The 122,076-nt window shown below is 48.6% G+C and overlaps 4 protein-coding genes across 10 annotated transcripts; 3 read left to right on the top strand and 1 right to left on the bottom strand.

The window, feature by feature from the left end:
• The first annotated feature begins 25,218 nt into the window (after positions 1–25,218).
• Positions 25,219–30,918, top strand: IL12B (interleukin 12B). The gene is made up of 6 exons (XM_068205410.1): positions 25,219–25,303; positions 26,121–26,396; positions 27,090–27,204; positions 28,145–28,338; positions 29,074–29,219; positions 30,796–30,918. Exons 1-6 carry the CDS (start codon positions 25,219–25,221, stop codon positions 30,916–30,918), a joined length of 939 nt encoding a protein of 312 aa, XP_068061511.1.
• An 8,142-nt stretch (positions 30,919–39,060) lies between these two features.
• On the top strand, positions 39,061–43,680 carry LOC137482835 (ovomucoid-like). The gene is made up of 4 exons (XM_068205409.1): positions 39,061–39,120; positions 41,209–41,240; positions 42,658–42,785; positions 43,589–43,680. The coding sequence occupies exons 1-4, from the start codon at positions 39,072–39,074 to the stop codon at positions 43,632–43,634; spliced, it is 255 nt and encodes an 84-aa protein (XP_068061510.1). The 5' UTR covers positions 39,061–39,071; the 3' UTR covers positions 43,635–43,680.
• A 3,926-nt stretch (positions 43,681–47,606) lies between these two features.
• Positions 47,607–68,612, top strand: FBXO38 (F-box protein 38). 4 transcript variants are annotated; one of them, XM_068206204.1, is made up of 22 exons: positions 47,607–47,721; positions 49,820–49,955; positions 50,890–51,023; positions 52,124–52,287; positions 52,625–52,790; positions 53,123–53,260; positions 53,535–53,672; positions 54,023–54,116; positions 54,379–54,509; positions 54,772–54,942; positions 55,184–55,326; positions 56,168–56,393; positions 56,811–56,930; positions 57,618–57,797; positions 59,027–59,716; positions 61,366–61,466; positions 61,641–61,743; positions 62,667–62,833; positions 63,916–64,061; positions 65,271–65,374; positions 65,602–65,715; positions 66,670–68,612. In XM_068206204.1, exons 2-22 carry the CDS (start codon positions 49,834–49,836, stop codon positions 66,846–66,848), a joined length of 3,531 nt encoding a protein of 1,176 aa, XP_068062305.1. In that variant the 5' UTR covers positions 47,607–47,721; positions 49,820–49,833; the 3' UTR covers positions 66,849–68,612. The 4 variants fall into 4 exon arrangements, with proteins under 4 accessions (XP_068062305.1, XP_068062306.1, XP_068062307.1 ...); XM_068206205.1 differs by having other exon boundaries at positions 47,703–47,721; positions 49,817–49,955; XM_068206206.1 differs by lacking the exon at positions 47,607–47,721 and adding an exon at positions 48,058–48,174.
• Positions 68,613–72,695: 4,083 nt separating this feature from the next.
• HTR4 (5-hydroxytryptamine receptor 4) lies at positions 72,696–121,604 on the bottom strand. Of its 4 annotated transcripts, XR_011004413.1 has the most exons (8): positions 121,523–121,604; positions 108,931–109,056; positions 107,051–107,251; positions 98,524–98,677; positions 96,887–97,476; positions 88,252–88,327; positions 75,103–75,281; positions 72,696–74,048 (listed from the first exon to the last, which is right to left on the bottom strand). XR_011004413.1 is itself a non-coding variant. In XM_068206225.1 (7 exons), exons 1-6 carry the CDS (start codon positions 121,546–121,548, stop codon positions 88,267–88,269), a joined length of 1,158 nt encoding a protein of 385 aa, XP_068062326.1. In that variant the 5' UTR covers positions 121,549–121,604; the 3' UTR covers positions 72,696–74,048; positions 88,252–88,266. The 4 variants fall into 4 exon arrangements, 2 of the variants coding, with proteins under 2 accessions (XP_068062326.1, XP_068062325.1); XR_011004414.1 differs by lacking the exon at positions 88,252–88,327; XM_068206225.1 differs by lacking the exon at positions 75,103–75,281.
• Between the last annotated feature and the right edge of the window lie 472 nt (positions 121,605–122,076).

Genomic DNA, 122,076 nt, shown 5'->3' with positions numbered 1-122,076 from the left:
CTGATCACTGAGCACAGAGACTGATCACTGAGCACAGAGACTGATCACTGAGCACAGAGACTGATCACTGAGCACAGGGATTGATCACTGAGCACAGGGATTGAGCACTGAGCACAGGAATTGATCACAGGAACTGATCACTGAGCACAGGGATTGATCACTGAGCACAGGGATTGAGCACTGAGCACAGGGATTGAGCACTGAGCACAGGAATTGATCACAGGAACTGATCACTGAGCACAGGGATTGATCACTGAGCACAGGGATTGATCACTGAGCACAGGAACTGATCACTGAGCACAGGGATCGATCACTGAGCACAGGAACTGATCACTGAGCACAGGGATTGATCACTGAGCACAGAGATTGAGCACTGAGCACAGGGATTGAGCACTGAGCACAGGGATTGATCACTGAGCACAGGAACTGATCACTGAGCACAGGGATTGAGCACTGAACACAGGGATTGATCACAGGAACTGATCACTGAGCACAGGGATTGATCACTGAGCACAGGGATTGATCACTGAGCACAGGAACTGATCACTGAGCACAGGGATTGAGCACTGAACACAGGAACTGATCACTGAGCACAGAGATTGAGCACAGGAACTGATCACTGAGCACAGGAACTGATCACTGAGCACAGGGATTGATCACTGAGCACAGGGATTGATCACAGGAACTGATCACTGAGCACAGGGATTGATCACTGAGCACAGGGATTGATCACTGAGCACAGGGATTGATCACAGGAACTGATCACTGAGCACAGGGATTGATCACTGAGCACAGTGATTGATCACTGAGCACAGGGATTGATCACAGGAACTGATCACTGAGCACAGGGATTGATCACTGAGCACAGTGATTGAGCACTGAGCACAGGGATTGATCACTGAGCACAGGGATTGATCACTGAACACAGCGAGCAAGGGAGAAAAGGCTCCTTCACTTGTCACCTTCCTGGCTTTGAGTGTTCATCTAATGAGGAAACTCTGGATCTCTGATTCCCTTATTCCCTTCCCTCTGTAAGACACCAGAGCTGGTGGGAATTCCTGCCAGGGGATGCCCCAGCACAAGAGAACTTTGTGCTCATCACAGCAATGCCAGAGAAGCTGTAAAAACACTGTGGTGTTTTCACTCCCCAGGGAGTTCCTGTGCTGGGGTTAAGGCCGTGTTTCACCTGTCCTTGGCCAGCTTTTTCCTCACTAGAACAGCTTTAATGCTCTTTGTCTTATCCAGAGCAGCAGAAAACACTTCCATATTTTATTTCTAATTTCTGGAGAGGCATGGAAAGGAGAATGAGACAAACTACTCCTGAAAAACTGGGTGGGGCAATGCCAAGCCATGAGCTGTCGTTAAATGAGAGAACCAGCTCTGTGTGAATGAAGCCTGAGGTTTTTATGGGATCCACGGGAATGTTGCATTTATTCCCTCTGAAGTTCAGGCAGGTGGAGCACCAGAGGATTCCTCAGCATTCCCAGGGCAGCACTGAGGACATCTCCAAGGGTCCCACCCCAGCCTGCTCCTGGGAGCTCAGAAAACACAGAACAGATGGCTGGGACATTCTGGCAGAGGCTGCTCCACTCCCAAGCTCTCTGGGGAGAGGAGGAAACCAGGAATTCATTCTGCTCTCCTCAGTCTTGGATCACTCCCAGTTTGGCCAAAGAGAGGTTTCCTCCACAGGGGAAGCTCTCGTGGAGCAAGGTTTCCTTCAAAGGAGAGGAGCTGCAGCCCTGGGGGAGAAAGTGCTGGGTAGGGCCTTGGAGGACCTCGAGCTTGGCACCAAATCTTTCCCTTTTTCTTCTCCCTCAGTCGGGGAGAAGTGCTCAGGATTTATTCCCTGCTCCCTTTGTATCAACAGAGCCATTTTTACCAACTGGCCATTTCCCAGAGCTTCAATTTCCTGCTGAAGATTTAGGTTTTTAATTCTTGTAACCAAGCTTGTCCCAGAGGTCCAGAAATTCCTAATTAACTTTAGGATTATACATCAAGCCGTGCTCCCAGCTCTGTGCTGGCACAGAGGCTTTGGGGCAGAAGTTCTGGGATGTCACTGCTGGCAGTGCTTGGAGGCCTGGGGCTTGTGGAGATGCCACAAGCTCCAAACTCCCTTTTAAAGTAAACACCCCTCAGCTCCAGGCCCCAGTTTCATCTCCCAATTTAACTTGTTTGAGGAAAGAAACTATATTTTTAGGCTTATAAAGCTGGATTTTCTGGCAGCAGCACTGTGAGGCTGGATTGCACACAGATGGAAATGAGTCCTTACCTGGCCCCACACACTCCTGATGGAGCTCTGGAGGAAAATGTGACTTTATGGCAAAATCAGGCAGTAAAGCTTCATCTCTCCCCACTAGCTGAGAGAACCTTAAAGTGCATTTGCTCCTCGAGAAGCAGCCTTGGGGAGAGGCTGAGTCCCTGCCGGTTGTTATAAACGGGACCACACTCCCGGTACTAAAAGTGATTCCAGCATTTATTGTAATAAAAATAAAGGGCTAAAGCAAGGGGCCCGCGGGCCGAGCAGGGGCGATCCCGTCGCGGATGCTGCGGCGCCGGCGCTGGGTCTGCTGAGCAGCGATGTCCTCGGTGGAGCAGCACGGGTTCAGGGGTCAGATACCCTTTGCATCCTGTTTTTTGTCCCTCTGGACTGGTTTCTGTTTGGATCCTTCATCTGCATGAAGGTTTAAGGCGCTCGAGTGGCCCATGACAGCTCTGGCCAGGCTGGCTCGTCTGGCTGGGGGCGGTGCGCTTTACTTAGGTGTAATACGGTACGTTGAGCACCGTGTTTCTGACAACCCCCCCTTTAAACCCCCCCTTAAACCAAACTGACCATAACTAACTAACTAACCCCTTCTACCATCACCAAACTGACCATAACTAACTAACTAACCCCTTCTACCATCACCAAACTAACAGTAACTAACTAACTAACCCCTTCTACCATCACCAAACTGACTGTAACTAACTAACCCCTTCTACCATCACCAAACTAACCGTAACTAACCCCTTCTACCATAACCAAACTAACTGTAACTAACCCCTTCTACCATCACCAAACTGACCGTAACTAACTAACCCCTTTTACCATCACCAAACTAACCATAACTAACCCCTTCTACCATCACCAAACTAACCGTAACTAACTAACCCCTTCTACCATAACCAAACTAACCATAACTAACCCCTTCTACCATCACCAAACTGACCGTAACTAACTAACCCCCTTTACCATCACCAAAGTAACCGTAACTAGCCCCTTTTACCATGACCTGGCCATGTTTAACAGCTAGCAGCTATCTTACGGCAGTCTCTGACCCATTTTTAACACCGCTGGCACACAGAGCTGCTCCCCACGTCCCTGGCTGCCATCAGCCCCGCACACGAGCGGGGCAGGAGCACAGCAGGCACAATAACGTGGCCTGGTGACCTTCAGGGCCTACAGGAGCAGCACGGCTCTGACATCCCCCTGCGACTGATCCCGATAGAACCCAGGTTACCCCAGACCACTTCTCCACAAGGGGAGCTGGGGGAATCCTCCCCACGGCAGGTGTTGCATACAGGAGATAACCTGAATTCCTATCAAAGTAACATCTTTGTGGCTTTTAAAGCACTCATTTCACAATCTCCTCACCCAGACTCGATGAATCATTGTGCTGCCACCGGTGGAAGTGCAGCAGATGGAGGAGCAGCCACCAGTGGTCCCCCAGGAACCTCCTGAGGGCTGGGATGAGAACTGGGATGGAACTGAGCTCCTGGAGAGGCTCTGCAGGACCCCTGGGCCACAGAGTCTGTGATGGCTGAGTGCATTTGATGGAAATGAAGCACTGGGATCATCCATAAAGGTGTCAAAGCAAACCCTGCAGCTGCTCCCGTCTGCTGAACAGAAATCTTTGTGCATTCCTGTGCAAGCCTTAATTACTTGATTGCACTCGGTGCTGATGGAGGATCTGCCTCAAGCACTGCCCCGGGAATTCTGTGCGAGAAATCAGTGCCCAGCAAGGCACTGCTGGAGGGCAGGACTCTTGGGAAGGGCTGGGCTGAGGCACTGAGATGTGCCCTGGGGACAGCAGGGACGGCAGGGACAGGAGCTGCTGAGCAAATCCTGAAATCCACCTCCCTGAGCTGTCTCCAGTGTGAGGTGCTGACACACCCGGGGGCAGCTCCAGGGCTGGCAGTGCAGGAACAAATCTGTCACTGATCCAGTGGGGAGTGGGGCAGAAACTGCTGAGGGCAGCCCAAAATGTGCTCCTCAGCACCTCTCACTCCTTGGGTGCTTGGTGTGAGCAGGGGCAACGGTGCCAAATTCAGGAAGGCAAAGGAACACCAGCGATGTGAAGCTCCCAGACTGGTGCCACAAGTGACTTTGGAAAAGTGATGGAAAGCTGCATGTTGTGAGGAGAAAGGTCCTTTGGAGTGGGATCTGGTGGTGTCCCCATTTGGTGTGGACAGGAAAAGGCCATCCCATGTGGCATCTTCATTGCAAAGCCAGCCAGAACAGAATCACATTCCACTGCCATCCTCAGGAACTTGTTAAAGCAGACCCAGGTAATTCCATTTCTTGTCCCTTTTGATTAATTCTTACCTTGTGAGCAAGACCTGTCACTAAACAGAGCTTTCCCCTCTCCTCGGCACTGTATGGCTGTCTCCACTGATTCTCTCCAGCTGGCTATTTCCTAATTCTGCCTAGAAAATTAAATTATTTTGTCACCCAAAGGGCTTTGCTCTTACCAGTAAGAACATCTCTGCAACCATTTAAAGTCTTATCAGGGTTAATGTAATACAACTCCTTTCTCTTTCTCCACTCTAAAAAGGAGAATTCAAATATAAAATGCTCTGATTTTTGCTCCTTCCCTGTAGCTTTTCCTTTCTTCCCAATACCCTGTTTTCAAAATAACTAAATACATCCTGTCACTAAACGCTGAAGTTTTGGAAAGAGGGCACAGCTCCAGCTGGAGAGGGTTAAGTTCCCTTTTCCTTATCTTACATTTCCCTCTAGTGGCTGAGCCCTCGAGCATCAGCAGCCAAAGGGAGGAATTCAAGGTTTTCCTTCTTTGCCTTTTTTTTTTTTTTTTTTACTAAAATATTTCTCTTTAACCTGTTTGTCTTGCTTTGCTCAGTGTGAAAACTCTGCTTTGCAGTTCCCTTCCCAGGGTTCAGGGATAGCAGGACACAGGTGCTCCAAACCCACCCTTTTCTGGGGAAGGTAAACATCCTGTGGTGCCCAGATTTGGGGGCAAAGGAGGAGATAAAGGGGAGCGTGAGGAGGAAGAATTTTGGTTCAGGGCTCTCCTGGGACTCTCAGCCGTGCACAGACCCAGAAACGTTGTCCTGGTAAGACAAAATTTCCTCTTTCTAGCAGGGTTTTCTCCTTGGTCCTCTTCCAGAGAAGTTCCCCAAGGCAAGGCTGGACTTACAAACTTGGTTAAGTCTGGCTGGATTTCAATGTAGTAAAAAGCATGAGAAGATTTAAGAGAAAAGATTCATCCATCAGTGCTCCCCTGCCTCACTTCTCCACTTCAGGGCAAGCCAGTGATGTGAAGAAAATGAAGCTTTAAAAATATACCCTGTTAAATCAGTTATTTTGGTATTTTAAAGCCATTTTTGGTTATTATACTTTCTAATGAAAGGTTGTTAGGGGCAGAGAGGATGTAAAGTGTCACTGTCTGAAGCCTGTGGGATGCACCAAAAAAGCTCCAGAGAGACTGCAGGCTGTGGTTCAGGACATGCTGGGCCTGGGAGAGCCACCTCCACGCTGGAAAATTTTATGGCACAAAATCTGAGCTCTGAGGGTTTAGAAGCCGAGAGTTTATTTCACTCCCTATCTGAAATGAGTCTCCACAAGAAGCTTTTTCAATGAAAAGGGCTTCTTTCTCATAAATACTTGAAAGCAAACATGGAATTTCTGTTCACCTCAGGAAGATGATGCCATTCCTCAGCCCTATCTATCTTGTGCTTGTGTGTGGGTTGTTTTTTTCCCTCAAACCAGGCTGATTTTGTCAAAACTGCCTGAGTCTGAAAGCCTCTCGAGCAACCATTGCAGAACTGAGACTGTGCCTTGGGAATGCTGGGGGAGAGGAGCTCTGCCAGGGGATGCACAAAGCAGCAGGGAAACCTCCAGGGACACTGGGGTTTGCCGGGGGAGACGGGGGAGGAGAGGGCAGCTGGGGATGTGTTTGTCTGGGATCCGCTGCTGGGAGATGAGAAAATCACCCCACAGCGGGCACAGGGATTGGCAAAGCAGGGCCAGCTTTAACTGGGAGTGGTTTTTTAGCCGAGGTGATAAAGGAGCTGTGAACAGGAGGCAGAGGTGAAGGGAGAAGCCTCTCCCATGCGGCATTTTCAGAGCAGGTCCTGCAGATGTGGGTGCCTGGACACGGTTTGGGGTCAGGAGCAGCAGAGGGCAGGGAACTCAGAGGCTGAGCCTGCGGGTTTTTATCTGGACCTGCCTGGGTGAGGCTGAGCTTCAGCAACCCAGGGCACCCCAGAACCAGGGAACCCCAACCTCGCAGTGCTTGCTCTGCTTTCAACAGCTCCCAAGGCCTCTGCTCTGAGCGGGATTAAAGGGCTGGTTCTGCCCTTTAAATGGAAACACTGGCGTTAATGGGGAAAGCCTCTGGGAAAAGGAGGAGATGCAGGTTTTGCTCGACCTGTTGGTTTGTGGCCTTGTTTCTCTCAGAGAAATGGAGTTAAGGCCATACTGTGCTCACACGTTTGGTGTTAAACCAACCCACAGAATCCCTGAGGTGGGAAAAGCCCTCCCAGCCCATCCAGTCCCAGCTGTGCCCCATCACCACCTTGTCCCCAGCCCAGAGCTCTGAGTGCCACCTCCAGAGATGGGCACTCCAAACTCCTCTGGGCAGGGCCTGAGCACTCTTTCCATGGGGAAATTCCTGCTGATCCAACCTGAGCCTGCCCTAAGAAGGAGCAAAGCCAGGTCTCTGCTTAGGCTCTGGCTCCTGGAAGCCCCTTGGGCATGGAGGAGCTGCAGGGTGGATGCCCAGCAGAGCCTTGGGACGGGCACAACTGCCCAGAGGCTTCTGATTCAGCCAAAAACCTGAACTGAATACAGGGAAAATAACAAAAAGAGGAAGTAGTCTGAAGAAAATGACTGATAGTACTTTTTTTTTTTTAAGGAATTGCTCTGGAGCTTGTTCATTCTGAGATGAATTGGGAGCTTTAGCCATGCCAGTGAGCTCACCCTTGGTCTGAGTCTCTAATGGGGATTTATCCATCAGAGAGTGCCCTGAAACGGCTCCACTTTCTATGAAGCTCCCCCTGGCAGATCAGTCCCTGCAGATTAAAGCTGGGAGTGAATTTCTGACTCAGAGGTAAAAGACACAAGGTCATCCTCGATGACAGAAATTCTTTGTAGGATTTCTTTCCCCTTTTGAAAGCTATTTGCCTAAAAGAAGAGGACTGAGGTTGTAACTGGAGCACATGACAGGAACAAATGGTGTGTTTGTGTTCCTTTAGTCAGGTAACTTAATCTTTCAGTATTTTAATTGTGCAATATCAAATACCCTGGTAAATCCCCCCTGAGACTGTGCGAGTGCCGAGACTGTCAATGTGAAATTCTTGGAGGGAAGGTAAAAATGATTGAATGAGATTATTAAAACAATGAAGGGACTTGCAGAAGTGGAAGAGGGAAGTGGTGCCATTTTCTGCTCTAAATTGGGTTTTGGTGCACCGAGCTTGGACAGCACTGATGCTTTGGGTGTCTCTGAGGGTCAGAGCCCATAAAAAGAGCCTGGAGTGCCAGGATGAGGGGGAATGGCTGAAAACTGCCAGGCAGGGCTGGATGGGATACTGGGCAGGAATTGTGCCCTGGGAGGGTGGGCAGGCCCTGGCACAGGTGCCCAGAGCAGCTGTGGCTGCCCCTGGATCCCTGGCAGTGTCCCAATCCAGGCTGGACATTGGGGTTTGTCCCAGCCTGGGACAGTGGAAGGTGTCCTTTCCCTTCTCCTCTACTCCCCATTCCTCTCTCCATTTCTGCCTTTTCCTCTAAAACAACACATCTGCCACAGTGAGAGAAAATCTCACTCAATTTTTACCACGAGTGCAGGGTTTTTCCCTCTTCCCAAATCTGTTATCCCAGAGGATAACCACCATGGCTGGGCTGTCTCGGAGCAGCAGGACAAAGACCAGTGGGATAAAAATACCAGTTTAACTCATGACATGAACTGTGTGCCCTTTGCAGGGGTGTCCAAAGCCAATCCCCTTGTCCAGAGCAGGTTCCTGGGTTTTATCCCCCCAGTTCAGTTCTTTTGGTCTGAAGCTGGCCACGCTTTGGGCTTGAACAATTTTTAATTTCCTAAAAAAAGCCATTGGCAGGACTTTGTTGTGATGTCACTTCAAGGCCTGGCAGACTTGCACTGGGTCATGTGAGTTTTGTTGGCACCAGAAGTGAGACTTGGAGTCACGGTGGGAAATGCATTCATTGCCCAATTTGAATGTCAGCAGCAAAGCTGAAGTTTCTGATGCCAGCAGAGACCTCAACAGTGTTAATGAGGTCAGAGTTTGGAGAAAATGTTCACAAAGTTCAGAAAAACTGCAGCTTCTCTTGGGCTTTTTTGGAAATCACTGAGCTTTGGCAGTTCAGGATCTGGCTGAACACTGCAGATAAAAGACAGGGTAAACCAAAGCCTGGCATTAAATACAAGGAAAAGTTAAAAATGGTGTGAACTGTATACATTTCAGGCATTGGACATGATTCAAGTCAAGTGTTAAATGCAACTTTATTTTGATTTCCTTCAAAGCAGGGGAGGTTCTGCTGAATGCCCTTGAGGGAAGGGAGTGTGGAGGGAATGAAAAGGAATAAAAGACTCGGTGTGGTTGGGAATTTCAGACATTCCACATGGGAACGGAGCCCGGGCTGTGATCAGAGGGTAAGGAGGAGAGGGAGGCAGGGGCTGGCAGGCTGGGGGCAGCTGGGCACGGCGAGGAGGGGATGGGGACAGGGTGGGCACAGGGAGCGAGGCCAGCCAGGAGCAGGTTCTTGTCAGGGACAACCTGGGGCTTCTGCTGGTCAGGCTGACCACTCAGGAGCAAAACCTTTTATTCCAGTGGTGGCCACGACTCCTCCTTGCCCTCTTTCCTGTCCCTGTGTGTGGCTCTGCCCCCTCTGGGGGTGCCCAGAGGCTCCTGGTGACACAGTGACAACGTGACGCGGTGGGACTTCCGTGCTTTCAGTTTGGGTTTGCTTTCTGAAAGCGCTGCAAGCTTCTGACAGAGCAGCCACCAAAACTGACTGACTGCAACCACAAGTCCATTACTAAATATGTGTAAAAGCCCAAAGGAATAACTTCCTTTGGAAGGCGGTGCTGTGGATATGGGGGGTGAAAGCCACACAGCTCCAGCTGCAGTTTGTAGCAGAGAACTGGTGCCTTTCTGTCTAATTACAGATTCTATTGAAAAAAATCACCCTCAGACTTTATTCTGATGTTTTACTTTGCCACCAGCTAAGCACTGATGAGAATTTGGAGTTGAGTACATTTAGCTTTGCTGCTTATGGAATGAAGATCCTCCTTGTTTGTCTTTAATCTCCACTTTAACTCCTACTGCCATTCCCCAAGTCTCAAGTATAAATAACAAGAGGGAAATCTTGACCAGGGGAGTTAAACACAAAGGTTTTGTTCATTGTGAGTTAAATATTCTGTTATTTAAATGAGCAGAAAGACAACTGCAATTCATCAGCACCTGGAAGCCAAAGCAGCCAAATCCTGACTCCAAAATTGGTGCCAGTCACCATCCATAGGTACAGGACTGTGTTGACATGGAAAATTTGTGACAAGAACTGACTGGTCAATGCCCAGTGGAACGTGGTGGGGCTTTATGTCAAAGGGAAGCATTGGAAATTCATATTTGAAAAGGTTTCCTTAGCAAATGAAGAAAATCAGGTTCTTTATCATGGTCTGTAACGGAAAACCCAGTGCAGTCTCTGCAGAATGGTTCAGGCTGGACAGCAGCAGGAGTTTCTCCATGGAAAGGGTGCCCAGGCACTGGAACTGCCCAGGGGGGTTTGGAGTGCCCGTCCCTGCGGGTGGCACTCGGTGCTCTGGGCTGGGGACAGGGTGGGGATGGGCACAGCTGGGGCTCCATGGGCTGGGAGGGCTTTCCCAGCTCAGGGACCCCGGGATTCTGGGGCAGCAGAGGTGCCCCATCCTTGGGCACAGCCCAGCACAGGGACAAGGGCTCGCTCTGCTGGGACAGGAGCCAGTTTCAGGCTTGTGGCTTTTGAGGTCAGGCCAGGTCTCGCAGCCCGTCCTGGGGGAAGTTGCGCAGCCACCCCGGGTCGTTACATAACAGAGGTGCCCTCTGCAGCCCCGCTGCCACCCCAGCACGGCACTGCAGCCGCAGAGCTGCCCCGCTGCGCTGCTCTGCCAGCCTGGAGGGCCTCCAGGAGCTCTGCCAAGGAGGGGCAGCGAGCCAGGCTGCTCTCAGCAGGAACCTGCAGAGCTCAGACAGAGCCAAACTGTGTCGGGATTTCCAAACAACGTCTGGGAATGGGGGGCTGGGTCCTGGGGGGCAGTGCCAGGCTGAGGGGGGATCCCAGCACACAAATCCAGGCTGGGGTTGCAGCATCACCTCCCTCCAGGCAGCAACACAGGGATTATCCAGGAGCAATTCCAGGATTATCCAGGAGCAATTCCTTCCTGGAAAGGGTGCCCAGGCACTGCCCAGGGGGGGCTGCAGCCCCCATCCCTGGAGGTGGCACCTGGATGTGGCACTCAGAGCTCTGGGCTGGGGACAAGGTTGGACTCCAGGGTCTGGGAGGGATTTTCCAGCCTCCAGGAGTTGCTGGCATCGCCGGCTCCTGCCAAGCCATCACATCCTCGGGCTGGTCCTGGCTGAGAACCTGCTGCAGTCACCTGGGAAATGCTGGGCTCTGCTTCCTCTTTCCCTCTGTGGTTTTTAAAGCACACTTTAGAATCTCCAACAGGTTTGTAAAGCAACCAAAAAACGCTGCCGAAACTCAGAGCCAGGGAGTTTCTTTTCAGTGGAATTGTGAGTGAAGGTGGACTTTTCTCTTTTTTTACCAAATGCTTCATTACCCCAGAAAGTCCTCAGCAAGGGGGAAGGAGACCCAGACACTTGGGAAGAATTTTTGATCAAAACTGATCAAGGCTGGAACCACAGGCAAAAGGGACTTGGGTTGGGTTGTGTCAGTAGTTTTCTTTTAAGTCCCTAAAAATGAGATTCCCCAAAAGTAGATTTTGAAATTTTACTTTTAATGTCTCTACTTTTTTTTCCCCCTTCTGTTTCTTTCTTTGTTTTTCTGATTTTCTTTATTTCTTCTCTCTGCTTCCCTCCCTAAATCTATCAGGACAACCTTGAGTGCCTCATGTTCTCCTAATAATTATGGTGAGACTTGAAACTGTTCCCAAGGAAGTCTAAATTCCTTCCTATCTCTGTATGGCCATTCCAGCTGCCCAAACCTGAACTGGGCTGAACAAATTTCAGCACTTTTCCCTTTCAGCCCAGCCCAAACCTTTCTGAAGGGCAGTGTTCTCCTGAGAGATCCACATTGCTGGGATTTATTGATAATTATTGGAAACTTCCAAACAGCCTGTCACCTGGATTTTTAAATTAATTAATTTAAACATAAATTTAATTTAAAATTAATTTAATTTTAAGGTAATTTAAATTATTTAATTTAAAGTTAATTAACGGGATATTGCCTGTTTTATTCCCCATGTGCTCCGGTGGGATCCGGGGGGATTCCAGCTCAGCTTCCCAGCCTCCTGCAAGGGCAGCAGTGGCTTTGCTTGGGGCTGGGATCAGGATAAAGAGCTCTCAGTGCCACATCAGCTGTTCCTTGAACACTTCCAGGGATGGGGACTCCACCCCTCCCCAGGGTTAAACAAAGGGGATTTTTTTTTTCTTTAGTTTTGACCAGGATTCCCCTTCCAACTGAAAATCTCAGTTCTTTTAAGAGAAGTGGCTTGAAATTTTCCTTCCCAGACGCAGACACGCTGCAGTGGGTGGTGAGGAAGGTGAATCGAGCTGCTCTGCACTCTGCTGGATTTCAGCGCCAGGGGTGGTGGGGCTTTTATATGAAATGAGAAGTGGAGGTGAGGAGTCGCATGGTTTGTGTTTGCAGTGACGACAGAGGCGGCACACAAGTCCCACAGAGCTTTCTGCACTCTCTTACGCGTGGTGCTACAGCAGGGAGTGCGAGCTGTGCTCTTCCAACCTCATTTCTGCCCTGCCAGGGTTCTGATTGCCCGACCCAGGCGCCTCTGGCTCAGCTCTGAGCTGAGCAGCAGTGCAGGGTGAGGTAATGGCACCTTCATTCTCTTCACAAAAATCTATTATTTAGCAAAAATCACTTATTTGGCACAAAAATCAAGGTTATTTAGCAGAACTTGTGAGTTTCTTCATCCCCATCTTTCCTTTTCTTTTGATTTATTAAATAGAAATAAATCTGCAGTGCAAGTGAGTGAAGTTCTCTCTCCCCTGCTCAGCCACAGGTGCTCTAAAGAGACATTTGTGCATCAGATTTTACAATATCTGTGGGGCTCCTTTCTCCCCATTTCTCTCTCCATGAACAATGTCAGGAAAGGGCAGTGCAGATGCAGCCCCTGTAATTAAATGGTAATTACAGAATTGTGCCAGTGGGAACCCAGGGCTGTTCCCAAATTCTGGCTGTGCCTCTGTGAACAAAGGTGTGGAGCCACCTCCCAGCCTGGAATGGCCTTTGCCCTGGGTTATTCCCAGCCCTGCAGCAGGTCAGAGGTTTGGGTTTCCTTGGAATGCCACCCTGGTGCAGAATTCTCTGCAGGGCTGGGTGGGGACTCCAGGGATGGGGCTGGCTTTGGGTCACATCCCACATCCCGGGGCTGTGGTGGTTCCAGCTGGGAACCTGGAGCAGTTCCTGGATCCCTGGAGCAGATCCTGGATCCCTGGAGCAGTTCCTGGATCCCCTGGAGCAGTTCCTGGGTCCCCTGGAGCAGTTCCTGGATCCCCTGGAGCAGATCCTCGGTCCCTGGTGCAGATCCTGGATACCCTGGAGCAGATCCAGGATCCCTGGAGCAGTGCTAGATCCCTGGAGCAGTTCCTGGATCCCCTGGAGCAGTTCCTGGATCCCCTGGAGCAGTTCCTGGATCCCCTGGAGCAGTGCCAGGATCCCTGGAGCAGTTCCTGGGTCCCTGGAGCAGATCCAGGATCCCTGGAGCAGTTCCTGGACCCCTGGAGCAGATCCAGGATCCCCTGGAGCAGTGCTAGATCCCTGGAGCAGTTCCTGGATCACCTGGAGCAGTTCCTGGGTCCCTGGAGCAGATCCAGGATCCCTGGAGCAGTTCCTGGACCCCTGGAGCAGATCCAGGATCCCTGGAGCAGATCCAGGATCCCTGGAGCAGTTCCTGGGTCCCTGGAGCAGTTCCTGGATCCCCTGGAGCAGTTCCTGGATCCCCTGGAGCAGATCCACGATCCCTGGAGCAGTTCCTGGACCCCTGGAGCAGATCCAGGATCCCTGGAGCAGTTCCTGGGTCCCTGGTGCAGTTCCTGGATCCCCTGGAGCAGTGCCAGGATCCCCTGGAGCAGATCCAGGATCACTGGAGCAGTTCCTGGGTCCCTGGAGCAGTTCCTGGACCCCTGGAGCAGATCCAGGATCCCTGGAGCAGTGCCAGGCTCACCACAGCCTGCCCTTGCAGGCAGCAGGGAATTCCCTGCAGATCCAGGTGGAAATGCCCTTCCATGAGGATGCTCAGAACACTTGAGCAGTGTTCATTAAATTCAGCTGGCTGAGGGAAGAGTTCTCCTCCCCGTGTGCTCCATCCCCTCTGTTCACCAGTAACTGGTTTATACTGGGCTGCACTCTCTGGTTTTCTGCTGAGCTCTCCAGACAGGATCCCCGGAGTGATGTCAATCAGGACTGAAGCTAATTTGCTCGGGGCAAGCAACAATTCCTTTGACAAAGGTATTTATGGTTACAGCTGCCAGACTAGAGCTCTCCCAAGTGGTTCTTAATCTCAGGCATTAATTAGAGGTGGAGGAGATTGCCACGGGACGTTTAAAGTTGATGTTATTTTTATTACAGGTGCAAACACGTGTTGCATAAGAATATCAGAGTTGAACTGCTGAGCTTCTCCCGGGTGTGTTTATGGAGAGGTTCTGCAATGCAGGGCTTTTCCTGCTGGCTCTCCCTTGCCTCAGAAACTCCAGAACTGATGGGGAGTCAGCACAGCTTTCCCTCAGGTGTCACAGTGCTGCAAGAGAAACACATGGGACTCTTGATTTTTTATGTAGGAAAGCTGAGTCTTTATTGCATAGCTCCTATTTTTATAGGAATATTACAAAGTTCTGTGTTAATCTAATTGGTTAACAATACACTGACAGTATTTTGGTTAACAATAACCAATCTAACTGGTTAACAACCTAACTGGTTAACAACACACAGCTCAGTAAATGGCTAGGGTGCATGTTCCTTAAAGCCCTCTATCTTTGGCTAGCTTCCATATTTTCTTCATGGACTCTTAGGGGTTTTTTTACAGGTGCAAGCTGTTTTTCTTACTAGAACAGGACTGATTTTCATTCTCTTAATTCCTTCTCAAGGGAACTTAAGCTAGTCACTAGCTGTACTTAGCTGAAGCAAGGCTCGAGCTGGGATTTTATAAAGCTTTTCTTTTAGAAGGTCTGTCTGTATGTGCAACACCAGAGGGATTTGGAGCGTGGCAGTGCCAAAGCAAAGGCTCTGTCAGGAGCCCAGGGGAGGCAGAGGCAGGTGCTGGGTTCCAGCTGTCGCTGCAGTGGCTGTCACCACGGAAGGAAGTCGTGTCCCTTGTGGTGGAAGCCACTCTTGATTGACTCCCTGCTGCTGGGGGAAGCTCTGGTGGAGATCAAAGGAAGTCCCCAGTTCCTGGGTCACCCCCTGAGCTCTGCACACAGGGACTGGGGCTTGTTTGCAGCACTGCCAGGAGTGTCCTGGGCATCTCACCTGTGGGAATAAGCAGGAAAAGCCAGAAATGTAGGGGAAAGTGGAGTGATGAGTTTGTGGCTAAAATAGCTTGTAAACAAATGGGTTTGGGGGCCAGTGAATGTTTGTGCCCTGCAGCTCTGCCCTGTGGAGTTGGAACGTGAGTTTCATTCATTTTCCAGGTGGAAAGAGTGAGGATTGTCCCCCCAGACCCCTTCAGAGCAGAGTTAGGAAGGGACAGAGGAGAGCCCACACTCGCTGTGTGAGGGCTGCAGGGCTCATTTATTTTCTGGCCAGGAACACATCCTCTTCTCCCTGAAATCTGCAAGTTCCTGGTTTCATCCCTTCATATCCTGCCCATAATGAGAGCAGAACCCAGCACAGATCTCCTTCCCTGGCACAAGATCAAATGAGCTCCCAGATGTGCAAAAAGCAGTGATTTTTACTTGAATTGTGTTTCCTTAGCCCTGTGTACAGGATTATCCCCCCAAAAAGGGCATCATATTCCATTTTTTGGCAAAAAAAACAACCCAAACTACAAATCCATGAGCATTTTAAATGTGAAACACATCCTTTACTTGTTTTGGGTTTTTTTTCCATATCTCCTCAGGCAAATCACAAAATTCCTGTTCAGCTCCAGGAATTTACTGGCATGAGCCAATTATTCCACCTGGGTGAAGGACACTTTTTCTGTGGGGCTGTTGAGGTGTTTAATCAGGGTGATGTCAGAGCACAGTTCCCAAAATGAGCAACTCCAGGCACATCCTCATCCTCCCTGGCCCCAGCAGGAACAGATGTGCTCACTCCAGGCAGGCAGTTTCATCATTCTCCTGGGAAAATCCTTGCTGGAAGTTCCCTCATGCAAAGCTTTCTCCTCACTCTGAATTATTCACAGCTCTTCATCCTGGTGCCACTGAGCTGCAGGAACAGGGATGTGCTGCTGGAGCAGCCTTGGGACAGCCCGGGACAGGGAAATGCGAGAAATGGATTTGTAAAGAAATCTCAAACCTGACAGAAAGCTCACACAGCCTTGTACATCTGTGTGCAAACCCTGAGAAAAGGTGTGCTGGCTTAGGGAGGCCTTGGAACAGAGGTGACATTGCTGAGAGAGAGACTGAGCTGGAAACAAGTTTCAAAAGATGGCCTTGCAAAAAGATCAGATATTTTAGGGAGCTGGAACTGTGAAAGGTGCATTGCAGCAGGACCATGTGGGGTAAAATAATGGGTGCTTGGTGTTAAATATATGTTAAAATATAGTAAAGATCTAGGTGATTGGTGTTAGGGGCATTAGCAGCATTGTGTGGCAAAAGCTAACAGGCTGGAAAACATTTCTAAGGTGTTGTGACCAGGAAATGGGCTGGCTTCTGATGGAACGGCGTTGGGTTTTACATCTCTTATGTCTCACCCTTCATGGAGACTGATAATGGAATAAAACCTTTTAAAATGCCTCTCAGTTACCCTGTCTCTGTAAAAGTAGGAAAACCAACAAGGGACCGTGGAGACTGTCCCACTTCCTGAGGTGCTGGCACCAAAATCTGCCCTGGCCCAATCAGAAATGTGTGGTAGCACCAAAGGCAGTTGGAGGAGGATCTGCCATTCCACAATCCCTCTCTTCTGCTGGGGGTCCTGGAAACCCTCCCGTGTCAGAGCCCCTGAATTTTAATTTTAAGGGGTTGCTTACAGCATTGTCCCATTTGTTACAACACGACTGCAGCAAAGGGGTTACAGGAGTGAATGTGATGTCACAGAGCAACCCTGCAGTAATTCCAAAATTTTCTTTGGCTTTCAGAAGTTCAGGGATGCTTCAGTGGTTCACTGGTGAAAAGTTTTTGCTTTCCAAATAGGTCTTGTATGACCTCATCCCCTCACAGTCATGGGAGGTGTCAGAGCTCTTATTACATAATTTAAAGTTTCTTTTCCCCACCTTGAGGAACTTGGAATTTTCTGACAGATAAAAAATGATGTAACAAGATGCCTGGATCCTGCCTGGGCATTGAGTGTTCCTGTGAACTCCTGAATCCCCTTATCCTGGTATGCCATTCTCAGTTTGGGTCCCCAGGCTTTAGCATTACACAAATATGTATATATTAATATTTAATAGCAAAATAGGAAGTTGTCACAGCTCACTTTTTCTTCCAGGTATATCCCTGAGTGCTTTAGTTACAGAATCATGGAATATCCTGGGCTGGAAGGGACCCTCAAGGATCATCAGTCCAACTCCTGGACACCCCAGCAACCCCACCCTGTCCCTGAGAGCATTATCCAAACTCCCCTTGGACCTAGAATGGCCTGGCTGGGCTTTGTCTGAAAACTCCTTTTCTAGGAGCTGTCAGACACAGAAAACGCTGCCTGAATTTCAGTCAATGAAATTAATTTACTGGGCTTTTCCCTTGACTTTCAGTTTGCAGTGTTCTTTCCCCACCCCCAGCCCTGTAACATGGCCCAAGCACCGCTGGTGGTGGAGTTCAGAGTTACAACATCCCCAAGAAATGAGCCCAGCTCAAGAGAAGAGCCCAGCTTGCAGCTGGCTCCTCCAGCTGGGTGCTGTCAGACTGATCTCAGTGTCAGGTTTATCTCAATGTCAGGTTTATGTCAATGTCAGATTTATATCAGTGTCAGATTGATCTCAGTGTGAGGTTGATCTCAGTGTCAGGTTTATCTCAATGCCAGATCTAAGTGTCAGGTTTATCTCAATGTCAGGTTTATCTCAATGTCAGATATATCAATTATAGCAATGTCAGATCTCAGTGTTAGGTTTATATAAGTGTCAGATTGAGCTCAGTGTCAGATTGAGCTTAGTGTGAGGTTGATCTCAGTGTGAGGTTGATCTCAGTGTCAGGTTTATCTCAATGTCAGATTTATCTCAGTGTGAGGTTAATCCCAGTGCCAGGTTTATATCCATGCCAGGTTAATCCAAGTGTGAGGTTTATATCCATGCCAGGTTAATCCCAGTGCCAGGTTTATATCCGTGCCAGGTTAATCCCAGTGCCAGGTTTATATCCATGCCAGGTTAATCCCAGTGCCAGGTTTATATCCGTGCCAGGTTAATCCCAGTGCCAGGTTTATATCCGTGCCAGGTTAATCCCAGTGCCAGGTTTATATCCGTGCCAGGTTAATCCCAGTGCCAGGTTGGTGATGGCAGCAGTGGGCTGGTACCAGAGGAGCAGAGATCTGCAGTGCACTTTGGACCAGCTCTGAACCATCTCCCTGTGCCTGCCCTGGGAGGAGCCTCCTCTGTTCCTGTGCCAGAGAGGATTGGTAACTCTAATTCTCCAATTAATTGATCAGAAATACCAATTCCTCTTGGATCCCTGCCCCACATTCCCTGAGCACCTCTAAAGAGTTGCAAAAGCACCTCATGGATTTAAGCACCCAAATCCCATTGACTCTGAGAGTCATTTACCGCAGAGAATGAGATTTGGTTCTTAAACCCCTTTGGAAATGTCACACCTCGTTTGCCTTTCTTTAAAAATCCTTGTGCAAGGCACTTCTGGCTCTTCCTGCTCTTTTTATCCCTCTGGTGCTGTCTCCAAGGCCAGGGGTTTGTGCAGAGACACCCAAAGCTCTGGGGGTTACACGCTGAGAGCTCCTGGGGCAGGACCAAGAGGTGAAATCCCCTTTCCCTTCTCTCAGGGGGCTCCTGCTCCGCGTCTGCACCAACCCCAGATCCCATCCTGCCCTGGGCACAGCTCCCAGCTGGAACTGGAGGAACCACACCAGCCTGGGCTTGATTAGGGCAGAGCTCAGTGATGCCCCTGCCCATCTTCCCGTCTCTCCAGCCAAGGAGGGGGAGATTCCCAACATCCCCATCCTGGCCAGCTGCCTCAGTGGCACCAAAATCAAATTCATCTCTGGCCTATAAAGCTTTTTGCTTCTTGGCAGAAGTTGGATATCTTTTTCCCCTGTGTTTTGTATTTTTCTCAAGGCTGGAGCTTGGTTCAGTGATTCCATGGAGTGGCTTAATAACGGGAATTTTTTAGGAAAATTCATTGGTACACTAATATTACACAGTATTTCCTGATGAAATCACATAAATGACTAAATTATAGATTAATAATTATATAGAGATTAAGAATAATATATAGACATTAGAATAATTAATTATAGATTAAGAATAATATCTAAAATTGCAGATAAAGAACAGTGTTCCCTTCTCAGTGCTACTGCATGAAAAATCCTGGGAATAAAAGTTGATCTTTGGCATTAATCTGCCAATGGACATCCATGGAAAATCGATTCCATATAGAGGAATCGTACAGATTATACACTTTTTATAATTATTCATTTTCTCTAAGTTACACAGGGTTCCCCCCCTGGACTGGGATGATTTCTTTGTCATTCCACAAAGCAAAAATACTAAGAAAGGAAACCTGTTTTCAAATGGGCCTTTTCTGCCAAAAAGGAGTTTTTCCTCAGCATTAAATAAAGCACGGACAGGATTTGCACATTCTCTGTCAGTGTCATAGGGGAAGCAGAGTAAGAAGATGGGGAGAAGCTGCTCCCCTCCAAATTTCCCCTTCAGAATCAATGAGCTCATAGTGGAAAACCAGGCTGTCATCGAAAGAGCCTTTCACAATTTCTATGTTTTAATATTTAAAAATTCCTCTGGTGGATCACAGGAAACCATCCCTTCGCGGAAGTTCCACCCAGAGGTGTCTGTGCTCCAGGAATGGTTTTTGGGATTCTTGGCATAAAGCTTGGGCACCAAGGCACTCCATGTGTCCTGGGACCTGAGCTGAGCCAAGGCAATGAGGAAGGCTTGATGCAAACAGACACTGAAAATGTGCATTTGTTTGTATGAATTATTCGGTGTTTATTTGTATTAAGGAGCAACTGTCCGTGTTTCAGCAGAGAGCAGGCACTTGAAGAGCTTTCTTAAGCTCTGCATTAGTCGCTGTCACTACAGAGAGGTGCATCCACGGAAGCAGAAAAGGGCTGGTGAGCTGAGGAGAAGGAGCAGGAAATGCACACAAATTCACTGCTGCCCTTATTTGTATCCGTGACTGACCTCAGCTCCCAGGCTGCCTGTCACTGCTGGCTTGCTGTAATCCCAAAAGGGATTTTGGGTACTGCAAATTGTCTTAAATGGGAACCGACCTGTGCCCAGCCTGGGCTCAGCCGGAGCTCTCTGTCCCTTGCGCCCAGGGCTGTGTTTGCAGCAGGAGGAGAGGGGTCACTGCCCCCTGAGCTGCTCCTGCTCCTCGCTCCAAAATGGGCTCTTGGAAGGAGGACAAGCAGCTGAGCTGGGGAATGGTGCCCAGCACAGCCTCCTTTGAGCTGCCCTCCAAGGCAGCCAGGGACAGCGTGAGGAGGGGACACCTTTGTCACCTGGAATGCTTTGGGTCCCTTTGGGAGTGCCCAGAGCTCCATCCTGTCCGTTCTGTCACCGACACAGAGCTCAGGTGAGCAGTCCAGTGGCTGCTGGTCAGTTCTGTGTCAGGGATGGCTCCGTGACCCCTCTGAGCCACACTCAGCATTTGGGATGGGAAGGGAGCCTTTTGGGTTGTTCAGCCTTTGGGATGGGAAGGGAGCCTTTTGGGTTGTTCAGCCTTTGGGATGGGAAGGGAGTCTTTTGGGATGGGAAGGGAGCCTTTTGGGTTGTTCAGCATTTGGGATGAGAAGGGAGCCTTTTGGGTTGTTCAGCATTTGGGATGGGAAGGGAGCCTTTTGGGTTGTTCAGCATTTGGGATGAGAAGGGAGCCTTTTGGGTTGTTCAGCATTTGGGATGGGAAGGGAGCCTTTTGGGTTGTTCAGCCTTTTGGGATGGGAAGGGAGCCTTTTGGGTTGTTCAGCCTTTTGGGATGGGAAGGGAGCCTTTTGGGTTGTTCAGCATTTTGGATGGGAAGGGAGCCTTTTGGGTTGTTCAGCATTTTGGATGGGAAGGGAGCCTTTTGGGTTGTTCAGCATTTGGGATGGGAAGGGAGCAGCTTTTCTCCTGCTCAGAGCTGCTCCCAGAGCTGCCCTCCCTGCAGCCCCAGTGCTCCGCCCGTGCCCAGCTCTGCCAGCAGCTCTGGCACAGGGAATTCCCGTGTTTGAGGAGCAGGCTGGGCACTCTGGGATGGGCAGGGAGTCATCAGGGCTGCCTGGGAATGCAGGGCCTGGGGTTGTGTCCTGTGGGGTGGGAAGGAGTTACAGCTCAGCCACCAAAGGTGAGTGTGCCCCATTCAAGCCCCGTTTCTTGCCTGGCCCCAGCCTGGAGGGACAGGAGCCAGGGAATGGCTCCCACTGCCAGAGGGCAGGGATGGACGGGATTTTGGGAAGGAATTGTTCCCTCTGAGACCCAGGCACGCATTTCCCAGAGCAGCTGGGGCTGCCCCTGGATCCCTGGCAGTGCCCAAGGCCAGGCTGGACATTGGGGCTGGGAGCACCTGGGGCAGTGGGAGGTGTCCCTGCCATGGCAGGGGTGGCACTGGATGATTTGTTAGGTCCCTTCCAACCCAAACCATTCTGGGATTCTGTAGCAAAGGAACAGGATTCTGGCACTATAATCCCTGCACTGTGGGAATCCTGCCCCTGGAAAGCACCTGGAATTGAGTTGTGTCTCTATTAATTCCTAAAGTGTGTCAGGTTGAGTTTCAAACCTTTTTAAAGCAGTGTTTGCCTGGCAAATAATGAGATTTGTGTTCAATTACTTCACAAACAGTAAAAAAAAAAATCCACACAGCTTTTTCTCATTTTCAAAGCCCATGTGGAGCACAGGGCTCTTCCTATGCCTGAGGTCTAAAAGGAACACCAGGTTCAGATTATATTTAAAAACTGCAGCATAATAATGTGCAAATATCAGGTATCTCTAAGATAGAACTAATTGTTTATTTTTTGGTTGACTTAAGTCTCAATTCCTGGAACAAACATAACTCAAAACCAGCAATTAAAAACCAATATTCCCTTTCCTGCTGACTGATGTGGGAGCTGGGATTAGAGGTCATGTAATTATCTCTCTCATGCTTATCAGGTAGAAAGAGTTTTAGTTTATTGAACTTTCTCTTTCTGTCTTCATTCTGTGTTTCCCATCAGACGCTCTGGAAGTTTATTTGGTCTCTCTTCACTCTTCCTCTGTGATGAAGACAGAATGAGAGACACAAAACCAGCGAGGAAAGGAAATGACTGGCAAACCACTAAAGGTCGCTTTACAATCTCATAATTTCATTTCCTCCTCGAAGTTTACCTGGGACTCCCAAATATTTTTTTTCTGGCTGTAGCTGTGGCCCAATGTAAAATAGGAACTGGAGCCACGTGTTGCAATCCTGTGGTATTGCGGTGGCAGGGAGCGTTTATAAGGCACCCCTTTCCTCTGCAGACCTTGGGACCAAACTTTGTTTCCTTCACCTCCCAGAGCCAGCCTCCAGCTGCAGCTCCAGCCAGAGGCTTCCCAGGAAACGGTGAGAACTCATTTCTTCTTTACTCTAATGCAAATTTAACATTATTTACTTGAGAGTGCATTGAACTAGTCTTTGGGACATTTTCTTCAGGGCAGTGTTTGTATCCTGACAAAGTTTAGCACATGATTTACACATGTAAATACTGCTGGAGTTGTGACCTGTGTCACCAGGCAATAATAATCCTTTTATTGGACCACCGTTGGTGTTTCTGGGCTGGGAATGTTGCCAAACTCCTTTTTATGGCTGCTCTGTTCCATTGGCTCACACCAGGAGCTGGGACTGGCCCAGGTGAGGTCCAGAGGTCCTTCCTGACAGGAATCACTTGGAGATTCTCAGTGAAGGAACCTGGGCTCAGTCCCAACCCTCGAGCTCCAGAGCAGCGGGGACACGGAGGGGACACCAAGGACACTGTGCCCCTGTGCCCCTGTGCTCAGGTGAGACCCCACCTGCAGAGCCTCCTGCCCTGGGGTCTCCAACATCAGCAGCACCTGGAGCTGCTGCAGAGAGTCCAGAGGAAGCCACGGAGCTGCTCCAGGGCTGGAGCCGGGCTGGGAGAGCTGCGGGTGCTCCCCTGGAGAGGAGAAGGCTCCAGGCAGAGCTCAGAGCCCCTGCCAGGGCCTGGAGGGGCTCCAGGAGAGCTGCAGAGGGACTGGGGACAAGGCATGGAGGGACAGGACACAGGGAACGGCTCCCACTGCCAGAGGGCAGGGATGGATGGGAGACTGGGAATTAGGAATTGCTCCCTCTGAGAGCCTGGCACACATTTCCCAGAGCAGCTGTGGCTGCCCCTGGATCCCTGGCAGTGCCCGAGGCCAGGCTGGACGCTGGGGCTGGGAGCACCTGGGGCAGTGGGAGGTGTCCCTGCCATGGCAGGGGTGGCACTGGAGGGGCTTTGAGGTCCCTCCAGCCCAAACTGTTCCATGATTCCGCGATTTCCTGAACATTTGGAACTGGAATATTCTCATTTCTGAAGTGCTCAGGCACTCACTGGTCTCGTTCAGAATCTGAGTTTGTTTCTGATTAATTTTTCAATAAAATTTTGAGATGGGGGAGGGGTGCTTTCCCACATCTACAATGTGAGTAATTTCCATGCAAATTGTTGACTGGTTTCATCAAAAACCTGAATCATGCCGCTTTTCCCTCAAAGCAGGAGAGACTTTTCTGTTTGGGATGTTTTAATTGTGATGAATGGAAGAGAAGGCACAAGTCCCACTGCTCTCCCCCAGTCTGAGCTGCTGTTTTGATGTTTTGATGTTCAGTTTCGGGTTTAGGAAGTGTGCTGATGAATTTCATGTTTCTGTGACAGAAACCAGCAACTTTCAGAAAGTTGCCAAATGAATCTTTCTGTTGGAAATTCCAGCGAATCCTGCCTGAAATCTAAGAGTCTAATGAAGCAGTTATTAGCACTGCTAATAGGATATGATATATTTTAGAGCTCTTTTCCAACCTAAATTTGTCTGTAATTTCTGTCCAATAATAACTGGCTTTTCCCTGAGCCTTGTGCCCCTCTCTGAGCACAACAGGAGCTGCTGCCTTTCCTGGACACTCTCCAGACACTTTATTGTAGCTCCTGGTCCCATCAAGAGCTGGGTACAAATCCAAAGGGCACTGGATGATTTATGACCAGGATTTAGGATGCTCAGAACAGCAGGAGCTGCACTAGGAACTGATCTGCACAGGAACACACTCTGCTCTTAAGGAGTCAGGAGGGCTACTCCTCTTTCATTACAAAAAGAGTGGTTTGGGAGGAAAAAAATAACTCAAACCACTTAATTTTGTGTTTCCCACCTGCATTCAGCCTCCCACTGTAGTTAGAATAGGCTTTGAAAACAATATTCACCATCCCTGTCTTGAAGAGTTTCTGTTTCTGTTAATTTGGTTTACTGTCCAGTTTGAAAAGGTCTGGAAGTGCACCTAAATAACTGTTATTCAAGTTTTTATGCACCCAGTAGTTATGACAATATTTGGCAAAGGTGTTTGGTGTTTTGTGGAGAGTTCTGGTGGTATTTGGAACAAATTCAGGAGAAATATCCATTTATATCTTGGACATACAGCAGCAATGACCTCCACTCCCAGCCGTTCCTGCAGACAGAGCTGTGGCACTGAGTGCAGGAGGAATTTTGCCTGAAATTGTTCCCAAGCTCAGACTGTGAGGGCTCAGGTGGACACCAGAACTAGGAGCAGAACTGGGGCTGGCAGCAGCTCTGCCCTGAGCACTGGCCCTGCTGCCTCTTGTTCAGAGATGGAGACAGAACCCAGCAGAACCCTTCAGCAGCTCCTTGGGGCTGTCCTCAAGCCTTTGTTTAATGGGACTGCTGATGAGCTGAGCCAAATTAGGCTTTGGATGGATGGAAGGTGATGGCCACTGACCGTTCAGGGCAGTGCCTTGGCCATGGGCAGTCATGGAATCTCCGAGGGTGGGAAAGAGCTCTGGGATCACCCAGCCCAGGCTGTGCCCATCCCCACCCTGTCCCCAGAGCACTGAGTGCCACCTCCAGGTGCCACCTGCAGGGATGGGGATCCAAACCTGCCTGGGCAGCCCACTGATCCTTTCATCCAGTGCCTTTTCCACGGAATTGGCCTCGCTGCACCAAGCAGGGCTTTTCCTGCACGAGGAGCATTCAACGAGGGACCAGCCCCGACCCACTCACACAATTCCCTCGGCGTGATTCCTTCTCTGAACTGCCTTGGGATGAGAATCCCAAGTGGATCAAAATCAGGGCTCCAGCTCCAGCACAACGCTGAGATTCCACTTGTATGGAATCCCAGCGTTCTCAGAATGGGAAGATGTTCCTCAGCTCACTGGGACTGATTTTGTGTCCTCGTCACCCTGCCCAGCCCCAGCCTGATTTTGGAGCACATTCAGCCAACCTCAGAGAAGTTTTATAATGGGGTTTTTTTTGTTTGTTTTTTTTTCCCCTACAGATGTCTCACCTCCTCTGTGCCTTACTGTCCCTGCTTTCCTTTGCTGCCCTACTGGAAAGTGCCCAGTGGAAACTGCAGGAAAATGGTAAGGAATACTTAGTCAGACCTAAAACTTTGGAATTCTAATTGTGGCCACTAGCACAGGATTTGTTAACTCCAGTATCTTAGGCCAAGGCTATATGTTTATTTGTTTGACCATAATTAATTGGAGTTCATGGAAAAATATTTAAAAGTTCTAAAATGTCTTCCAACAGCATATTTGCAGCATTTGCATTAGCAAATGTTTTATTTCCTATTCCTTCTGCTCGTGTTCAAAGTCTCAGTCACACAGCCTGGATACAAGAACTGTGACTAAGGGAACAGCCCTAAAAAAACAAGGGAAGAATTAGTTGTGAAAAAGAAAATATATTTCTGAGTAAATCCTAAAACCTTGAAATAGTTTATCAGCTTCTCTGGTAAAGAACTTAAATGTAAATCCATTTGTAAAAATACAGGGTAGGTATTATACAATTTATCAGAAAATTGGGCTAAATTCAGATTGTCCTCTCTTTCAATGACTTATCTTTACATTAAAAAGAATATTTATCCTGGGGGTTCCCTGGGAGGGATTTGATGCTGAAAGCAGCAAATCTGTTTGTCAACATTGCGAGAAAACGTTGAGTTTGAAGATTCCCTTTGCCCGTGTCCATGGGGAGTTTGGGAGACTCCCGGACTTCCTCGAGCTGAGTGTTTTCTGCCAGTTCAGGTTCCACATTTGACAGCTTTCTCAGTGTTTCTCCCTTGAGGAAAAGCCTCCCTGGGGTTCACCCAGAGCTGACAGCAGACAGAGCTGAAGGAAGGGCTCAGCCCAAGCCTCCCCTGGGCCGTGGGAGCAGCTCCTGATTTTCCTCTGCTGTTCCCAGTGTTTGTCATAGATTCCCAGTGGGACGCCGAGGCCCCGGCCACCACCGTGGAGCTCACCTGTGACACCTCTGAGGAGGCAGTTTACTGGAAAAAGGACTCGGAAGGGAAACAGAAGGGGAAGACTCTGAGTGTGGCAGTGAAGGAGCTCCCAGACGCCGGCAACTACAGCTGTGTGAGCGAGGAGAGCCACAGAGTGCTCAGCTCCAGCCTCCTCCTCGTCGCCAGGATCGGCCCCGACGGGCACGTCATGAGGGACATCCTGAAAAGCTTTAAGGGTACGGCCCTCGAATGCTGGGATTGTCCCGCTCAGCACCTGGGAAATGTCCTTGCAAAGGTGCTCTCTGCAAAAGCTCTGCTGGCAGTGGCAGGAAAATCATCCCTCCTGAGGCTCTGGGCAGTGCAGCTGATGAGCAGCACAGGGACTGGGGCTGTGGGATTTCTTTGGGATTCTCCAGGCTGATAGGGTGGAGGGATGGAAGGAATTGGTTTGGAAAACCAGGGCTATGTGACAGGACCCAGGGGAGGCTCAGGTTGGATTTAGGGAAAGGCTCTTCCCCCAGAGGGTGCTGGCACTGCCCAGGCTCCCCAGGGATGGGCACGGCCCCGAGGCTGCCAGAGCTCCGGGAGGGCTTGGACAGCGCTCCAGGGATGCTCAGGGTGGGATTCTGGGGCTGGGCAGTTGGACTCCATCATCCTGTGGGTCTCTTCCAGCTCAGGAGGTTCCAGGATTCTGGGGTTTGGCAGCACCAGGGCCTGCCCCAGGTTTGAAGTGCTGTCATTTGGGCCTCTTCATTCAGGAGACAAGCCCGGGATGTTTTTCTGCTTGAACCTCACTCATCCGAGTCTCGTATTTGAGTCCCTCATGGTACTGCCAGGGAATCTGTGAATTCATGAATTGTTTCTCTCTGCCTTGGCCTTTTTGGCAAACAAGAGTAAATAACTCCTGGTTTCTGTCTTTCTCTGTCTAGAGCCCAACAAGACATTTTTGAAGTGTGAGGCAAAGAACTACTCTGGATTTTTCACATGTTCCTGGATGACAGAAAATAATCCAAATCTGAAATTCACCATCAGAAGCCTGGAAGGGTAAGAGTTTCCTTCACAGCCCCACAGAGCAGCCCCTGGTGTTACTCTGTGTAGGATTTCAGGCTGTTAGGGGCATGCAGATGGGGGGAGATCTCTTTTCCAAGTCTGAACGTCCCCAAAACGTTTTGAGTCATTACTGGGACAAAGTTAACTTAATAAGGGCATGGAAGCCGCTCAGAAATGAATAAAGCCTGGAAAAAGGAATGAGTCCATTGGGCTGGAGTAGCCACTGGGTAACTAAAGCGATAGCAAAACAGTCAGTGCAGGGCAGAGAGGAAGTGGAGCCAAGCCAGAGAGAGCCACAGCTCCCAGTGCAGGGTGGAGGGGGAGTGGGAGGCTGCCCCCACTGCAGAGCACATGGCCCCTGACAAGGCTGTGCTGAGGAACCCTGCAGAAACCTGCAGGGAAATGGTGCTGGGAACCCTGGGGGGATTTCCTGCCTCCCACTGCCCCGGGGGGTTCTCCAAAACGTGGAGGGCTCCAGCAAAGGTCACCCCAGCCTGCCAGAGGAGAAACAGCTGCCAAGGGGTGCAGCTGGCTGAGAGCAGAAACAGAGCCAGGCTCAGGTGGTGCTTTGGCAGCTTTTGGTGTTTGTTTCCCAGTGGAGACTTCTCAGGCCTCATTTCTTCAGCAGGGTTTGGGAGAGGGCAAAGGGACAAAGGAGGACACTGGAGCTTGCCATGGGATGGCGGAAATGAGAGATCCTGGTTTAGGTTTAAAGATTAATTCCTGCTGAAGGCAGGGGTGAGCTGAGGCTGAGAACTGGCATTAATCCATCCCACAGCACTGGGATCGTGGCAGCCCCGCTGACCCTTTTCTGCAGCACACCAACTACAGGCAAACCAAACCACTTCCTCACCAAATGCACGAGGTTGTTGTTAGAACAACCCATTCCCAGGACAAAGCAGCATTCCCAGTGCCTCTCCCTGCTCTGCTCCAGCCCCCAGGGAGACGTGTCCTGCAGCAGCCCCGTGGCCCTCACCGAGGGGGCCCTGACCACCTACACAGCCCAGTGCCACAAGGAGAACTTCTGTCCGTTTGCTGAGGAGCACCAGCCCATTGACATCTTCCTGGAGGTCATTGATGAGGTGCTATATGAGAACTACACCGCCAGCTTCTTCATCAGGGACATCAGTGAGTAGCCCAGGCGTGCGGGTTGATTTTGAGCTTTATTTTGCTGCTGCCAGTGGGAGTCAGGGTTCAGCCCAGCCCTAGGACCCCTGCCCCGTGCTCTGTAAATGTCCACCAAGCCCCAGTTACAGGAACAGGGGATGCCAGGACAGAAAAAAGATGGGGAAGTGAAGCAGCAGCATCTTCCTGGCTTGTGATCTCCAATACCCCAACACCCACAGGCCCCCAGATGTCCCCAAAGGATGGACCTGGTTGGGAAGGGACAAGCCAGAGAATAATCCAGCAGGCTCCTCTCTGAGAACTGTTCAGGCTAGGGATGCTTCCCTCCTCAGCCATTCCTAGATGGACACTCAGGGCAGGTTCACAGAAAGGAACAGGAATGAGAGGGCTCTCAGTTGTGGCCACAGGGCACAGGAAAGTGAGGCAGCATCCTAAAGAAACAGAGGTTTTCCTAAATGCATTAATGGTCAGCAGGTGCTGAAGATATTCCTGTGTGTCCAGCAGAGCCCTGTGCAATCCTGCAGGCCAAAAAAAGAAGGATCGTATCCAGACTGAGTCTAGGAATGTGCTTCATTTTCCATGAGAAGCACCCAAGGCAGTTATTATGCCTCAAGGCTTCTCCTCTCTTAACCTGGAGGCTCCCAAAGCTCATTCCCATAAAACCATCACCAGTAACACAGCAACAGCTGACATTCAGTTCTCAACATGCATTCATTCCCTCTGTGTTTTCTCTTGCAGTAAAGCCTGACCCCCCCCAGTGTCAGTACGTGGCCACCAATGGAACAGTGACCTGGACATATCCCAGGACCTGGAGCACCCCAAACTCCTACTTCCCTTTGACTTTCAAGGTCAAAGTTAAAAGCACAAAGAGACACAGATACCAGGTAGAAGCACAACATTTGAGACACGATTTTCTTGCCTGAAGAGTAGAAATAACGTTTGTATGTAAGAATAATGAACTAAAATTAAAAATTTTAAAAAATGGTGCTGAGCCCCAAAAGTGGCAAATTCTATCCTGGCAGGAAAAAACTTTCCCAGTTCCATGAGCAGGAAAATCCCTGAGGCAACTGAGGACAGAAAACCCTGTCCAGCATTGCATGGTGTGTTTACTAATTCATTAGGAGGCTGTGCAGGGCCTCATGTGGGAAAATCCCAATTTCCAAACCCAGAACCCCAGGATCCATGGCACGAATTTCCTCCTGTGTTGTTCATCCCTGGGCAGCTCAGACTTTATAGGTGAATTGGAAATCAGGGATCGGTGACTCGCCTGGAAGTGTTTCTATGGAGAGTCTGGTCTTTGCCTCTCGATTCCCCGTTAATTTCTGGGATTAATTAACTGTCAGGGTTAAATCTCCAGTGTGAGCCCAAATTCCTCTCGGACACACACGGCCTGCCTTGGAGAAGAGCTGGGAAAGCCACTTGAGCACCGGGCAGCTGACACTGAGCCAGTGCTGCCCTTCCTCGGCCCAGCACTGAGCAAAGCAGGCAGCAGGAATGGTTATCCCGGGCTTATCCCGGTTTTCCAGGGGGAAACCAAAGGCACCCGGGAATGTTTCCCGCTGGGGACGGGACCCAGCCCGCACCAGCAGATGGGGCTCAGTCCCTGCTTCCAGCAGCGCTGGCTCCTGCAGCCCTCGGGGAGGGAAGCTGCTGGGGCTGGGGATGCTCCTGAGCCACCCTGTACAGCCCCCGGCGGGGATTTCAACCATCCCGAGGAGGAGCAGCTCTGGAGTTCAGGGTTCCTGCTCCGGGAGAAGGAGGAAAAAGAGAAAAACCCAGGCAAACAAACGACCCCTTTGTTTAATGAGTGTTTAGGTTTGGGGTTTGGGTCATTCAGAACACCAAGCTCAATGGGTTTGGGTCATTTACACACCCTCAGTGGGTTTGGGTCATTTAGAACACCAAGCTCAATGGGTTTGGGTCATTTAGAACACCAAGCTCAGTGGATTTGGGTCATTTAGAACACCAAGCTCAGTGGATTTGGGTCATTTGCACACCCTCAGTGGGTTTGGGTCATTCAGAACACCAAGCTCAGTGGGTTTGGTAATTTAGAGCACCCCCTCAGTGGGTTTGGGTCATTTGCACACCCTCAGTGGGTTTGGGTCATTTAGAACACCAAGCTCAATGGGTTTGGGTCATTTAGAACACCAAGCTCAGTGGGTTTGGGTCATTTAGAACACCAAGCTCAGTGGGTTTGGGTCATTTGCACCCTCAGTGGGTTTGGGTCACTGTGGGACACCCCCTCCGTGGGTTTGGGTCACTGTGGGACACCCCCTCAGTGGTACCTGAGCTTTTCAGCTCTTTCTGCTGAGCTCAGGCCCTCCCGAGCCCCAGGACTGTGGGACCCCTTGGAGCCTTTGGGGCACCAGGCTCCAGTGGGGGCTCAGTGACCCTTCTTGGTGCCTCGTGGTGGTCCTGTCCCCCCTGCCCTGCCCCTGAAGGAGCTGTCCCTGTCCCCAGGTGTACGACACTGAGGAGCAGTCCGTGCAGCTGCCGGCCCCCGGGCCAGCAGAGGTGTGGGTGCAGGCCAGGGACCGCTGCTACCTCAGCTCCTGGAGCCAGTGGTCCTCGCTCTGCAGGTAAGGATCCCCCAGGCTGGGCAGGCACTCCTGATCTCCGATGTAAATTCACATGGAAATTAAATTTCTGACGTTATTTCACAGATAACCAGTAAGGAGGGTGGCACAGTGCTCCTAGAGAAAGCAGAGAATGAATTAGCACAAGAACAGAAGCACAACTAGAAGAAAAGTTTCCATTTGAGATTCTTAAGAAGCCATAACTTTTTTTTTTTTTTTTTTGGTAACAGTTGAATGTGGTCCTGATTTTGGCAGCTCCTAAATCCCCCAGATTCAAGTTACACTTTTAGCATCCCTCATGTTACATTAACATGATTTTGACAGGTTGCTGGCAGCTATTATTGTATGTCCTGCATATTATTATTGTGCCATTATTTATTTAATATTTATTTATTTTATTATTTATTTATCTAGTATTTATTTTATTTATTTGTATCAGTTTATTTAGTATTTATTGTTTATTTAATATTTATTTATTTATTTATTTATTTATTTATGTATTTATTTATTTATTGACTTGCAAGGCCAGTGGATGGCAGTTGCTGTTCAAACCATTGCATGTGTTAACTTATTTGGAAAGTGACTTCCTGAAAGAACTGCTTGAATCTTCCATTGTTTAATGGTTTGTTTGTTTATTTAATATTTGTTTGTTTTTATTTCTGTGGGACTGTGCAAGCCCAGAAAGCCTTGGCTGCCTGAGCAGCTGGGTGTGGGGCACCCAGGCCATCCTCATCCTCCAGGATGCTGGGGTAGAGAAGGAATTGCAGGTGCAGAGCCCTGGGGATGTTTCCTGCTGCCCTGTGTCAGCTCTCTGTGCCCACAGCTGCTGATGGCCAGCTGGAGAGCACTCCATGAGGGAAGCATGGAGCTGGGGAGCACTGGGAGCGCTGGGAGCACTGGTGTGAAGGCAGCTCTGAGCCTCCTCTCATCCCTCGGAACACGGAAGGCACTGGGAGCCAGGAGCTGCATTTCTCACCTCCTGAGCAGCCTCCCCTCCTCCCCTTCCTGCCGCCTTGGTCCAGCTGTGCCCCGGGCATCTCCTGCTGCGGAATTTCCTGGCACTGGGATGGATTCCACAGGAGCAGCACAGGGCACAGGAGTCAGGAACCCCCAGGGCAGCTGGAACTGCACCCCCAGTGTCCGAAACCCCCAGAGCCCAGCTGGGAGCTGGGTTTGGGCGCATGTTAGTGATCTCATGAAATCAGACTTCTAGAACAGAGATTTTTGTAGCCCACTTTGCCAGTGTGCCCCACCGTGTGCTGGTGTGCTCACAGAACCTCAGGGAAAACACAGAGCCAGGGCCCAGCTCTGGGAGGAAGCAGAAGCATGAGCTGAAACTTTTGTATTTTCCATGGAATCCTGGAATTGTTTGGGTTGGGAGGACCTTGAAGCTCATCTGTTCCAGCCCTGTGTGGGCAGGGACATGTCCCACTGTCCCAAGGTGCTCAGAGTTCCATCCAGCCTGGCCCTGGACACTGCCAGGGATGGATCCTTTGTCAAAACACTGAGCCCTGACTTCCAGGGGGCAAAATCCTCTGAAATATCTTTGAGGACTCAGGCCTTAACCTCTGATACAGAATCACTGACATTAAAGTCTTTCATTGCAACCATGCTTCCTTTTTCCCAGTCTTAGCCATGGGTGGTAATTTAAAGATACTTAAGATATTTAAACATTGAACTGTGTGAAGTATCTGATATTTCAGAAAACTGCTGATAATTTATTTACAAGTCCTGTTGGTATTTATTAATATTAAGTTTACATGTCTTATTTTGGCTATAAAGGCAACTTATGTGCTTGTTTACAAAGGAGCTCATAATAAATACACCTGAAAACAAGAAAATTTGGTTTATTTGTGATCTTTTACGAATGGTTTGTTTCACTGTTCACTTCTGCACCAGAGGATCAGACACTATTTCTGTCTCAATGTCTGCAGGGCAAATTAATTATTACTAATTAATAATACCAAATTCCCAGCCTGTAAAACTGCAGAGGATGACCCAGCCAAGGGAGCAGGGTGTGACAGCAGGATCTGCTGAGCCCTGCCTGCAGGAGGGGAGAACTCTGGGCTTCTTTGTGGTCTCAGCTCTGAAATGAACCCACCTGCCCCTGACCTTGAGGGCTCTGAGGTTCCTCCCTGGTCTCAGAGGTCACAGAACCTTCCTGACCCTCAGGGTTTAAACCTTGGCACCCTTGAAACCAATCTCTGAAACCTCTCCTGAGCTTGGGCCCAGCCCAGTCTCCATTCTTGGAATATTCAGCTAAATTTTGTATCCTGACAAAGCCTAAATTGATCTTTGCCTTTCAGAATGTGCCCTTCTGTGCCATGATGCCAGAAAATAAGAAAGGCTTCAGGGGGGAGTCACTGGCTGAGTTTATTCAGGAAAACAACAAAGCTCAGCTCAGAGCTGCCCCTTTCCCTGCAGGAATCAGCTCATTGCCAGGGGGCTGCTCTCTAAGGCATAAAGTTGGCTTTGATTCCAAATTATCAATTCCCTGGGCCTTCCATGGATCCAAGTGCCTGTGAATGTCTCCTCTGGGAATTGTCAGGCTCCCACCTCTGTCTAGATTGGATAAAAACAAAAAGTATTCACTATGGTGGCTCCACACACAGGAGATCACATTCTAACATATTCCATCTGTCCAAGAACATAATTGATGTGTCACTCAGCCCCTGGGCTTCTCTTCCTTCTTTCATCTCCTTTTGCTCTGTAAATAATCTGGAAACCTCTGGATAAATGTCAAATGCACAGACTCAGGCTGCACAATGTACAAAATTCCCCCCACCCCAAAAAAACCCAAGCTTCGGGCATAAAATAGATCTAATTTATTCCTGAGAGAGAAGAGTCATTGACTTTATGGAAACAAGATTTTTCTGCTGGCCCTGCTCCTTTTCCCATGCCCCACCGTTCCCTGGGAAGGGGCAGCTCCTCCAGCTTTCCATTCGTCCCCATCACTCAACCCCTGGCTTTGGGTTCTGCTACCACACCTCCCGAAATCTGCTCTGATCAGAGCCTGACTAATTCCCCCCAGGCCTTTCTGTGGGTGCTGCTCAGCTCAAGGAATGCTCGCAGATAAAGACTCGGTGTCCTTAATAAGGCACTAATTGGTCGCTGAGGAATTTGCTGTTCTCCAAGAGCTTCAGCCCCTGAGCTGGGCAAGCAGACACTTGCTGAGAGCAAAAGGGGGAAAAAGCTGATGTTTAATTAGGGGTTCTGGGGGAGAACACAGATTTCAGCTCCAAATGCTTCATATCCACCCCTTCTCCATGCTGATCTTCCTCCCACCCCTCATCTTCGTAAGCTGTAGCTTCTCTTTTAGAAACGTTTTATATTTAATAAAGGGAAAACCAGTGCACGTGCTCCAGCCTTGTTGTGAGCCATGAAAAAACCTCGAGACCTTTCTTGAAATGTCAGTTTGATTGACTTTGGTGTGACAAGAAGGGCAAAGTCCAAAACACCTGGAAATTGCATCTCAAGGCGACTTCAGATCAGTCCTGTCCAAAGCCCATTCGGTGGAAGTGTTGAGCCATTAATGCTTTGTTTTTGTGAAGAACCAACTCAGAACCATCAATGGTCTTGATGCCATGTGAAGGCTGAGCTACAACAGAGGCTGGACAGAGTTAAAGAGTAAAGCAGGGATTTATTAGAGGCCTCAATGGATCTACCTTGGGCAGCACAAGAGCCCAGCCAGGGCTGCACCCAAGATGAACCAAAATGGCACAAAATGAACCCAAGGTGAACCAGAATGGCACAAAATGAACCCAAGATGAACCAAAATGGTACCAAAAATGAACCCAAGATGAACCAAAATGGCACAAAATGAACCCAAGATGATTCAAAATGGCCCCAAAATGCACGACCGCTCCCGGGGGCTCTCACTGTGTTCAGTTCTGCTCCATTGGCACATTGGAGTTCATTGTCCCATTCCAGCTCCAGCCCATGCAGTCCCATCCTGCTTGTTTTCCTCTCTCCAGCCCACGTTGTTTGTGCTCTTGGGCCTGAGGTTTGGATCATTTGTCCTTGGTCCCCAGCTGGAGCAGGAATTGTTTTGTCTCCCTGCTCTGTGCAGAGAGCTCACCGTCCCCTGATAGGAAGCTCAGACCCACACACTAAAGCAGCTCAGAATGTGAGAAACAGAAAAGCTGAAACCTGAGGCATCAGTCTGACACAGGAATCAAAGGATCCCCGAGCTGTCTGCAGGATCCCAGGACCACTCCTGGCACTGTGTCCCAAAGGCACAAAGGAAAATAAAGATCAGCTCCAGCCTTTCCACAGCCTCTTGGGTTTATTTTTAGTTTCTGAGACAACACACAAGACCCTCAGCAGGGCTCAGGCCTGGCCTGACACCTGCAGTGGTGAAGAAAGGCTCCTCTGATCTCCCACAGCGGGGGAAAACGGGGAACTCACTGCTGCCTTCGGAGGCTGCCTGGAGCAGAGGCTGGGCAGAGCCACGGCAATAAAGCAGGGATTTATGACAAGGCCTGCACAGGATACACCTTGGGCAGTGCAAGAGCCCGGCCGTGGCTCCACCCCAGATGGACTCCTGGTCACGAGTTTTGACACTTTTATAAGTTTGGGTCCCTTTCCCTGTTGGGGTTCATGGTCCAGTTCCAGCTCCAGGTGATGCAGCCCCATCCTCCCAGGTTGCTCTCCTCCATCCCCTGTTGTTTGCCCTTTTTGGGGTGGAGCTGCAGCGGTGTCCTTGGTTCTGGGCTGGAGAAGGATTGTTCTGTGTGCCTGAGCTGTGAGGAGAGCTGCTGACACTTTACATGGAGTTCAGAGTTCTGTACCAGTGCAGTACAGAGTCTGGAAAACGTGAAAGCTCACACTGCAGGCATCATCTCCTTTCACAGGCAAACACCCAAAGGCTGTGGCACAGCCTGAACAAAGGCAGCCCTTGGTTTTCAAACCCTGCATTGAGCAAGACTTCAAAATCTGATGCTTTAATTGCACCTGGGCGGACAACCCTGAGCCACCCACCCTCCCTGGGCCTGGGGATAAAAACACGCCGGGATACCTGGGAGGGGAGGTCCCTCCGTGACTGCAGCAGCCTCAGCCAGACCCTCCCTGCCAGTGACAAAGTGGTTTTTTCACCTTTTCCATGTGCCATTCATCATCTCTGAGGATGCCCTGCATGGGAGGCTCTCCACGGATGAGTGGGAGCAGGTTCCTCCTCTGGAATGCAGCCAGGGAACATCCTGCCATGCACTTAACTAATGACCTGCTGCAGCAGCATTTTTGGCATCCCAGTGGTGCTCCAGCCAGGCCTCCAGAACTAAAAGCAATCTAAAATTTTGAATAAATAACAATTGGGAAAATTTTCTTGCCCTCAGAAAAATGCACACTAATATTTTACCACATGTAACACCACGGAATTGCTTTTTCTTCTTCAAAAGATCAATTTGGAGGGATAAGATTTCGGGAAAAAAACAAGATATAATGGCAAAGGTATAAAATTACAGGAGTTCCACAATTAACTTACAGGCATTCATGGGTTTGCTGGTGAGGGCAAAATTGCCCTCACAATTCTTCAATATAAACAACTTATTTTCCATATTTACCCTAGAATTCAGAATGAGTTCAGCAATTAGGCCTCACAAACCCGGCTTTGGGAAGCAGCTGTTCCCATACACATCCCAGCATTTGTTCCCAATGAGCTTTTCTCCCATTGTGGTGCTTCACTGCCCATCTTTGCTTTGTCAAATGTTCATTTATGAGGACAAAGACACCACAAGGTGTCTGAATATGCCAGCACACTTGACATTCTCCTGTGGGAATGCCAGACCCAGTTCCATTGGAATGGCCCACGGAGGTCACCTGGATGCCCACGCCCTCCGTGGCCGCTTTATCCCAGACCCATTTTCACTATCTCTAGTGATCTCTGTGGGCAACCTGTCTCCATGGTTGACTCCTCTCGTTGTGAAATTTGTTTTGCTCCCGCCTAATTGGAATTTCTCTCCCTGCAATTTGCTCTGTTCCCTCTTCCTTTCACCCTGCAGCTCCAGGAGGGCTCTGGCTCCTGTTCCCTCTGTTTCCTCCCTCTCCAAATGGAACCAACCCCTTCTCCCAAGTTTTCCTCTGTGTTTCACCCCCTCAGCACTTGGTGCTCCCTCACTGCCTCTGCTCCAGCATTTCAGTGCCTTTCCCTGCCAGGGAGCCCAGAATTGTCCCAGAGCAGCAGCTCCAGCCTCGCCAGGGACACCTTGGGAATTATGGACTGAAATTCAAGTGCAGAGCTGGAAAATCTTCCTGCATGAACTGGGCAGGGTGCAGAGAGAGGTTTGCATTCCCTGAGAGGGATGGGATGGGATGGGATGGGATGGGATGGGACGGGACGGGACGGGACGGGACGGGACGGGATGGGACGGGACGGGACGGGACGGGACGGGATGGGACGGGACGGGATGGGATGGGATGGGACGGGATGGGATGCTGGGGCTGCATCCCAGGGGACACTGGGAGCACTGGGCTGGGGCCTTTCCTCATTCCAGGGTCAGGATCGGCCAGACTGCAGTTTTAGTGTCAGGACACCCCCGGGAGCTGTGCGTGCCCCAAACCCTCCAGATCAGGAGGAACTTCCTGCATGGTTTGGGTTTTGCTCCTGTTGCCTAATTGCTCATAATTGTTCATCAACCAAGGACGTGTCCTGAATACTCCCCACGAGTTCCTGCATGTTCCTTGCCAGGATTTTCTCCAGAAAGCTCCCCAGAGCACAGAGTCACTGACAGCCCCAAGCAGGAGGATCCAGACAAACCCCAGTGCAAACCCCACCCTGCTTTTTGTCTTCTCAGCCTCGCAGGAATAGATGTCCAAATTAAGAAAGAAAAAAAAAAAGAAAAAACTTAGAACAAAACCGCATAAAATTCCAGGCCTCCAGCTCCAGCTGGATCTTTGCTCATCCTGGAATTCAGATTTGATGGCATTTATGTTTTTCATCCCGTTAAGCGATGAGAAATTAAACATTTATTAATTACCTATATTCTTTAAAGACTAGTTTTTTCATATCCCTCTTGGGATGAGTTAGAGGGGCCCAAGGCTTACCTGACCTATTGAAATCTTTTCTGCAGGAGCTTTCAGGCCCTTGTTTTACTGGAATGAGCACCTCTGGCCCCAATCCTGCACGAGGAGAAAGCCCTGGGCTACCCTGCAGTGAGAGAAGGTGATTGCTGAAATACTGGGAATTGAGGCGGTGTGCAGGGATGTTTCTTGTTGAGATTTTTGCACGTTTAGGTGGTAAATCACTAAGAGAAGGCAACTCTGGAAGGAGGGGTTGACACCAAACTATCACCTCCAAACTCCACATTACTTTGGATTGATGAAAATGAAGCCTCAGATCTGAGTGTCCCATGGGGACTCCCCCAGGGCTCTGTCATAAAAGACAGAAATTTCTGCCTTTTGGTAAAGTCACCAACAAATGCAGGGTTTGTTTAAGGAACCCCTCCTGTTGTGCTGGAACAGGGAAATGGGAGCAGAAGGGCAGGCAAAGGAATCTCCCCTATGTCCAAGGCTGGGCAGGAGCTCAGGGGATGCCCAGGGGCTGGGAACTCCTCTCTTGCCCTGGCCAGGCAGTGCCCTGGGTGTCTCTGCTGCTCCTCTCCTGAAACATCGGGGCTGAGCCCAAACTGGGCACATTTGAAAGGAAAAGGAGCCCTGGGGATGCTCTGGGCTGGCTGTGAAGGGCTTCAAGCAGAACACAGATTTCCCAGAGCAGCTGAAGGGCTCAGTGCATGGCCACAAGCAGCTCGGCTCGAACCACAGCTCAGAAACGGCCCCCAAACGCCCCAAAGAATACGAACGGAGCCCTTGTGGGATGAATATTTTGGCCAACGCCCAGCCAGGATTATTTTTCCCTGGGAACTGCATTCAGCTCTGAGTCCCCATGGCAGTCCCAGAGCAGCCAGCCCTGAGTCAGAGCCTGGCTGCTGGGGCTGGAACAGTTCCTCAGGCTGGGCTTAGGCAGGACAATGCCCGCTCCATCAGCACCGGGACACGCAGCCCTGCCCCGTGCCCGGGACACATCCCACTGACCCTGCCCTGGGCAACACCTTCCCTAATTACCTGCACGGGCATTTCATCACCAGCTCCTGGCTATAAATGGCTCCCAGCTGGCCATGGCCACTCCGCGACGCTGCAGGGAGCTGAGGTGGCTCTGGGACAGCCATGAAGGTCACCCTGGTGCTCCTGGCGCTGGCCGCCCTGTGCCTGGCATGTGAGTAACTCCCCTGGGCTCCTGGAAGGTTCTCAGCTGGTCCCTGCACTGGGTGGGAGGGAGAGAAATGGCATTTTCTAGCTAAAATCCTACCATTTATCACCATAATAGTTTATAAGCCAGCTGGGGCTGGGGGGGATGGAAGCTGCGCCTTGCTGGGTGTAGCTCGGAGCTGTGTTCTGCGACTCAGAAGAGCTGTGATGCCTCGGAACCACCTGGTTTTATCTATTTGTTTTTAAATTTCGATCTGAGGAGGGAGCTGGGAGCCGGTGAGGTCCTGCCCCTGCCAAACTGACCAAGCAGGGGACAGCTGATGATGCTCAGGTCACATAAAACAGCTGGGAATCATGTTTTTTTAATCTTATTTTTCCAGGCTGCAGAGAGATTTGAGGGACATGTTGCTCTAAAAAAGAGGGATCTGGGAGGAATTTCTCCAGCCTTTAATTGGCAATTTTATTTTTACTAAAAACTTGCAGTAAAAATGTATTTTTAGAGAAAAGTAAGTGCATTAAAAATAACTGAAAGACTCCACACCTCTGCGGGTAGTATAGAAGTTTAAAAACATTATGAACATTAAAGAAGCAAAATAATGAAAATGTTAATTGCAAAATTAGGAAACAAAAGAATCTTTTGAGTATCTCTGAAGAGGGTGCTTTGAAATATTTCTCAAGCCCTAAATTCTTATGAAAAACAGCAGTTTAAATGAAATGTGATGGAAATAATTCAGTGTTTCATTAACTGCAGGAAAATAAATAAATATTCCTTCCATTAGAATTCCAGGAAATCTCTTCCTTGAACTTTCTGGTTTATCTTGTCTGCTTGAAAACTTCATGAATCAACACTTTCTGAGCCACACCTTTTTTGCATTCACCCCGTTTGCAGAGTGGCTCCTAAAAGGTTACCAGAGAAAAAAATCACATCTGAATGTTTGGGGGGAAGTGGAATAAATCGAATCCAATTCCAGAATAATGAAATCTCAGTCAGCCTCTGGTGACAGAGATGGAAACCTGACCTGGAGCTTTATTTCTGCTCATTTTCTTTATCCTGAACAACTGCATTTGATGTGAAGATGTAAACAGATTTATGAAAGGAGGTTTTTGTGGAAAGTTAACCTTTGAAGATCAAAAAAAGCTAAATTTATTCTGAAAGACAATTGCTAGAGCTCTGCTCCAGAACACATTGGGAAAGTTTAACCTTTAAAGATCAAAAAAAGAAAAATCCAAATTTAATCCAAAAAAGAAGTGCCAGAGCTCTGCTCCAGAACACATTCCTGCTCCTTCTGCACAGCAATCTCTCCCTGGTACTTTTACTGCCTGGAAGCCCCAGGATGATGATTGTGGGACAGCAGAGGGACAAATACATTCCTAAAGAAAGTAAGAAATGTGTCAGCAGCATGGAGCCAGGCCAAGCAGCTGATTACTTTGTGGGAGGTGTAATTAGCATTGTTTGGAAGGAGCTCCTTGAAGCCCCACCTGAGGACAGGGCTCTGTTCCAGAGGAATGAGGTAAAAATAGGAGCCAGTCACCTTAAAATCCACACTGAAACAAGGGAGACACTTCCTAACGTGGGATCACGAGCCAAATTGTATTATCATTGTGATTTACAGTCAATATTGTATTTTATTCTCATTATTGACAGAAAATCCAGACATAGAAGCGACGTGTGGTTTGCTCACAGCCACACGCAGCTCTTGATAAACCCAGGAATCAAACCCCAGCCATGCTCAACCACCAGTTAATCCTGGGCATCAAATATAAAATAACACTGAATTATTATCCATCGCTATTCGTAACGATGATCAGTACATACAACACTGACTGCTGGGCTGCCAGTGGCTTTGTGGTGAGCAGTGGAACAACGGCTCCATCCCCCTGCAGCAAAGGCTGCTCCAACAGCTGACAGAAGTTTGAGGTGAACAGTGCACCAAACCCCACTTGTTCAATAGGTTCTGACACCTGGGCCTTGCTAAGCCCTGCACAGCCCTGCCACTGTTGACATTTAAGGAGGTGAAAGATTCAGAGCTGCTGAGTGAAGTCAGGTTTGCACCTGAGTGTTCGCTAACTGTGGGTTTTCTCTTTCATGGTGCAGTTTCCACTGCAGATGCTGCCACACAGAATGAGGTGAGTGTTTTCCTTTTTCCTGGATAAAAGTATAGACTAAGAGGTAAAAAAATTATAATCTAAAACTATAATTATATTTATAATATATATAATGATATATATTAATATATATTATATAATTAATAAATATTTCATGTGCTAATAATATATAATATATATAATCAATATAATATACACTATAAAATTATAATAATAATAATAACATGAGGTCAGAAAACAAACATGTTAAACTGTAATTAAATGCTGCCAATTTATTGAGGTTTCAGTGAAAGTTCCTGAGTTGGGGATATGGGGTTTCCATAGAGTTACCCTGACAACTTCCAGATGTTTTCACCTGTTTGGCATTCTGGGCAAGAAATTGGGCAAGGACAAATTTTAAGCCAGAGAAATCTAGATTTAAAAAAAAAAAAAATATTTGATGATGACCCTATAAGGCTTTTCTGATGACTTTTAGCTCCTAAATCAGGTACCTGGAGATTTTCGTTCTGAGTACTCTGGGGTCCATGTCTGGAAGAAATGAGGCACCGAGGAATAAAATTCCTTCCTGGGGTGAGCAGGAAGGTCCTGGCAGAGTGGATAGTGGTGGGGAGAGAAAATTCATCCCCACGCAGAGCTGGGCCCATGTTGGTACAAATCAGCAGGAATTTCTCCATGGACAGGGGGGTCAGGCATGGAAGGGCTGCCCAGGGAGGTGGTGGAGTCCTGAGGTGTCCAAGGAAGGGCTGGATGTGAATTGATCCCACCTGGATTTACTGCTTGTTGTGATCAGATAATAAACAAATCCCTACACTCCGCTCCTCTGGGGCTGTGTTGTTCCTGCCCAGTCCCTGTCACAGGCAGCAGCACTCACACCTCTGAGCAGAAATGTTTCATTTTTGGGGCTTAGCCTCTGCCAGTAGACGTGGTGCAGCCTCCCTGGCTGTGCTGCCCCAAAGCATACCCCAAAATTCGATATATTCATGATTGCTGTGCATGGAGGATGTGTCACAATAAAGCATAGAGGGCTCAGTTTCTCCATGCAGAAAAAGCCAATTTTTATTCCCTTAGCTCATATTTATAGGAATTCTAAAGGCGCTGTGTTAAACCCAGCTGGATAACACTACACTGCCAGTTCATTGGTCAGTAAATGCAATTTTGTGCACCCACCAAATCTCTTTATTCTTGGATTGTTTACACATCCTCTTCACTGATTCTCTTTGGACCAATTTCTTGGTTTTGCAGGTGCAAACTTACTTTTCTCACAAGCATAAACTGTTGTGCTACCTGACTTTTCATCCTTTCTCACGGGAACAAGCCGATTAGCTGCACCAGCCCATCCAGCAGGCCTAATCCACGATAGCATAAAGCCTTTCTTTGATAAGGTTTTTTTACCTGTATGGCCCAGGGGCTGTGAGACTCAGGGCTGCCCTCCTTGCAGGTGGACTGCAGCGAGTACAAGGGGCTGGAGAGTGGGAGGCCCATCTACTGTGAGAGGCTCTACCAACCCTTCTGCGGCTCCGACGGCAAAACCTACAACAACAAATGCTCCTTCTGCAAGGCTGTGCTGTGAGTACTGAGCTGCCGTGGGCCAGGCAGCTGGGATTGCCACCTCACAAAAGGGCTTCTTTGGGGTTGGTACCGCTCTGCTCCTGTGCTTTACCTTTACACAGTGATTGTTCCTCCAACTGATCCAAAAAACAAATGATGGTGATGTTTGGGTGAGAACTTCCTATTCTGGCAGGAAGCATAAAATAGGCAACTAAGAATGACCCAGATATTCAGGTCTGGACTTCCTATTCTGGCAGGAATTGTGCAGTTGGGCACTAAAAAACCACTTGGATATTTGTGTGAACAACTTCCTATTCCAGCAGGAATTGTGCAGTTGGGCACTAAAAAACCACTTGGATATTTGTGTGAGCAATGTCCTGTTCTGGCAGGAAACGTAGAATAGTGAACCAAAAAATGACCCAAACACTTGTGTGAGCAACTTGCACCAGGCAGTGTAAAGTTGAACGCTAAAAAATTATTCCTATTTGTGTGAGGAACTTGCTGCAGGTAATGTAAGATTAAGTCACTAAGAAACGACCCTGATATTTGTGTGAGCAGCTTCCTATTCCAGCAGAAACTGTGAAGTTGGGCAGCAAAGAGTCCAATGAGCAACAGAGACCTGACAAAGCACCTGCAGCCAACGCAGGCCACACAGAAATTCCCAGTGTCTTGGGTTTATGGATAAAATGTGTAACATTGCACGGAAAGCTGTTTACAGATCAGTGCCCTGATGCCTGCAGTGGATGTTTGTGGTGTCTCCTCTGTCAGCAGAGGGTTCCAGAGGATTTTGCTGTGTGCAATGGCCATGTTTCTCCTTGCAGGAAGAGCAGAGGGGCCCTGCAGATGAAGCAGGCAGGAGCGTGCTGAGGACAGCTCCGCTCTGCCCATCCCTGCCTCTCTCCATCCTGCCCTGCCAAGCCCAGCCCGAGGAGAACTGCCAGCTCTGCTCTGCCTGCGGCTGCTCCCTGCTCTGAGCTGGGACTGGCACTGCTGCTCCTGCTGCCTTACACCGGCCCTTCCTGAGCTGTTTGCCTCCATGGCTGGGGTTCAAATCCTCTGACAATGCCCCAGGTCTCTCCCCATCGCTGACCAATGTTTTCTTTCCTTTACCCAAAAACTTCAGCAGATATTTCCCCCCAAAGGTTTCCAGCTTTCCCAGGCAACTGCTTTGACTCTCCCAGTTTTGTAGCTGAATTTTAAGTGCTTATTTTTTTATCCCTCTCTGTACAATTCTGGTTTCTGTATGTTGTTCAGCTACTCAGTGTGCTTGTTTATTAAAATAAGCCTTCACTCTTTTTTTTTTTTTTTTTTTTTTTTTGTCCATGGTGAACTTTCTAGAGAATTTATTGCATCCATTACTAACAAGTATTTCCCAAATTACAGAAAACTCTGGTGGAGCAGGGGCTGAGTCCAGAGGTAAAAATCTAAAGCTGGGATACAAAACTTGAAACTTGTATCCCACTATGAGGCCTCATATACTGGAATTTACCCCCCAATCTGGCTCTTTTTTTTTTTTTTTTTTTTTTTTTTTGCTTTAAATGAGACAAATCTGCTAAAATGTCAGACTGCAGAAGTCTGTTAAATCCTGTCATTTAAATAGGAACATTCATTAATCTTTTCACTTGATGAATTTCAGAACCTAAATAAATTTATGTCCTGCTCTTACATCCTGATTATCTTCACTGTTACATTAATTTGTGTCTTTTACTCAATACTGGGTTATGGGGATGTATTTTCCTGGAATTAAAATTGTGAATGACTGCCCTTATTGGGCTGCCAGGGGAAAAATTTTGGAACAGCTGGACACAGAACAAATCCAGCCCTATCCTGAATTCTGTTTATCTGGAAACCAGGTCCCAGCAATTAGGCAGCAGGAATGAAAATGAGGAAGGTACTACAAAAGATCCTTGTAGCTCAGAGGCTTTGATAAAGAAGTTCCTAGAACAGATCACCTTGACTGAAAAAGAAAAAAATGAGAAAACAAAGGAACAAAGGGAATCTGAGGTTTCCTCATGATGTCAGAAAAACCTGATTTGTGGATATTTGCTGCCTTCCAGCCTCATGGATATTCCCACCCTCTGCTTTGGTTTGTTGGGATATTTAATGGGATGTGCTTGTGCACCAAACCCAAGACACCAAAATTCTCATACAGCCCCAGGAGTGGTAAGTCTGCAAGTCAGAGATGCAAACCACCCCCTGCACTTCCCTGGGACTCCAGTTTGTCCCTGACCATTTCTGACATGGAATCCCCGAGCCAGGAGAGCAGGACTTGCCCACGTGGCTGCTTTTGCTCAGCTCAAAGCTGGCAGAGCACGAGAGGCACGGCAGCTCCTGCCACATACCAGAGCACAGAGCATCATCTGCAAATTGCTGCAAGTGACACCTGGAGAAAATGCTGAAGTGGCTGGCCAGGCTGGACAGTCAGGTCTGTGGGATGGAGCAATGCCATGGAAATATGGGGAAGGGAAAATGAGCAGAGCCTGAGCCAGCTGATGCTCGGGTTCTGTGAGAAAATAAGACATCAGCGTGCGTGGCAGCAGCTCTGTGGCCACGGAGAGCAACACACAACCTTCCCAGGCATTGTCCTGGGGAAGGCTGTGAGGAGATCAGAGCAAAGGATGAGAAACAACTCTTCTCTCCGCTTGCTGTGCACATGTGGAATGTGTTGTGGGGATTTGTTTACCAAAGGCTGGTTTCTTGATTGGCCAATGGATGGTGTTTGGATTCAAGGACCAATTAGGTAAAACTGCATCGGACTGTCTGCAAGGGCCGTGGGTTTCTTAATGAGTGCAGGATAATGAAGTGATTGATCACTTAGGCACAGGATAATGAAGTGATTGATCAGCCTTCTGCAATCATGGGGTCAATGCTGATCATCACCCCCTCGGGGACGCCTGGCAGTGACAGGTATGGAATAGGAAACAGAACAGAACTTGCACTCAGGGAAGATTAGAGTGCAAAACTCTGCACTGGAAAGGTGCTTAAATACCTGGTGTGTCTTTAGAGCTGATGTAATTGCATGCGAGGGACAAGGAAGGGTTTTCCTGAGGTCCTACAAAACATTTTCTTCATTCTAAGACTAGAGGTGATGAAATCTGGAATTCAGACAGCGGGATCCCTGCAAAAGCAAAGCCAGTGCTAGGATAAAGCTGGCTGGGGATAAACCACAGCACCATCCTCACCTGTGCTCGCGCACCTGAGGGCTTTGGCTACTCAGAGATGTTCTCTTGGAAGCTTTAATTCTGGGATGCTGAGGTTTTGCTCCCTGCTTGTCGTGTAACTGGCGTCTCGTTTGGTGATCAGGAGTGTCCAAGGCCAGGCTGGATGGAGCTCTGGGACAGTGGGATTGTCCCTGCCCACGGCAGGGGTGCAGTGAGATCTCTGAGGCTCCTCCAGCCCCAACCATTCCACGATTCACCATCAGTTGGGATGGAGAACGTGCATTCCCTCAGAAGATAGAAGGCTAAAAAACACCTCCTAGGGATGCTGCTGAGCACTGAGAGTTTGTGGGGTGCAAAACTTTGGGTTTTTAAAGGAAGGCATTAAGCCCCTCAGGCTTTTTATTTCTGATTCAGTAATGCCTGTGCCAGAGAACCAGGATTCTGAAACCTCGCTAAAATATAAACCTTGTATGTCCAAATAGCTTCCACCAGCTGTAGCTGAGAAACAAGAAGTGCAATGTGCTCTTTCATTTTGCAGCTGATCGAGTCCAGAACAGAATTTTTATTGATGACTGTTCAGCATCTCCCATTTCTGATTGTTTTCCTTTGGGTTTTAGTTCAGATATCCTTGGGTGCCTCAAATTCTAAACTTTCCCACATATGGCAGTGGAGGGAGAAGGAAATGGGGCAACCCAAAAAACCTTCAAAGATTCTCATCCAGCTGATCTATGGGATAAATCACAGGGTTTCTGTTAAGAAAAAATGGGGTGGTTTCGGTTTCTGCTGTCTTGTAACCACTTCACCATTCACATTCTGTGACTGTTTCAATGACAGTTCAACCCCAGGGCCCTGCCCAAATTCCTTAATTCCATTTAGTGTCTCCCGTGTCCTTCAGGCAACCTCCTCTTGCTGCCACCCCTGTGTCCCCTGCCTTGGGGTGAGGGAGGGCAGGACAAGCTCTGCTGGACCTGGCTCTGCTCTTCCTGCAGGAAGCCTTGCTTGTCTCGTTTTTGGGGCTGATTTTTTGGATGTTCTGTTGTTTTTGATGCTGTGCTCACCTGCATGGTGAGCAAAGGAACAACCCTGAAAAGCAACGGCCTGGTGCACATTCATATATCTCATACATGGTGCAGAAATTCCCTGCAAATTAACAATTTTTCTGGGTTTTGTCAACTTCTTCCCCTTACTCCTGGTGGTTCCCTAAAGACAGAGAGAAGGTGGAAGGATGTTTGTCTTTTCCGATAAGGAGGCCGTAACTCTTTGTGTGCCCTGTCGCTGTTATCTCTGTGTGAAGGGTTTCTTGATTATCTTACCCCTTCCTTCAGCTAGTAAAAAATATCTTACATCGCACAGTTCCTATTTTAACATTGTGTTGCAACCTAAAAGTACACTTCACACACTGCTTAAGAGAATCAACACAGCACAACTTCCTAACGTCACGCATACACCGTTCACTGTAGTATCTGCGGAAAGCCAACCGCAAAACACGCATTTTTCGCACCACTGAATCGCATCCCCGTGGCGCTGAGCTGAGCTGAGCGAGCCCAGCCCGCGCCCGGAGCGCGGAGCCCCCGGCGGCACCGGCGCCATGGCGGCGGGGTGGGCCGGGCGGCGCGGCCGGAGGCGGAAGCGGAAGCGGCGGGGCCGGAAGCGGAAGCGGCGGGGCCGGAAGCGGAAGCGGCGGGGCCGGAGGCGGAAGCGGCGGCGCTGGCGGAAGGGGCCGCGCAGGAAGCGGGGCCGGGGCTGCCCCGCGGCCACAACCGGGGCGAGGGCGGCGAGGGGAGCCAGGGCAGGTGAGGGCGGCGAGCTCCAGGGCAGGGCAGCCAGGGTCTGGGCACGGGGACGCGGCTGGCTCGGCCCCCGGGGCGGCGGGGCGGGGAGCCGGAGGCTGCCGCCGCCTCCCGGCCCCGCGGGCTCGGGCCGGCCCCGCTGTCACAGGCCCCGAGGGCCCCCCCGGGAGTGAGCGGCGGTGACGGGGCTGTGGGGAAGCCTGGTTTTCCTTCGCTATTCTCGGCACAAATGGCCGCGTCCTGGCGTTTTCCCCCCGCCCCGGGAGCGCCCCTCTGTTCCGGCGCTTGCCAGGCCGGCCCCGGCTGCTCTCGCCGCGTTTTTCCTCATTTCTCGCTGCTGCGGAGTCTCCCCATGGTTCTTTAAGCTTTTTAAGGTCCGTGGGGTGTTTACTCATCAAAAATAGAGCACGTCGAGCTGTTGTTTCATGCGACGTTCGGTGTCGGGGTTAAATTGAGGTGGGGGCCGCAAAATCCCGTTTTCTCTGTTGAATACATGAAGCTCCTCCTGCTGTGGAGATTTGTCTTTTATTTTTAAAGGGGGTCAGCTCGCCGATGGAGAATGAGGTGTTAAAGCTGTGCTCATTAGCTCAGAGTAACCCCAGGAGGAGATTTTATTGTGCAGAAACTGCAGACTCATGGAGACAAATCCTTCTTTTCCCCCTTCGTGGCAGGAGCGGGTTGTGCCGGTCTCCTTTGTGTCTTGCAGGATTTTTGCTGCTTTGGTTGTTAGTATTTTCATTTCTCTTGCCTTCTGCTGTTCCCTTCCCTGCTGGATTGTTCCCAGCATGTGGCTGTGCCAGCCTGGAAGGTTTTAGGTTGTGTTGCAATCCTCTGTCCAAATTGAGTTATCCCAGGTGACTGGGGGGTGATGTTTTCCCGGGAATTCAGTCTATAAATAGTTAATTTTGGGCTTTCCGAGGTCGATCACCCCAAACTGAGCCCTTCCAGCCTGCCCCAAAAAGAACAGCAAGCTCAGGGCCTTCACTTCTGGCTGGAGAATTCCCCCAGTGCAGAGGAGCAGAGATCCATGCAAACCACAAGTCCGGTGGGGATTTATAGTTTGAATATCCCCCCTTACAATAAAGCAGTGGCAACGTGCAGTTAGTAGCTGAAATGCGCCCAGAATGTGTGCATTGTTACGTGTTTTGCAGTAACTACATCACAGTGAAGCTGTCAGTATTTCAAATTTTGCCATCACAGGGAGGCTGCAGTGGAGGCCTTGCTGAAAGCTTTTCCAAAATCTGCCTTTTTTTACCAGTTGTTTTTCCTCAATCCACTGAATTTTGGCATCCAGCCTGTTAAACCCAGGTTCCCTGGGCTGGTGATGCTTTGCCCTCCTCATTCTTCTTCTTGTGTTAGAATAAAACAAATCTTTGCCAGATACAGTCATGAAAGGAGCTCTCAGCATCTGCAGAAGGTGATTTTCTGTTGGCATTGACTTAATCTTTCTTTTAGTTGCTTGTTTGTTGCTTCTCGTGGTAATTGTGGGTGTTTTTCCATGAAGCATTGGAATCCCAGAGCCTGAGTGCTGCAGGGTGGAGGGCAGAGCTCGGGAGGGAGCAGAGGATCCTGCATGTTGCTTCCAGTGACTCCCAGTTTTTCTGTGCCTTTGAGCTGTAACTCAGCAGCCTGAATATTTTTCTTGGTATTCTCACCTTGAAGGGGAGCTGGTTTGAGGGCTTTTCATGGGGCATTTTTGGAGAGTCATCAGCAGGAGCCCATTTTTTCCAAAAAGAAAAAGAAATCATTTTTCCTGCCGGACAGACTTTGAACTTTTATTTTGCACTGGAACATTATAGTTGGTGCTGAGCTGGTGATCTCTGCACAGCTTCTCTGTGACTGCCTTGATCTCAGGGTGGGATCTCTGAAGGATTTTTATTCATATAAAGAACTGAGCTTTGGTTAAACCTGGGTTTAGCCAGGTTTTAACTCCCTCAGTTGAGAGGGTTTGTCGATAATCCTCAGGTTTTGTCTGAGCCCTTCTGTCTAATCAAACCACAACCTGCTTTTTGCAGCTTCACTGCTGTTCCCCCCCTCTGCTGTGTCCCTTCTGTGTTTCAGTTGCCTGAATTTCATGACTGTGCCCGTTTCCTCCCAGCAGAGCTCGCAGCAGAGATGGGGCCCCGGCGGAAAACTGTGAGAGCAGTGAGCAGGGAAGGGGCAGAGTCTACCAAAGCTGAGGAGCCAAAAGATTACATGAACCAACTCTCTCATGAAGTGCTTTGCCACATCTTTAGGTGAGCAGCCTGGCAGAAATCAGTTTCGTGCTTCTTATTTTAGAGTTCTTTATTTTTTTCTCCAGTTTCACCTGTTTGTGACACAGTAAACAGTGGACGTACCACGACTGGAGTGGTGGATATAAAGGGATGACAAATGGTTTTTTCAGTCTCCAAAACTAATTTGGAAACTGAAAATTAATTTATTTGAGTCTCACGAATGTTAGAATGAAGAAGAAATAAGTAAGTGATTTAATTCTGTTATAAATACTGATTTTAGAGCAGAAATACACTTTTGGATAGGGCACAGTGGAGGTAACTGTTTGGGAATTGCTGCATCTGCAGAAGGGATCTGGGATGAGGATGTGACCTCCCCTGCAGCAAAGTCCTTCTCCCAGATGTTCACTCAGCCCTGTTACCCAAAACATAATGCCTCACCCACAAGTTTTTGGAAAACAGCAGCTCTCCAAAATACTTGGAAGTTGTGCTCGCAGTATGTGCTAGAAAAAGAGAGTAACTCAATCAAACCTGTTGACCAAATGGCTTGGTCAGCAGGGTTTGGGTTGGGTTACATTAGCTTTCAGGAAGAAATCCTTCCCTGTGAGGGTGGGCAGGCCCTGGCACAGGATGCCCAGAGCAGCTGGGGCTGCCCCTGGATCCCTGGCAGTGCCCAAGGCCAGGCTGGATGGGCTTTAAGGTCCCTTCCAACCCAAACATTCAGTGATTCTACGATAGGCCAGAGAACCAAGTCATCAGTGCATTTAATATTCCATTTGGGTGACTATTCCATATTCAGTGTCAGGAGCTGCTGAGTCACTGCTCAGCAAAACTCCGGCTGTACCGCGATTCCCTGTGAGCGAGCACCCTGCCCTGTGAGAAAGGCCCCACTGCTGCAGCCAGGCTGTGCTTTGGGACAGCTGGAGGCTGCAGCAGGGGCTGTTTCTGCTGTCCCCAGGTACCTGCCCTTGCAGGACATCATGTGCATGGAGTGCCTGTCACGGAAGCTGAAGGAGGCGGTGACGCTGTACCTGCGCGTGGTCAAGGTGGTGGATCTGTGTGCGGGGCGTTGGTGGGAGTACATGCCCACAGGTGAGCTGCTCCCTGCCACTCACCTCTGCACAAAAAACCTGCACTTGCTTGGCTCTTCCCTCCCTTTGCCTGGCTGCCTTGGGGAACGGCTTGCCAAGTCTCTGTCTGCGTGTAAATACAAATTTGGCGTGTTGCTGTAGTAGGTCCTAGGTTGGTGATGGTCATAGGTTGGTGACTTGATGATCTCAAAGGTCTTTTCCAAGCCAGTTCATTCTGTGATTCTGTGACTGGGAGTGCTCTGTAGGCACCTGCCAATACAATCTGTGTTTGTCTGATTGTTGGAAGGGAGTTTATCCGGGGGTTATGCCACGAAGAGGCTGTTTGCATGCAGACAGCAAAAAATACAATGGAGTGAGAGAGCAACTCATCTGCCAGCACTTAACAATGTAAGGATAAGTTTTAATGTCACTCCTCGAGTCACCTGCAGATGAATAGATAAATTGGTCAGTCTGGGTGAACCCTGTGAGTGCCAGGATTTCGGCTGGGTTTAAATTGCACTGTTGAGATTTGGTGGGGAACACAGCTAAAATGAGGGAATTCTGAAAATGAGAGGATTTGCAAATTGAGATTGACTATGGCTGGTATTAAGCAGGTGTTTAGACCTAACCTAAAATTGGTGTAGGTACAAGTAACTTACCCAGTTAAAATCCTTTTTATATGCTGTCTTTCACTAGAATAAAATAAACCTTTGCTTTAAGAAACCATCCTGTTTCTGTGAGAACTGTGAGCTCTGGTGAATAGTGAACTGAAGTAAGGGATTCAACTGGGATGTTTTTTAGCCATGGAGTTGATAAATGGAATTCCAGGAAAAATAGACCCACAAAGCTTCCTGTGAGGAGAGAGAGAGCACAGTGAACCCTGCAGCCACACGGCTCCTCTGAAGGAAACCTGTAGCAAACCTGCAAATTTCAAGGCAGAGGAGCATTTAGGTCATGATTTCTAGAATGTGGAAGTAAAAGAAAAGCTATTGCTTCACCAGTGCATCTTTTCAACATCGCAGAACTTGTACTGCCACATAAAGAGAGAAGTGTGTTTGGCTTTCCCTTCAGAGCCGAGTGTCTGCTGCCACACCAATACCAAATGTGTTGTTGTTGTCTTAGGTTTCACTGATTCCAGCTTCCTAACGCTGCTGAGGAAGATGCCAGACATTGAACAACTTTATGGTCTTCATCCCAGGTATCTGGAAAGGCGCCGAGTCCGTGGCCACGAAGCTTTCAGCATTCCTGGAGTTTTAGAGGCTTTGCAGGCCTGTCCAAATTTGCTGGTGAGTGGCTGGACTTGGGAGAGAACCTATTTCAGCACTGTTAAAAATTGTGCCAGGGACTTGGTGCTTCCAGGGCTTTGGTTTAGGCCTGGCTGCACAGAGAGGAGTTAATTGTGACCCTGTTTGCTGATGGCAACTATTTTTAGTTGCACCACTGGGAATCCCGGGTGCTCTTAAGCCCAGCAAGGAATTAAAGCTCTGATCCCTCTGCTTTTAAACAGACGAGTCTTGCTAGAAGTGAAAAGTGAAATAACATTGCATTCTGTAGTTTACATGGTTAAGAGGATGTTGTTGTTGAACTGGTGTTAGAGCATTTGCTTTGCTTCCTTTTATCCAGGGTGTTGAGACTTCTCATTTAGAGCTGGTGGAAGCTATTTGGACATACATGCCCCAAGTCCACATTTTAGGGAAGTTTCGTAATCGTAATGGTGCTTTTCCAATTCCTCCTGAGAACAAGCTGAAAATTCCTATAGGAGCTAAAATTCAGACTTTGCACTTAGTAGGTGAGTGTGGTCGTGGTGAAGTAGTTGGCTTCAACACAGGTGGATTTAAAGGCTTTGAAACTCTGCAGATTTGTAATTCTTTGGAGGAGAGGGAGTTTGGGCTGTGGCATCTCGGAAATCTTAGTTGGATATTTGATAGCAGGTGCAGAGGGCAAGTTCTAAAGAATTATTGACAAACTAAGGTGAAGAACTTGTGTTTCAAGTGTTCACAGCTTTTCTCACTTGCCACAAAGCACAGAAAAGCTTCCTTTTGAAAGCCAGGAATTTGTCATGCAGCGGATTAGTTTAAAGCTTGTTTAAAATGTTTGTTTGTTTTGTTTATGTATTATTAGGGGTGAATGTCCCTGAGATTCCTTGTATCCCAATGCTGAGGCACCTTTATTTGAAGTGGGTGAGACTCACCAAACCACAGCCTTTTAAAGATTTCCTTTGTATCAGCTTACGTGCTTTTGTCATGAGGAACTGTGCTGGTAAGAGGGATTCTTCCTGTCTGAAGGGGATGGTAGAGCATGGAGGAAATCTGGTTCTGTTAAAGTCTTGGAATTCCACATTCTGAGAGCAGCCTTGTTTGATCTGTGGTGTTGGACAGAAATCTCTCCCTGTCCTGTCCCTTACTTGGTGCTGTGTGGTTCTGTTGACTTCCTGCTCTAGAGGGATTTGTGTGGATGTGTTTTAGTTCTTCCATGGGATTATTCAGGGAGAAGTGAACAATCTGTTCTGTCTTTCTGGCCTTGTTATGTGCAGGACCCACAAACTCTCTGAAGTATGTTCCCCTGGTGACAGGCCTGGCTTCTGCCAGGAATCTGGAGCACTTGGAACTGGTCCGTGTTCCATTTCTTGGAGGACTTATCCAGCACGTGGTAGAAGACAGCTGGAGATCTGGTGGGAAACTCCTAATTCCTCATACCTAAATAAAAATAAATAAATATATTAAAGCTTTAGCAAATTCTGGGGGCTTTTTGTCTGTATAGCATATTCTTTTTTGAGTGTTTGGAAATATGGCCATAGTGCTAAACATGCTCTGTATTTGGTATAATTTTGATATTCTACCTGCAGTTAACTCTTAGTGAGCTACATTTGTTGATGAGCAGAACCAGGATTGGAGGAGTTGGGTGGAAATATTTGTTTTCTTGATTTGCTGAAAAAGGTCAAGACAACACTGGTGAAAATGTGTAGGGCTGAGGGCTGTGATGTGAGGCTGAAGTGTAAGAAGGGTGTTCTTTATTTGCCAGGTGGTTTTAGGAATTTGCACACTATAGTTCTGGGAGCTTGCAAGAATGCACTTGAAGTGGATCTTGGCTACCTCATCATAACTGCTGCACGAAGGTACCTCACTTCAAATCTCTCTTGGCTTCCCCTTTTTCAAAATAAATGTCTTAGAAATGACATCCAAGAGCCAGAACAACCATCAGAGTTTAAGGAATACACATACAAACTTTGCATAACAAGAGTGTTCTGTGATTAAAAAAACTGCAAATACCCTCTGAGTCCTGCCAGATTCTCTGTTTTATTAGAACAGGGCACCTTCTTGAGTGTTTTCTGTGTTTTGGCCTGAATTTTGATAGGAGCAATTCTGATTTCCCTGCAGGTTGCACGAAGTGCGGATCCAGCCTTCCTTGACCAAAGATGGTGTTTTTTCTGCTTTGAAGATGGCTGAACTGGAATTCCCACAGTTTGAAACTCTTCACCTAGGCTACGTTGATGAGTTTTTACTACAGTGTATGACACTTTTTTATATCCATAAAAAACCATAAGGATTACAGAAATGGCTGTGTTTTCCATCATGTCCTCAGTGTTTAATAAGAGTATTAATGTTACATGTATTGAGGCTGCTGATCTCATGCAGCCAAATCTGATTTTCCTCACTCCCTGAAACTGGGAAGGCAGAGCTTTATTAAAGAAATTATCTGATCGGTAAGGAGTTAGAAAGTTCTGCTAAAAAAGGCAAATTTACTGCTGTGTCTGCTCCTCTCTTTTATAGGTAAAATGACGAGTACGGACTTGGTGAGGTACGGCTTGGCTGATGTGGTTGAAAACCCAGGAATTATTACAGATATTGGTATGAAAGCTGTAAATGAAGTTTTTTCTTTCATCAAGTATCTGGTCATTTACAACTGCCCACATCTACATAACCCAAATAATTGGATCACAGGTATTGCACACCTTTGAAATTTCAGAGCTATTATATGAATTTCTGTGCTAAACCAGAATTTCTCTGCTCTAGTTCTTGTTCTGTTGTTAGCAAGTACAGTAGATGATGCTTGCTTTGGGGCCATGGTGATGCTGGGAGCAGGATGGAGATCCAGAGGATGCTGCTCTCAGATCTGAAAAGGGGGTGATAAACAAGGAGTGAGGTGGGAATCCCTCAGGAAAGGCCTCTCTTGTGTTCCCAGACCACTCGAGGTGGACCCGCCTGGTTGACCTGACCCTGGTGAGATGCCATGCCATCAAGCTGGACTCTTTCAGTCAGTTCATCGAGTTACTGCCAAGCTTGGAGTTCATTTCTCTGGACCAGATGTTTAGAGAGCCTCCAAAGGTAAATTCCAGGGAATGGTTTGGCTTTTTCTCATTGCCAGGGTTTTTACTTGTTTCCATTTCATTGGCAATCCAGTGTGCTCCATCTGCTGTGCATTCTTCTCAAAGTTATCATTAATTGAAGAGATTGGTAATAAATGACTTTGGTTTGCAGTTGCTTTTAGCATAATATGCTGGGGAAAGTGGTGCTGCTTCTGCATGTGGGAGCGGTGGCAGGGAATGAACGTATGACCAGAAAGTAAAACTCATTGATTCTATCAGAAGTAAAACTCACTGATTCTCTCAAGGTCTTTGCTGATATTTCACTGTGCTGCTGCTTTTTGTATTGTTTTTTCCTCTTAGGCCTCTCTTTGCAATACTAAGAAATTTTTATGATTTTTTGCCGGGTGAAATGGGGGTAGTATTTCCCTTTTGAAGTGCTTTCAGAGCTTAGGAATTTTATTTCTTCATGTTGTCTCCTTCCACACTGTAACGCAAATCCTTGGTAAGCTGGCAGGCAATGGAAAGGGTAAAACCTGCTTCTTTTGGTACCTCATGTGCTGGGAAGACTCTGATCTGCTGTTTGTATTCATGTCATCATCCCACAGCAAATTAATAGATTAACACAATTAATAGATTAAAATGAAGTGCTCTGAGGACTTACCCTTTCATTAGGAGTTGAACAGTGTGATTTCTGGGTTGCCAGCCTGAAGATGGACCTCTGCAATCAGGAAATCTGAGGGACAGTTTCTCTGTTAGTGCTGTGCTCTCCCAGACAGTTCCAGCAGAGTGGTTTTCCTTTAGGGGATGTTGAGATAACGAGTCCATGTTTTCAAATCTGGATTTCTGCTCTTTGTTTCCAGGGCTGTGCTCGTGTGGGCCTAAGTGCAGGCACAGGAATCGGGGTCTCCTCTGCCCTGGTGAGCAATCAGAACTCCAACAATGACAATGACAACAACAACAACCACCAGAACAACAACAACAACCCCAACATCCACCACAACAACCACCAGCACCCCAACGAGCAGAACGAGGAGAACGAGCTGCGCCAGGAGGGCCCCGCTGAGGAGCAGCAGATTGGGGCTGAGGGTAATCCTGGGGCAGCTTTTGGGGGGTTTGCAGCTGAGGGCAGTCCTGGGGCAGCTTTTGGGGGGGGTTGCAGCTGAGGGCAGTCCTGGGGCAGCTTTTGGGGGGGGTTGCAGCTGAGGGCAATCCTGGGGGGATTTTATCTGCATTTCCACTCACAAAGGCTCCTGGTGAAGGTAGGAATCTACACTGAAATCTTGTTGCTTTCAGCTCCTGGTGGGGAGCTTTAATCTGACTGAACTAAGCCCCAAAAATTAGGCTGGGCTTTGGCAACAGAGATGTAGAACGAATCTGTGAGGTACTTTGTGAAACCCAGAGGCTCACCAAAGGAATCAAGGCAGTTTTTATTTATTTCCTGTGGGTATTTGAGGGCTCTGTTTGTTGTGTTTCCCGTTCCTGACCTCCTGTTGCCCTTTGCAGCCCTGAATGAGATGGAGGAGGTGGCACAGGAGGAAGGGGAGGCTGCTGCCCAGGGCCAGGACGAGCTGCCAGCTCCCAGCCAGGCTGTTGTTCCCATGGAGGTGGATGAGGAGCAAGCAGGTAACTGGGTTTGGGAAGAAATCACCTCTTGGTGTCTCCCTGAGGGATTCATTTTCCACTGTAAGTCTGGTTTTGGATGTTTTGCTTCAGCAGGGTTGTCTGATTTTGAATAATTATGTTAGCACAGCTTAGTTCTGTGAAGGAATTTATTCTCTGTTACAGCCCAGAGCTTTCTTTGCATATGCTGGGAAAAACCTTGACCTTAAAGCCTGATTTTTGTGCTCAGTATAATAAAAGTCAGAAGGCCTGAATGAACTTGGCCTGTTGTGATGTTCATGGCCATGGCCTTAGTTCTTTCACTGCAGCACTTGGGTTGTTTTTGCTTTTTCTCAAGCCAGCACAACTTGTTCCAGTGTTAATTTAATTTGTAGTTGTGACACAAGGCAGTCTTGATTACTTTTATTGCCACTTTTTGCTGGACAATATAATTATCTACTGAATAGCCCAACAAGAAGAAACACTCCATTGTGACACTCCTCCCCTTCCAAATCAGAATACTTTAATGCTGAAATGTAGTAATTTGCTCTTCTCCCGTTTAGATTTTAATGAGGAACCCACAGAATGGGTGGCTAAATTTACTCCAAATAATTCCTTACCAGTTTTTCAAGCAGTGCTAAAAGTTTTTCAGCCCTTTAATCCATGAAATGGATTAATTTTTACATGAAATGCTGATATTCTCCTCCTCAGGACCAAGTGGAATTCAACCTGTTGTAAAAGCAGCTCCTATTACCATCCATGACTCAGACAGTGAGGATGAGGAGGAAAACATGGGCACTTCCAGAGCCTGCATCTCCACCAGCATTGCACAGAGTTACTCAGATGGGGAAGAGAAGAGCAGGGATCCAGTGGAAACCAGAGAACCTTCAGGTGTGCAACATTCCTTCTTAAGCTTCGGTCTTTCCATGTGGTTCAGGTTCATTTCTAGCTTGGTTTGGAATGTAGAATGAAGGTGGAAGGACATATTTGAGTTCCAGTCACAGGTCCTGTACAGAAACACATAGTGGTGCTGATCAGAAACCTGCAGCTCCTCTTGGGGCTTCCCAAGTGGACAGAATTTATCAAGGCTGTGAGCCCACGGTGTGGATGTCAGTTCTGGTTGCAGGGATCTCCAGTCTCTGTTTAGACAGAGTTTGCATCAATATTTATTCTGCCAATATCTGGGATTTGGGGCGTGGGGTAGTGTAATGAGCTGAGAGGATTAATACAGACATTCAGGAGGAATTTCTCCATGGAAAGGGTGCTCAGGCACTGGAACTGCCCAGGGAGGTTTGGATCCCCATCCTTGCAGTGTCCAAGGAGGGGCTGGAGGTGGCACTCGGTGCTCTGGGCTGAGGACAAGGTGGGGATGGGGCACAGCTGGGACTCCATGGGCGGGAGGGCTTTTCCAGCCTCAGCTGGATCAAGTTCTGTTATGATTTGTGTGGGTTTTTATTCACCTGTGAGCTGAGCCTGCTGTTACTACTGGCAGCACTGCCCAGACCCAGGAGGGGGAGCTGGGGGCTGCTGCTGGAACGTGAACTATAGTTCTGCCTCTGTTCCTGTCTGATTCCTCAGATGTATTCCTCATATTTGAGAAAACAGAAGCCTCTCTAGATTACGTATTAGAAAAAAATCCCTCCCTGTGAGGGTGTGAGGCCCTGGCACAGGTGCCCAGAGCAGCTGTGGCTGCCCCTGGATCCCTGGCAGTGCCCAAGGCCAGGCTGGACAGTGGGGCTGGGAGCAGCCTGGGACAGTGGGAGGTGTCCCTGCCATGGCAGGGGTGGCACTGGCTGAGCTTTAAGGTCCTTCCAACCCAAACTATTCCATATTCTTTGTTTCTGTTATCAGTGTGTCTTTCATATTGCTGTGCCTGTGTGAGCAGGGAGCTGCTCTGGACAATCTGGCAGATTTGTGTGGCAAACCCTCCAGCACATCACTCCAAAAATAGCTGCAAGACATTATAAAGATGCAGCAACAGCTACACATACTAATAATTCCCATTCCTGGGGAGATTGTCATTGGCCTCTGGGCTGCCCTGTGTTTTCAGTGGCCTTCACAGAGGAGCACTCAGGTTTGTTTGAGGTTTCTCATTGCTGTCCCTCCCTTCACTCCCGCAGTGAGCGGCAAAGGCAAGACTCCCCTGCGGAAGAGATGCAGCACCAGCCACGGGGGCCAGGCCAAGCAGTTCCCTGTGGAGGAGAGCAGCTGTGAGAAGGGCTGCCAGGTGACCAGTGAGCAGATCAAAGCTGACATGAAAGCAGCCAGTGACATGCCCGAGAGGAGCAAGAGCAAGGATTCCTACGGCAGCTGCAGCAACGCCCCGGGATCCGCGGCAACATCCAGCTCCTGCAGTGCTGCTTCCCCCAGCCCTGACTGTGCCCAGGCAGCCCAGAGCCACTCTGCTGGCACCAGCCCAGCAGCTGGAGAGGAGTCCAGGCAGTGTGGCTGCTCTCCCTGCAGGAGGGATGGCTGCAGCGAGAGGGAGCCCGAGGAGAGCTCCGTTTGCTCCCGCTGCTCCTCCCAGGCACAGCACAGGACGAGCGGGGGGTGGGATGGGGAGAGCCCCTCCACCAGTGGGGCCTGCAGGGACGGGCCAGACTTTGCACTTAGGACACTGCCAGACTGCAGTGGGGCTGCAGGAGAGCCTGGGGATGACAGGACTAGTGGGAGTGCCTGTGGGGCTGGCAGCCAGGAGCAGAGCACGCAGCCCCCGGGCTGGGAGCTGGACTGCAAGGAGGAGTATCCACGGAGACCCCTGACCAGGGCCAGGAGCAGGCTGTCCCACGTGCCTCTGGTGTCAGAGCCAGGTAGGACTCACACCCAGAGTAACGGCTGAGTACAGGCAGTGCTGCCATGAGACAGCTCTGAGCGACTGCAGCTCCCCCAGGAGCTCTGATGTGCAGCCTGTTAGTCAGGGATTTAAACCTGAGTGGTTTGAAAGGGTCAGAGCTTGATGGAGCAGAGGTGCCCTCACCAGGGAAAATCAGGTTTCTCTGAAAGTGCCACTGACTTTTTGCTCCATGCAGCCCTTTCTGTGTTCTCCATACATTCTAACCAGTATTTGCTTTACTCCATTGAAAAGCAAATGCAATTTTTTGGAACTCAGCCTGCCTGTGGAGGCTGTGATTCATTGAAACAGAAGTTGTCTCTCCATTAAAATCCTCCCTGCAAAGGCAGCAGCTACACTTAGATCTGAACAAGAAGGCAAAGGTTATAAGTGGTGCTTTATCAACCAATTAAGTCATAATTACAGTTGAGCCAGGCTTTTGGACCTGCACTGGGTTCTGCTTCCAAGTGTTTGAGGCAGGGTGACCAAACTTACTGAAAATTGTCCTTTTATTAAACACCTTCATGCTTCACATGATTGTTTTGTTCATCTGACATAAAATAAAACCCCTGAAGGGCTGCAATGAAGGGAGAAAACAACAGATGTGAGAGGGGAACTTGCTGTTTCTTTCAAATATACTTGGTTTCCAAAATAATCATCTTAGTGTGGCACAAGTTCATATATCCAGGATTCTTTGCTGGGAATATCTGGCAGGTAAAATGAACCTGAAAGATGAAATGTGCTGCTTACACAGCTGTGAGTGTTGGAGGCAGGGAAGATTGAGGGCAAATTCCTGCCTCTGTTAACATGGAATGATTCAAACACTTCGTATCCTGGTGTATTTCCAGTTTATTTAGTGCTCCTAAGTGTTAACAAAACCTAAATCACCTCAGATGTTCTGCAGGTAGATGCAGCTCAGTTTTCAAGAAGAGATCTTGCTAATAAATTTAAAATGTCTGGTTTCTACCTTAGGACCAGTAATTAATTTGGGGATCTTTGTGCACGTGCCGTATGTTTTAATAAAGACAGCTTAGTTTTAGTAAAATCATTTCTCATTTTGATCTGTTAATGATAGAAAATTAATTCTAGAGCATTTTTCCCTCTTCCTGTTGGAAATAATACTTGTGGTGATTTTTTTCAAAGACTCATCTGTTAAATCAAGCAGGAATTTGAGGTCCCTGGTGGAGCTTAGGAACATTAAAGGATTTTATACCTGGGCATCCTTTGCAGTATTAGGAAAAACTTAGTGACAGTTACAAAGAACAGATTTTCCAGGAGTTTGAGGTAATTTCTACTATTTAAACATTAAAGCTATTTTAGGTCTTGTATTTGTCAAGGATGTTCTGTTTCCTGCAGAGATTCAAATGTAACCTAACCATGAATCTTTTCTTTTCCTGGCTCCACATCTTTCTGTGGTGTAGGTTCAGCATTCCTGGGTTTTCACCTATAAAGATATTTATTGGGAATAATTCTGAGCACCAAGCTGACAGTGGGGTTTGAGCAAGCAGAGATTTGTTCTGAAGCCAGGCAGGTGTTTGGATTTACCTGTGTGGGAAAAGTTGTCATGGGCTGTTCTCAGCTGTCCTGACATGGAGCAGAGGGAAGATTTTGCCATGTTTTTGTTTCCAGAAGTAGCAAAGCCAAAGCCAAGGCAAACCACCAAGAGGAAAAGGACAGCTGACAAATCCACCAGTACCAGTGACCCCGTGATTGAGGATGATCATGTTCAGGTGAGGGCTTTTCCTTCACTCCCTGCAGCTTTATCACCAAAAACACCTGTTGGGAACTGAAGCTGGATTATATTCATTCATATCTTCCTGTATCTTGTAAAATTCCATGTATTTTTCATTCATTTTTACATTTCATGATTTCATGGGGTTTTTTTTATCTTTTTTTTTTCCCAGGTACTGACTTTGAAATCCAAAAACCTCGTAGGAATCACATTGACCAACTGTGGAATAACAGATTTGGTGCTGAAAGACTGCCCCAAAATGATGTTCATCCATGGTATGTGGCTCATGTCAGGGCTGCCTCCTCCCTCTGGCACTATTGGAAATTCCAGAAAGAATTCAAGTCAGGCCACTGCTCATTTTGTATTCATCAGCTGCATTGCTGATGAATTAGAACTCCAAATATTGCTGCTTCCCACTCTGAATGGCTCTTATAGCAGCTTTAATAAAGATTAATATCTGAAAATCAACAGCTGAAATGATCTGACAATTAGGGAGATGAGATGTTTATTGAAGAGTGGTAATACAGTAATTAGAAGTTGATGAAATGAGTTTGAGTACCTTGTTTTTCTCTCATTTCTTCATTCTCCCATAGCTTTTTTAGCTGACAGGATGATACTTCTGCTCCTTGACATGATAAAAATCTGTTTTCAGTGCTGGCACTTGGCTTGCATTAGTTTCACATGCCAGGGTGTCACTGCTCCTGGATTGGGTCATTTATTGTTTTCTGCACCATCCAAATGAAGACTTTTTCTTCTGACATCAGATCTGTGTACTTAGGAGAAATAAAGGAATTATTTCTTTATTCCAGAATACTTAGAACACACATTGATTTTGAAGGAAATTTGGATTACATGAGCAGTGTTGCTAGAAAGGAAACAATTTTATTTTCCATTGTGTGGCTTCCCAATCCTCTGTGTTTGAGCTGGTTGTGGCAGTCCACAGACCATTTCAGTGAAAGGAAACAGAGGGAGGAAAAGGTTATTAGATGAAATTTGACATGGCCTTTTAAAAGGCCACTTCTGGCAGGCTCACGGCTGAAAAGTTTGATGATAATATGGAGAAAATGAAGAGCTGGGCTATATCTGATATACTTATGTAATCTTTTGGAACTTACATTACTTGTTTGCCTTCTCTTGAACCTGCCAGCCTCGAAATTCTCTGACTGGAGGCTCCTGAGGTATTTATTTCCTTTTCTAGCTACAAGGTGCCGTGTGTTGAAACACCTGAAGGTGGAGAATGCCCCCGTTGTGAATCGCTTTGACTACGCCCAGTGCAAGAAGCTGAACATGGATCAGGTCCTGGATCAGATCCTCAGGATGCCCCCAGAGAGGAACAGGATCATTTACCTTCGTCCCATGCAGCAGGTACAGAGCCAGCCTGCATTCCCTGGGAGCACACCAGGAGCTCTGCCTGGGGGTTTGCAGCTGGGGCAGGAAATATTCCAACAGCACAGCTCAAATTTGGTCGTTTAAAGCCCAGCAGGGGTTTTATTGCAGAATCTGCTACTTGGATTTTAAGATACTCTGCTAGATTAAATATTAAAATTCACTATCTCCAGTATTCATTGCATTAGAGGATATTGTAAACTGCACTCTTAAAGGTGCAGAACTTCATATCCAGCATAAAGAGAACAGCTGATTGGGGATACAAGCATCATAGACAGCTGCACTGAGTTCATTTCAGACTGAGTAGCTCAGACTGTGGGAGCCTGGGTGCTCCTCATAGCTGTGTGTGAGCAGAGCATGGCACAGGGATCTGAAACCCTTGACCCATGTCCTGTTAGCCTGAGGAACAGCAGAGTTTGGGGTTCTGAAGGCTCCATCCCCTCCTGATGCTGGAGTGTTGCAGGACACTGGTGGGACTGGGAGCCACCCTCTCCTCCCCCAGGCTGTGTAGGAGCTGGAAGCAGGGACATTTAGGGAGCTGTTTAAATCATCTGATGAGCATTTATGAGGGCTTCATTTAAGATCTGGAAGGTTGGGAATGTTTGATTTTATCCCTCTCTGGTGCTGCCTCTCTCCTGCTTTCCTGTCTTGTACATAAAATCCATATAAAACCAGCTGTGCTTTGAAACCACATCTATTAAAGGACAGTGATAAAAATATTAGATGGCAATAAAACCCCAAATCACTGATCCCCTCTTTGTAACAAAAATTCTGAGGAATGAATGTAGTTTTAGACCATTCTGTAATTTTATGGAGTTTATTTCCACATTGGAGCTGGGAAGGACATCAGAAATGAGACATTTCCCATCCAGTTCCAATACTTGAGAAGATAAATTGGAAAAGCTGCACTGGGGAGCTTTCACTCCCCTCAGTCCTGTATTTATTTGTGGTGTTAAAATTCTCTCCCATTGCTGCATTTTCTGGGCATTTGGTCAATACCTGCTTGCTCTGTGTGCAGCCCCATCCCAGTGTTTGTGGTGCTCACAAGTCTTTGTGCCCAGGTGGACACGCTGACGCTGGAGCAGAAGATCTTCAGTGGCCCCTACCCCTACCACATCTGCATCATCCACGAGTTCAGCAACCCCCCCAACGTGCGCAACAAGGTGCGGGTGCGGAGCTGGATGGACACCATAGCCAACATCAACCAGTGAGTACTGCCCACAGCCAGGCAGTTCTGACCCACAGCCAGGCAGCCCTGAGCATCCCTGGGCATCTCTGACCCACAGCCAGGCAGCCCTGACCTTCCCTGGGCATCTCTGACCCACAGCCAGGCAGCCCTGACCTTCCCTGGGCATCTCTGACCCACAGCCAGGCAGCCCTGACCTTCCCTGGGCATCTCTGACCCACAGCCAGGCAGCCCTGACCTTCCCTGGGCATCTCTGACCCACAGCCAGGCAGCCCTGAGCATCCCTGGGCATCTCTGACCCACAGCCAGGCAGCCCTGAGCATCCCTGGGCATCTCTGACCCACAGCCAGGCAGCCCTGACCTTCCCTGGGCATCTCTGACCCACAGCCAGGCAGCCCTGAGCATCCCTGGGCATCTCTGACCCACAGCCAGGCAGCCCTGACCTTCCCTGGGCATCTCTGACCCACAGCCAGGCAGCCCTGAGCGTCCCTGGGCATCTCTGACCCACAGCCAGGCAGCCCTGACCTTCCCTGGGCATCTCTGACCCACAGCCAGGCAGCCCTGACTCTCCCTGGGCCACCCTGACCCTTTCCAGGGAGCATTTGCCCTCCAGGGACTCTGCCAAGGTCTCCTGGAGCAGCTGCGGTTCCAGACTTGCTCTATTCAGCCAAATTGAAAAAAAATCTATTTTATTACTACTGAAGGTTGAATTCTGGGTGGTGCAGTGTAAATCCAGTGTCGAGGTGCATTTAATAGAAAACAGACTGTAAACCCACATGGAAAATCCTATAAATTTTCCAGCAAATCCTATAAATTCTCCAGCAATAACTATCACATTCATCCAGCAGTAATGCAGTTGTACATTGAAGTTGTTGGAATAGTTGGGAAATGTCTTCAAAGCCGAAAACAAATCATTTTTAAAAGAGTGATTTGCTTCAAGAAATAGTGTTGGTTTCTGTGGAAGGTGATGTTCAATCAGTATCAGCTCCTGGAAATTCCCAGCAGCAGGGAATTGTGGATCTCATCCAGCAGTTCTAAACCTGGCCCTGTTGGCGGTGGCTGCTCTCCAGAGTGAAGGGATGGAGGCTGAGTTGGTGTGAGGGTCTTGGGGCAGTTTTTCCATGGATTCAGGCTCACTAAAGGGAAGGTTGTGATTAGGATTTCTCCTTTGCTTTTTCTCCCTCCCACCTCCCCATTTCCTGGCTGTGACCTCTCCCTCCTTCTCCCCAGAGAGCTGATTAAATACGAGTTCTTCCCCGAGGCCACCAGGACTGAGGAGGACCTGAAGAAATACCCCAAGTACCCCTGGGGCAGAGACATCTACACCCTGGAAGGTGAGAGTTTGTGGGGAGCTGAGGGCTCCTGCTCAGCCTCTTGCTGAGAGGAGCAGCTCTGCATCATTTCCAGCGACGTGGAGACCACTCCTTGTGGACAAAGAGGGGAACCAGCTCAGTGGGGGAATACAGGGAGGAGATGCTTTGTGCTGATCAGTGGTTTGAAGGGTGCTGGTGCTGCAGGGGTGGTGTTTTCCTCTCTGGCTCCTCACCTGTCCCTCTCCCAGGCATCGTGGATGGTGCTCCTTACTCCATGATCACCGACTTCCCCTGGCTGAGGTCCCTGAGGACAGCAGAGCCCAACAGCTACGCCAGATACGACTTTGAGGACGATGAGAGGAGTGAGTAACCTGCTTGGCTTCTTCACAGACTTGCTTCTTTGGCAATGCCTCCCTTTCTTTCTCAGTTTTCTGCTCCTCAGGCTGCTTTTGGTAGATCTGTTGTTAAGGTGGGCTGGAGAGAAGTGAGAAGGCTCACAGAAATTTGATATAAAAGTTAAAAACTGGACTTGGAAACTCTGGCATGGAGATGATGTGGGTTAGAATTTATTGCAGATGTGGCTCTTTCTATCGAGGAGCTTGTCTGCTAAAATATGATGGTAGGCAGTGCCTGGGACTCAATTAAAAACCTTGCTTGCTAGCAGAGAAGAATAATGTTCTTCCATTACTTAATTAGGAACATCCTGGTTAAAAATACCTCTGCCGTAGTTAGAGGTATTTTTAATTGATTCTAGTTTGGGTATTCTTACCCAGCTCTAGTTTAGGAATCTCAGGAGGATGAGGAGCAGATTTTTTGTTTTTGCTTTACCTTTTTCTGGTTTTATTTTTTTAATTTCTTTTTAAAATTTTATTTTGGACTGATGTAATTTAATTTTATTTTAGCTTGGCTTGATGCCTGGAGTTCAATATGAGGTCTGAATTACCAAACAATTGATAAGAATTTAAGAGTCAGGATGTTAAGAGTCATGGTGTTAAAGCCATGAAAATTCAGGAGAGTGCTGCTGCTTTATCCTTAATTGCTGTTGTTTATAAAACATTAAAGTAATGGATAAGCAGGAATTATGTCAGAGGCCTCAGGGAGAGGCTTTCTGATGCTCTGGGATTCCTTCCACTGCCAGCCATTTGGACATGGGGACTGGAGCTGTGGAAAGCTCTGAGGAAGGCAGGAGAGAACATTCCTTAAACGCAGCCGGTCAAGGCAGGCTTTTCCTTTTTGCCAAGTCTGAATGCAGAGCCAGCCTGGCTGGGGAATGCTTTTGGGAGAAACATGCCCTTTTCCTTGCTGTCTTTGCCCAGCCACCATCTACGCCCCGAGGAGGAAGGGGCAGCTCTCGGCTGACATCTGCATGGAGACCATCGGCGAGGAGATCTCGGAGCTGCGCCAGGTCAGGAAGGGCGTGTTCCAGAGGGTCGTGGCCATCTTCATCCACTACTGTGATGTCAATGGGGAGCCCGTGGAGGATGACTACATCTGAGGGGTGCCCCCAGCCTGCCCCCACCTCCCCTGGCACTGCTGGCCAAGAAAAAGCAGGATTTTTTCCAAATGCAAAGCATTTCCCACCAAGGCGCCCGCGGCTCTCCCGGTGGCCAGGAGGATGTAGTTAAATGTAAAATGGAAAGTACAAATTGTATACTAAGAGTTGTACATAGAGGAAACAAAAAAAAAAAAACAAAAACAAAACTTCCTAATACTGAGACTTTATTTCATATGTTTATACAATTTAATTTAAGTTCCATTTTAATGAAGGCCAATAATTAGGAAAGGGGAAGAAGATTTGAACTTTTCAACCCATACAATTCATAGCAGTATTTTTTTTCCTTATAAACAACAATTCCATTTGCTGTGTTCAAAAGAGTCATCAGAGTCTCTTTTAATCTGTGCCTTTTTCTTGAGCATTTAAGAGTCCAGTCTGAGTAAACCTGTTGAGCACAATCTTGGTGTCTTGTGTGCATTTTTGGAAGGGTCAGAATATTCTCCAGTTGTTGCAAAGAAGGCCAGAAGCAGAAAAAAAAAAACAAACCCAGAAGTAGAGAATTTGGTGATCTGTGGTAGTTTCTAGAGATATTCAACCCATGTTTTGGGGGAAACGAAGCCCCCATGTTTAGCACCTTGGAAACAGAACGTTCTCAAGCATTTTGTACTGTTAGATTTCATTTTCATGGTGTATTTGACTCTGTACTATGGAAATCAAGTTGCTGATTGTTGGTTCCACCCTCTTGAACATAACTCTGCCCATTCTAGCTGCCTGGGAGCTGAGCTCTCCCTCCAGGCAGGCAGACAAGGGGATGTGGGGCTGCCTGGTGGCTGTGGCAGCACGGGGTCCGTGTGGCACAGCCAGGGAGCTCTGGGGCTGGCTTGTGCTCCCTCCTGAATGCACATTTTCCATCTGGTCAGTAAAAACTGCTGCTATTTGCCCCAAAACGTGTGTGTGTTGTGTATTGAAAGGTGCTCCCAGTGCCCACAGGTGTTTGGTGGGGGTTTGCTGCCAGTGCAGGTGTAAAATGCACATTTTGCTGTTGCACTCACAGGGTGCCCAAGGCTGGCAGACCTTGCAGAGGCCAATTCCCAGCTCTGGCCTGGTCTCTCATCCCTGCTTGTTTAAAATTGGTGTTACCAGCCTAGAAAATGACGCTTCCTGAGGTAAAAAGCTGTACAGTGTAGACCATTTTATCCAATTTTGCTTGTCATCCTGATGGTGATTTTCTGAATTTGGGGTAAATGTGGCTAATGGGGATTTCTGTGATGTTTAGCTCTGTAAATCTGAGGTGAAGCTGCTCCGCACAGCAAAGGCAGTGTTGGTTTTCTCAGGCTCTCTGTGGGAATTCTTGGGATAATATGGAACTAGAAATCCATGGGGTAAGAGGGAGAGAATGGTGCCTAATGGGAGCATTTCCTCTGCCCTGCTCTGTGCTGACTGGAGGAGGAGCACTAAACAGCAGAGAATGTGAATGTTACTAAATTTGCTTTAATGCAGGATCGCAGTCAATGGTTTATTATAACTCTTATATTTAATTAACCATAGATAATGTATTCAGTGATAATTCAGCCAAAACAATTGTGACCCTTTCTAGAAGTGTTTCAAGTCCTCTGAGTCATTGATTCTGTCAGATTTACCATTTTAGTCCAGAAAATGTTGCTGAGTTTCTGGAGTATTGCACCACATCTCCAGCTGGTATCTCCTCCCTGCAGCCTTTTGCAGAAGTATTTACACAAATAAAGTGTTTGTTTATATTCAGTATTTCTGGAAACAATTGAACCTTGCAGTAATTTTGCCCTCTGAAATGTGACACCCATTTTACACCAGTGCCTGAATCCCCTGTGTCATCTCCTGAGGGCTGGGGGCAGGGAGGAGCTGGGATCTTCTGGGGATTTGATCTTTTGGGTCTGAGCTTCCTCCTCTCTCCATTTCGTGGCTGTTTCGGGCACTTTTATTCAATCACCGTGGCAAAGGAGGGTTTCCCTGGCTCTGCCCAGCTCAGCTGTCCTTGGAGCATCCCAGATGTTTCTGTGCCAGGCTTCTCCTCCCTCCTGTGCCTGGTGTGTGGCAGGAGGAGCAGCTGCTGTCCCTGCAGGTGAGGGGACAGTGATCCTGCTCCTCCTGCAGCACGGGAGCTCCAGCTGGGCCTCTCAGCTCTGCTCTGCTCCTGTGGGGACAGGCTGGGATCCATCCCAGCCCCTGAAACCAGGGATGTTTGCACCTGGGTGCCACGGGGAGCTTGGCTGGAGTTCAAAGGCAGCCTGGCCAGCATTGACCCTGCAAGGTAAGGAATGACAGAGGAAATGGGATTGCACCACCTCTGTGCCCTGCTTCCCTCCTGGATATGTGGCTTTGGGGAAAGCATCGAGCAGGAGTTTCTTCCCTGGGTCAGCTCTGACTCAGCAACACTGGGGCAGTGAAGTCTCAGTGGGATTTCTGTCCCTCTGCAGGTGCACAGTCAGAGGGGGCTCCTCTTACAGTCCCTGAGGAGAAGTGAGCACCTCCAGGTCCAGTTCAGCAGGAGGAGGCAGCTGGTGGTGATTCCACCGGCTGGGAAGTGAGCCTGGGTGCCCTTGGCACTGCTTTTGCCACAGCTCCTCCTGGAAGAGGATGCAGAGATCCCAGCTGGGAGAGGCTCAGGTGCCTGGGAAATGTCATCTAAATAGTACAGAAGGTAAACAGGGAAAGGCCAGAGTGTGTTTGGGCACAGCCTCGTGCTCATTGTGCTGGGGGTTGCTTTTCCCTCTCCTTTAGGAGGAGGGCAAAATCAGTGCTTGGGTTTCAAAAAGGAAAGGATTTTGGAAGTGTTTTTGTTTGAGAAGAAGCTCTAAGGGGTTGATGGAGACAGGAATGTTGCCTTTGCTCCCTCTCCAGGCTGTTCAGGGTGTGAGGATCCCCTTGCCCAGGATTTCCACTTCTGGTTCCCAGTTAAGCAATTCCAATTTAACCTTGTCAGGGTGTGCCAGGGACACCCTGGCCCTGTGTGCACTGCATGTGATAACAGGACAGCCAAACCAGGGCCCATCACCTGCAGAGCTCCCTTCAGCTCCTCAGCACTCCCTGGGTGTTGGCAGGAGATAAACTGGGCATTTATTCAGGAAGATTTATACAAAAACTGGAAGAACTAAAAGCTTTGGTATGTCTTCATTGAGTCTGTATTATTAATCCCCTACAGATTTCTTGCCTTTTGGCCTGGGAGTGCTCGGAGATGGCTCAGGAACTCAAATGTGGAGAAAAAGGGGATCCTAAACTGGGGAAGGGTATCCAGCTGCCAGGTACAGAATGGAAATGCTCTCCTTGGCTTCAGCACTCCCAGAGTTGGGTGGGAATGACTCAGTGCCTGTGTGGGCTGCCTGCTCCCAAACCAGCTCGTGGCTGGAGCTGCTCCCTGCTTTTCATCTGTGCTCGAACGAGCTGGACACGATCTGGGCCCCATTGGTTGGTTCTGGCCACGTTATTAAGTAAGGCTGACACAAAGAAGTGCCTTAAATACCTTCTGATTCTCCCTCCTCTTGCTGAGCAGGGCTGGCTGGGAGTGAATTCCATCCTAAAGCCACGAGCTTGGGTGAGATGAGCTTTAGGCTGAAGAGATCTGTCAGTAATCCCTGAACTGAGAGGTGTTTGGAAATGCAAAACCAGCATTGATGTAGCTAATACAGCACTGCTGGTTGTTCACAGAGCTCTGGAGCCCAGCAGAGGACAGGAGGAGCAGAGGAGGTAAAATCAAAGCCATTTTGAGTCAGAGGCAAGGTGAGCACCGTTTACCTGTCAGCTCTGCAGGATTTCAGTGACACATTCCCAATGTCCATCCTCCCTGAAATGTCCTTTGGTGGAACACACACCCCTGGAGGAGCAGAGTTTGCCAAAAAAGTGTCTCTGGAGCGAGGGATCCACACTGCTCCACATCCAGGTGACCCTTGGCTTTCATTTCTCACCTGAATCCCTTTGGATGGCTCTGATCCCATCAGCAGCTCCACAGGGACCTGGGAAACCTCCAGGTAAGGCCAGGACAAGGTGGGGGCTCCTGGACTGCAAATGAATCGTAAATGAACAAATTCCTGTGAGCAGGGGGACAGTCAGGACCAGGGCAGGGACTGTCCCCTGTGCTGGCACTGCTGAGGGACCGCGAGGGGTGTCCAGTTCTGGGTCCAGTTCTGGGCCCTCAGGCAGGAGGGACCTGCAGGGGCTGGAGCGTGTCCAGGGAGGGGAATGGAGCTGGGAAGGGGCTGAGCACCAGGAGGGGCTGAGGGAGCTGGAAAGGGGCTCAGCCTGAGAAAAGGTGGCTCAGGGGTCCCTTCTGGCTCTGCACAACTCCCTGGGCAGTTCCAGTGCCTGAGCACCCTTTCCATGGGGAAATTCCTGCTGATGTCCACCCTGAGCCTGCCCTGGCCCAGCCTGAGGCCGTTCCCTCTCCTCCTGTCCCCGGGAGCAGAGCCTGATCCCCCGGCTGTCCCCTCCTGTCAGGAGTTGTAGGAAAAGCAAAGAGGGGCAGATTCCCCTCCCTGTTCCAGCCCCTGGAGCCTCCTGTGGGGCAGCTGGGAGGTGCAACCTGCTCCCACCCTGGGGTTGGAGTGCCAAGAGCACCAGAAATGAGCCCAAGCTGGAGTTCACTGCCATGGCCAGAGAGGAGTTTTTATTTTTAGGAACACCACACGTCACTGAGCACAGGCAAGGACTGGCACCACCAGCCAAGATGGGCAAAGCTGAACTGGGAGGACACAGGAGCAGCCGTGGAATTCCAGAGTGGGGCCTTCCATGAGACTCCTCCTTTTCCAGGGGAATTCTGCCACTGCTGATGGCACAGTGGCATTGCTGGGGGCACAGAAGCTGTGCTGTTGTTGGTTGATTGAGCTGCCAGGTGGTTCCTGACAGGGTTGCTGAGCCCAGGGAGGGACTAGAGGTGACACAGGACATGGACATTTGGTGTTCGGAATTTCATCCAGTTGGAAGGGGGGGAGCCTTTTCCCAGTGAGAGCTTTTGACCTTTTTGGCTGGTGAGCCGCTGTTCCCGTTGACAGAGCCTTGGGAATGTTGTCCCTGGGGAAAGTGGGAGTTTATTTTAAATTAAAAAGAGATCTTTTCCTAATGCACATAAAAACAAAGGAGAAAACAACGCCTGAAGGACAAAGCAGAACCAAAGAACCCCTCCCTGTGCTGCTGGTTCCATCTCACTCCAGGAAATTTCACACCAAGATTTCGATGCCCTACAATGGGAACATAGAAAAGCTTTTTCTAAGGATTTCTTTAAGAAATTTGACGCTTGAGGTGAAACCAAGCCAAGCTGTTCTGCAGCCTCGTGTGCCCAAAGCCCATCAAAACCCCTGTGGGCACTTCCACAGAGGAGGAGGATCACAGCACTGAGGCAGCCCTGGGTGGGTTTTTTCCAAACTTTCAATAATGGCTTTTTTTCACTCCGCAGTTCTGGTGTCAAGAGTAAAGTTAAATGATTTTTTTTGGAAATAAAACCCTGTAAAATCAGGTCATTGCCAACCAGGTCCCAGTGATGGACCTGGAATACCTTCCACCACAAACACCAATAATTTGTGCCTTTCCAGCAGCCAGCAATTTTCTACCTCAGCATTCCAACTGGGACTGTTTCTGCCCAGTGTCCTTCCGAATCCTATAGGAAAAGGATGGGAAGCTTTATCAGTGACTTTGCTTTGGAAGAAGTATTTAAAGAAGTCAGACACCATGGCCAGGAAGCCACTTGTTCTTCTCATGCACAATATTTCTCTTACTGAGCAACATTTTTGTTTGTTCCGAGCGGGATTTGTCTGTTTACAGTAAATACCTGTCACATAGCAACAGAAATATTACTAAATAATAATACATAGAATGTTAAGCTCCTTGGTCTAGAAGCTTTTAATGAAAAAACCACATGTTCCTGATAAAAAATAATAAATAATGTCAGCTTCTCTTTGTACATTAAAAATATCTGTACATGGTTCCACGATATGACAAAGTACAATTGTATTTTCTAGGCTCAGGGTGGCATCTCTGGGGTAGATCTTCACCTAAAAGAGGTCAAGGCTCGTGGTCTTGATCCTGCATGAAAATCCCTTTCCCAAATTTGTGGAGTTTAGAGCCTGGCCCACCCTTTCCATGCAAAGGGGGAAGCAGCCCACGAGGAACGTGGCAACACCAACATGCAGGAAGCAGCTGAGGACTGGGATCTTTGCAAATGGTGAGACTGGAAAGTCTGGAAAACTTCTTGCCTCGACTGGAAGAGACCAGCAACAAATAGAAAAATAAAGGTGGCAAAGGTAAGTAGAAGTCTCTCTTCCAAATGTAGCTAGAAAAGGGTTTAGGTGGTTTGTTTTCCAAGATGGCACTTAGTGATCCATTGGCTCTGGCTCCTGGCCAAGCTTCTGCTGCCTCAGAATGCCCAAAGTTAGCTCAGAAGAGGGATGGGAACAGCTCTGGGCTCCAGGGCACGTCCCATCCACTGGGAATGGCAGAGCAGGGCCATGGCTCTGAGCTGGGCTGGCCCTGCTGGCCCCACTGAGCTCCTGCACACCCTGGGATCCTCCCCGGCCAGGAATCACCACCAGGGTCTTCCAGAGCTCTGCAGCGTGGGGGGAGCAGCAGCTGCTGCTGCTGCTGGCCTCGCCCAGGGCTGGAACCAAAGGGCAGCCAACATTTCCTCTTGTTCTCCTGGAGAAAACGTGGGGCTGCTCCTCCCCTGGCAGTGCCCGGGCTCCAGGCAGAGCCAGCAGGGATGGAGCAGTTCGGTGCCACCCCACAGCTGTGACCCCCAGGACAGGGTGAGCTGAGCAGGGGGCAGAGCAGGGGGCAACTGGAAAGGAGCAGCTGGAAAGGAGCAGCAGGAGTCCCTGGCTGGGTGGTTTAGAGCTGTTTTGGTCCTGGCTTTGCCAGGAATGCCTTGCTCCTGGAGCAGGGCTCTGGCACGGCTCCAGCTGCTCCTGCAGGGACAGGGACAGAGTCCTGACCCTCCCCATGCTCCCACCCAGCTCCCACAGCTGGACATTCCTGGGAATTCACTGCAGGAGGCACCACGACAATGCAGATGGATGAATTTTCAAGTCCTGCTGTCTGTGAATCCCTGGGACATCCTAAAAGGCCTCTGTTCCTCCTCTTCTGGGCCAGGACTAGAAACAGGACTCTTGGGATTCGGGGTCGGTGTGGATGGGAAGCTTCTCTTGTTCCTGGTGGTGCCCGTTGTGTAAAACCGTGTACCTGGGAGGGGAACACAAACCTCTGTCAGTGCCAGCTCAAATGCCAAACTGATGGAAAATAAGATTTGCAAACCCCAAAGTATGTTTAAGAGAGTGATTCTTCCAAATATCCAGATCCCACATTAAAAAGTGTGGAATCCCTGCTTTGCTCTGTAACAGGGAATGAAATCTTCAGTTTGGAGCAGTCAAAGCAGTCCCTGAAAACCAAGAAACTGTTGGGTTTCAGGTGTCTGAGGTGAGCTGCGCTGCCTGAGTGTGCTTGGGCTGGAGGATGCTCCTGCAGGAATTCCCAGGCTGGATGCTGGCTCCCAGCATGGCCAGGGCACTGAATGTGCAGATATTTCCCTCAAACATCCCTTGGAACTCCAGCACTTTAAACAAGGATCAGGAATTTGAAAAATGTGCTCCCAACGAGTTACAGACTGGATGTCAGAGACAAGCAGAGACATTTTGCACCTCACACTGAACAGACTCCAACGAGACGGCCACGAAGAGAGAACAGAGCTGGAACTGATGGACCAGGTCAGACAGGGACACTGTGAACACAATCCACCCGGGAGTCCTCGGCAATGCCAAAGGCTCTGCCACAGACGGGACACAGGGAGGAGAGCACTGACACCTGGAGCAGCTCAGGACGATGGACAGGGACTGGGATATCCAAGGTTCCAGGTGGACAAGGACTGGGATATCCAAGGTTCCAGGTGGACAAGGAGTGGGATATCCAAGTTTGCAGATGGACAGGGACTGGGATATCCAAGGTTCCAGGTGGACAAGGACTAGGATATCCAAGTTTGCAGATGGACAGGGACTGGGATATCCAAGGTTCCTGATGGACAGGGATGGGGATATCCAAGTTTTCAGATGGACAGGGATGGGGATATCCAAATTTGCAGATGGACAGGGATTGGGATATCCAAGGTTCCTGATGGACAGGGACGGGGATATCCAAGGTTCCCGATGGACAGGGACTGGGATATCCAAGGTTCCTGATGGACAGGGACTGGGATATCCAAGGTTCCAGATGGACAAGGACTGGGACACCCAAGGATCCAAACCTTCCTCCGTGTTCTGCGGCCGTCCCAGAGTGGAGCAAGAGCAGCAAGAGCAGGCGGTGCAGACTGTTAGAGGTTCATTAAGCTAAAGAGGGGTCATTAAGGTGTCCCGGGATGTCGTGTGGCACAAAGTGTCTGTCTGAAGCCTCTGGCAGTGACTTCAACACTTCCAGCTGTTAACCCTGTGGGGAAAGAGGACTGGTAGGACAGGAGGAAGGAGCATCCCTGGCTCAGGGAGTGCCTGCTCATGGCTTGCTCAGGTACCGGCACATCATTCCTCAAATATTCCCAACATCTCCAGGAATCTGTTAAGGGCGTCCTCTGCTGCCAGGCTTTTGTGTTCCGTGGGGTTTTTCCATACCCTGCAGCTTTTCCCTTCAAATGTAAGTTCAGAGCCACCTGCCAGTTGTAGGGCACCGCTTTAGTGTTGGACAAAAGCTGGGATTTTACAGCCCTGCTTTTGTTCTCACAAAAAGTTTTTGTTCTCTCTCTTTCCCTGTGCCTTCACTGATCTCTCTCTGAAAATACGCCTCATTTCTCAGCTCTTGGTACCTGTGGGCAGCAAGTTTCAGAGAAATTCTCATCTGCACCCAAAATTCAGCTGCTTCCCCTGCAGGAACACACTTGGTGTGCCTCAGCTCCCACCCCATGGGTGTGCCAGGGATTTATCCTACAATGCAAGGAGGAAACAGCACTGGAACCCTCCCTGTGTGGGCTGAAGGCTTCAAGAGAAAGCAGCCAGGTAGGTGTGAGAAATAAATATATTCGAGGGAGCCAGAATACGTATACAGGGAAAAAAAAAGGCATTAAAAGGGTTAAATTAATTAAGTAAATTATATACAGCAAATTAATTGTGCCCTTTTCCTGCCCCTGATGGGCTCCTCTGATGGGATTTGTGCTCAAAGAGAATCCCAAAGTGGGGATAGCATTGCTGTCACTTCCCCGGGAGCTTTCCCCAGATCCCAATCACCCCCAATAAATAAATTATAAAACAATAAATCCCAACAATGGGAAGGCACTGCCCCTGCAGGGACCTGCTGCAAACCCTCCCCATGGCCCTGCTGATGGCCAGCTTGGGGACAATTGTGTCTGCCAGCCCAAGGGGCTCTGGCTGACAGCTGGGGTCAGCTCTGGGCACGGCAGGGCAGCTGTGGGGATTGCAGGACAAGAGCTCCAGCTTATTCTGGGAATTTGGCAAATCCCAGGGAGAAGACTCCGAGGGGATGCAGTGGCTGCAGTGTTCCCACTTTCACTCCCTGCAGAGCTGTCCGCCACACCAACCTGGACCTTTATTAGGAAAGCAAAGCCCAGAAATGGCTGGGTTTTGGTTTCTCCTGGAATGAAAACCACACACCATTTTCCCACAGCCCGAGCTCCTGCTCAGTCCCCACCCCTGGGATCAGCCCTGACCTCTCGGGGACAGGAACTGGGAGGGTTTGGATCACACTGATCATAAATAAAATTACAAAGAGAGGCCAAAGCCAGGCTGGCCCAGCCACAGCCGAACCCTGCTGGCTGAGGGATTCGTGGCTGCACTCCTGCATTTTCCACCTCCCCAAACCCACCCGAGTGTGCAGCTGCCTTTGCTCTCTGTTCAATAATCCCTTCCCACTTCACAGCTGCTTTCATTGTGAATTGCTTCCCTCCTGGACGGGCAGGAGGTGGCTCCTGCTGTCCTGACAGTCCCTGGACACGCAGGGCAGGTTCTGCAGCTGGCCTTTGTTCAGGGAGGGACCAGAGCTGCCAGCTCTGGGCTTTTGCCACTAAATCCATTCCCCCTCTGCTCAAAAAAGGAAGGACAACAGGCAGAGTTGAGATTTTGCTGCAGAAATAGGGATGGGTGGGGGGATTTTGGGTGTGCAGTACCTCAGGTCTCACTGGGTGCACAAATGTTTAGACATGAGCTACACAAAAAGGTGCTAACCCCCAACTTTGGCTTTATTCACAAATCCCTTTGTAATTCTTGTATTATAAATTCAAAACAGTTACTGACAGAGCCCCAGAGAATGCAAGAACAGAAGAGAAAATCCAGGTATCAAATTCACTGAGTTCTGAGCTGTTCACTTCGTTTGCTTTTCTCATTCTCCAGACTTTTCCACTTTCAGATATTTTCCCCATTTCTGATCTGGAGCAAGCCTTCAACTCCTCGTGAGATAAAAAAAAGAAGAAAAAAGCAGAAAAGAGCAGATTGCAATTGATGTTCAATGCCCTTTGCTGCTTTTATCAGGGGACTGATCTCCCCACTGTGGTACTGACAATTTGGGGAGTGAACATTCACTGCCTGTGTCTTCATTTGCTCCTTCTCCAGTTGCTGAAGCCCAACTCCAAATGAAACACTTCCAAACACTTTTCTTCCTTCACCTACAACCAGAAACTACCCCAGGGACAGCGACCATCCCACCTGGAACAGATCTCCAAGGAAAAGGCAAGTAGGTGATGGTGGCTCCCACTGTATCACAAACCTCCTGTTATTTGCAGGAGCACCCAGGAAAGATTTGGGGGCAGAGGAAAGCAAGATGGAATGATGTAAAATGGGATAAACTGGGAAGATTTGCTTTTGGCTTGAGCAGAATCCCGTTCTCAATAATGTATTTTTTTTACCATTTTTCTCCTCAACCACCTAAAATAGTGGAAGGTAGAAGAGGTTTTGAGGTAAAAGTTGGCTGGAGCCACATTTTAAATGGAACTGAGCTTCCAAATTGAATGAAGGATTGAAACTTTTCCAAGACTTGACAATTGTGTTGCCCCACAATTTATCTTTCCCTGCATTTTCCTTTCTCTCCCAAAGTGATTTTCCTCTGGAATATTTGCGGCACCACTGCTGGAACTTCACCCTCCATATCGTGTCCATTCCTCAAAGCCCTGCTGCTTCCGGAGGGACTTCCAAGAGCAAGAACAAATAATTGATCTGAAATGGGGATTGTGGTGAACAGTCACTTGGCAGAGGTTATTTTCATGAACACATCCCTGAAATCAGCCTTGCACCATCTGCTCAGTTCCAGAATTATAAATTCTGAATTAGAAAACAACAGAATTCTTAAGCCACTCCAGAAGTGAGGGGAAGAGAGCAGCTTCAGACGATTTTTGTGATTTATCCCAGCCTGTGCTGGCTCTGCTCTGCTCCATTCCTGAGTCAGGAACGGGTGGAAAAGAGCCTTTTTTATTTCTGTGTTCTATGGCAGCCACAAAGCCCCAGGAACCAACCCCTGGAAGTGCAGGATGGGTCTGGGTGGCAGCAGGAATTCCCCAGGCTGGAAGCACCGGGAAAGATCCCACAGGTGGAATTGCAGTGGGCCAGGGACAAAATCTGAGCGGGTTCTCCAGGACATCAGGACGGTCCCCTCCTCTTGTCTGCCTGGAAAGGGACTTTTGGTATTTTTGGAAAAATGGGACATGCTGGGAAACAGAGAACTGTGTGACACAAAACCCAAGAATCTCTGGAATTCCCTATTTTAATCTGTGATATTTTTTCCACTTTGAAAGAGCAAAATCCTCAAATCTGAACTCCACCAAATGTCAGAATGAACTGGGAACAAAATGCATTGCTCCATTTCCATCTTCTGCTGAGAAAATGAGTTCACAATTCCAAATTAAATGGAATTTCACAAAACATTTGCTTTTAATGCAGCTGCATGTGAAACTTCCCCAAATGAGACCAGAACTATCCCTCTCTCAGCATTCCCAGGTTCACAGACTCAAGAAAATTAAAAGCTTCTCAGTAACTCTGTAACCTCTGGGCTGAATTTGTCCTGCTCCCATCCCTGCAGTGAAGTTCTGCACTTGGCCATCAGCATAAAATCATTAGAGCAGGGTAAGAATAAATTGAATTATCCCATTACAGCCCAATGTGAAAACCCAGATCTTGGGAAAACGTTGGGATTGCTGAATTATTTACATGGCTCTGACAGGAATGTTGATTTTAGAGTCCTTTGTAGTCAAATATAAACATAAATCTCTCTCTGTCTCATGACAAGTGTTTATTTTCTCACTCCTGAGCAGTTAAGCTGAATCTCTTAATTATCTTTAAATCAAATATTTCTGTTCCAACCTTGGGAGCTGAACTCAGCTCTCATCATTCTTTGCTAAATATCAGGCAGAAGTTTTATAAAACATCTGTCTCCAGCCCACATCAGCCAGCTTTCAATGCACTTTGGAGGATTTCTGCAGAAATCCAGATTCAAAATCAGCAGTTCTCAAGTAAGGAAATACTTATTTCTCTTGAATAAGAGGATCATTAAAAAAAAAAAAAAGTTGTTTTTTTGGTTTTTTTTTTGGTCTCCGACAAGTCTCAGGAAACAGAGAGAGCATCTCCCAATGTTTGTGTCTCTCCTTTTTTTCCGCATTGTCCCATCATCTCTCTTTTTTCTGGCAAACCAAGACTAAACCCCCTCCAGTCCTTTTGTTTCTGTGTTTGCAGGAGCTGTGGATCCTTTTCGAGGAGGATGTTTAGAAGTGCAGGCAAATAATAACCTGAAATAGGATCTTGAACTGAAATGTCCAAACTCTTCAGCATCTGGTTTCCTTTTGGTTTTCTCCTGCTGAATTTCACCCAAATTTTGTTTCCCTGGGACTGCAGGTGCTCATTTCCATCTTCCTTTTTTATCCTCTTTATTACCAGTCTCTATTAATGAATTTCTCTGTGGTCCTTTCCAATCCCCCTCACCACAATTGCTGAATTTGATAATTTTTCCCTTTTCCCACTCTCCTTCTGCTTTCAGCTGCTCCACCTGGATAATGTTTATAATTTTCCCTATTTTCCACTGCAGGATGTTTTGCTCAACTTCAGCTCAAATCCTTGGAATTTGGGTATTATGAACAGGAATTGGAGATGGAAACCAAGGGATCCACACAGCAACCACGGGGTGGGGATGGCCCAGAGCTGCTGAGCTCCTCTGCTACAGATTTGTGCCATTTCAGTGTTGCAGAAGTTGATGTTTCCACAGCAGAAACAGCAATTTGGGCACCAAAGGACAGAAATGAAGCAAATTTCAAAATCAGCGAGGAGCTCCTTGTTTGCAGTGAGTGAAATGCATTTGCTGATTATGAAGCAGGGTAAATAAGTAAACAAACGAGAGAGGCCACTCAGGGGATGTGGGGGAAAGGAACCCTTTCCCCTTTTTCTCCCATTAACTCCCTATTTCCATTCCTCTCTCGTTAATGTTAAGCTTGGCACTCCATTACAGGCTCTAATTAGCTCCAGATTTTGGCCTCCAGTTCTTTTTTTGCACCACAATTAATGCAACAGTCATAAGAGCCCCAAATCTGATAATGAGGAGAGCACTTGGAAGTGCTCAGACACAGCAGAAACCCGGAGCAGCCCATTAAGAGCAGCTCCCAGCCACCCCCAGATGGGATGGCTCAGAGTGGGCTGCTGGGTTTAAGTGTTTCAATTAATGAAACACAAGCAGGATCAATTAATAATGTTCAAATGGAAGATAATGATGATTTTTTTAAGGAGGAATAATTAAATCTTTTATCTGCTGGGAAAAAAAAAACAAACAACTACATTTGTTAAATCTGTGGAGTGAAACAGTGGCAAGACTTGGAGCTGTTCAGTGGAGTTTGTCAGGTTTCAAATGTGCCACAGTGGGAGAATCCCAGAACCTCAGGGTGGCAAAGCCCTCCCAGCCCATCCAGACCCAGCTGTGCCCCATCCATCCCCACCTTGTCCCAGCCCAGAGCTCTGAGTGCCACCTCCAGGGATGGGGATCCAAACCTCCCTTCCAATATTTACCAGCCGTCTCCCTCTGGGAATGAGTGGCTTTTCTGCACTGAAATACCCAGTGGAAAATGGAATTATAGCTCGCTGAAATCTAGCAAAAATTTCCCCTCCTTCCCTACTTTTTATGTGAGCAGCAGAGCTTTTATTTTTTTAGGTGTCAAAAGCAGACTTTCTCTGCAGCATCACGTGTTTGATAACAAAAGGCTGGCATGTGCACATTGTCCCTGTCACTCCTTTGGTTCCTTTCTCAGGAGCAAATGCCACCAACTCCCTCACAGCAGCTGGGTCTCCCTCCCACCCTCCAGGCTGAGGGGAGAGTTCTGCTCCCCAGGGAATGGCTCACCCAGCCCTCCCTGCCTTTTGGCCATGACAAATCCACACTTTTGTGTCCTGGGAACTTCTGTGCAGCCCCAAGGTGCTGCTGGGAAGCTGTGCTTACCTTAAGGCATTTAATTTAAGGGCTGAAAATTATATTTTCTTGTAATGGAGTAATGGCGTAAAAATTAAATAGCAAAATGCCAGTTAAATAATAGTCAATTAAAAACCTGTTAAATTTAATAAGAAAAAACAATTTAACATTAATAAGAAATAACCTTGTGATGCCTTTAACATCTCAACTAGGACCTGTTGTAGGTTGACCTCAGTAAATCTTATTTATCAGTCTTATCACAACTTTAATTTAAGTTTATTTGGCTGCCTTTCCTCAGGTCTCCATCCTGCTGAGAGAGCAAACACCAGGTTCCACCGTGCTGTGTTCAGTGTGAGTTTCTTCTCCCCTTTCCTTCTTTATCCAGATTTTCCAATTAATAGTTCTATGAATAAAGTAGCACATTCCTGCCTTTGGACTTTCTCCCTTACAACCCACTGGGTGTGAATTTGTACAGCTTCATCCGTGAGATTGCGAACAATATTAATTAATTGTGAGCTGTGCTCCCCACTCCTCATCCTTTGTGAGCCTTTTATCAGGATTAAATGTCACACCACAGATGGGGACATTGGCAGTGGGTGCTGAATTTCAATAAAATCTCCAGATTCTCCCTCCAAAGCCTTGGTTTTGAGTGCAGGCTGGGATCTCAGGCTCCCCGTGCTCCCTGTACTCACAGTTAATTCCCTGCCTCGCTTCCCTGGGCAGTTTCTCCTCATTTTCAGCTTGTGCAGTTCCCAGCCAAGGAGCACAGATTGCCTGTGGCTGTGTTCCTTCCCCTGTTCCTCAGGAAGGATGATGCTGCCCTTGCTCATCCCCTTCCCTGCCAAGAGCTCTCTGCCAGCAGGGTCAGATGCTCCTCAGGAGGGGGGACAGGAGCTGCTGCTTCATCTTGCTGTGATTCAGAGGCTGCTGAGTCCCCACTTTCTGTCGCCCTGTCCCCAAACCTCCTGTGCTGCTGCTGTTATCCCAGCTCAGCCTCTCCAGGAGCTGTTCCTGGGATTTTATTCAAGTTAAGCCCATGAGGATCTGTGCAGGTGGTGCCAGGCCCTGCTCCCTCTGGGATTTCAGGGACCCTCTGAACTTCTCTGGGAACAAAGACCTCAAAGACCTCAAAGACCTGAGGAAAGCCTTTTTTTTTTTTTTTTCCTCTGAGCATCCTAAAGAGCAGAGCCTCAAATCTCCTGAAGGTGCCCAAAAGAAAAATGCCAAGCTCAACATCTGAATGTGCCCTGTCCAGGGTAAGGAGAGGCAGAAATCTGAATATCAGGCACAGCTTATTTTGTGGGGAGCCCAAAAAACAAGGGACCATTGTCAAGCAGATATTTATTTATTCTCTGATGGGTTTGGGGTTTTCTTTTACTAAGAGTAAAGCCAGCTCTGAGCAACTCCTCTGGAGAGCATTCCTTAGAGAAATTCCCTGTAGACTGGGACATGATAGGAAGAGTTCCACTGATCAATGAATTGATTTTGAGCACAGGAGGAGGTAACCAAGGCCATCAAAACACCTCTGTGTATGTAAACCCTTTCTTTCCGTATCCCTGCTGTTTACACAAGGTTATTTCTGTTATTTTGTGCTTTCTTCTGCTCCTTCTGCAGATCTGAGTGTCTTTCAGGGCCACCTGTGAGACCCCACCTGTCCCGTACTTTATACATCACCATCAAATTTGCTGTGCAGAGCAAACAAAGAAGTTCAAACTTCTGAAGGTTGTGCCATCCCTTGGTTGCCCCTGGGCCTGACTATTTTCTGCTCCAGAAGAGATGGCACAGCCCATAAATCTCTGCCCTAGTCCCTGCTTTGGTAAATAAATCTGCTCAGATTTATGTTTGCTCCTTCCTGAGGAAAAGCAAAGCAGTGATACATGTGGCAAATGGAACAGAAAATTGCTTTTCACCCATCAAGTTTCCAGTGTAACTGACTAAAGTTTGGGCTCTCCTACAGCAATAACTGGTCTCACAAAATAAACCAAATTTTGCAGCACAGTTCCTTGTGTTATGTTGAGGCAACCAAAGATGTACTTTGCCCAGTAATTTAGCAAATGGCTTCAAACTGAGAATAAGTTTAGGTCGGACACTGGGGGGGAATTCCTGGCTGGGAGGGTGGGCAGGCCCTGGCACAGGGTGCCCAGAGCAGCTGGGGCTGCCCCTGCATCCCTGGCAGTGCCCAAGGCCAGGCTGGATGGGGCTGGGAGCACCTGGGACAGTGGAAGGTGTTTTGGGGTTGGAACTGGATGAGGTTTAAGGTCCCTTTGAACCCAACCCATTCTGGGATTCTGTGATTCTAAGGAATGAAGATCACACTGCTGTGAATCACACTGAAGTGAAGGAAAATTGTGTTTATTTATTTTGGCATAGCTTTACCTGTGCCACCAAGCCTCCAGAAACCCAGGCCTCCCCTGCTCCCAGCTGCACAGGGATCCCTGTGTTTGGCCAGGAAAACGGGGCTGGTCCAGGGGCTAAACCCAGCCCATGGAATCAACCTGGCTGGGGAAGCTGCTTCTGAAAAACTATTTATGAACCCAGCATCCCACCCCTTTACTGAGCCAGTTCTGAATTGCTCCCTTTCATCCTCTCCAGCTGTAATTCATGTTGCTTAATTAATCTTAATTAAGCGTTTTGGGCATCTCTGGAGATCAGTTCTCTCTTTATTTAATTACACTAACACACCATATAACGGTCTCTGTTCGATGGGATGTTTTGCACAAGAGTTTAATCCAGAAGCTGAAAGAATTAATTATTAGAATGTCTCCAGAGGGTTGGCCAAGTAAACTGTGGGTTTGTCACAAAGGCCTGGACTCTTCAGAGACCAGAATCCATCCCTGATACTGCACACCTTGAGCCAGAGACACATTTCCCCCTTGCTGGGGCTCTCAGATCCCTGTGGGATCTTCTGGAGCAGGAATGAGACTCACAGGAGACAGGGAGATCTGGGATTTGCCAAGAGTTTACAGCCTGTTCCTGTTCCAAAAGCTTTACCCCCTGTGCCCTGGCCCCTCTCTGCACACCCACGGCCTGAGCCAGCCCCCAAAAGGGATCAGCTGCCCATGGAATGGGAATTCCCGCAGGGAATGATCTCCCTGTTTGCCAGGGCTTCATGGGAACAGGGCATTCCCTTCCCCAACAATACCCAGGACCTTGGCACATCCACGCTGATTTCTTTGCCCAGCAAGGCCTGGAGCTGCTGGGCCTCCTCCTCTTCTCTGCCAGAAAGAAGCAAAATGGAAAAATACGGAACACTGCAGGGAAACTCTTGGAGCAAGGACAAAGGGGAGCAAGGGCAGGGACTGTCCTGTGAGCCCAGAGCTCCCGGGGCTCCTGTTCTGCTTGACAGCTCCACTTGTGATGATTTTGTCCCAGGATCTTCTCTCTAGCTGTGATTTCTTCAGGAACACAACTGCAGGGCAGCACAGCAGTTCCACGAGCCGAGGAGTTCCACAACACCCATCTGTGGCAGCACATTTCTCTCTCAGGATTTTTTCATAGAGGAGCACAGAGGAAAGAAAGAGAAAACAGTTTCTATTTCTGCTCCTTGTTTTCCCATGTGGAATGTGTTTGGAGAATTGTTTACCTGGGGTGATTGCTTGGTTGGGTTCTGGTGAGGATTGTTTGAGCTGATGGCCAATCCAACCCACCTGTGGCTGCACTCAGAGAGGGTCACGAGTTGTGAGGAGTTAGATTTGGTAGCTAGAAAAAGTAGGTTTGTAGTTTTAGTATCTCCTTTAAATAGTATATTAATGTATTACAGCATAGTTATAATAAAGAAATCATTCAGCCTTCTAGACTGGAGTCACACATCAGCATTTCTTCCCACCAGGTTCACCTGCATTTTACAACAGCCATCGGTGGGCTGCTTCGGACGAGCACGTTGTCCCAAACTCGCTGTAAATGTACAATTCTTCCCAAAGACAGACAAGCAGAGCCTGACTGGTTTCCATGAGCTTTCTGCTTCTTCTTGGCCCGAGCAGGGAGGTCTGGACGCTTCAGCAATGTCTGCAGGGATTTGTGGGTCAGGACGGCGTGGTGATTGTTGGAGACTCGGGTTCTGAGGGCCAGCTTCCATCCATCCTTCAGGAACCGCCTTCAGCCCAACGGAGGGAGATTCCAGGTGGGCCAGGCCCTCCCAAGCACAGCTGGCAGTCCAGTGCTTATGGCAGTACCATTCCAAGAGCTATGACAATGACACTGTTGATAGCTCTGGAAATGGCGCTGCCATCGGCACCACGCGCGGCTCTGTCCCCCCTGCTCCTCCTCGTGCTCCAGGATGGAGGAGCAGCTTCAGCCCAGAAATCCCTGAAATCTTAGGGAAAAGGTCCCAGCGAGGGTGTCTGGAGAAGCCTTCAGAGGTGCTGGCTGCAGTCTGCTGCTGCTGGAGTGCGCCCTTGGGACACAGAGTGCACACACACACACGTGCCTGTTTCCTCTTTTACCCAGGCTTTAACTGGAAAAAAAGGGAAAGCCTCCCTCTCTTTCCTCATTCCCCCCATGGCAGGTCTCCTGTCCTCCCCTTTGGAGCCAAGCCAGAACTGCTGCCCAGCCCTGGAGTTCATTCTGCTGGAGAAAAGCACGTGGAAGCGGCAGGGCACACGCTGCACCTGCCCAGCAAAGTGCCACGCACCCAGTTCTCAAGCCAGCCTGGAGCCACGCTGCTAATGAAGCACTGGTCCTGCTTACTGCCCTTCCAGCTGGAAGCCTGCTCCAGGCTGGCCATTTCCAGTGGTTCTTTTCCTCAAAACTGAAGGATTTATGCTTTGGAAAATTGGGCAGCTCCTGGTTTCTGCTGCTGAAACCTCTTTACAACACATCTCTTGTCCCACTACAGACATAACTCCCAGCAGGGATCACCCTTACCACACCAAGGGGTTGTTAATGCAGGAAAAAAGACAAAAAGGAGCTTTTCCTTCTCCTTCCAGGCACATCCTGCAGCCTCCAAGGACGGCTGTGGGGAAAGGTTTGAGTTACAAGTTGAAAGCACTTTTTCTGATGCCTGAGGTGTTTGAATCAGCTGTGTTCCTAAAACAGGCACTGACGACTCTTCTCTCAGTGCTTCTGAGCCTCAAAAAAACCCCAGCACGATCTCCAATAACTTTTCTGCAGCCTCACCGAGGATCTCATCAATAACAACTGTGACAAAATCAACTGGGGGACATAAACAAGGACAAAGAGAGGAGCAGAAGGACAAGAAGCAGTTTCCTCACCCCAGTTCTGTCTCCAGACCAGGGAAAATTGGCCCAGAGCATGGAAGGGGCTGCCCAGGGCAGCTTTTTCCAGTGCATTTTGATTTTTTTTTGTCCTTGCTCCTTGTCGCTTTCTGAATCTGAGCTACTTTTGCTGCTGTCCTGACCTTGAGGGTGGCATTTGTCACTTTGACCAGGCAAGTGTAAAATCCTACCACACCAGATGGGTAGGGTTTTGTAACTGCTTTGCATAGATAGGATGGAGAAATCAAGATTTTTCCTCTCTGTGCCCCACAGAAGCAGGGGTGAGGCGTTATGTCCAAGGGTCACAGGGTTTGGCAGCAGCTCAGCTTGGATTGCTCCAGGCAGAGGAGAGCAGAGAGAGCAGCACACCCAGCAGATCGCACCTGCAGCCTCTCTCCAGGGCAGCTTTTTGGGAAAATAGCAGCCAAGATGGATCACAACAAAGGGGTGCACACAGGGATGTTTCCAGAGGGGTGAGAGCAGACAGAAACACTCACAGAGGACATTTCACAGACACCTGGCACAAAGGACTGAGGGAATAACAGCCGGGTACAGATGCAGTTGAGACCTTTGAGTGCTCAGTGAAGCTTTAGATCCCAAAATGTGAGGAACCCTGAAGTGTCCCAGGCCAGGCTGGACAGGGCTTGGAATGAGCTGGGAGAGGGGAAGGTGCCCATGGCAGGGGGTGGAAGAGGGGAGCTGTAAGGCCCCTTCCAACCCCAAGCTTTCTGTGAGTCTGTTTCCTGCGGGCGGGGAGGGATGGGGCAGCTCTCCCTCAGCGCTGGGTGTTCTGCAGAGCAGCTCCAGGGAGCAGACTGCAGCCTGAGCTCAGCTCTGCCTCCCTGTGCCCAGCCCTCCCAGGGAACCTGGCTGGGGAAACTTCCAGATGGAGGGAACACAAACTGCCCTGAACTCTGCTGGTGTAAAGCAGGTGCTGAAATCTGCTGCCTCCCCGAAATCTGTGTGCCTAATGAGGAATAAACAAAAGCACTGAAGGGAAAAAGGAGAGGGAAGGCCCTGCCTGCCCCAAATCTGTTGGGATAATTGCAGGTTCAGTGGGAGCTGTGCAGTCTGCCCAGGATTTGGGGCTGCAGGTGAAGGGATGGGGATGTGAAGGTGCTGTGGGGTGTGGCACTGAAGGGAGAGAGGCATTCCCTGTGTCCTGGCAGCCCTTGTGACTTGTCATCCCAGGTCCCAGGCAGGGAGGCTGTCACTGTGACCACCAGGACTTCCTCAGTCCTGGCAAGAGCCCTGCTCCTTTCCCCTGCTCTCGCTACAAAACCATTTTGAGCAGGAAGCCAATTCCACACCTACTCCACTCTTCTGGAGCTGCATGTGTGGAAATGCCTGGCCCTGGAGCATTCCCATGGTGGCAGGAGCCCAGCTGGAACCTCTGAGGGAAGGGGAAGCCTCTGAGCTGTCAGGTTCAACCAACATAAACGGGTCCAGCCTGGCCTTGGACACTGCCAGGGATCCAGGGCCTCCCACCCTCCCAGGGAAGAATTGTTCCTAATATCCAAAGCCACTCTCTGTATCCTGCTTTTCTCTGTGTGCTGCCCACTGAGGAGACCCTGCAGTGCTGTAGCCTGGTCCTTGGAGCGAGAACTACCATCCCAAAGGGAAAAATCCCTGTTAGCCACATTACCCTGCAGCCAGGAGCCCACTCCCAAAGCCCTGTCAGACATCCCCATTCCCCTGGGGCTGCTGCCTCCACCCCACAAGTGTGAAGCCATAAATAAAGGAGGGTTTACAGTGGGTTGCAATAAACATGAACAGACAGAGCTGCAGTAATAAAAGAAGGGACTTACAGAGCATGGTCATGGCTAGACAGGAGCTGGTCTGCTGCAGAAGAGCAGGAGGAGCTTGGAGACAGAGGAACAGCCACTTTTAGTGCAGGAAGGAGCAAAGACAGACACAGTGAGGGAGTTAAGGGGGAAAAAGGAAAAAACACAGCGCTGGTTAATTGGGAAACAGCCCCACATCAAACACTGAGCAGTCAATGGCATCAGAGCCACATCCCCAAACCTCCCACTGAAAGGAGCCTGACTTCTAGTGTTAGAACCATCTGAGCCATCAGCTGCAGTCCTTTCCTCCATAAGCCATTTGGGGAATCATTCTGCTTTTCAAGAAAATCTCCCCATAGGGTTTTGGGCAGGAATCCTCTGCTGAGCCTGTTTTCCAAACCTCTTCAGCATTGCTCTGGAAGGGATTTGGGAGCTGGCTCTTGCCTTCCTCCTGACCATTCCATGTGTACCAACCCCCTCTGCTCTGACTGAGGACCCTCTCTGGAGGAAGCCACATCTGGCTTTAAACCAAAGTCCAGGGAGTGGTAACTTGGCCACTTCATTTGTCCCCATGATTTTAGCAGCCATGCTCACTGCTAAAAAATCTGATTTATGGAGGCAGTGCAGAGCTGCTGGAGATCCCTGGCTGGTGGTCCTGGAGTCTTCTGACAGCTCCAATGTGCTGGAAGTGCTGGGTTGGGCTTTTAGGTACAGATGGGAGAGCAATAGAGTTACCACTTCATCTTTACCAACACTGGAACTAGGCCTGCCTGCAAGGATGAGCTTCAAAATCCCCCTCTGTGGGCTGCTGGTCTCTCACCAATCCCCTGAAATGTAACAGGGAATTCCAGGGGTTCCTAAAACAGCTGTAACCCCTCCCTTATCCTGCACTTTCCTCCTGAGCCAACAAGAGCCTGAAACAGCACATGGAGCAGAAAATTCTCCTACAAAACAGCACTCCTGGATTGGAAGAAATCAAATTTCAGGCATCCACAATTCCTCAGAGTTAAACAGCTTTCCTTATGCCATGAGAGGATAACGGAGAACTGTCCCTTAATGCACAGCCGAGTCTGAAACAGGAGCTTGGCAGGGCTGTGTGTGCGCTGTGCCTGCAAACAGGAGTGCCCATGAGGGAGGAGAGGAGGGCAGGGGGCTCCAGGACTGCCCAGCAGCCTGGGTGCCCAGCTATTAACTGAGGACAAGAAGAACTCCAAGGTGAGCAGACACAATTTTACAGCCAAATCTTCCCAGGCAAACACATGTGAAGCCAAGCATAGGGGGAAAGAGGGTTTCAAGGAAATTAATTTAGCTTGCAGCTTATTTTAAAGGATTTTATGGGCATGTGTTAAAATTTATCAAGGACAAAGATCCTTTCAAAAACAGAGGAATTGGTTTGTCACTGAAGTGCATCATTCATTTCCCCGAGTTCTGTGAGCTGGTGTTTTATGGGGTTCTCTCACAGAATAGAATCATGGAATGTCCTGAATTCCCACAGGATTATCTGGCCCTGCACAGACCCCCCAACAATCCCACCCTGGGCATCCCTGGAGTGGTGTCCAGACCCTCCTGGAGCTCTGGCAGCCTGGAGGCCATTCCCTGGGGAGCCTGGGCAGTGCCCAGCACCCTCGGGGGGAAGAACCTTTCCCAAAATCCAGCCTGACGTGCCCTGGCCCAGCTCCAGCCCTTCCCTGGCTCCTGTCCCTGTCCCAGGAGCAGAGATCAGTGCCTGGTTTGCCTCACCCCCACAGGGGCTGAACAGGGCTGTGCCCAAGGAGGGAGCTCCAGGGATGCCCAGGGGCTGCAGGAGCTGCAGCCCTGCCTGGGCAGGCGGCTGGGACACTCCTGCAGGATAAAACATCCCGTTCCCCACGGGCATGCAGCCCTTGGAAGCTCTCCTGGCAGCACCTGTGGCAGTGCCAGTCACTCCTAATTGCTTCCCTGCCCGTGGAGCAGCTGCTTTGTGCAGTTCTTGTCTCAACGCTGGAGCCAAGTGTTATGAAGTGCTTTCAGTGCTAATAAATACCAACTCTGCTGCTGTAAAAGCCTGTCACAAAAGCAGCACAGGGCATGAATCTCCCTGAATGCATTCATGTGCCTTTAATATATCAGTGGAAACCGGGACTGCTCACTGACAGATCAATCAGTGATAAAGTTACTACTCATAGATAACATTAATGTGAGGCATGCCCAGTTTCTTGATTTTTTCTTGAGTTTACCTCCTTGGCTCTGCTCTGTTTCATGCAGCTTTGCAAAGGGATAAATCCATATTTTTTCCTTCAATTCTTAAATAAATCTCCACAATATATTGCTCAGCGTTGCACTTAAACTGTTGTTTATGCGTTTTTCCAGAAGTGGCTTCACTTCAGTGGTGGAAAAAGCACTGCCAGGACTCAGAGCTTGGAAAACGTGGAGATGAAAGGAATTGTTAGACTTCATATTGAGAGAGAAAAGGATTTCAGAGAAGGAAAAGGCTCCTGTGTGCATGTCACATCGTTTAGGCTGTGACATCATATCAGGGCAAAGTATGAAAAAAAATGGAAGGGGCTGCCCAGGGAGGTTTGGAGTGCCCAGGGAGGTTTGGAGTGCCCATCCCTGGAGGGGTCCAAGGAATTCCCCGAGGTGGCACTCAGTGCTCTGGGATGGGGCACAGCTGGGACTCCATCCTGGAGGGCTTTTCCAGCCTCAGGGATTCCATGATAACACAAACACTTCAGAGATAAAGCAAAAAGCTCTTTAGTGCCACATGCTCTGCCGCTGCTGAAGCGCTTTGATGGCTCAGAGGAATGACACAAATTAACAGCCTCATTAACAACCCTTCTGCCAGATCTTCTGCAACATCTCTGAAAGGCTGTCAGTGACGGTGGCAGCCACAATCCACACTCTGGGACGTGACTGACTTTGAAACCACTGCCAAGGAAGGCTGAATGAAGCAAGATGGGAATTCTGACTGCTCCGAGGGGAAGCAGCAGCAGAGGGAGGGAGGAATTCCGGATGAAGCCTGCAGTGCTCCCGCTCTCAGCCCAGGGCTGCCCGAGCAAGGGAAGGTTACACAGCCAAGCCCATCCCAAGGACTGCTGTGCAAAACTCACTCCTGGCCTGGGCCTGGAATGTGTCTGTGCCTTCCAATCCAGTTTAAGGGAGCCCAGCAGAAGGCCAGGGTAGGAGGTCCTGGGGAGTTCCCAAAATGCCTCCTAAATCGGGTTCCCTGCATTTTCAAGTGCTCTGTTCCGGAGTCACAGCCCCAGAGCAGAGCGATTAATGCAGAAGTGAGGACTGGAAACCATCAGCTGATGCAGGAGCAGCCTCAGTCAGCTGGATTTAATAGGGATGGAGCATTTGCAGGGCAGGATGTCATTCCCACATTCCCATGGCAAAAGTGCGGCTTTACTTTGGCAAACCCAAACCCAGGCTGGCTCTGGATCCATTCCCAGGCCAGGTCACCCGTTCAAGATGCACTGAGCAGCAGATGGTGGCAAGGATCGCCTCTGCTATGCCAAATAAATCAAACCAAACCCTCAAGAGCCATTTTTCTGCTTTGAAATGGAAAGCTGAAGGTGGAAAGGTGCTGAGAGCTGCCCAAGGGCTGGGCTCACAGGTGGGTGAGCACCACAGGCAATGGGAAGGATCCCAGAAATGGCAAATTGTTAAAAGACAGTCACATCACAACAGATGTGCTGGAAGTCCTCAACACCTTCCTGGAAATACCAAATTTCTGGCCAAAATATCATGGGAATAACAAGGTTTTCTCTCCTACATACACTCCAAAAGCCTTAAAAGCAATTTTAACACAGCAACAGGGAAGCTTTTCCACATTGTGACTTTACAATGGGGTGGTGCATACAATGCTTAAATAAATTCTCCTCTAGCAATCGGAAAGGAAGAGAATTATTGAAAAGAAAAACAAAGAAGTGAACCTAAAATTAAAATGCACTTACGCAATTAGCTCTGAGTTGGAGATACTGCTGCCCCGAGGAAGAACAGAACATGACAATAATTGCTGAGGTTTCCATAGAATTTCTAACCCTAAGGCACGTGGGGCTCTTTGCACATGCTGATTTGCATTGTCTGAAAACACATTGCTAATCTCTGGAGAGGAGAGAACCAGCCCAGCATACTCAAAGGTCAGTTGGAACAGAAGGTGAGTAGGTGGAGAGCAAATTTCTACCCATAACAGAGTTTATTCAGGTACCAAAATTAGTTTTAAATCCTGTTTTGGACCTCTGGATTGAGTGGAGAGACTGGCAGAGGACTGGGAGTTGATTCAGTGTGTGCTGCGTTATGGGGGATGTCTGTGTTTTAGCTAAATGCAGTCGTTGAAGTTGCACTCCATTATTAAAGTGGGAAGTTTCCACCAGGTGTGGGCTGTGCCAGGAGGAGCTGTCAGGCATTCCAGCTGCAGGGAATGTGGGGCTGTGGCTAGCAGGGCTCTGCTCTGGCTGTGGATCCCTAATTCCAGTTGCAAGGCAGGTCCTGCCCCACCACGACACAGCTGCCTTCACTGCCCAAAGCACAGATCACGCAATTAGGAGCAGACAAAGGTGTAATATGTAATATATATTATAATTATATAATTTATTTATATAAATATATATTTTATATAATATATAATATATATCATATAAATAATATATATTATATATATTTATAAATATAAATATATAAAAATATATATTTATAATTTATTATTATAAAATAATTTGTTCTAAATGAAATTAAAAACCACAGCATCTTGTGTACTAAAACCAGTGTCGGGCAACAAGCAAGCTAAGTGATAGAAATCTGAAAAGACACTGTCTCCAGAAATGTATATTCCAAGGGATTTCTCATCTGACAAGACCCCAGCTGGAGACATTTTTGATGGGCATCATCAGAAGCTTATCCCGGAGATTTTCACCTGACAGGATTCCAGCAATTTTCTACTGGTTCCAGGAAAAAAACACGATAATATGCTAAAGAAGATCTCCTTCCAAAGCCCGAGAAAGTGTATAAAAATGGACCCCTTAGAACTGAGCCTCGGAGAGCCACGGGGACTTTGGTGCCACAGAGGCCAAGTCCTAAATCTCCCCGACACTGATGGCCTGGCTCAGAGTCCAATCGCTCGCGGCTTTCCTTTTTTTCCCAAATTTATACTTTGATCATTTAATAAATTTCCGTAATTCTTAAATTGCCGTTTTCATTTATAACAAAGGTGAGTTACATCTCAGTCCTTTCAGAGCTCCAGGTGCCCTGCAGAGCCCCAGCTTCCCCACCAGACACAAACTGATGCAGAATTTCTGATCCCGAATCTTCTGTTAGGCCAAATAACAAAAAATGGCTTAGCTGCACTGTAATCTCTCTTTCCAACACCCAGGCATATTGAAAGAGATTATCTTTTGAAAATGGAAGGAAACTGTGTTATTGTAAAACTCTAATCCCCTCTGTCCTTTGTAGGAAATAAGATAAATATCTTGATTTCACTCAGCACAATTACAAGAAGCTTTTCTCTTATCAGAAGCTCTCTGTTCCCTCTGGTGAGGCATTTTTGGAGCTGGGACAAGGCTTCAGCAGCTCCTGCTCTTTGGGGAGCAGGGTTTGGGGGAAGGAGGCTCCTCTGACAGAGGGTGGTAACTTGGGTGATCTGGAACACCCACATTCCTGCACCTGAGGGTTCCTCTGCTCCTGGACCCTGCAGCAGATCCCAAACCTCCCCTGCCCTCCCTGGCTCAGCCCAAATCTGTCTGAGGGACCCCAGATGGTCACAGCTCCCTGCGCCCTGCTCAGGACCCTGATAGCCCCAGTCACAGGGGCACAGAAAAGCTGGCACTGATGCCAAGCTGGAAAACCATGCCAGGGAAGTTGGAACATAAGTTTGGTTGTAAATGTTGGCAAAGCTTCATTAAAAATTAAGAAAGCTCCTTCAATAAATGACAAAACTATTTTTTAAAGTTGTTACTGAGTCTAATCATTCCCTGTATTTTTAAAGAATCCCTTTCCAGGTTGGCAGCTAATGAAATTTAGGTGAAAACCAAATTACCTCTTGACTATTTAACAATATTAGCATTTCCAGGCAGCAATCAGATCTCCTCAGCTTGGGCTTGGTCTGGAGCCATTTCTGCTGGCACAGGGAGCTGATCCCTGAACTGAAACCTCTGGAGTGGAAAACACATCTTGGGTAACCTCTGGCTGCCCTGCCCTGGGCAAAACGAATGAAATATCACTGAAATCACCATTTGAAATGCTCATCACTTGCTGTGCCTCTCAAGCTTTTGCTCAGGAATTTCCAAAAAAAGAATTTAGTGGGAATGTACTTTATCAGCACCTTGGCAAGGGGGGAAGCTCTTCCCTGATGGTGCCGTGAATAAAGGAACTGCTGGAGAAGGGGCAACACAGACCCCAAAGCTCTGCAGGTGCCACCAGCACAAAAACTCCACATTTGCCTCCAAAATACCTCAAAAAAATGCCCAGTGCAAATCCAGTGTGAAACAGGGAGTCTGGGGGACGGAGGGGAGGACAGAGCAAGCCCAAAAGATCCACCTGGGGCTCATGAGCTTGTCCTGAAGGAGCCAGAACCTGTCAGAGCTCTGATTCATCTTGCAGGATCATTAGAATTCCCGGTCAGTTAGAAATTTTAACTCTTTCCAACCCCCAGCACTGAGTGTGTTGCTCTGCCTTGGGAAGCTCCATGGTCTCTTCACCTCAATGCCCAGGGAAGGATGAGGAGGAGGAGGAAGAATAGGAAGAGATATTTTACCTGCAAGCCCAGATCCTGAGAGACCTGCTGGGTGCACCAGAAACAGCTCTGAGGGACAACCTCTGCGTTTCCTGAGCTGAGCCACAGCTGCAGCCCATGAAATGTCAGCCTCACAGGTGGGGTGGGATCACTGCTCCACCTCCAGCACCACCTGTGCTCTGGGGGAGCCCTGGCTGAGAGCCACACACCACAAACCTTTCAAAAACCTCCACAAACCATTCAAAAACCTCCACAAACCATTCTAAAACCACCACAAACCATTCAAAAAACCTCCACAAACCATTCTAAAACCACCACAAACCATTCTAAAACCACCACAAACCATTCTGTGGTTCCAGGATTCTGTGATCACTCATCCTTTTGCTCCACAGCAGCTCTTACCACTTTCCTACCACCAGGGATTTATTTTTATTCCACTGGATCCATGGAGCTGTTAAACCTCTAAAAACTGGAGCCTGAGCTGCTGCACTCCTGTTCCAGAGCATCAGGGAGCACTGGGGCTCGCTGCAGCTCCAACCCCACAAGGTGCTTGTTTCTGCTTTTCCCCACTTTGTTTCTCTTGGCTCATTTAAGAGAAAAATCAGGAAGTGTTTTCCTTTGGAGAAATCCAATTGACATTTGGAGAAGACCTCTCAGTGCTGGAAAATGAGTGGTAAATAAACCTCTCACTAGAGCTTTCCTTGAAGAGAGCAATGCAGTGCTCTGAGCACTTCTGAGAGGAAATGGAACACACCAGAGTGACCTCCCTGACCCACAAGTTCCAGAGTTTGTCCGCTCAAATAGATTTCACCCAAAGTCATCTTCTTTGCTATGGCAAAATTTCACAACTTGTTTTATCCAGGAATTCCAGCAATGCTGACCTGGCTCCCCATCCACTTGTGCTGTACAAGAGTGCAATGATTCATGGAGGCAGGAGTTTGTTGGTTTGTGTTGAATAAATATCTACTCATGACAGAAGAAATGCAAACAATCTGTTTCAAGGGGAGCACAGCATTTTTCAGATGATTTTGGCTTTTTTCAGTCTGGTGTTGCACAGCGCCCTGAACACCCAGAAATCCCCATCTATTTACATTATTGTGCTAATTTTTGTCATAGCTGAGTTCAGCACAAGGTCTGTCCTTCTTGCCACTGCTCTCCCTGCCCGGGGACAAAAAGCAGCTGTAAAATCCCACTGGCACAACCCCCCCATTTGCAGAAACTTTTGGTCCCTTTCCTAAAGAAGATGCAGCAGGCAGCATCTGCAGGGTCGAGTCGTTCCCTTCAGACCAAATGATGCCAAAATTCACACACAACTTCTGCATCCTCCCAGCTCTTTCCTGGGCACACACCTGTTCCCTACAAACCCAGGCTGTCTGAGCACCTCAGGATTGCTTTTGTCCCATCCCCTTCTAAGCACTGATACCACCAAGATATTGCAAAATGAAAGCCATCCTGTACAAACTCTTCTTGCTGGTGGCTGCAGGCTCTGGGCAGCCCCGGGCTGATGTCTTAAGTTTGAGCTTTCATGTTTTCCAGACTCTGTACTGCACCGGCACAGAACTCTGAACTCCATGTAAAGTGTCAGCAGCTCTCCTCACAGCTCAGGCACACAGAACAATCCTTCTCCAGCCCAGAACCAAGGACACCGCTGCAGCTTCACCCCAAAAAGTGCAAACAACAGGGGATGGAGGAGAGCAACCTGGGAGGATGGGGCTGCATCACCTGGAGCTGGAACTGGACCATGAACCCCAACAGGGAAAGGGACCCAAACTTATAAAAGTGTCAAAACTCGTGACCAGGAGTCCATCTGGGGTGGAGCCACGGCCGGGCTCTTGCACTGCCCAAGGTGTATCCTGTGCAGGCCTTGTCATAAATCCCTGCTTTATTCCTTTAGCACTGTAGCCTAGGTAGCCTTCTGGGTAGCCTCTGAAGGCATCAGGGCAGACTCACCTCAGCACGTGCGTGGAGCCGTTGATGGTGGTGGTGGAGCAGGGCACGGTCTGGCCCAGGATGGAAGGCCTTCGGTAGCGCTCGTCGCCGCAGCACAGGATGATGAGGAAGGCACGTCTGAAAGCCTTGTTGAGGAAGGCGTAGAGGAAAGGGTTCAAGCCCGAGTTGATGTAGCCCAGCCACAGGAAGGCCGTCCACAGCTTGCCGGGCACCGTGTAGTTAATGAAGGGATCCACGATGTTGGTGACAAAGAACGGGGCCCAGCAGAGGCAGAAGCAGCCCATGATGATGCACAGGGTCTTGGCAGCTTTGGTCTCGGTTTTCATGCGGTGGGTGCTGTGCTGGTCTGGGGGGTGCTGCCGGGGCTCCTGGGGGCCCTGCCGGGGCTCGGCCGGGTTCCCCGCGCGCTGCAGCAGGCGGATCTGCCGCGCGTGCGCCCGCGCCGTCACGTAGATGCGGTGGTAGGCCAGCACCATCAGCAGGAAGGGGATGTAGAAGGCCACCACGGAGCAGGTGATGGCGTAGGGCTTGTTCACCATGAAGATGCAGTAGGTGGAGTTGGAAGCTTTGTTGAACTGTCTTTGCTGGATCTGGGGTGCGGAGGGGAGGGTAAGGCAAGGAAGGAGGGAAGAAGTGGGAATCAGAACGGGCTGGGTTGGGAGGTGTCAGCTACACGCTCATCATCTCAGTGCTATCAATCAGTTTGGGAAGCTTTCTCTACGGCCTCAGGTCAAATGTAGTGCTCTCTTGGGAGTCGCAGTCTGTCAGCACAGAAAGTCTAAAATTCTCAGCATCCAGGACTCCAACAGGGAGGGACCTCAAAAATCATCTTGTGTCACCCCCTGTCATGGGCAGGGACACCTTCCACTAGACCAGGTTGCTCCAAGCCCCATCCAGCCATCCTTGGACACATCCACAGCCTTCCCGGGCAACCTGTGCCAGGGCCTCACCACCCCCCGGGGAAGGAGTTTTTCCTAATATCCCATCTAACCCTGCCCTCTGGCAGTGTGCAGCCACTCCCTTGTCCTGGCACGATAAGCTTGATAAAGCTTTTCTTTAACAAGATTCCTACCTGTATGCAACACAAAAATGGGACAGAAGCTGTCAGAGGAGACAGAGTTTTCTGCTTTCCAGCCAGGGAGAACGAGGCACAGGTAAATGCCGTGGGTTGTCTGAGGTGGCAGGGCAAGGGAGAAATCCCATATTCAGCCCTGCTCTCCCTTTGCACTGGTGATATTCCCACTCTCCAAGGAATATCCCTTCCTTCTAGGCAGCCTTAGCTGAGAATAATCCTCCCTCTTATTTAAGCAAGAGCTGCAAAGGCCGAGGGGACCAAGGACTCCTGACGTGCTGTCAGGGGCCAGCTGGGGCTTGGCCTTTTTTCCAAGGACTCCTCACTGAACTGAGAGTGAATGTGGCTAAAATCCTCTCCCAGGCCACCCCATCCCTGTGTCAGTCCTTCCAGGACAGAGCCACCTCAACTCCCGTTAAAGACCCCCTCCAGAAATTCAGCAGCCCCTCTGCACTGGCAACAAGAAGTTTCTCCTTAGTTTTCCCTTTCCCTGAAAATTGCTTTTTTAGAGAACATCCAGCACCCACCCAGCACATTGGATTGGTGTCCCTGCTTGGCTACTCACCAGGTCAATGATGCCAATGCTATTCCAGCCCTGCATGATGGGGAGGAAGGAAATGAAGGTCGGGATTATCCAGCAGCCCCCCAGCATCAGCGCGATGCGCAGCGGGGTCATCTTGTTCCTGTACACCAGAGGCTGGCAGCAGATGGCATAGTACCTGCAGGGCAAAAATGTCACAAAGCAGATGGTACTCGGTTTCTTCATGCAGCAAAGCCAATCCTTTATTCACATATCTCATTTTTCTGTAGTTTTCACAGAGTTTGTGTTCAACTCCAGTTGGCTGGGAGTTTTCCTGCCACTCAGTTTGTTGGTTCGAAGGTGTTTGTGTGTGTACCTGTTAAGACTTTTTCTAGTCACGGGTGTTTATATATTTTCTTTGTGGGTTCTCATGGGATAGATCTTTTGTTATTAAAGGTGCAAATTGGTTTTCTTCAAAAGACTAACTTGTGGTGTTAACTGACTTTCAAGATTCTTTCACACGGGAACTCAGCTAGCTGCTTAGCTGTACTTAGAAAAGTAACAGGCCTAAGACCTGATTTAATAAAGCTTTTCTTTTATAAGATTCCTACCTATATGCAATACAAAAACGGGACAGAAGCAGTCAGAGGAGACTTTCAAGCTTTCTAAAAATTAAATTGTAAAGCCCTCTCTCCAGCTGCCTTTCAAAACAGGGAAAACAGGGGTCTGTATCCTGCTTCCATGGGGCCCCTCACACAGGAACTTGGGATATTTCCCCAGGGTTCATGGTGGCTGGCAAGGAAAAGCCAGAGTTTTCTGCTTTCCAGAAATGCTGTGGGTTGTCTGAGGTGGCAGGGCAAGGGAGAAATCCCATTTTCAGCCCTGCTCTCCCTCTGCACTGAGGATGTTCCCACCCTCCAAGGAATAGCCCTTCCTTCCAGGCAGCCTTAGCTAAAATTCCTTATGCACTGGACATTTCTTTTGACAAGGCTGCAAAAGCTGTTAGCACAAATTAACAAAGTCTCCCAAAGCTGTGAAAGCGGCAGTGAAATGAAATGTGTTCTTCCATTTCCCAGGAATCCACCTCTTTTCAGCTGGGCTTTAATCTTCCCAAGGACAGGGCAAAGGTGTCTTTGCACCATCAAGGGGATGTGCCCTGAACTCTCCTCCCTCCTCCTGATCCCTTCAAAGTATCCCAAGTACAACAGGTCCCTGCCCCTAAAACAGTTAAGATCTAAAAATGTCTTCTCAAAGAGATAAGAAATCAAATTTTCTGTTTGTTTGGTGCCTGTGCCACCCCCTGCAGGTGGACCTCTCCATCAGGAAGGGGAAGCAAACCTAAAATTGGAATTATTATTTATTCCTAAGAAGACCAGATCAGCAAATATCCAATTGCAGACTTTCAGTGGTCCTGACCTGACAATCACCTTCAGGTTCCCAATAAAATACTTTTTGCTCTCTAGATTTTTGGATTTCAGCACACTCTGTAAAACATTTTATGAGGGCAGCAGAACCATGACTTAGAGGAATTAAATTAGCAAGCACACGTGTGTGTATTAAAGAGCTGCTCTTCAAGCTGTGCATTTATTTCACCAAGATTTGAATGGGAACCAAGATCTTTGTCCTAAACAGGCACAAAAATATAAGAATTTCCATTTTTTTCCTAAGGCTTTTTTTTTTAAGTCATGTGGAGTCAACCAAATTGCTTTATTTTGATAAAATCAGATGATATATTCCACACAGAGGCCTGAAATAATATCAAAGTGTCAAAAGAAAACATTTCTTAAAAGTCTCTTTGGAACAAGATTCAAAATGTCACTGGGGAAAAATGCTGAAACAGGCATTCAACTCCTGCAATTTGATAATTCCTCTGTTCTCCTCTGGTTTCCTGTGTACATGAAAAATCAGCCTGTTCCTCTGGAAAGCTGCACTTCCAAAAAATAGGATTTGCCAGGAGCTGCTCTTTCAGAGCTGTGGGTGAAATGTTCCTCTGGTGGAGCTCCAGCTCCTCTGGGGCTGATCCCTGTCCCAGGAAATGATCTTGGAATTCCCACAGCAATTTTGGGGATGTTTATTGGGACAGAGGGAGCTTCCCCTGGCATCAAAGCTGCTCCTCTGACTCTCAACAGAAAGGATCTAAATTAAAAAGTAAATTTAAGCTATTTCATTATTTCTTATCTCTAAGCCACCCACTGGAAGTGCTGGACATCAAAGGCATCAAAGGCAAGGCACGAGAGACTCCATTTCTTTGCAGAAAGGGCAAAAGAAGAAATCCAATAAATGAAAGGATAAAACCAGCCAAGACAGCAGCTACCCTCTGACAAGTTGGATAAGCAAACAGGAAGAGAAAACCACTGTACACTGATAATTAACTGCAGCAGGAAAACAATTCTTGCCAGCAGTTTGAGTGATCACATTTCTCTGCTCCTCTCTGTGCTGCAGCTGAAAGAATTACACTGAATTGTTCCTGCTATTAAAGGCCATTAGAGTAAAAATTATGCCTGTAAAAATGACACCTTAAGCTCTCATATTTCTTCCCTCCCAGTGATTCAGCAGCAATTTTCCTCCACTTTCACGTCAGAAGATTTTATTTTATTTCACTTTCGCTGCTACCAGAATTTCCCCCGTGCTCAGCCAGTCGAGCTGGGCTCCTCCTGTCACTGTTTTGGGTGACAAAGTGCCCTGAGCAGGGTGTGGGTGACAATTGTGTGACGGGGAGGGAGGCAGAGGAGCACAGCACCCACTCCTCAGAGCCCAGCAGGGTTTCCATCCCAGGAGTCAGCCACAGACAGCTGTGAGTGCCACCAGGAGGCCTGGAAGTCACAGCTGGGGCAGGAGCTGGTGGTTTGGGGTATGTGGTGGCCTGAGCATTTAAGCAGCTATTTATTCACTGGGAGAAAAGTAATTCTATCTGCGAGATTGTCAACAGTCTTAGTCAGAGGCTGGAATAAAGACATGCTCTGTGCTTCTGCTCCATTTCAAGGCAGAGCTGTTTTCCTGGGCTCACAAGGAATATCTGTTACGTGCTGCTGTGGCAGCGTGATGGATGAACACAAAATGCAATACATACACATGATTAATGCCATGTCCAGGCCCAATTAAATATTAATTCTCTCTATTATCAGTCAAGTTCCTCGCAAATGTTCACTTTCCTGTCACCTACAACGGAGCAGCTGATGTGAAACCTCCTCTCCTCTGCAATGACATCCTCCAGTGAAGGGGAAACACAGGAATCCCTTCCCAGAGCTGCAGCTCTTCCAATAAAGCAAAGGTTATTATAAAACTTCTCCTCTTCCTTATCAGACACTTGCCACAGGAATGAATCAAGTGCTAACATTTTACAGGTGGCTGAAAAGAAGAAATCCATCATTTCTCTGGCCTTGTGGCTCTTCTGGCCACTGCAGAAATCACAGAATCACAGGGAAGGGACCTTAAAGATCATTTAATTCCACCCCTGCCATGGCAGGGACACCTCCCACTGTCCCAGGCTGCTCCAAACCCCATCCAGCCTGGCCTTGGGCACCTCCAGGGATGCAGGGGCAGCCCCAGCTGCTCTGGGCACCCTGTGCCAGGGCCTGCCCACCCTCCCTTGGGAAGGGAACAATCCCTTCCCAAATCCCATCTGTCCCTGCCCTCTGTCAAAGGGCAGCCATCCCCTTGCCCTGGCACTCTCTTTTCCATCTTCCCTCGGGCACTGGAAGGTCCCAGTTGGGAACCAGTTGGGAACCAGTTGGGAACCAGTTGCACACTTCCTGCAGCTCCCCAGCCTGGATCTGCCTGCCAGCAGCACAGTGGGCTGTGGGCCATGGCAAGGAATTCTTGATTCATCCAAACACCTCCTCAACCCCGTGGCTGTGGAAAAGCTGCCCTGGCGTGCTCAGCTCCTGCCTCAGGCCTGCCGAGGCTCTGACCACACCACTGCTCCTTCCTGCCTCCTGCAGAAATGGAATTGCTGAGCTGCAGGAGAGCATTCCCTGCCCTTGGAGAGAAATTAAAGCATCTCCCTGGTTTGCAGAGCAGTTTGGAGCTGGGAGCCTGCAGGCACTTACCCTGCACGGAGCTCCCAGCTACCACAGACAGACAAATCCACCCCCACCCTTATTAACAGCCTGGCTCTGGGGGTGGCCCACACTTCAAAGCGTTTGGTGTCATGTGCATATGTAAAATGATGTACAGAGCATATGTTGGATCATCCTGGGGCCAGGATGAGACACAGAACACTCACTGAGCACTCACACTGAGTAATATTTCACCCCCCTTAAATCATCTAGAAAAAAAGAAGTCAAAAGATAGGAAAACTGGAAAAAAAAAAGAAGACAAAAAGATGGGAAAACTGGGGAAAAAAAAGAAGACAAAAGGATGGGAAATCTGGAAAAAATAAGGAAAAAAAAGGAGGAGAAAACTGGAAAAATAAGACAAAAGGATGGGAAAACTGTGGGTGCTACTGTCTCTCTCCCAAAGTGAGGGTGCAGGAGCCAAGCCCTCTGTCAGTGGGAAGTCACTGCCCGTGTCCTCAGGGAATCCAGACTGGGACAGAGCCTCCAGCTGAGCCCTGACCAAGTGATGAACCTAAGGAGCCACAATTTCAATTTTTGTGCCTGTGGAAGATTAATCCAACACTGCTGTTGCTGACATTTCAGTGAAAACAGGTTCTGGCCTCTGTATAACCAGATATTAATATTTTTTTGGAGAGAACAGCTCTTTCTATTTTCCTTTTTCCCACTGAGCAAATAAGCTTTGGGCTCTCATTGTGCCAAATAAAACAAAGTTCTGCATCGTTGGTCCAGAAAAAGAAAATGTCCTAAAATGATTATATCTAACAAAATTAAATTCTTATTAGAAAAACAACGGCCTGCTGGTGTTGAGATAATTACACTGAGAAAAATGCTAAAGAGAACAGTTAATTGGAGCTGGATAAATTTAGCAGGGAACACAAACAAATGTACGTTGCCAAATGGAGAGAGAGGGGGCTCCTCCGCAGCCCCCGTGAGGCTGAGGTGTGTGGAGGGTTATTGGCAGCAAGCGTGGCAAAATAAATGAAATATTTCTGGAGGGTTTGCAAAGACGGATAAAGGGCAGCGTGTGCCGTGGCCATCTGCTCCGGGGTTTTCCTTAATGCTCTCGGACGTGGGTTCTGCAGTCCCTGGGCTGCTGTTCTGGCTGGCAGGGACAGCTCCACAGCTGGGTCACCTCCCAGAGCCGCGGGGACAGGCGCTGCTGGCCCTGCCTGCGCTGCCCCTCTCTGCTTCACCTGGGCTGTGTGACATCCAGGTGAAACAGGCACAGGGATTTACAGCCTGGGCAGAACTCCAGCTGCAACCTGGGGCGTTTCATCAGACTGTAACCAAGAATTACTGCCAGCTAGCCAAAGTTTAATCACCCGCCCCACTAACAACCTCCCCGTGGCCCTGGGCGGCCAGGGGAGTTCCACAGGGCACTGCTGGGCACTGCGGCCTCCTCCCAGCCTGGGAAAACACCCTGTGCTCCCAGCCACAGCCTGGGCATCCTTCGGGCACCAGTCAGCCCCTCGTGCCCGTCTGTGGTGCCATGGCAAGGGGAACGCTGGGCTGGAGCGCCGGGAGCAGGGCAGTGCCCACCCTGTGTCCCCGGGGCCACACTCTGTGCCCTGGCACAGGGACAGGGCTGCTGTCACAGGATGTCACCACAGGGCTCGGGAGGCTTTACAGCATCACCTCTCCCACGGGGCTGAGCTAATTTGCTGTCCATTAATGGTAATTAATGTTTGCAAACAGCACAAGGAGCAGCTGTCGCTCTCCGGCTGCATCTGCCGTGCTTTAGCAGGGATTTTGGGCTGTGCCTGAGTGTAGGATCAGTTTGGGATCAAAGAACACACTCAGGGCTGGTTTGTGGTGTGCAAGTGCCCGAAACAGTCCAGCAAACAGAGCAGCCACAGGGACACAGCCCTGGGGGGACCTTCCCAGGCTGGGACAGCCAGGAGGGTGCAGGAGGCAGGGAGAGGATGCTCCAGCTGCATCAAGAGGTGCCAGATGTGCACCCAAACCAAACCCACAGACATTTGGGACCTGTCTGGTTCTCTGTTGTTTTCTCCACCCCCCAAAGACTTTGAGAAGTAATTGCATTGCAAATTGGACTGCAAATATTGGAGGAGAAAATTGCCTCTCCTGACAGGTTCGCTGTATTTGGAGACTCCGTCAGAGCTTCTGGGTCTGTTTATCTGCAGTGCAATTATTTTTTATTGCACTGGCACAAAGAATGGGCATGTATGCATAAAACATGCAATAAATAAATATTTCAAGGGTAAATCTCTCTAATATATTAGAATATCAAAGAGATGATGAAAAAGCTTAAGGCAGTGGCAGCAAACTTTGGATTCAGTGAGCCCTGAGATACCTTTGCTACCTTGGAAAATCCCTTTTCCAGCTGAGACTGGCAGAGGCTGTCTGCAGTACTTCTCTCCCTGTGTCTGAGCAGTAAAATCCATTTATTACATGGTGATTTCTCCAGATTTTCTCCAATGCCTTTGAGAATTCAAGCCTCAGTGCTTGTTTCCATCTTTTCCAGAGGCAGCAGTGGAAATAGATACAAGACTTTATCAGATAAAAGTCTTTTCAAGCAACGCTTTGTGAAGATGCTGAAGGGAATGACTTTCAAACTGAGTCTTTAGGATTAGATTAACCACCTACTTTTCTTTAAAAACCCCTTGAAACTCACACCTGTATGTCCTGAAATAAAACAGAAGGCAGGAGATAGATTACAGAAAAATTACCAACTAGAAGCAGCACACTGCCATAAATTCTGAATGAACACTAGAGCAAACAGCTGAAAAAATGGAATTAAGCCCTGGGAAGGAAGCAGCGCTGCCCCTGCAGCCCAGGGAGGGATCAGTGCTGGGCTGAGTCATCCTTCCCTCCACAAAAACCTCTCATTCATCCACCTGCTCTGCCCTTTTGGGGTCATCCACCACCTCCTCCTCATCTACTCTGGCCCCTTCACACTGTTCTCAATCAGTCCTCGCCATGGAAAAAAACAACCCCAAACCAACTGAAAAATGTCAGAGAAATTCAGGTTAATGCCGAGGGCTCAGGTGGAGGGGTATCCCTAAAGCATCAGCTCCAAGCCCAGGCTGTCCCAGGATCTTGGGGACAGAAGGGGACAGGCAGCAGGAGCAGGAGCTCTGGACATGGGGGTGTCTCCAGGAGGGCAGGAGAAAGGGAGAACCTCCTTTCTGTGCCCCCCACATGGGAGATTCCTCATCCCCTGCTGCAGATCTGGGGCTGAAATCCCATTTTCCCTTCTCTCCACAACCCTCTCTATTTAATTAAGAGCCTGGAGAATCAAACTCCAACATTTCAGAGAGCAAGGTCATGTCCAGAGCACAGTGCCCAACCTCTGCTTTCCTGGTAATTGGCTCAGAGTGGCAATTTGTCAATGGTTTGAAGATAATGAGCTTCCCATTTGTGTTCCAGCCATCTAAGCTTGCAGATAAGGACAGGAGCTGTGGCTGTTGGAAGTCAGCTTCTCTCTGGATACAAAACTGCCTCCCACCCCACAGCACTGCTGCCCATCAATACAGAGGTTAAGCAACTTTTTTTTGAAGTCTGGCTGCACTCAGACTCTCAAGGTACTGAAATGCCACATATTTAAATATCAGCTGTCACAATAACAAGAATAATTATGGTTATTTTGGCCCTGTTAGCAACACTAAGTAGAAGTGGTTTTAAAGGTATTAAAATCTCCACACAGTACACAAAAAAAAAAAAAAAAACAAAAAAAAAAAAAACAAAAAAAAACAAAAAAAAAACAAAAAAAACCACCCAAGCTCTAAAAATATTATCAGAATAGCCAAAATGCCTGTTTTCTACTGAGTGTTTATCTTGTGAAAAACTCTTTTGGAAGTTCTGCCATTTACCCAAAAATCTGCAGACAGCAGTCAAGCAGAATTGCTCACCATAAATTATTGAGGCTTTGGGCTTTATTTTCAGGTGGCAAGAAAAGTTTGAAAGCAATGAAAGTTTTTAGGATCTCCCAGGAGATTTAGGCTGGAGAAGACCTGTGCCTAATCCCCACCTTGTCACCAAGAGCACCAAGTGTCACACCCAGGTGACACCTCCAGGCATGGGCACTCCAACCCTCCCTGGGCAGTGCCAGTGCCCGAGCACCCTTTCCATGGGGAAATTCCTGCTGGTGTCCACCCTGAGCCTGCCCTGCTGCAGTCTGGGGCTGTTTCCCCTCATCCCAGGAGCAGAGGAGCATCTCTGCTGGAGCAGCCCCTGTGCACAACGTCCCTCCCTCTGCCCTAGCTCAGCTCCCTCCTCTGGACACATTCGAGGCGTCTTTACTCCAAAGAAGGAACAGAACCACACCTGGTCAGTGCTGCCAACAGAGCTGTGCACAGAACAAGCCAGGCCCTCCCCAGAAATCTCATCCCATTCCAAATTTCTCTGCCCTCATCAGGATTCTCTCCGAAATCAGCCACTGGGAGGGATTTATTGCCCTGCCGTTCCAAGCAGGTCCATCTTTGCCCTCTGGCAGCTCGGGATAACCCAGGACTCGGCAGAGACTTCCAGCAGTGCCCCTCTGCAGCCCGTACCTGTCCAGGGAGATGCAGCAGAGGTGCAGGATGGACGCCGTGGTCAGCAGCACATCCAGGGAGGTCCGCACCAGGCAGAACATCTCTCCATAGATCCAGTTGTCCTGAACCAGCTCCATGGCCCCAAAGGGCATCACCAGCACCGACACCAGCAGGTCAGCAAAGGCCAGGGAAACAATGAAATAGTTGGTCTTGATTTTCCTGCAAGGCAGATCACAGAATTAGGGTGGGTTCAGTGCAGCAGCCCCCACACATGGACAGAGATTCCAGTTTGAATTTGGGTTTAATCTGCTCCATCCCACCAACAGCTCCTCTCTAACACACTCCTCACTTTATATGGTCACCCCTGGCTTGATCCTGGTTTTTAGAGCTAAGTATCCACCATTTTCCTGGCCTAAATACATCTTTCTGCTCCCCCAGAGGAGGCAAATGGATGCTCACAGGCCTCTGCATGTGGCTCAGCCTCACAGCTTGCACTGGAGACTCTGGGCTGGAGGAGGGGGATTTTATTTTAACTTGTAAACGGAGAAAATCCTTCCAGAAAGCACTGAGAATAATCTAGACTGAAGCTGTAATTTTAACTTGAAGAGTACTTTTTAAATCACAACAATAAAATAGAATTAAATCCATTAAAAATCCCACGCAGCACATGAATAGAGGCTGTTAAATCTCTCTCTCTCTGCTCCTAAGGCTGGGCTGACAATTCCCAGGGTTAGCAGCAGCCTTGAGACAGGAATTGTGCCTGTGACCCCCTCAAACCACGGGCAACATTTGCTAAGTTGTGCTGGTGCTGCACAGCCACAACCAGACCTTGGTCTGTGTGCTGCTGATGAGCTCATTGGGAAATCTGAGATGGAAAGGGGCCAGAGGCCAACCTGTTTCTCCAGGGAATTGCTGCTTAGCTGTGCTTTTCACTGATTTGTCTGGTTTTCTACACCGAGAATGCCAAAAAGGTGAGGATGGGAATTAAAACGGTGCCAGCGCTGCGGGATGAGCCGAGGGCAGGGAGGGTCTGCAAGGCAGGGCCACCTCCCTGGTGCCTTCAGCTCATCAGGAGGGGCTGTGTCCCCTGGGTGGGCTCACCTGAGCTGCCTGGCCGGGCACAGGGCCACCATGACCAGCAGGCTGCCCAGTCACCACTGGATACCACGATGTCCACGCATCAGAGACTGAACCCACGGCAGATCCCCGCTGTTCATCAGCCCAACAGCCTGTTTGATTGTTCCTGAACAGCTTTTACACCAGTTCAAATACTCCCAGTGCTACACAGCCATTGGTCTGGTCCCTACACCCCCCAGACTCTGAACCAGCCACGTGCTTGTATTTTAGGAGAGCTGTTACTGGTTGGAACCTCCGTCAGCCAGCCCAGACTGGTTTATGGAACTGGGCTGGGTTTCTTATTTATCACTGGATTAATGCTAAGTGTGGTAAGTACATTTTTCTTTCTTTTAGGATTTTTTCATAGAGGTGCACAGAGAGAAGAAAGAGAAAACAATTTCTATTTCTGCTCCTTGTTTTCCCATGTGGAATGTGTTTGGAGAATTGTTTGCCTGGGGTGATTGCTTGGTTGGGTTCTGGTGAGGATTGTTGGAGCTGATGGCCAATCCAACCCACCTGTGGCTGCACTCTCAGAGAGGATCACGAGTTGTGAGTGAGTTAGATATGATAGAACAAGTAGGTTTGTAGTTTTAGTATCTCCTTTAAATAGAATATTAATGGATTATAGCACAGTTATAATAAAGAAATCATTCAGCCTTCTGGACTGGAGTCACACATCAGCATTTCTTCCCACCGGGTTCGCCTGCATTTTACCACAGCGAAGCACAGATCAGCTGGTGCTGCAGCAGCCAGGAGGGGCTGTGTCCCCGGGGTGGGCTCACCTGAGCTGCCTGTCCCGGCACACGGCCACCATGACCAGCAGGTTGCCCAGGATGGCCATGAGGATGACGGCGGAGATGAAGGAGAGCAGCACGATCTTCTCCGCGATGCCGAAGCCCTCACTCGAACTGCCAGGGAGCACCAGGACACCAGAGACAAAAGTGTCAGAAGCACTTTAAAATTTTTCAACGTTTAATAAGGGATAAAAGGGACAGTAGGCAAATTGCCAAGAGCACACCAATTAGTTAAAACGACTTTCCTTATGTATTTTTTCATTGCACTGCTCAGATGCATATTTATGAAGATTATACATATTCAAATATTCCTTTGAGTTCTTTTACATGTTCTGGGAATTCTTTAGTTCTGTTTGACTCCTGACCCGTCATTCAATAGAGCAGATTTGAGTTTTGGGAGTCGTGTATGTCATTCCCTCACTATTTATGTGTCATTTCCTCCCAATGCGTATGCCATTTCTTCACAACGACAAGTGGGGGATTAGTGATAGTGGCAAAGTCAGTAGTAGAAGCCTTTTTCACATCCTTTCTTTTAATGTTACCTGTGTGGTTCCTCCAGTGTTGTCTAATCATACAGACAGTTTTAGCTATTTCTACAAACTTATTGAAGTTATTCTCACTATTGTCAGTTGGTTAAAAAATAAAAGTATCCTGCAAAAGCTAACATTACACAGTCTCTATTTTAATATTTCGTGAAAGCCTAAACTACAGTATATTTTTATCACACTAATACATAGATAAGCTACACATGGCCAGGGCATTGGCCACAAAAGTTGACAAATTTTACTGTATCAAAACCAGTCCAAAATAATCTGTATCAAAACCAGTCCAACGGTGATCGCAAACTGTGGTACATCAAAATCGCTGTGATCATTAACAGTTTGCAAAAGTGAATACATAACAGCAAAAGCCAACAACTACACAGTCATTTGTACCCGAAGGAAGGGAGCTGCAGTGGCCCGGGAGGGGTGGCCCAGCGCTGGTGGCAGTGACAGCAGCCCCCCCGTGCCTGTCACTCTGGGCCACCCACAGTGACCCCTTCCACCCATGGCCATTCCCACCCATGCCTGCCCTGGGCAGGATGAGCCCCACACGCGCTGCAGGACCCGTTCAGGACAGCTGGGCTGAGCCCTGACAGTCCAGCTCAGAGCCTCTGCTCTGCACAAAAATGGTTCCTTGCTCTTTACTCACAAATAAATCACATTGTTTTCCATGCAGAAACATTTTGGGTTTGTTGTTTGGTGGTGGGTTTTTTTTTGTTTGTTTGGTTTTTTTTCCCCTGTATTTTTTTCCCTTTGCTTCACAAGGTTTTAGTATTGTAAAATCACTAAATGGTTGGGTTTGGGTAGGAAGGGACCTTAAAACTCCTCTCATTCCACACCTTCTGCTATCCCAGGGCGTTCCAAGCCCTGAGCAGCCTGGCCTGGGACACTCCAGGGATGGGAGCTGTGGCTGCCCCATCCCAGCCCCTCCCACCCTCAGAGGGAAGGATTTTTTCTTACCTGTAACCTCAGTTTCCCCTTTTGCAGTCTGAACCCATCACTCTTTGTCACTACAGTTCCTGATGTGATGTGACAAGGACTAATGGGTGCAAACTTTCCTCAAGACAAGCATTTTACATCTTCAGTTTTAAAATCTACATAATGGTTTGCCTTTTTCTCTCTTCCCTTCACTCTGTGCTACAAAACACAAAACAGTCTGGCTTTCCTTTTTTTTTCTTTTTTTTTTTTTCTTTTTTCTTTCTTTTTTTTCCCTTCTTTACTTAGTAATTTTTCCAGAATTGGGGAAAGGAAATAATTTTTATTCCAAGTGTCTAATTTTCCCCTACTCTGAGATCAATAATTTTTTTCAGTTAACAAAGAGGAAGAATAAAAAAGAAGAATAACACAAACTTCCCCCTCCAATGTCATCCATATTTTAAATCTGCATTTCTACAAAGAATTTGCTGTTTCAAAGAAAGATTTTGTTTTTTCTTTTTTTTTTTTTTTTTCAGAGCTTGCAAAGCAGGAAGGAAAGAAATTCCCAGCATGCAATAAATTCATCATAAACCTGATTTTATTACAAAATTTTGAGTTATTTCTCCCCTAAAGCTATTTCTAATGATATATTCTGAATAAACTACATCCTAAACCTTCACCTGCTTGTGTGACTTCACATTCCACAGCTGAGAATGGGGGTTTTTCCTTATATCAAGTGTGGCTGGAGATAAACTGGCATTAAAAGCAACACTTGACACTAATTCAGCAGGGAAATTTCTTCTCAGCCTACAGAGCTGGTGTTGGCCACCCAGGACTAATGCTGTGGGATTGCTCAGGTAATTGAAAGTGGAACTGTTATTCTGTTTTACCTTGACTGGCCCTGGGGTCACTTTTTATGTACTAAACAACATCCCAGGCTTTTTAAACTTTATCTCACTGAGCTCTCCTGATTTGGAGAAAAGCTAAAAAGGATTAGAAGCTCCTGGCACACAGAGATGTTGAGTTTTACTCATCCAAACAAGCTCTGGAAACGCCAGAGGAGCACAGCCCTGAGCCAGACATTTCTCCAGACATTGCCGGGGTTTTTTTTTAGCTTTGAGAGATTTAAATCCACGTTTCCCACCCTGTCCTGAGGGTGGTGGCATCCCTGGGCAGAAGTGGTCACCACCCAGGCTCTGAGCAGAGCCCAGCAGGGCAGGAGCTCCCACTGGCACATTTGGGAGAGGAACTTTAGCTCTGAAATCACTTTTGGGAGTGATTCCCTCGTGCCATTTTGTGACATTCCCATCCTCTGGACAGAGAGACACGATTCTGTCTCTCAGGAGAAGCAGAGAGAGAAGCAGAGAAAACAATCTTTATCTGTGCCCCTTTGCTCTCCCCATGTGGAATGTGGTGTGGAGATTGTTCACCTGCAGGGATCGCAGGGTTGGATCCTGGTGAAGGTTGTTTGGGGTCAGTGACCAGTGGGATCCAGCTGTGGCTCGGGCTCTCAGCAGAGTCACGAGTTGGAGTTAGGCGAGTAAGAAGTCAGTATGTAGAAGAGGATAGTCTCTCTTTAAATAGTGTATTAATGTACTATAGTATAGTTTTAATAAAGCTATCCTTCAGCCTCCTGATCTGGGGCAGACATCAGCATTTCTTCCCGGAGCCGGGGTTCACCTGATTTCCGACCCATTTCACTCTGCTCCCCTGGGCAACATCGAACAGGCAGATGCCTCACTGGGGTGCAGGAGGGATTCCATCTGGGCTCTTTCTGCCTTTGGAATAATCCATCATCAGGAATACATGTTAATTATTCAGTCTTAGCAATTCCAAGTTGTTAATAATGGAAGAAGTGGATATTGCTGTAAATTAAAATCAATGGTTTGCATAACATCTTTTATCAAATCGGAGTGTTCTGGCTTCCAAGCTTGCTTCCCTCTTTAATAAAGCAGAGATTGATGGGTTTGCTATTACGAGGAAATGAGATTCAGGCAAAATGATTGCTGGTTAGCAGGAATATAGAAATCACTTAAGGAAAAAGGTGAAATACTGATGGGGAATGAATGCTTAAAACCCACATATGGACATATTTAAAAAGCTCTTCTGCACAGTCATTAATGTGAAAGTAAAAAGAAGGGTAATTACTCTTTCAAGCTCAATTTTCACTTTGCTGTAAACACCCCAACTTTTCTAAATGAACTCAAGTGCTTTTGCATATTTTCTGCAGCAGTTAAAGAGCAGAGATCAGTCATGGGGGCAGAGCAGGCACACTCCCTGGTTCCCACTGCACACCGGCAGCACAGAGGGGAAAACCCCTGAGATGAAAAACTCACAGTCGTGGGAGCCTCGAGAAGAGTTTTCTTGATTTAACATTCCCTCGGGTGTGGGGAATTAAGGGCTGGGTTGTTTGTTTCCAGCCAGGGCTTTTCCCTCTGTAACTCCATATTTTATAACCACAAACAAGCTGTCATTGGCCTCTCCTCTTTCCTGCTTCCCTGATTATTCCTCAGCAGAAAAAAATCATTAGGTCTTAAGCACCTAAAAAACAAGATAAGCTATTTTATGAGTAAACCTGATAATGTGGCTCGGTACAGAAACAGGACAATAGGGAAGGGATGATTTGATCTCTGCCTCTCCAGCTGTTACCACATCCTTTTCTGAAATATTAATCAGAAGTCAGCACTAATCCAAAAGCATTTAATTTACTTTAATGCCTTTAAATGCTGCACTGCTTCACTTCAGCCCATGCAGATGGCAGGACAACTCCTAACAAATCCCAGTCAATTATGTCCTTCACTTCTGTTTTAGAAACAGATTGAAATTAATTAAAGTATTGACAAGCCAGGAATAAACAGCATCACACGTATCAAAATAACTCGGTCATATGATTTGCTTATTTGAGTGATTTTTTGAAAAAAAAAAAAAATCAAATAAATTGGGGTGGTGGGGTGGGAGGGAAGGGAAGAGGTTTTCTACTTTTGTGCTGGTTTGAAACAAAACTCCTGATCCCATCACCAACCCTGCACCTCCGCTCCATGAATCTCCCGGAGGCTGAAAGCTGCAGTGCTCCAGAGAATGAAGTGTTTCAGGCAGCTGATAACACTGATTAAAACCAATTGTCAAGATGAAGCAAAGAAGACAGGCTATTTGAATGTTTTACAGATTGCCGTGCGTGGGCTGGCGCAGTCAATCCGTGCTGGGAGCGCTCCCCAGTTTGGGGACAGGGACCTGCTGGGGCTGCCACACACAGGGGGCCCTGGGGAGACACCGGGACCTCCAGCCCTGCTCCCACCTCAGCCTCTGGGACTGAATCCTGCAATATCCTGAGCTGGAAGGGATCATCCAGCCCAGCTCCTGGCCCTGCACAGCCCCAAAATCCCACGCTGGGCATCCCTGGGAGCAGTGTCCCATTCCCTGGGGAGCCTGGGCAGTGCCAGCAGCCTCTGGGGAAGAACCTTTCCCAAAATCCACCCTGCCCTGGCTCCGCTCCCTGTCCCAGGAGCAGAGACTGGAGCTGCAGACCCTGAAGGACATTTCAGGTGCCAACCTGGATCTGGCTTTACCTCTCCTTTCAGTGCTTGTGTGTGTGTGACATCAGGTGCTCTGCCTGGAGAAGGGTTCAGGGATCCTGCTGCTGTATTTTCATAGAACCACGGGAAGGTTTGGGCTGGAAGGAATCTCAAAGACCATCTAGCTTCACTCCCCCAGCCATGGGCAGGGCCACCTTTCACTAGAACTGAGTAAAGATTTTCTTCCTAACACCTGATCTAAATCCTGCTTTTGTTTAAAGTGTAAAACAGTGCTCCCTTTTCCCATCTCTATCTCTATCCCCTCAGCCTCCTCCAGCTGCACAATCCCAGTGCCCTCAGCTGCTCCCCCATGGCCCCTCCGGACCCTTCCCCATCCCCGTGTCCCTCCTGGGAGCCTCTCCCAAGCTTCAGAGATATTTTTCCCGCTGTGGTGCCCAACCTGCCCCCGGGACGGGAGGTGAGGCTTTCACACAGGGCACGAGGGGCTGCCAGTGCCCAGCCCAGCAAGCCCTGAGCTCTGCTCCCTGCACTCTCCTCAGCTGGCGGCAGCAGAACTTCTGCCTTTGCTCAGTGCAGAGTGGATCTGGGGCTGAACACTCATCCAGGACAATGAGATGCTTTGTCATGGTCAGAGGCAGGAGTTTGCACTTGGGGAATGAGGGAGGAATTAAAGCCAGGCCTGGGGAGCTCTGGGCTCTGCCTAAGCCCTGGGGCTCTCCTTGCAGGGCACGGGTGCCCAGCAGACAGCTCTGTGTGCCTCTCCTGCAGGGCAGGACGGAGCCAGGCAGCAGATCCACAGTTACATAATTCACCCACACGCGAGCAGGCATCGCTGCAGGGCTGAGGTATGTGAGTACAATCCCCAAAACCCATTAGACTGTCACCTGGAATATAAGCTAAAATTAACTTATGAAATCAGCATGAGATTAAGATCACAGTGTTTACATGGAGCAAAGGCAGCTGCTGCAAATACTTTGTTTGGCATCCTCTAACAACTTCCAGAGCAGAGCCCCTGTGCCACCAAACCCCACCCTGACACGTCCACCTGGGCTCTGCAGCACCTTGCATTAGCCTTTTTTCCTGATCACACATTTGCAAGTCTTCAAACTTTAATCCAGCTGTTCCCTTCACGTGCTGAACGCTCCCCTTGTGTTCTCACACCAACACAAGACTTTGGGATATGCAGCACAGGGAGGAGCTGGAGCTGCTGGAGAGAGCCCAGAGGAGGCAGCAGGATGCTCAGAGGGATGGAGCAGCTCTGCTGGGAGGAAGGGCTGGCACAGCTGGGATTCTGTGCAGAGCCAGAGGGTTTTAATGGAGTTGCCAAACACTCCACAACAATGAAAAAACCCTAATCTCTGACTTAGGCAGGCATTTAGACACACCACACAGCACAGCAGAGATGATGTAACAATCATTTCTCTTTGTAAATGCTGAATAAAACCAAAGATCAAACACACATTTGATCAGAAATGCCTTGATCAGATCCTAATTAGAATTGCTCCTCAAAGCGAGCCCACGGCCTCTGCCAAACCCCACAGCATTTAATGAGGAACAGAGGATGATGAAAGAAGCAGAAGAGCAATCCTGAATTTTGGTGAATATTCCATAATCATAATGTGATTATCCTCTTTTCTAGGTGGCTCTTGTCTCTCTGCTGTCACCCACAAGGCTGAATGCTCAACAGCAAACAGCCCAGAGCGGGGCTCAGGAGAGCTGGTGGAATGGAGCTCCTCGTTTCCAGCATTCTCAGTAATTGTCGTTCAGCTCCCTTCCATACTCCCCAGGTGCTGAAGCCAGAGCCCAGGGTGTGCTTCTGCACAAGAATGTTTGTCATTTGGCTACTGCACAGAATAATTTACCTCACAGAGGCATCACCATTACACACATGCACGACTGAAGCTTTACCTCAGGAGTTCAGAAACAGGGAGGGACTGGGTGCAGATCCATGACACAGAGTGGGAAAATAAAGGTTTAGGCTCATACCAAACATACTCTGAGTGCCCAGACTTCTCACAGAATTGAGAAATTGAGAATTGTTGCCTCCTGCAATAGCCAGGTGCAGAACTGGGGCGCACAGAGCCCAAAGCTCTTCAGGAGTTGTGCTGCTGCTCCTGGGCTCAAAGCATTTAATGGCCTGTCTTATTACACCTTTTCCTGTAAAAATTCCGCCAAAATAAGCTCTGCCCTTTGCCCAGAGATTTGTTACCACTTGATCAAAACCCCCTCTGGCAGTTCTCAGTCATTCTCAGCATTCTCATTCTGACTTCTCTTTCCCAAACCTTTTTTCCCATCTTTGCCCAAAGCCCAGGACCTGCAAGATGTTCAAATCAGAAACCGTGAAGGTCCTGCTCTGCTTTTTCCAACAATATCTGGAGTGAGGAAAATACTGTTAGATGAGAGGCGATTAGCCAAGACCCTTGGAAGAGTCCTGGCACGAGGCTGGGTATTCAAATATCCAGGCTGTGCCCTGTTTACACCTTGGACAGCAAAAGGCAAATACAGCTATTGGCTGTCTAACTTCTGATATTTCCTGGAGAGTTTCCCAGTTTCAAACCTCCAGAGGAACAAAGAAGTTCCTTGCAGTTACCTCTGCTAATGGAAGACTTGGCACAGACAGGATAAAACACTGATTTCTAAAATACATTTTATTTGAGACCCCCCAACCCGACCCCCTGTGTGACTCCAAGCCACACAAAAACAGTTTCCAGCTGATTTTGAGTTTTACTATAAAATCCAAAGTTTTTAAAGATAATTCCAGTGGTGGCAGCCAGAAACCTTCCAGGCCCTGATGTTCACCAGCTCATTTTTATGGCCCTCACTGGTGTGGAGGCTCCAGACAGGTGTCCTCTCTAAGCAAGGACATGGAATGTCCTTGACTCAAGAGCAGAACACTTAAATTCCTTGCTTTTGTTTTAGTTAAACCTCCTGTACATCCCCAGCTAAGTGCGTGTTCTGAATACTCTCCACAAAGCCCTCACCACATTTCTCACTCCAAATAAACACGAGAGGAGGTCAGGGTGCTTTGGGGATGGGGAGTGCAGGCTCTCAGCTCAGCTGGAGCCCAGATGCCACCCAGGAGTCAGGACCAGCACATTTCTCCAGCCTGGGAAGCTCTGGGGGTGTTTGCTAATTGTGTTTAATTGGGGCTAAGCAGGGCAGGAGCTTCCAGCAGGAAGGTGCTCGTCTGCAGAAGTCCCTGACCCCTGGGAACAGCCACTCCTGGGGAACAGAGCAATGCAAACATGGGGACAAATGGAATTTTGCCAGCCTAATGCTGAGGGTCAGCCCCAGAAATCAGGGAAGGTGTTGTGGAAAGCCCCTGGCACCGCAGCTCCCCTGGACAAAAGCTGGCAATAAAGCCCAGCCCATTTCAAGCCCTGGAGCCCGGCCTGCCCCAGGATACCCCAGTTTTTAGGATGGTTTTCACATCCTTCCACAGCCTTTCCCAGATCTCCACTCGCTGCCCCTCTGTGCACAGACACTGATGCTGAAAATGTGATGCAAGACATCAAAAAGTTCATTTTTGTGGCCCAGCTTTTAGTGCAGGGCATTTTCATGTGCACAGATTGCTCTAATAAAAGCAGATGAAGCCTCACAGAGGCGTGCGATGGCCTGACCTCCCCGTGGGGCTGAGCACAAACACAAACAGGAGCTGCCCCTCTGCACTCTCCAACTTTATTTTCAGAGCCTGTGTGTCTCCCTTGCTGCACAGCTGCCATCAGAGAGCACACTATTAATTTGCAGAAGCTGGAGCCAGGCTTAAAAACTCCATTAATTAAGTGTTGGCGGAGGTGTTTGGAAAGATGTTCCCATAAATATAGTGCTTTAAAGTGTTTCCCTAGAAACTGAGAAAAGAGTTGAACAATATGAAAAACACCCAGGCTGATGACTCCCCCATGGAGCAGTGCCTGGGCTGGAGGGAGCATTTAGGAAAGAGAACTTTTTCCCCACGGGTTTTTTGGCTACTGGAAATTCTTGGCAGGTGGCACGAAATGTAAAAGGGAGCCTGTATCATTCCCTGCTCCCCTGAGCCCTCCTGCTTTGCCCTGGTGCTGTTGGCAGGTGGGGAACGCTCTGTGGCTGCAGGTTCAGGAATGCCCCAAGTGTTTGGGTGCTCCCAGTGCAGGGATTTCTCCCAAAGTGTCCCTGCTGTGCCCAACCACCTCAGCACCTCCAGGCACAGAGAGGATAAACCTGGCAAACCCCACAGCCTCTTTCAACTGGCTGCTTATAGGATTTCATGGAATCACAGAGGTGGGAAAAGCCCTCCCAGAGCTCTGAGTCCCAGCTGTGCCCCATCCCCACCCTGTCCCCAGCCCAGAGCACCCAGTGCCACCTCCAGCCCTTCCTGGGACACTCCAGGGATGGGGATCCAAACCTCCCTGGGCAGTTCCAGTGCCTGAGCACCCTTTCCATGGGGAAATTCCTGCTGGTGTCCACCCTGAGCCTGCCCTGGCCCAGCCTGAGGCCGTTCCCTCTCCTCCTGGATGTCCTCCCATCTGTCCCCTCCTGTCAGGAGCTGTGCAGAGCCACAAGGGCCCCCTGAGCCTCCTTTGCTCCAGGCTGAGCCCCTTCCCAGCTCCCTCAGGAATTCTCCAGCCCCTTCCCCAGCCTGGGGGACCAGGTGGAGAAGACAGGGTTTGGCAGAAAATCTTCTCAATCAGTTCCTTTATTGCTGCAGAAATGCAAGAGCAAATCCCTTTCTGGCTGGATGCTGCTGATAGCACAGAAGGATTAGAGTTGATCTTCCCTTGGAAAGGGAAGGAGGAAGAGAGCTCCAGGCTGATTGCTGCCTGTTAAATGACATTTTATAGCCTGCTATTTCTCACCTATGCACAAGTGTGATCAAAGGACTTGAGATAAACAATGATTTAATGGCTCCAAGTGTAGAAGCTGGAAAGGTTTTGAAAAGAGCTTGTGTACACAAGAATAAACACTTCTATTGCAACCTCAGCTGCTTGCTTTCCATGAATCCCCACTGCCAGGGCACTCAGAGCACACAAACACTTCCCTCAGCTCCTTCCATTTCCTACACTTTGGGTCATTTTGGTGCCCACTTGGTTGCAACCACTCGGCCCAGCTCTTGTCCCCCTCAGGAGTGGCTGGCAGTGTCCTGAGCAGGGGGCAAGAGGGCACAGTCCATCTCCTCTAGGACATCCTGGAGCTCCAGGGATGAGCTTTTGGGTCCCTGTCCCTCCCCCGTGACTCTTGCTCTTGTTTCTCCGAGGTTTGGATGGGGAGAGGAGATTGAGGAGCCTCCTCCTGCCCGTGCTCAGCACCAGGAGCCAAACCCATCCCAGAGCCAGCCACCAACAGCTCCAGTTCTTGTCAGCCACAGGGAAAAGGAGCCAGCACAGCAAACTCCAGGATTTGGGACTCACCAAACACACAACTCCCTCCCAAGGGCACGGATGGACCAGTGCTCCCCGTGCCTCTGTACCAGGGTTTGGGTTAAAAAATGGGATTTTGCCTTTGCTTCAAAACAAACACAACCAGTCCAACCGATCTGACTCCTTGTTCCCTCACCTTGCTGCTCATTCCTCAAAGTCAAGATAAGATTAATGAGCTGCACACAGAACTGCTGGAGGGCTCTGCACTTTTCAAGCCACAAAAACACCTTCAGCAACAAAGGGAGAAAACCAAAGCTGATAAAGCCAAATTTGGAAGCAGTTAACATCAGTCTAAAATTCGGCGGGTTTGGGGGCTCGGCTTAAAAATAAAAAGCAATTACTGCTGTGGCAAACTGAAATAATACCTTGTTTTTCCAAAGCTGACTTAGCAAAGAGAGCCTGCCTTCACCAGCAGCTAGAATGAAGAGGGTTTTGGAAAAGCAAAAAAAAAAAGCGCTGAAAAGGTGCTGGCAAATTTTTTTTCACCTGCCTATCCAGACTGTAAGAAACTGAGGAAGCATGAACCCTTTATCACATGAAGCACTCAGGACAATATCCCAAAATCTGCCTGGAACACAACTGTGGGATCAATATTTCCCACGTGTGGGAGAAGCCAGCATCCATAAAGGAGACAGAGGAGTCCTGCAACTTGATTAGAACAAAAGGAGAGAGTCCACTGGGGAGTCTCAAAATTCCTGTTATCCCAAACTCCCGGCTGCATGTAACCCTCTTCCTTTCCCCACTGGTTCTGCACCAGGCTTTGTGCTGACCCTTTTACCTCTGACCCTAAAGCTCAGGCGTAGGATTTGTCTGGGGTCTGTAACAACCTTGCCCTTGAGGTTGGTGGAGACTTTACGAGCCATTTCAAAGCCATTGATTAACACCCCTGGAATTGTTTGTAAAGGCATTAGCACACATCTTCCCTTATCAGCATTAAGGAGGTTTTCCAAGGGAAACTTCAGCCAGCCCAGGAAAATCAGGTGCCAGCTTTGAGCAAAGCTCAGATTCTCAATTAAGTGTCATTTCCCAAATTGTTGCAATGGGTAAAGAGGAAAGAAAAGGGAAGAAAGGTGAGGGGGAAAAAAGGTGGGGGGGGGGGGGGGGGAAAGGCAGGGAAAAAGGCAGGGGAAGGAAGGATGGGAAAAAAGCAGGGGAAAAAAGCAGGCTAAAGAATAAAAGGTGGGGGAAAAGGTGGGAAAAATCAGGTCGGAGAAAAATGTGAGAAAAGTCAGGTGGGGGAAAAGGGTGGGGAAAAAAAGGGGTAGGAAAAAGGGAACAGGGGGAAAAGGCAGGAGAAAAAGTCGCGGGAAAAGGGGGTGGGAAAAAAAGGTGGAGGGGGGAAGTGAGGAGAAGGGGCAGAGGGAAAAGGGCAGGAAAAAAAGACAGAAAAATGCAGGGCAAAAATGCCGTGCAGAAGTGGTGCAGGTGAGAGCCACCTGTGCTCCAAAAATGTAAGAGAGTGAGATTTAGATTTACCATGACATGAGGAGGGGCTGTCAGACCAACAGAAGCTCTGCTTCATTCCTGGCACCTGGGAATGCTCAGCGCGGAGACGATGGGAGTCTTACCCAAATCTGGGAAGGTTTTCATCGTCTCAAAGGCACGGCACAATTGTGACTTACACTGGTGAGAGCCCAAGCCAGGCAGGGTTTGGCCTCCTGGATTGCTGTAAGCAAATTGAGGTTTTCATTTCAAACCACTTGACAGGATCTCGTTAACCTACTGCCTGTAATAAATGTACCCATTAACAATCGCCGAGTCACATGAAATTTAAAAAATCCAATAAAATATAAATAGGAAATACTCCTGGGTCATTTATTTTTCTACTCTGGAATTAGAGAAAATGAGGTCTGCCACCTCCCTCGAGCTGTGATGAATGCAAGTTCCAAACTGAACTGTCAAAATTTTCCAGGAATGTCTCTCCAACATCACATTGCAACCTTTTCAAAATTCATAACATTTTCTACTGAAAAGAAATCCTTGACTCGTCTAGGCCACGTTTGACACTCCTCCAAACACCAGGGTGATGTCACGTCCTCAGAGAAGCTCCAGGAAGCCCCAAAGCAGGCCCTGCTGCATGAGCAGAGAGTTTTATCTGCAGGCAAAGAGGAAATGCTCCCCTGCAGCCGTGCAGGTGCATTGGGGGGTCACTGCCCACCACAGCTCGGGGCTGCAGCAGCAGAGCCCTTCCTCCTACCTCACATTCACATCAAGCTCTTCCATCACAGGCAACAGGCACAGGCAGCTGGGAGTTCAGTGTCCACAGGAGAGACCTCATCCTGCAGCAGAGAGAGAAATTAGAGAGGGATTAGTTCCAGGATCTCCCATAAGTGCAGATTTCCCCCAGTGCAGACACCCACTGGAGGGTCCAGGCCAGGTGCCCTTGCTGTTTTGGCCACCCTGGCACCCAGCAGCTCATGTTCAGCTGCTTTAGACCAGCACTTCCAGCTCTTTTTCCATCAGGCAGCTTTCCAGCTCTTCCCCCAGCCTGGCTGTGCCCTTTCCAGATTACCTGCACACCTGCAAGACTTCCCCAGCAACTTCCCAACTTTCAAAGGTACAAAAAGTAGCTTGAATAGAGCCAAGCTGAAGAAAGTTTGCAAAGCCCAGGTGGGAAAACACAAGCAAGAAGGCTTGGTAAATTAGTTTCTGTTTTTACACAAACCTAAAACATTGACTTACCACTAAATTAAACCAGGTTTCCTGTGACACTCTATTGTGCAGCCTTATGAATACTTAATAGCAGTGCTG

The sequence above is a fragment of the Anomalospiza imberbis genome, chromosome 15, assembly GCF_031753505.1.
Source record: "Anomalospiza imberbis isolate Cuckoo-Finch-1a 21T00152 chromosome 15, ASM3175350v1, whole genome shotgun sequence".
Classification (NCBI taxonomy): Eukaryota; Metazoa; Chordata; class Aves; order Passeriformes; family Viduidae; genus Anomalospiza; species Anomalospiza imberbis.
The sequence above is the reverse complement of the archived record's forward strand: the minus strand, read 5'-3'. Positions and strand labels throughout refer to the sequence as shown.

What these genes read in the sequence shown, in the direction of transcription:
- FBXO38 (XM_068206204.1), top strand. Translation starts at nt 49,834, where the DNA reads ATGGGGCCCCGGCGGAAAACTGTGAGAGCAGTGAGCAGGGAAGGGGCA. An exon ending in AGAAGACAGCTGGAGATCTG is followed by an intron (nt 53,673 to 54,022) that starts GTGGGAAACTCC and finishes TTTATTTGCCAG; the next exon opens with GTGGTTTTAGGAATTTGCAC. An exon ending in AGACATCTACACCCTGGAAG is followed by an intron (nt 65,375 to 65,601) that starts GTGAGAGTTTGT and finishes TCCCTCTCCCAG; the next exon opens with GCATCGTGGATGGTGCTCCT.
- HTR4 (XM_068206224.1), bottom strand. Translation starts at nt 121,548, where the DNA reads ATGGAAGAGCTTGATGTGAATGTGAG. An exon ending in TGCCGGGACAGGCAGCTCAG is followed by an intron (nt 107,252 to 108,930) that starts GTGAGCCCACCC and finishes TCTGCCTTGCAG; the next exon opens with GAAAATCAAGACCAACTATT. An exon ending in GCATTGGCATCATTGACCTG is followed by an intron (nt 97,477 to 98,523) that starts GTGAGTAGCCAA and finishes TCCGCACCCCAG; the next exon opens with ATCCAGCAAAGACAGTTCAA.
- IL12B (XM_068205410.1), top strand. Translation starts at nt 25,219, where the DNA reads ATGTCTCACCTCCTCTGTGCCTTACTGTCCCTGCTTTCCTTTGCTGCC. An exon ending in ACCATCAGAAGCCTGGAAGG is followed by an intron (nt 27,205 to 28,144) that starts GTAAGAGTTTCC and finishes GCTCTGCTCCAG; the next exon opens with CCCCCAGGGAGACGTGTCCT. An exon ending in CAAAGAGACACAGATACCAG is followed by an intron (nt 29,220 to 30,795) that starts GTAGAAGCACAA and finishes CCCTGTCCCCAG; the next exon opens with GTGTACGACACTGAGGAGCA.
- LOC137482835 (XM_068205409.1), top strand. Translation starts at nt 39,072, where the DNA reads ATGAAGGTCACCCTGGTGCTCCTGGCGCTGGCCGCCCTGTGCCTGGCA. An exon ending in ATGCTGCCACACAGAATGAG is followed by an intron (nt 41,241 to 42,657) that starts GTGAGTGTTTTC and finishes CCCTCCTTGCAG; the next exon opens with GTGGACTGCAGCGAGTACAA. An exon ending in TCCTTCTGCAAGGCTGTGCT is followed by an intron (nt 42,786 to 43,588) that starts GTGAGTACTGAG and finishes TTCTCCTTGCAG; the next exon opens with GAAGAGCAGAGGGGCCCTGC.